Here is a 144179-nt window from a genome sequence, read left to right as displayed (position 1 = left end):
CCCATGGACTATAGCCCACCAGGCTCCTCTGTCCATGGGATTCTCCAGGCAAGAATACTGGAGTGGGTTGCCATGCCCTCCTCCAGGGGATCTTCCTGACCCAAGGACTGAATCCGTGTCTGTTATGTCTCCTGCACTGGCAGGCAGGTTCTTTACCACTAGCACCACCAGGGAGGTCCCCCCCCTCAACTACAATAATCCCTTGATAATTAGCCACCAGCTAATCTGGGCTCTGCCAGTTGCCAACAACTTGGATGACCATTGTTAACTGCTCATTTCTGTTTGGCTAACACTTGGTTATTGGCTTACTTTGTCATTATGGATACTTACATTCACTTCTTATCTGCTCTCAGTCCTCTGCGGTATAATTTGATTCTGAACCTGCCCTGATTGAATTCCAACCATCATCCACGCAAGGCTTGCTGTTGTTTAGTCGCTGAGTCATGTCTGACTCTTTTGCAACCCCATGGACTGCAGCCTGCCAGGCTCCTCTGTCGATGGGATTTCCCAGGCAAGAATACTGGAGTGGGTTGCCATTTCCATCTCCAGGGGATCTTCCCAAATCCACATCTTCAGCCTTGCAAGAAGATTCTTTACCACTGAGCCACCAGAGAAACCCATACTCAAGCCTATAATAACTGAATCATGAAAAACCAAAATTACATCCTTGTCCCAGACCCAGCCTTCCCCTGACCCACTAAGCCCTCCTGAATTCCCAAGTCTTACCTTTTCCAATCTGCCTGTTCCACCACCAGTCAAAGCCCTGATTCTACTAGCAGATATTGTTGAAGCTCCAGAATGCCATTCAATAATTAACGTAGCCAGGGATGCAGTGTTACCACATCAGATCTTGCTGGCTGAGAAGTGGATGTGGGCTGTTTGAGATTCTTGGACTCTTGTGATTATATAATTTAAGCCTGGTAAACAAGTCAGAGCTGCTCCTTTATAACACCTGAGCTCCCTTCTGCTTTACTGACTCTGACAAAGTTTTTGACTGTGTGGATCACAACAAACTGGAAAATTCTTAAAGAGATGGGAATACCAGACCACTTTACCTGCCTCCTGAGAAATCTGTATGTAGTTCAAGAAGCAACAGTTAGAACAGGACGGGGAACAAGGGATTGGTTCCAAATTGGGAAAGGAGTACATCAAGGTTGTATATTGTCAACCTGCTTATTTAACTTACATGCAGAGTACATCATGAGAAATGCTGGGCTGGAGGAAGCACAAGCTGGAATCAAGATTGCTGGGAGAAATATCAATAATCTCAGACATGCAGATGACAATACCCTAATGGCAGAAAGCGAAGAAGAACTAAAGAGCCTCTTGATGAAAGTGAAAGAGGAGAGTGAAAAAGATGGCTTAAAACTCAACATTCAAAAAACGAAGATTATGGCATCCAGTCCCATCAGTTTATGGCAAATAGATGGGGAAACAATGGAAACAGTGAGAGATTTTATTTTCTTGGGCTCCAAACCACTGCAGATGGTGACTGCAGCCATGAAATTAAAATACGCTTGCTCCCTGGAAGAAAAGTTATGACCAACCTAGACAGCGTATTAAAAAGCGGACATTACTTTGCCAACAAAGGTCCGTCTAGTCAAAGCTATGGTTTTTCCAGTAGTCATGTATGGGTGTGAGAGTTGAACCATAAAGAAAGCTGAGTGCCAAAGAATCGATGCTTTTGAACTGTGATGTTAGAGAAGACTCTTTACAGTCCCTTGGACTGCAAGGAGATCAAACCAGTCAATCCTAAAGGAAATCAATCCTGAATATTCATTGGAAGGACTGATGCTGAAGTTGAAGCGCCAATACTTTGGCCACCTGATGCAAAGAGCCAACTCATTAGGAAAGACCCTGATGCTGGGAAAGATTGAAGGCAGGAGGATAAGAGTGCAACAGAGGATGAGATGGTTGGATGGCATCACTGACTCAATGGACAAGAGTTTGAGCAAGCTCCGGGAGTTGGTGATGGACAGGGAGGCCTGGCGTGCTAAAGTCCATGGGGTCGCAGAGTCGGACATGACTGAACTGAACTGAGCTCCCTTGTCCATTCCCTGGGAAACAAGAAAGCTCTCCTTCCTGGTTTGTTGGAAGATGGTATTCACTCTACAGGTCAGATATGCACCTCTGAATATGTGTGTTAAGGCCCAACCGATTAAGTCCATGCTCCTCACATTCAACTCAGACTGCACACAAAGATGGCAGGGAGGTGGGGGAGTGGGAGGTGAAGCTACTAATGGATTCAAAGTCCCTCAGTTTTTTGGATTTGCGTTAGAGTTCTCCGGGAATGAAATCAGAGGAGGGGAAGACAAGGGACCATGTGTAATAGCTGCTGACACGGAGGGCAGGTTTTTTTAATTCAAGATCCTTCATCTGTAAACCTACTACTTCTTCTTGTAAAGACCAAAATATTTTGAGGGTGGGGTGCTTGGGGGAGGAGAATTCTCCCTGAGAATGAGTCATCTCACAAGGAATCTAGGAGAGATCTCCTGATCAGGGCCTGATGATGTGTCTGGTACCAGAGGCTGGTGGCAAGGGTTTATAGTTTAGAGAAAAGAATTCCTGGGAACAGGAAACTCAAGGCCAAAAGAATAGTATCTGACAGACCAAGGCCAAAGAGGTGAAGTCAAAGTACACTTGTTGTTGTTCAGTCACTAAGTCGTATTTGACTCTTTGTGACCCCATGGACTGCAGCACACCAGGCCTCCCTGTCCATCACCATCTCCTGGAGTTTGCTCAAACTTATGTCCATTGAGTTGGTGATGCCATCCAACCATCTCATCCTCTGTCGCCCCTTCTCCTCCCACCTTCAATCTTTCCCAGCATCAGGGTCTTTTCCAATGAGTCAGTTCTTCGCATCAGATGTCCAAAGTATTGGAGTTTCAACTTCAGCATCAGTCCTTCCCATGAATGTTCAGGACTGATCTCCTTTAGGATGGACTGGTTTGATCTCCCTGCAGTCCAAGGGACTCTCAAGAGTCTTCTCCAATATCACAGTTCAAAAGCATCAATTTTTCAGTGCTCAGCCTTTTTTATGGTCCAATTCTCACATCCACACATGACTACTAGAAAAAATGATAGCTTTGAATAGATGGACTTTTGTCAGCAAAGTGATGTCTCTGCTTTTTAATAGTGATGTCTCTGCTGTCTAGGTTTGTCATAACTTTTCTTCTCTACAAAATGTAATAGAGGTGGCATGTTATCAGCATATCAGATAGAGACCCAGCCCAACAGGGGCAGACCAAAGAGCAGTCAGCCCAAAATCAGGGAGTTTGTAGGACTCAGGAAGTTCTTTATTTCTTTAAATTTACAGGGAGCTCCATGATACAGGCTAGAAACTGGATTAGTCACAAAGGTGATACTCACATTCAAGGTGTTGAGTTTTTCACTGGTTGATCCCAGGACATAATAAATTCTATAATAAATGGGGTTTACTTTTTAGGTTCTCTCTCTTCTCTTTTGGCACCCTCCCATCCCAGGCTTCATCCAGCCTGGCATTTCTTATAATGTACTTGGCATATATGTGATGTTGAGATGGTTGGATGGCATCACCGACTAAATGGACATGAGTTTGAGCAAACTCCAGGACATAGTGAAGGACAGCGAAGCCTGGTGTGCTGCAGTCCATGGGGTTGCAGTTCAGTTCAGTTCAGTCGCTCAGTCATGTCCGACTCTTTGTGACCTCATGAACCTCAGCACACCAGGCCTCCCTGTCCATCACCAACTCCTGGAGTCCACCCAAAGCCATGCCCATGGGGTTGCAGAGTTGGACACAAATGAGCGACTGAACAACAACAACAACATCCCAAACATCAGTTGCTGTATCAGTCACACAGATCCCTCTTGTCAAGTCTGTCCTCATGATGCCCCAAGGCCCAGAAATCAATGCACCTTGGATCCCCTTCCATGCTGTCTGCCTGCATTCTAGATGAAGGCATGACAGACTACTGACTGTTGTCTATCACTTTTTTCCTTTGTATTTTAGCAGAAACTTTTAGCAATTGTGACTTTCAGTGATAGTTCCCCAAAGAGTAATTCTAATATTGGGAACTTCTGGCTGTCTAGTGTCTCTGGGACAATTTTTAGGGTTGGTTTAAAACAACACAAATATATTCTCTTATGGTTCTGGAGGTCAGAAGTCTGAAGTGAGACTCATCAGGATCTTTTCCAATGAGTTGGCTTTTCGCAGCAGGTGGCCAAAGTATCAGAGCTTCAGCTTCAGAGATAAGTCCTAATAATTCTGCAAGTCCATCCTTGTTTATGAGGCTAAAGTCACAGTGTAGATGGGACTTCTAGGTTCCTTCTGGAGGCCCTGAGGGGGAAACCTGTTTATTTGCCTTACTCAGCCTCTAGTACCTAGCTGCCTGTATTCCTTTTGGCCCATTCCTCCATCTTCAAAGTGTATCATTCCACTCTCAATTTCTGTCATCACATCAACTTTTCCTCTGCCTCCAGTCTCCTCCTGAGTCCCTCTTATTAGGATTCACGTGATTACATTGGACCCACCCAGGTATTCCAGGATAATCTTCCCATATCAAGGTCCTTGACTCAGTCGCACCTGCAAAGGGTCATATGCATATAAGGTAATAGTTTCTAGGGATTAGGATGCGGAAACACTTAAGGAACCATTACTCACCCTAACACAGAGAACCTTTTAAATTGTACCATGGTTTGAACTTTTTCTATCTCTGCACATAGTTTATGGATTAGAGGTTTTAAAGAAATGTGAAATAAATTAATGTTACCTTTACCCAATGACCATCTTCCAAAGGCTGTATATGAATGGAATGAGGTGACTGTGGGGTGGCGGAGGTGCATGTTCAGGAAATCCTGCAATGAGACACATGGAATTGGCCTCTTACCTGAGTAACTCCACTGACAATTAGGGGGCTTTGCCTTGCACTATCATCTGAAGCCCTACCGCATAGCAATTCATTTCAGTGCTTCTGCTGCTTTTCCAATACAATTTTGCTCTTGAGCCCATATGGCGCTCTCAGCCTAGTTGGAAATTGAAGGCCAGATTCCTTCAACTCTGGCCTTGATGGAGGAAATAGGAAGTAGACATTTGGAAAATTTATCTGGGAAGGGAGGGAAATTAAAACTGAAGGAAATCCAATTGTTCTTCACAAACGTCTAAAGAAATTAGAGCAACGTTGACTCAAAATGACATCCTACTTAGTTTACAAGCTCACACTTGTTCAGCACGCAATGGGACAGGAGCTAGCCTACCCGGAGAGTCTGCACAGTCTCACCCTCCCATCCCAGGCTTCATCCAGGGACATAGTGGTGAGCTGGGGGCAGGGACATAGTGGTGAGCAAGACAGACGCTATCCTGGGCCATCACTTCCAAAAGTTTTCATTCCAGGAAGAAATATATTTATTATAGCTACCAGTGAGCATGTGCTTGCTATATACTAAACACTGTGTTAAGGACACTAAATGCATCTTGTCATTTTCTTTAACCTTCATGACAACCATGTAAAGTAGTTAATATCACCCCCTTTTATATGTTAGGAACCCAAGGTACAAACACATAAAGTGATTTGCCTAATGTCAAAAACCTCCTACAAGGCAGACGAAAAATTTGAACCCACGTATGTCTGACTTCATGGCAAATAGAAGGGGAAAAAATGGAAGCAGTGACAGATTTTCTTTTGGGGGCTCCAAAATCACTGCAGATGGTGACTCCAGCCAGGAAATTAAAAGATTTTTTGAAGAAAAGCTATGACAAACCTAGAGCACATATTAAAAAGCAGAGACATCACTTTGCTGACAAAGGTCCATATAGTCAAAGATATGGTTTTTTCCAGTAGTCATGTACAGATGTGAGAGTTAGACCGTAAAGAAGCCTGAGCACTGAAGAATTGATGCTTTCAAACTGTGGTGTTGGAGAAGATTCTTGAGAGTCCCTTGGACAGCAAGGAGATCAAACCAATTCATCCTAAAGGAAATCAGTCCTGAATATTTATTGGAAGGACTGATGCTGAAGCTGAAGCCCCAGTACTTTGGTCACCTGATGCGCAGAGCCAACTCATTAGAAAAGACCCTGATGCTGGGAAAGATTGAAGGCAGGAGGAGAAGGGGGTGAAAGAGGATGAGATGGTTGGATGGCATCACTGACTCAATGGACATGTGTTTGAGCAAGCCCCAGGAGAGAGTGGAGGACAGAGGAGCCTGTCATGCTGCAGTCCATGGGGTGCAAAGAGTCGGACACAATTTAGCAACTAAAAAACAACAACATGTTTGACTTCAAAACCCATGCTATTACCCACTATGCGATTATATCACTCCACATGGAGCAATTATAATTTGGAAGATTGATCATAGGAGCCATCTAAGGTTGTATGGGGCCCTCAGCTTAATGACAGAGGCAGAACATTAAGACTTGTTTGTTGGGAGCTGCCCCTACACCCGAAGCCAGCCATTACGTACCATCTCAACTCCATCAGGTTTGGGTCATTCATTCACTTGGTCCTCTATTAAGGACCAAGTATTCACAAAGATGTAGAAGACACAATCCTGCTCAAGATATACTGATCTTGCTAATCAGACTCCCCAACAAGTACAGGCGCCATAGAAAAGTACAGAAGCTGATGAAATTCACTGAACTCTGGGTTATTTTCCTTTTTGTCTTGTTTTTTCCCTGTCCCCTTCACTCCACAACTTTTCTGTCCCATATCTAATTCCTTGAACCTTAGATCACGTTTCTTCTCCCCTCCTCAAATAATGACCCATTTTTTGTCCTTCAATATCTTTCTGTCACTTAATGAAGATTTATCCCCAATTACCTGATACCTGGTACCTTCATCTATTCACAGGTATCACAGTAACCCAACCTCAACACATACACCACCACCACCACCAACAAAATAATGCAGCCTGTATTCTGAATTTTGAGACCAGGAGAATCGAAGAACTAGCAACCACTTGGTGGCAGCATACCCAAATTCAAATAGCAGGGACTATTTCTAAGTGAGAGAGAACAGTCTGAACTTACACAACTAAAGTTAGATAATGCTAGCTATGCAAAGTTAAAGTTAGAAAAAGATAACCATGTCACATCTATAAAGTAGTATCAGTTGTACCCAGGAAGACTGAAGTGAGAGTGTTGCAGTCCTGATAACTGCAGAAGAGAAACAGAGAATGCAAAATTGATTATGGGAGTAGGGAGTACACCCTCCAGGCTATAGCCACAAAAAGAGCCCTGAGTCCTCATGTCTCAGTTCGAAACCCACAAAGGCTGTTATGCCTCCATATTCCCTTAGAGCAAACTGCAGTTAGACTAATTGAAAAATCCAGACTATTGGAAACAATGATAAGCCCAATGAAAATGCATATATAGACATTTTTCTTTCTGGTATAAAGGGTCATTAATAATAGGATACCTAAAATAATACAAGCAGCAAATGTATGGCTTTGGAAACTGCACTCAAAGGGAGTCAAACCCTCCTCTGGGATTTGCACCAAATGTCAAATGAGCTCCCATTGATGCAAAGTTGCCCTCCTGATACTCTTGAATTCTACAAAAACCCAGAGACTATATTCTATTCCTTAAGTAACCAGAGGAAGATTGCTATTAGCAGTCCAACACAACAAACTTTCCCTGCTGTCTTTATAAATATGGGGCTCAGAATAGCTTTGCAATTGGCCCCTTAGGCAAATTATCTCCAATTGATTAAGAAGTGCCTATGCCTTGAATCCTACATGTCTGAAAAACAAATGGCTTCTCCCTTTCTCATTCGAACTTTTCTATTTTTAGAGGAGTCAGTCTATAGTTTTCATCCATATTAAGACAACAAGCCAAGAAGTTCAATGGTAAAAAGCATGGGATATTTTAGCTCAGCTGGCATGCATAAGGCCAAAGTCAATCAAAAAAACATATTGAGCTCCTACTACGAACCCATTCCCACGCCAGCTGCTATAAGGGAGACAGAAAAAGTTTTGGCCTAGTGCCTGGACTCAAGTGTTGACAATCTAGTGAGGAGATCAGATTAACATATAAAACAATTAACTAAAAGACAGACTGTGTTTTCAGTTGGATGGCTCAGAGACTAGGTGCTATGGCATTAAGAAAAGAGGAACATGAATGTGGGCTAGGTTGTTGTCAAGAAGTGTGAAAGGTCTGAGATTTTACCCTAATTACAAGCTAGTGAGTTAGCCTGTCACAGTTTCACGGGTATGGGTAGAAAGTAAGAGACTCTGGGATTAGAGATGAAGGAGAATTTATTGCCCACAGCCATAGCAGTAGCACACATAGTGGCATTTCTGCATCGATTCCAGAGTCCCAATTCCCACAGGACAGCGTAAAGAGGGCCAAAGGACACCTGCCTGTGAAGTAATTTGCATCACAGGAGAACCTTGAGTTTAAGGAACTCAAGCTATAGAATCTTTTTTCAAAATTTATTTTAATCAAAGGATAATTGCTTTACAATATTGGTTTGATTTCTGCCATACATCAACATGAATTAGCAGTAGGTGTACATATGTCCCGTCCCCCTTGAACCTCCCTCCCACCTCCCATCCTTTCCCAGCCCTCTGGGTTGTTACCATGCTCCAGTTTGAGTTCCCTGACACATACGGCAAATTCCCTTTGGCTATCTATTTTACATATGGTAGTGTATACACTTCCATGCTATTCTTTCCATTCATCTCACCCTCTCCTTCCTCCCCCACCCCATGCAATGGATACACAGATATAGAATCTTTTTATAATGGGTAACAAGCATGCCTGCCCTTTGCTCCAGAGGGAGATACTACCTCTTTATTGCACTAGCTCTCTTTTCCCTTTATAAACATCCTTGAAAAAAAAAGTCCCAAACAATGAACAGTCAGCCACTCAATTGTAAGATATTCAGATACACAAAAGATTCAGTAGTTAGGCAAGGGGTCATGAAGTCATGGCTTTGGGAGGGGTTGCAGATCACAGCACAAACAACTTACATAAACCCACGTCATTGCAGAGTTACGGGTCACCCATGTGCATTGCAGAGCAATGGGTCTTCAAGATGAGGAATTTCCTAAAATAGCTAATCAAATCCTAAGAGGTCCAGGGCTGCAAAGATCTTTGTCCAACGGGCATGTTTTGCAGACACAGAGACTGAGTCCCAGAGAAGTCAAGAGTTCCTAACATCATTGTGATGTGTGAATAGCTCATGTCCTAGGTCTGATTAGACAGGTATGTTCTGTGCCCACTGTCCTTCTTCCCATAGTAGGGTGCTGGTTGAACATCTTATTAGAAATAAAATTACCACCTCTACCCGGTTTACACTAATGCATTGACATCCACAGCGCTCGTTAAATGAACCGTAAATCCAGTACACGGAAGTCATTTTCCACTGAATCAAGTCAGGCTTCTGTCAGAATTAGCATTGTGATACACTTAATGCCTGCCATTTGCAGGGGGTCTCTGACTAGATCATTTTAGACAAAGAGAAAAAAAAAGGTGCAATCATAAAATAGTGCTGAGAACATAGGTCACATTGCAAGCATCCTAATCCAGAGCTAGGGGTTTAAGGATAATGGACAATTTAGGAAAGCCATCTAAGGGTTCTCAGTTCTTTGTTTACTCATCTCCTTGTACTACATCACTGACTCCAGATCGGAACTGTCATAAATACTACTACTTGCTTTGTCCAAGAATACCTTTGGCCTTTTTCAGTTTGCATAGCAACAGAGCTGAGGAGGGAATATAAAAACTATCCACTACTAAAACGGAACCCAGGGCTTCCCTGGTGGCACAGTGGACAAGAATCCGCCTTGTAATGCAGGGGACACTGGTTTGATCCCTGGTCCAAGAGGACCCCACATGCAATGAAGCAACTCAGCCCGTGTGCTACAACTACTGAGCCTGTGCTCTAGACCCCGTGAGCCGCAACTACTGAGCCCGTGCTCCGGAGCCCATGAGCTGCAACTACTCAGCCTGTGTGCCACAACTGCTGAAGCCCATGCCCCTAGAGCCCATGCTCTGCGACAAGAAAAGCCACTGCAATGAGCGAAAGCCATCACACTGCCCTAGAGTGTAGCCCCAACCCTCTGCAAATAGAGAAAAGCCTTAACAGCAACGAAGACCAAGGACAACCAAAAAATAAAAGAAATAAAATGGAACCCAAAGTATAGACAGACCCTTCTTTTATTTGTGGGGAATCTGGATAAGAATAATAATCCCAGAGCAAGAAAGTTAATCAAACTTAAATATAGTTTCTACTTGGGTAGAAACTCATTATGCCTGGCCCAGAAAGTCAGGAGTGAGTATTGAACAAATGAAAAATCTACCTGTGAGTTTCTGATTTTATATGCAAATCATGCCATGGTTTGAGAAAATATAGCTCTTTCCAAAATCAGGAGTATACTGGCATATAAAAGTCAAACACGGAATGAAGTTATGTTTGTCCCTTGGCCCCCACCATCACTTCCCACCTCTAGGCTTCCAATGCTCTAAGGCTGACTAAAAAGTCATTGCCATACGTGTGAGTGTGTGCAGACTCAGTCGTGTCTGACTCTGTGCAACCCTATGGACTGTAGCCCACCAGGCTCCTCTGTCCATGGGATTCTCCAGGCAAGAATACTGGAGTGGGTTGCCATTTCCTTCTCCAGGAGATCTTCCCAACCAGGGATTGAACCTGCATCTCCTGCATTGCAGGCAGATTTGAGACTACTGCACCACCCAGGAAGCCCTCATTGCTATATGTTACTGGCTATAGATGAATTGACTTGTTTTGGCTTTTGCTTGAACAGGAAACTAGCCTTGAGATCAAGGGAGATGATAATTGCATCATTGTTGCACCTGGCAGTCCACACCTGAAGCATTCAGCTGTGGGCACCAGATGTAACAAGCAACTTTGAAAATTAGAGTTTGTCCAGAAAGGAGAAAAAATATGATTGGGGGCCTGAGATTCTGAGCCTTTGAGGACTAGTTGAGGAGACTAAAGATGTTTAGCCAGGAGACAATTTAGTGGGAAACTATTAGTAGTGTCTTCAAACCTTGGCAGGGTTGTTATTTTTAATAGACACTTAGTCTGGGTGGCTCCAGAGAACAAAAGTTGGGCTACTGGCAGGTTGAAAAAGAAAACAGAAGTTAACTCAGTAAAAGAAAGAATTTTCAAATAATTGAAACTATCTAAAAATGGAATGGGAACCAAATAGGACAGGATGAATCTTCTGAATAGGGCTCATTACACTTACAGGATCTGGGAGTTAGGAGCTTAAAGCGGCATGCTTCCACTAGACACCAGGACACTCAAGCCTCTGGCTGCAAAGCCTCTGGTGTAAGAACAATTCATCTCTGAGCAAAAAGCCCATATCTGACAAATAAAACCTTAAGTTTTTTTTTTCCTTAGAGACTTAATATCAGAGGGCCATAGGATGTGGGAGAAAAGGGACTTCTAAAATCATCTAAGCTTCTGATTAAGTCCATATTGCACACCCTTTGAATCAAGGGTGCCCAAGAAAGTTGCAGAAGAAATACCTGAGGACAACTTGAGATGTTACATCAACTTATATTATTCTTCAATAAAAAAATGGGCAGAAGATCTAAATAGACATTTCTTCAAAGAAGATATACAGATGGCCAAAAGGCACATGAAAAGATGCTCAACACCACTAATTATCAGAGAATGCAAATCAAAACTACAATGAGGTATCAACATACACTGGTCAGAATGGCCATCACCAAAACGTCTACAAACAATAAATGCTGGAAAGGGTATAGAGAAAAGGGAACCTTCCTATACTGTTGGTGGGAATGTAAAATGCTACAGCTACTATGGAGAACAGTATGGAGGGTCCTTTAAAAACTAAAAATAGAACTACCACATGCTCCAGCAATCCTACACCTGGGCATATATCCAGACAAAACCATAATTCAAAAGGACATGTGCACCCCAACTTTCATTGTAGCAATATTTACAATAGCCAAGACATGGAAACCCTCTAAATGTCCATCAACAGAGGCTTGGATAAAGAAGTTGTGACATATATACAATGGAATATTACTCAGCCAAAAAAGAATGAAATAATGTCATTTGCAGCAACATGATGATAATTAGTAGAGATTATCATATTAAATGAAGTCAGACAGAGAAATACAAATGTCATGGTATCACTTGTATAGGGAATCTAACTTTTTTAAAGATACAAATAAACTTATTTATAAAACTGAAGCTAATAGATATTGAAAACAAACTTACATGTATAAAAGGGGAAAAGTGGAGGGGGAGGGATAAACCAAGAATTTTGGATGAATACGTCAAGAATTTTGGATGAATACATACACACTACTGCATATAAAATAGATAACCAACAGGGACCTACTGTATAGCAAGAGAACACTACCCAATATTCTGTGATAACCTGTATGAGAAAAGAATCTAAAAAGAATGAATATATATATATATATATAAAATATTTTGCTATACTGAAACTAACACATAAATCAACTATACTTCAATAAAATTTAAATATTTTTTAAAATGTACATTATTCTTGCCCTAAATTCAAATCGTGGTGCTGAAGAAGACTCTTAAGAGTACTTTGGACTGCAAGGAGATAAAAACAGTCAATCCTAGAGGAAATCCACCCTGAAATATTCACTGGAAGGACTGATGCTGAAGCTGAAGCTCCAATTCTTTGACCACCTGATGCAAAGAGCCAACTTATTGGAAAAGACCTTGATGCTGGGAAAGATTAAAGGCAGGAGGATAAGGGGGCAACAGAGGATGAGATGGTTGGATGGTATCACCAACTCAATGGACATGAGTTTGAGCAAACTCTGGGAGATAGTGAAGGACAGGGAAGCCTGGAATGCTGCAGTCCATGGGGTCGCAAAGAGTTGGACACAACTTAGTAACTGAGCAACAACAACTATATACACTCTTAAGTCCCTTTAACAATAAAATTTTTACTCTTTTTCTTTGTGCCACGCTGACAGTGCCAATGCTTTCACTCTTTGCTTCTTTTAACATCTTCTATCAGTTCACTGGCAAGCCAAGGTGACTTGTAGATCAAGTCACAGCATCTACTCTGCTCTATAAGCAAGAGCCCCTGATCCCTGTATGAATAATGCTCCCTGTAGCTCCTATTGGACTGTAGACACTTCTGAATATCTTCCATACCCTTCATCCAGCTCTCTGGCCCAGGCAGTATACTGGGTGCTTCCCCTCCACTACGAAGAGCCCCATTAAAGGTATAGCAACTCTAAACTCAGGATCTAGACCACAAAGAACCAAGGAAATAGATCTTCTTTCTGTCTTGCTACATTTTCCACCCACATAAGTATGCTGTTGTTGTTGTTCAGTCGCTAAGTCATGTCCAACTCTTTGCGACCCCATGGACTGCAGCACGCCAGGCTTCCCTGTCCTTCACTATCTCCTAGAGTTTGCTCAAACTCACGTCCATTGAGTCAGTGATGCCATCCAACCATCTCATCCTCTGCGGTTCCTTTCTCCTCTTGTCCTCAATCTTTCCCGGCCTTATTGATTCAGGACTCATTTGCACAGCGAAGAGAGAGAAATTAGGACATGCATGTGGCTGCTCAGGCTTTCTCACAATGTGGACATGCAGGAGGAGGACATTCTTCCTTACACTTTGTGTCTGTTCAAGCCTGGTTGTTGATAAGCTAAAGCAGGAGATTCAAGGAATTAAGAAAAATCCTCTCTCAACAATGTGAAGCTTTCAGGACTTATCCCCTAGTACAGAATTCTATTTTGAATGTCAAAAGCTGAAGGATAATGTTTTCTTTCATATTTTATTCTCAATCTTTTTTTTCCTTGGGGCGTCCCTGGTGGCCCAGACAGTAAAGAATCTGCCTGCAATGCAGGAGACCCAGGTTTAATCCCTGGGTTGGGAAGATCCCCTGGAGAAGGGAATGGCAACCCACTCCAGTATTCTTACCTGGAGAATTCTATGGAGAGAGGAGCCTGGTGGGCTACAGTCCATGGGATTGCAAAGAGTCAGACATGACTTAGTGACTGAACACAAACTTGCTCTGAGAAAAGGAGTTGACACACTCATTCACACTCAGGTCTTTGCCACTGAGTGACTAAGATTGAGGTATTTCTCCTGGGGAAAATTACAATTATATATATACAATATATATCAACTTTAGAAACTGGAATGGCTTTATAATTAAGGGGTTGAATTTAAGACTCAGGTCTTGTCTCCAACACTTGCTAGGGATGTAATCTGGGGAAACTTATCACTTTGAGCTTCAGGCAAACTCATCTGCAAAATATGGGAACAATAGCACACACCAAACACTGATGTTATAAGGATTAACTGAGCTTGTTCTGTTAAAATTCCCAGCCCCAGATCTGTTACACACTGCATGTTAAATATTTATTTCCCCTATTGCAAAGGTATAATTCAAGTTTTATTTTTTAACCCATAGGTGAGAGGAGTTTGGGGAAGGCCAGAGGCCCTTCGTGTTCCTCTGAAATTGTCATAGAAACACCTTATATGTAAACAGCCTTAGCATTTTATAATTTTTCACATAGCATAGAAATGCCATATATATACATAGCCTTAGCATCTTAGAATTTTTCACATACCTTAGTTCTTTCAATCATTTTAACAACCCACAAGGGAGGCAGTGTAAACCTTGCTAAGTGCTACTTCACTGAATAGGAATGTAGGTCTGGGAAAGTTGAGTCACTTTGCCAGAACTGAGGTGTTTTGCCTTCTAATCTAGAATTATCTTCTGATGGATAAGATCATATCTCTTGGTATTCATGCTGGGAGAGAAAGCAGTTTCCTCTCTCTAATTAGCCACATGGAATTTTTTCTACTCTTTTCCCCACCACTAGGCTGCTCAATTTGTGCAGTTTTCAGGGGTTTGTCAAGAATATCACAAAAAACTTCCTTTTTATATGAAACTTACTTCTGTAAAACTAACAAAAGGGCATCACCTTTGGTATTGATAACATAATTTTTATTGTTGTTTCAAGTGATATATTGTGCAAAGTAAATTATTCAGTCTTAAATGTCACTCCATGAGGAATACTTTCCTTCCACAAACCTTTGCTTCTGGTGTGTCTCAACAGGTATATGGTACCCGCTTGTGTGTCTCTGCTCCATTGATTGTCTTGCCCACCAGAAGGTCTACCTGAGGATCAGGCCTGTGTCTGATTTAATGCTGAAACCTCCAGCTCCCAGCACACGGCCTGGCCCACACAATGAGGAACTAAGCCAATACTTGTTAAGTAAAGTGATCATTATACGAGGAGAAAACTGTTTTATTCATTCAACAATAATTAGAGGATGGTCCCTGCCCTCTAGGAGCTCAATGACTACTTGGGAATGTTTCATAGCCCCCCATTCTAAGATCCTGGAGATCAGTGGCTGGGTTTTAGTCATCTCTGTATCCCCATCACCTAGCATAATTCTTGGCACACCCAGTGCTTCTTAAACTTGCCCACTTAACTACCCCTAATGATAGAGTAGATACCTATTCCTGAAGGAATATAGGGACCTACTTTGAAGTGCCCTTCACAAGTAGAATTTTCTTGGAAGCCTTGTGTTCTACTCTTAAAATTCATATAAATATTATACTATATTCCACAACACAGCAATTTATATTTTTTAAAAATGCTTAAAATTACTTATTGCCAAGTAAAAATATGCTCCAGAAAGATGCTCATGCAATGCTAACTCAAGCATCCGTCCAAGTAGGTAAGATGCTCTGGGTTCAACTTATCAGGCTCAGTGGAGGGCTTGATGGAAATTTTCATGAAGGACCTGGTCTTTCCTGAAGCTAACTGGTACAATTAGGAGTGAGGTTGAATTGTGCTTAGATTTTTATCTAAGATGACTTCCCAGAAGGTCCTCAAATGTTAAGCTTCAATTGACAAACTATGCTACATTCCAGAAGCAGGGGAACATAGCTTTCCTTAAAGTAGGAGAAGCAGGGAATAGGGATGGTGTAGAAAGGAACTGGTCTACCTTGGGGCATTTTTGCTTTGCATCAGTTGGAGAACTCCAGTGGTTTAGTCGCTGGCCCCCTCTGAAAGTATCTGCTCTGACAGCAGTGGACCTGAGTGTGTCACAGAACCATACTTAGCTCAAGGGTGAGGGGACATGGCAAATGAGAAAAGAGCAAAAACAACCTAAAAAGAAAGGGCCATGAGAGGGTACTGCTTAAAATTGCTGTTCTACAGAGAAAAAAAACCAAACAGAAATACCAGTTAGAATAAACTAAAGAAAAATACAACAGTTTTCAGGAAGCCAGTACCTATGATTCCAAGTCCAGTTTTGTTGTTCTATTTTCTGGCCCTAGATTAAGTCCTGATCACAGTCCTTCCCAAGTTCCCAACTCAGACTATAGTCAGAGACCTAACCCCAAAAGTCATGTCATGAAGTGAGTAGTTAGCCACAAATAGAATAGCTAAAATAAGGTGAAAGATGCAGAACAGACCAGCACTTCTCAACTTTAATGTGTATATCAGTCACCTGAGAATCTTGTTAAAATGCAGATTCAGATTCAGTAGATCTGGGATGGGGCCCTAGTTCCACGTTTTTACAAGCATCATGCCTGCGAATCCACAGACTCCATACTGACTGAGTTGCGAGGGTCTGGATCTAGACCTCTTCCCACTAATGCTCACCTCCTAGGTTAACTCTTTCAATGTTGATCGTCCCTATGTGAATCCCTCGAGATTTCCGAGAAAAGGTGCAATTTGAATTTATAGCAATCAACTTTTACTCCATGCTATCTTTACACTTGGGTGCTTTCTATTGAGCATTATGTGCTATAAATAATTCTGTCTCCCAGGGCTAAGGAAAATACATCTGGAGCAAAAGAACACAGGCAATAGAAACAATAATAATTTGGGCAAAAAATTATCTCCTAGTTACTAAGGCTCTGTGACCCAAGACACTAATACAAACCTTAAAAAAGTATGAGATCAAAGGAATAAAATGTATGTTATCTACTATTTTGTAAGTATTCTCTTTCAGATATTGACAGAGACAGTTCAGTTAACACAACAACCAAGGGTGGTCAGGGAAAGACGCTAAGCATGCCGCAGAGCACATCGTAACTCTTCAGTAAGTAGTAACCTCTCGGTAAATCTTCAAACTAACAAAGACAGTTTTCAGGAAGGTGAGACTGGCTTTGACAGGAGCAAGGATATATAATGGGAACCAGAAATCTTTAGAAATGTAGAGGAAGACTGTGTCAGCCAGGGTTCTTCAGAGAAACAGAACCGATATATTATATACTATATTATATGTAAAAGATATTTATTGTAAGGACTGTTAAGTCTAATATCTGTAGGCCAGTCTAGCAGGCTAGAAGCTCAGGCAGGAGATGATGCTACGGTCTCAAGGCAGAGTTTCTTCTTGTCCAGGAAACTTTTGTTTTTGCTCTTAAGGCCTTCAATTAATTAGATGGCTCCCACTCACATTATGAAGCATAATCTGTTTTACTTAAAGTCAACTGACTATAGATGTTAACCATACCTACCAAATACTCCACAGCAACATTTATAATAGTGTTTGATTAAATAATTGGGTAATACAGTCTAGCCAAGTTGGCACTGAAAGTTAACTATCACAGAGACTATTCTAGGTCATTGTTTCTCAGCCCTGGTTTCACACTAAGATCACCTGATAGTTTTTTTTTTCTTTTATCAATAAATACCAAAGCCAGACCTTACTCCCAAGAGATTCCATAATCTTTAATAGCTTGTCATGCAATTCCAATGATTAGTGCAGTCAGGATGGACAACCACTAATTTAGAGACCAAGTCTCCTCATTTCACAGATGAAGATGCTGAAGGCCAAGATGAGAAAAGAAAAAAAAATTTCCCAGCATCACTTAATAATCAGGGGACAGGTCTGGGATTCCTAACTGATAACCCAGTATGTCCCCAATACTACCTCTGTCACCTTCAGCTCCTGACTAGGTGAATTTACAAAAAGATTTTCCATAACATTATACCTTGAATTTTGCTTGAAAATAATTTGGTATTAAGATTGGAAATCTTAATAGGTAGGGTGGTATAGGTAAAACAAAAGTGGCCATGAAATGATTATTATTGAAGGCAGGTAATGTATACATGAAGGTCTTATACTATTCCCTTTACCTTTGTATTACTCTGAAGTTGTTATCAATACTTTTAAAATCAAAAACAAAAAAAAGGGAATCCCATACCATTTTCTAACTCCACACCAAGGTATCAGTTGTAATTAACTTCCACTAGATTTAAAGAAGCCTCCCAACTTCTCACCTCTATAACTGGAAGCATAGGAGAATGGTCTGTCAGTCATCATCATTTCCTTGTAACTGTAATGAGTATTCATTCCTGAATATAACCTGTCGTTAAAATAATAAATAAACAAAAATTTATCTCATGTTACTAACAAATGGGAAAAAGGTGCCTGTATAAAATAGGCTTGATCTTAGTGAGGTGCACATATTAACCATGGAAAGATTATTCTGCTGTTGTTGGGTGAATTATTCTATAGATGTCACTTAGGCCAAGTTAGTTGATAACATTATTCAAGTCGTATATAACCTTGCTGATTTTCTGCCTACTTCTTCTATTCATTATTAAAAGTAGAGTATTGAAGTCTCCAAAAATTACTGTTGAATTGTCTATTTCTCACTTTAATTCTGTCAGTTTTTGCTAGACGTATTTTGGAACTGTATTGTTAATATATTTATAATTGTCTGCCTTCCTGATGGACTGACTATATTTTCATTGTAACATAGTCTGCCATCTCTGGTAGTTTTTTTTGTTTTAAACTCTATTTGCCTAATATTAGTAAAGCCATCCCAGCTCTTTTATAATTGCTATTTGAATGGTATTACTTTCCCCATGATTTTACTTTGAACTTATTTGTCTCACTGAATCTAAAGTGTATCTTTTGCAGACAGTATATAGTTGGAACTTGTTCACTCTTAATCCAAGTTAACAATCTCTGCCTTTTAGTTCAAGTGTTTACATTAATGGTGATTACTTATTGGGTAGGATTGATGTCTGTCATTTTGCTATTTATTTTCTATATATCGTACCTCTTTTGTTCTTCTGTTACTCCTTTAAAGCCTTCTGTCTTAAGTGAATATTTTCCAATATACCATTTTGATTTATTTTAATGATTTGATTTTTAACTATATTTATGAGTTATTTATTAGTGGTTTTTCTAGGATTTAGAACATTTTTTTTAATTATTCAGTTCAGTTGCTCAGTCGTGTCCAACTCTTTGCAACCCCATGGACTGCAGCACGCCAGGCCTCCCTGTCCATCACCAACTCCCGGAGTTTACACAAACTCATGTCCATTGAGTCGGTGATGCCATCCAACCATCTCATCCTCTGTCATCCCCTTCTCCTCCTGCCGTCAAGCTTTCCCAGCATCAGGGTCTTTTCAAATGAGTTAGTTCTTCGCATCAGGTGGCCAAAGTATTGGAGTTTCAGCTTCACCCTCAGTCCCTCCAGTGAATATTCAGGACTGATCTCCTTTAGGATGGACTGGTTTGATTTCCTTGAAGTCCAAGGGACTCTCAAGAGTCTTCTCCAACACCACAGTTTAAAAGCATTAATTCTTCAGTGCTCAGATTCCTTTATAGTCCATCTCTCACATCCATACATGACTACTGGAAAAACCATAGCTTTGACTAGACGGACCTTTGTTGGCAAAGTAATGTCTCTGCTTTTTAGTAAGCTGTCCTGGTTGGTCATAGCTTTTCTTCCAAGGAGTAAGCGTCTTTTAATTTCATGGCTGCAGTCACCATCTGCAGTGATTTTGGAGCCCAAAAAAATAAAGTCTGTCACTGTTTCCACTGTTTCCCCATCTATTTGCCATGAAGTAATTAATAATTATTAATTTATTATTTTTTTTACTGCACTGAGTCTTTGTTGTGGCACGGGCTTTCTCTAGTTGCAGAGAGCGGGGGCTACTCTCTAGCTGCAGTGTTCCAGCTTCTCATGGTGATAACTTCACTTGTTGTGGAGCACTGGGCTCAATAGTTGTGGCGCACAAACTTAGTTGCTCTGCAGCATGTGGGATCTTCCCGGACCAGGGATCAAATCAGTGTCCCTTGCATTGCAAGGCAGATTCTTAACCACTAGACCACGTGGGAAGCCCTACAACATATATCTTAACATAGCAAAATCTACTTACAGATTTTTAATAACTTAAATCTAATGAAATATAGAAACTTTGCTCCAATAAGCTCCCTTCTTCCCCACCTTTGTACCATTACTGTTATATATTGTACATCTATACATGTTATGAACTCAAAAAATATTGAGTAATAATTATTGCTATATAAATCTTTTTTAATAATTTAAGAGAATATAGGAGAAAAATACAGAATCTTTTATATTCACCTTCCTATTTACCATTTCTGGCACTCTTCATTTCTTCCTACAGAATTGAGTTATTTATCTGGTATCATTCCCCCGCCTCAGAATAGATCTATTCCTTCTCTCTTGCTTTGTGCTATTGTTGTTATATATGTTGCATCTTTATATAATTCAAACAATATTATTTGTAATTGGTATTTTATGCAATGATTTTTTTAAATCAGTTAAGAGAAAAAGAGAGAATATATGTTGGCCAATCCCATATTTATGGAGCCAGACTTCCTGGGTTTAAATCTCTTCTCTGCCACTTACTGGGGCTTTCCAGGTGGCACAGAGGTAAAGAATCCACCTGCCAATGCAGGAAATGCAGGAGATGCAGGTTTGATCCCAGGGTTGGGAAGATTCCCCAGAGTAGGAAATGGCGGCCCACACCTGTATTCTTGCCTGGAAAATTCCATGGACAGAGGAGCCTGGCGGGCTACAGTCCATGCGATTGCAAAGAGTCAGACACTAATGAGCATAAGCAAACAACAGCCACTTAGCTGTGTGACCTTGGGCAAGTTACATAGTTTCTCTGTGCCTCAGTTATTTTACCTGAAAAAAAAAAAAAAGATATGATAGTAGCACCTACCATATAAGGTTTCTCTGCTGGTATGAAATTAGTTAATTTTTTTAAGTGTTTGGAAGGGGGCCTGGCACCAAATATCTACTATATATGTTTGTTAGACACATAAATTGCCAGCTGGGAAACTTACTAGTCATGTGATCTTAGGCATCAATGTCTTCATCTGGAATATAAGGACAACAGTACCTACAAAATGTGGTTAAACTTAAACATTCATGGTAGGAGTACAAATTGTAGCTAGGCTTTTGGAAAACAATTTGTCTCTATGTATAAAAATCTTTAATTTTTAAAATTGAACAACTAAGCAAATAAATTTCTATAGCACTAGAAGTAATCTGAAATATGGTGGTATTGGGGTATTTTTCCCATGAGTGAAGTCATTGTGAAAGAATTTATAATAACAGAAAGATGGAAGCAACAATAGAGGAACTGTTAAATAAATTATTGTACATTCATTCAGAAGAATATTTTACAACCATTAAAATGATAGTAATAAAGTGTTATTATAACATGGAAAAATGCTTACATAGCTATAACCAGATAATAAGCTATACATACAGTATTATTCTATTAGAAAATGATATTCCTGTTTTTTAAAAACTTACCAAAATTATAAGAGTGATTGTTTGAGACAACCAAACTAAATTTTTCTTCTTCTCTAATTTCCAAGCTGTCTTTTATTTTTTTCAATGTAGGTTTAAATCATACTAACTTCTGCCTTGTCTTCATAACAGACTTCATGTGAGGATTGAATGAGACACTGATAGGTATGAAAGTGCTTTGTAAACTCTCACATAACAATCTTATGTAAGGTGTTATTATTTCATAAAGAGTTACGTGCAATCTGAACAGACCCACATCTGCACTAAATGGCACTTCTGGGCAGTGCTTTGCACATTTTCACACCAGGACACACATAGAGCATGAACATGTTTGTTGGCGTACTGAGGAGACTGGACCAGGTTGCTTGCAACCAGAGCAAGTGGTCAGGCTTCTGGCCAACCCTAACCCCACCTGAGGGTGAAAGGACCAACATCAAATGGAAATCTCTGCTCTATTGGCCTTACACTTTCTTTAAGAGAGGCTAAGAATTTTAGAGCCCAAAGATCCAACACTTTGTGCTCTTGGACATTTCACTTTACCTCTCCTTTACAAATAGAGACATCAATGTTCCTTTCCTTCCCAGTCTCAGAGGCTAAAGTGAGTATCGAGGGAGGTGGTGGATGTCAATGTGCTTTGTTTGAAAATAAAAAGGACAGGAACTTCCCTGGTAGTCCAGTGTCTAAGACTCCGTGTTCCCAATGCAGGGGGGCCCAGGTTTGATCCCTGGTCAGGGAAGTAGATCCCTGGTCAGGGTACTAGATGCCACAACTAAGAGTTTGCATGCCACAACTAAAGATCCCACACACCACACAAAGACTGAAGATCCCACATACCATAACTAAGCCCCAGTGCAGCCTAAATAAATAATAAGAATTAAAAAAAAGAGGACATGTGGTGGGTGCTATTATTCTTTCACATTTAAACCCGAGGGAGGGCTTCAACACTAGGGAGGCCAGTGTGTTTTTAAATGAGACACATACATTGCTCATTTATTCTACGAGTGCTCCCTGTTTGCAAAACACTGCACTAAATACTGAGAATCAAAATTTCCCATTCTCCTAAGAGAACACTGATTTGTTCTTTGACCACAGCAACAAGGAACCCTTAGAGCCAGTTTTAAACTCATTTCTTTAGTCAGTGACATGGGGTACCAATAGTCAGGCTTCTGAAAGCCAACTGACCAGTGATAAACCCATGCCTGAGAAAGTCAGCCAGCCCACAGCAGACACACTCCAGTTACTCTGTTACTATAGCTAAAGATGCCAAGTTCCTAAGTATTCTTGCTTCTGAAGTCCACCAATCCCTGAATTCTGTGCTTTCCAAAACTCTATATGAGGTAAACTCTCTGCTTCTCTTAGAGCATCTACACCTTACAAGTGAAGCTCTCCCTTAGTTAAGCAAGCAATAGACTCAGCTTTTGGTTTCAGTCATTGAGTATTAGCCTTCAACATTACCAAAAGTACTAAAAGATGTTGTATAAATGATCCAAAGGTGGTCTCTATATATTAGCCCTATTTCTTCATAAGCAGGCTGGGATCTTTCAGTTCAAAAGCCAATAGGCATGGTGGGGGTGGGGGGATAAATTAGAAGTTTGGGATTAACATAAACATTATTATATATAAGATACACAACCAACAAGGACCTACTGTATAACACAGGAAACTCTACTCAATAGTTTGTAATAGCCTATAAAGGAAAAGAATATGTACATATAACTGAACCACTTTGCTATCCAGCTGAAATTAACACAGTATTGTAAATCAAGTATACTTCAAAAAAAAAAAAGCCAATAGGTAGAAAACTCAAAATTTTACACATCCAACTGTTTCAAATATAGCCCAAACAGGGAGATATTTAGCCATTTAGAGCCTACTTGCTTTGCATACCCTGCAAAACCACACCTAACATCTGCTAGCCACAGGTCAGATAAACCTTATCACTATAAAAGACCACAAGCCACTGAGCTGTTAAGAGCTCTCTGACTCAGAGGCTTCCCAGCAACATCACCTAGATCCCTTCAGGCTCCTCTGTCTATGGGATTTCCCAGGCAAGAATACTGGAGTGGGTTGCCATTTCCTTCTCCAAGGGATCTCTGACCCAGGGATCGAACCTGAATCTCCTGGATTACAGGTGGATTCTTTACCCTCTGAGCCATCAGGGACCTCTACCATGTAAAACTCTCAAATTAGCACCCAAATCAATCTCATTGTGTGTTACTGCCACCTTATGGTCATCCATTTTTCCTTAACCAGCCCAGACAGGCCCTCAAGCTCACTACAAGGAAACATCAGGCTGGCTTCGCTGCCCTCCAGGAGTTCTGGTTGATGATGGAGTTATGACAAATCCATTCAGAAAGCTATAACAAACCTATACAGCATATTAAAATGTAGAGACATCACTTCGTGACGAAGGTCCATCTAGTCAAAGCTATGGTTTTTCCAGTAGTCATGTACGGATGTGAGAGTTGGACCATAAAGAAGGCTGAGCACCAAAGAATTGATACTTTCAAACTGTGGTGCTGGAGAAGACTCTTGAGAGTCCCTTGGACTGCAAGGAGATCAAACCAATCAATCCTAAGGTAAATCAGCCCTGAATATCCATCGGAAGGACTGATGCTGAAGCTGAAGCTCCAATACTTTGGCCACCTGCTGCAAAGAGCTGAGTCATTAGAAAAGACCCTGATGGTGGGAAAGGTTGAAGGCAGGAGGAGAAGGGGGCAACAGAGGATGAGATGGTTGGATAGTATCATAGACTCAGTGGACATGAGTTTTAGCAAACTCCGGGAGATAATGAAGGACTGGGAAGCCTGGTGTGCTGCATTCCATGGCAGATACAGAGTCAGATACAACTTAGCGACTGAACAACAACAAAGGTCAAACACAGCTAGTAAGTTTCCCAGCTGGCAATTTGAGTCTAACAAACATAGATGGTAGGTACTAGGGGCCAGGCCCTCTTCCAAACACCGTGGCCAATTGATGGATATAAACTATTGGTGATCAGATTTGGGAGGCGGGAAAGAGGTCACCTAGGGCAAGAATGTGTCAGGACTGGCTTTCTGGAAGAGGTGGAAAAGGAATTGGACGGTGCGATGACTAAGTAGAGAAAAAGTTTCTAGAAACCAAGAGAAAACAGGTCAAACCACTCATCAATGAGGCGATGTTTTAAAATTCTAAATCTTCTTGAAAGGCCTAGTAGACCTAGATTCCCTGACATAGGCCAAATACTGAAAGCTAGTTTCTATCAAGTGAATCTGTGTCTAAGTAGTATCCCAAAGGTTTTTTTCCCCTCCAATTGTCACTAGAGTACCCTGGTAGCTCAGCTGGTAAAGTGACAATGCTGCACATGGAAATGATCACAGGCTAAGTAATGTGTGGATCATGATATAGAACAGCTTGATGACCCATCTGTCTTCGTGGGTCTAAGTAACCCCAGAGAGAAATAACCTTTATAAACACAGAGGAAAGATTACATCCCACCATGGCTTTTCAAACACAAAAGAAATGCTCATAAACATTCTTTGATTTCACTGGTAACAGCAGTTGCTCACAGGGAAATAAAACTATCCTTCCCCTGCTGTCCCCAGTCTTCCAAAGGCATCCCACTGCCCTGATCAGGTTATCCTCCTTGAAACAAAGTAACTTTTAATAAAGTGGGTCGCTGGCAGGGAGAACCTGATATGATCACACACCTGTTATAATAGGATTTAATTCTGCTTCAGATGTGCTAGTTTTAATAAAAAGGGATTGAGCAAATCGAAAATAAATTACATTGAAAGGTCAAGCTTATTGCTTGTACAGTTATGTTAACTCCCTCACCAACACTTTTAGAGACTATTTATGAGACCTTTTGATTTGGGAAAGAGCGGTATAAAATACATCTACAATTTCCCCATTATTTGCAGCAGTATTTCATTTTCAAGCGTCAATTCCAAGGACTTAAGTATGGCATTCTTTAAAGGGAGTAAATCTAAAAAGTATGAGTTGTTTACAGAATGCTATTGTTCAATATATTAATAAAACAAGCTTTCCTATCCAGTGGAAAGTTAGAAAAATCTTTCCAGAGTTTATGCAGCATGCTAATTCACTTGAGTGCATGTGGAGTATTTATTAAGAATGTGTTGGCTCCCAATTTGAATGAATATATTCCTCTGACATAGTATCTCCTCTGCCAGAGGGAAGCCTGATTGATTTACTAACTAGGGATGATTTACTAACTAGGGAACAATGATCCACCCAAGGTTGTTTTCCTGATCTTTATAATGGGACATTCAAGTAGATTAGATATAGTGAATTTGTTTCCTTGCTCAGCTTCAGTTTAGCTAGAATTGTTTCCATATGTGATTCCATATGTCCTTCCATGTTCCTAGGTTGATTTCATAATCCATCCATCAACCATAACAGAATGTTGAAGGGGACTTCTCCTAGTGCCCTAAAACTGGTGACTGTGGTCCAAAACTGAAGATAAGTAATAAATAATAATAATAGCAAGTTTGCAAGACATTTATTATGTACCAGGCATTGTACTAAGCAGTTTATAAACCTTAATCCAATTAGTCCTCACAATGACCCTAAGGTATCTATATTATTATCTCATCATTATCACCATTTTAGAGAAGAGGAAACTGAGGCACAGAAAATTTAAATGAGCTGCCCAGGGATACACAGTTTGTAAGTAGAAAATTCAGGATTTGAACTCAGGCGCTCTAGCTCCAGACTTGAGGTACCTTGTAGCCTAGATTGCCTCATAATCTAAAGAGAGCCACCAATAAATGAGGCCAGATATTTTCCCCAGAGCTTACTGGACATACTGTCATCTTCTATCCTCTACCACTCTCCACCTCCAGTCTACTCCCCTGAGGCCTGGAGAAAGGGAGAGAGCAATTTATTAGAATTTTCAGCTTGATGGAAAAGGAGAAAAGGTTTTTCTCTTCCCACCACCAAAACAAGTGAAGTAGGGCATGGACCCCAAGAGTAGCTTTCATAGATTTAAGGAGAACCTGTAGGAACAGGAGACTGGTATCTTCAGACTGGTATCATCCAACAGGATGCTTGAAGAGTGGTAGACGCTGCATACTTACTCTCATACCTTTGGGTGCAACAGGGTGAGAATCCTTGAGAGAACATTGTATAGATTCTCTAAAGAAAAGAAGTTGTGTGTGAATATTGAGGCTAGCTCTGTTACTCACCTGGAGATTTCTGTAGGCAGGTGACTTGCTGGAATACTCCATCCCAGTAGGACATGAAAGGATTGCAGTGTAATGTAACTTGGAGGAGAACAAGATGATGCTCCAACCCCCAGATGGCCACTGTGCATGAAAGTCACAGAAAAGGATCACAATAGTTGTGTGACTCCACCCGAAGGAGCCTGGAGTAGAAGAGAAGGAGCCCGAGTGCTACCCAGACAGCTTCAGGGCCGTCAGTCATGGCGACCCATCTAGTGAAGGGGCTGGGCACATGGGCTTCTGGGAGTGACTGTAGGAGACCAGCTGCCCCTCTCTAAGTGAGTTCTCAGTCACAGAGGACATTTCAATAGAGCTAGCCACCCCTCCCATGGAAGTCACATATGCTGCCTCTGTTCACAGAGGGTAGCCCAGCAGCAGAAGCTACCCACAAAAGCTAGAAGCAAATCTAACCAGGGTGAGGCCAGGGGCATCTCCCCATGCCAACAGACAGCTAAAATAGAAAGCAATAGCAAAGGAGCCAAAAGACAAATAGGAAGGGGAAGAAGACAGAGGAGGGAGATGAATAGCACACCCTGCATCTACTCCTAGTTCTCCTATCCACCCATCTAGACAGAAATGTGGTAGAAACAGGGTATCTCTGATTCAGATATGAGATAGGAATTTTTAATAGACTAAATTTTACTCACTGACAAAGACCAGAAGATTATGAAATAAAAAAGGAAATCAACAGGGACTTCCATGATGGTCCAGTGGTTAAGACTCCACACTTCCAACACACAGGGCACGGGTTCAATCCCTGCTTGGGGAACTAAGATCCCACATGCTGCATGACCAAATAAATATTACAAATAATGTTTTTATAAAAGGAATGAGAAGCTGCTATATAACACAGGGAGCCCAGCCTGGCACTCCATGATAATCTAGAGGGTGTGGGGAGGGGAGGGAGACTTAACAGGGAAGGGATATATGTTTAATTATGGCTGATTTGCATTATTGTACAGCAGAAAATCAACATAACATTATAAAACAATTCTCCCCCAGTTAAAAAATAAACTTTAAAAAAGGAACTCAACAAAGCAAGGTTGGAGTCAATGTTCATAAAACTTGAAAACTTTACATGTTAATATTCTACTAACTTAATATTCCTGAGTGAACCAGTTACATCAGAATTGCATGGTGGGGGTGGAGACAGGAGTGGGTGCCCCTTCCGCAGGCTACTGTAGGAGTGCGGAAATTACTCTTCCAGCCCTTCACCTCAAAGATTACAGGTAAACATTCTGACTCCTGGGGTTCATTTTCAGTCTGCTGTCCCTGGATTTATGAGCAACAGGCATTGTCCAGACCATCAACCTAGCAGAGAATTCAATCACCCAGAAAGCAACAGGAACAAATTCATCCGTCTCTGACTCAGTCCCCACTTGCAGAATTGGAGGAACTCTAGCCCCATCCACATACTTCCTTCTGGCTCAAGTTAGCTATGGTGAAGAACAGAAGAGGAAGCATCCTTGGAGTGTTTTGCAACTTCCACCTTAGACTGTATTTCCACATAGTCCTGGAGCCCAGGTCCTGAACACTCTTTCTGGAACCTACCACGTGGTCACTGCCCGAAGAGCCTACTGCTATTTGCTGTTTCAGCGCTCCACCTCCATGGTACTGCTAGCGTCCTTGTCAGCACTGTGGCAGGGCTCTTCTGTATTGGCAGTCTTAATCTCACACAGAAACACTACACCAGAATGTGCTGCTACATTCCAGATATGACGTGGGAGCCCCCTCTCCCTCAGACTCTGACATTTGTCCCAAAGGAATGTGCCAGCAGCTCATATGAGTGTCAACCTACCACGATGCCCTTGCTAATCCCTCTCCACACCACAGCATTTTCACCACATTGTATTCTATTCTCTCTGTTACTGAGGTGAGCTCCTAATAATATTACATATGTATTTAGCAAGTGCTCTGTGGTCCAAATGCTGTGATAACTGTATTATCACACTCAATCCTCAAAACCACTCTATTAGGCAATTCCTGGTTGGGGTTAGTTTTGCCTGGGAAAAAAAAAAAAAAAAACAGAAATAAAAGGGAAGTAATAATGGTTTCAACAGCATGGTGCTTCATTTCCTCTCACATCCAGGTAAGACTGGTATGATACCCGCTGTGTCAGAGACCTAGATTTCTATTCCATTGCTCCATCTTGCGTCTTGCTTCCAATCCCACTGTCATTTCACAGTCCTACCTGGCTACTGGGGCTTTAACTGTGATGATCCCATTCCATCCAACAGAAAGTGGAAAAGTAATGGGAAGGGTTTGCCCTTCCCTTTAAGGACATTTCCTACAAGTTGCACATACTGCTTACAATGCATTGGCTAGAACTTACTCACATGGTCACACTAAACTGCAAGAGTGGCTGGAAAATGTAGTCTTCAATCTTGATGACTATGTCATCAGCTAAAGAAGTGGGGTTCTATTGCTGATGAAGAAAGGGGAATATATTGGGGGAACAAGTAAAAATACCTACCATAGGTAGGTACAAGGTTCCCATATATGATTGTGTACTTTGTGGATTTAGAAGAGCAGATAAGATGGGAGATGAAATTTAGCCAGTGCCCACTAATGAAACCAGAGAGCCATAGGTCAAGGTACAGTGAATCCAGAAGGAGTGCCTTTTGTATTAGTTTAAGCCATATGAAATTATCATTTTCATAGATCAAAAACAACAGAGTATCAGCAATTTCATATGGTTTTCAACCTAATAATATACCATACCACTGTTCTGCCTAATGGGGAAGGAGTCTTTATATCCCAATGGCTCACAGCTAAATGTTTTAGCAATCAGCTCTCTGGGGGCAAAAGTCCTTATTTGTAATATTTGCTGATTTCCATGAATAAAATATACTCCCACCTCAGTCAATCTCAAACCTCCAACTTGACATCACTGAAAACAGTCAGGAAGATATATGCAATAACACAAAATTATATAGCTATTTCAATATACAAATATGGAACATAATCTCAAGAGCATATAGAAGTAAAATGTAAAACAATTAGGAATTGATGAGTTTTGCATATTTGTTTTCAATACAGTTTTTAATAATTTATATAATTTAATTTTTAGCAATGTGTGTGTGTGTGCTCAGTCTCTCAGTAATGTCTGAGTCTTTAGGACTCCATAAACCGTAGCCCACCTGGCTCCACTGTCCATGGAATTTTCCAGGCAAGAATACTGGAGTGGGTTGCCATTTCCTACTCCAGGAGATCTTTCCGACCCAGAGATCAAACCTGAGTCTCTTGTGTCTCCTGCATTGGCAGGCAGATTCTTTACCACTGTGCCACCTGGGGAGCCCAATATTCGACAATGGCTATGTTTAAAAATTGTCTTGCAAAATTTCCTGAAAAGTTAACATTGGTTCTTGTGAGCCAGAATGAGCCGGCTCCAGCATACACCCTTGGCCAAAGATCATAGTCCAATCACTCAGTCACTTGACCTTCCCAGAAAAGTCCTTGCTTTCTTCTGTGAACCAATACTAAGTCATCCACCCCTCCAGACTTCCAGACATAGATGAGTTAAACGAATATTTATTACTTGCCCTATACCCTGAGATCTCTGTCCATATATTAGCATTTATTTAACCTCTTTTATTTATCTTTTCAGCCTATACTATCCCTTGGAGTAATAAAATCTGTTTTTCTCTATGTGGCTACAGGTTTTATGCAACACTGAAGTTTTCAGAACTATCTCCTAGCTTTAAGTAAATGATTATACTTGCTCTGGTTTTAAATGATATTATGCCTTGATGGGTATAGCAGTGACTTTAATACAGTTTGAGATGCTTGAAGTTGAGCCTAGTGAATTTTTAATTAGGTATCAATCAAATAGAGAGACTTGTTATAAAGCATTATTTTCCAGTAAAGTCAGCAACATGGTAAATGATTTTATTGGTAAACCATGAGCTTTCTTTACATATTTATTATTATTATGTCAATACAGGTTTCCTCTATCTGCGTATGTATAGCAGTTGACAATATCAGCCACATTATTAGTTTGGTTTCCTCTGCTTGGCTAGCTTTGCAGTTGTGGTAAGTGAAGTCTGCATTCCCTATCTCAGCACTTTTGAAGAAGTGGCAGTTACAGTAAAACTTATATTAACTTGCACCCAAATAACAAACCCTCTGTTAATCGAAAATTTTCTGCACTTAGCTCTTATGGAAAAAAAAAAAAAAGAAGTATGTGAGGATGGACTGACAAACATTTTCCCACCAGAAATGTCTGGCACTAGTCTATTCAGTCCAATTTCCTGTACTATCTATTTCCATCTTAAGTTCCAGGAAGTAATGGGTGATCAGCACCTTGGCCCTTACAAAAAGCCTAGCTCTCTAGGTGCTGTGGGGTTCGAAAGAGGCAGGAAGAAATTGGCATTTATTCAATGACCTCTGTGAGCATCCCTGGAAAAATTATCAAGAAACTGAAACTATGATTCTCCTGGGAGGGAAATTGAGTCATGGGGGGACAGTAATAACAAGGAGGCTTATTTTGCACTATAGCCCCTTGTGTACATTTTGAGATTTTGATCATGTACCTATATTACCTAATTGAAGAAATTAAACATTGTTTTAAATGTCCATCATGTTCTTTGCATGATCTAATAAATTCCCATAATGACCCTTTGAGATAAGAATTGTTATCTCTACTTTTAGAGAGAGAAAACTAGAGCTCTGAGAATTTAGGTCACTTGCCTCAGCTCACACTAGTTAAGTAAGGGAACCAGAATCTGAACAAGGTTTTTGTTGCTGTTGTTCAGTTACTAAACTGTGTCTGACTCTTTGCAACCCCATGGACTGTAGCACGCCAGGCTCTCCCGTCCTTCACTACCTCTCAGAGTATGCTCAGATTCATGCCCATTGAGTCAGTGATGCTATCTAACCATCTCATCCTCTGCCACCTGCTTCCCTTTTTGCCTTCGGTCTTTCCCAGGATCAGGGTCTTTTCCAATGAGTCAGCTCTTCTCATTAGGTGGCCAAAGTACTGGAACTTCAGCTTCAACCTCAGTCCTTCCAATGAATATTCAGGGTCAATTTCCTGAACAAGGTTTTTATGTATGCTCAGTTGCTCAGTGGTGTCCGACTCTTTGTGGCCCCATGGACTGCAACCTGCTAGGCTCCTCTGCCCATGGAACTTTCCAGGCAAGAATACTTGAGTGGGTTGCCATTTCCTACTCCAGGGAATCTTCCCAACCCAGGGATTAAACCCATGTCTCTTCAGTCTCCTGCATTGGCAAGCAGATTCTTTATCACTAGTGCCACCTGGGAAGCCGCATGCCTCACTCCAAAACTGTTCCCCAAAGAAGGTGAAAATCCAGTATTTATATTGAAGGACAATCTTGTTGGAGAACTAATACATAAAACTCTGAAGAATTCATTACTGTATTTCATTGATTCTAAGAAATACATTTTTAATGTTCTGAAATTATTAGGATGTGTCTTCCAATGGATGGCATGCTGTCGTATATTTAGTGGTGTTTTATTTTTCTTAGTGATTCAGTAGATAATGGCGTGTTTTTTCACCAATGGTATCTTGGAGTCAATGAAATATGGTTCCAATAGAATGCAGAGAATGGAAAAGTCAGTGGCTCCAAATGATAGCCATTCCTCATGTCCAACTCCCTCCAAGTCCAGAGAGAGGTCCCCACCTCAGCAGATGAACTTTCGAAAGGACACATGAACAACCTCCACTGGGGTTCCAATTTGCACCCTAATAACATTTGCAGAAATTTCTTCCCTGTGATATTGGTGGATAATTAACCACCTTTGAGCTCTGAATCCACACTGAGGATATCCACAGCACTGAGAATTTTTCTTTTGAAAACAAAAGGGAAATCAATTTCAGTCAATTCAGTTGTTGCCATTTTATGAAGCTAAGGTGCTCAATGTAAATTAATGTTTTGAATGTATGCCTTTGATCAATAGGTGTAATTATCGATTGGAATCACACAGAGCCTAAAGAAAACCAATCACTGCTGACACTGTAGGCTTTATACCATACAGATAAATCCCAAACACATCGACTCTGAGCTCGAAGCTTAGTGCCCACCCCCCCCCACCACTGGGCAACATTACAAGTCAACTCTTAAAAAGAATGCAAACATGTTCACTCTTGGCCTCCCTTCCTATGCAAACTCCTCTGGATTTTTAATTAAAAGAATCCATATACCAGAGTGAGGCAGTTGTTCCTGACTGGTCACTTGTCCAGAAAGTGACTAATATAGTTCCTCATGCTTACTAATGATATGGCTGCCAGGAAGTATATATTAAGCAGAATATATTGATGTAGAGCCCACAGGCAAAGCTAGCCTGATTTTATTATTCTTGGAGGACCACGACTGAACAAAAATGATAACTGCAGCCTCTACCCCCAATCAAAAAGATTAGCCTATGAGCTTATAATTTGTCATTGTCAGAGTACACAGAGGTCTTTTCCTTCTTAAGCCCCAGGATCCATTCTCAGTCCCAGGCCAGTTTCCCATGCTCTCATGACTCTTTGCAACCCCATGAACTATCTCCATTTATAGATGAGAAAACTGAAGTCCAGAGGAGATACATAACCAGTCCAAGGTCACAAAGCTAGAAAGTGGTGACCAGGGTTCAAATCCAGATCACTGATTCCAGTGCCTATAGAAGCAAGATCTCTTTATTTTCTTTGCCACAAATCTTAGATGCCATGCTCCTCTTTTCCCCAAATGTCACCTTCCATTATCTTTCATGGAGTTCTGCTAACTCCTTGAGCCCAGCTGTTAGGTTGACACAAATACCTAGTTTCTTCCATCCAGAAGACCTCAAACAACCAGAAACAAATGATCACGGTGGGAAATTAAAATTGGATCATCTGGTAATAAAAGTACAGGATCCGTGATTTCAAGATGTAAGACCTAATATTTGCAGCAATCTCTCAATCCAGCACCAAAACCATTAAAATATAGAGGAATCCTTGAAAGAAGCAGGTGGGATGGTGTTAGTGAAACCACAGCTCACGACACAGGCAGTTAAACTCTGCTGTGGTAGATAAGAGCAGTACAAAGAATGCTTCATGCACTCAGGTGGTGGAGTCAGGAAGGGCACTCCCACCTTCTCCTTCCACAGGCCAGGTAGTAGGAACAGTAGTGTCTGTATCCAGGTGGGATCCATGAGTATGGGAGCTAGAATCCAAGAGACATCAATACTTCAGGTATAAGATTGTCAGATGAATTACAAGACACCCAGTTCAATTTGAATTTCAGATAAGCAATGAACTTTCCCCCCACCCCATAACTATGCCCCATAAATTGCATGGGACATACTTATACCAAAAAAGATTTAGTATTTGTCTGAAATTCAGATTTAAAGTCAAAAATTCTAACATTATAAGATTTTAGCATGCAATATATGCGTGCTCAGTTGCTCAGTTGTGTCTAACTTTTTGAGACCCCATGGACTGTAGCCTGCCAATCTCCCAGGCAAGAATTTCCAAGGCAAGAATACAGGAGTGGATTTCCATGCCCTCCTCCAGGGAATCTTCCTGACCCAGGGATCAAACGCACATCTCATGTTTCCTGCACTGGCAGGTGGATTCTTTACCACTGAAGCCTGTACAAAAACATAATGCCCTGTAGGCCATGTTGATTGTTCTCAATGCAATAAAATTGGAAATCAACTACAAAAAGATAGTTCCTTAAAATATTTCTACCTGGAAATTTTTAAAGAGCACAGTTCTCAATAACTCTTAGACTAAAATACAAGTAAAATGGCAATTATATTTAGAGTAGAACTAATCTAAAAACATTAGGAATGGATGCTCAACTTCATTACTCATCATGGAAACACAAATCATAACAATAACCATTATTTAACCATATAAATATTCACCAGAATGGCTAAAGTGAAAAAAAGAAAAATACCAAGTGAGTTATGCAGAGTAAATGAAAATCTCATGTACTACTAAAAGGAGTGTAAATATTTAGTAAAATTGGAAATAAACACCTGAATACATACATACCCCAGGATCCAGCAATTCCACTCCTATGTATATACCCAAAGGAAATGCACACATATGTTTACCTAAACATATATATGAGATGGTTCAGACCAGCTTTATTTGTTATTGCTAAAAACTGGATGGAAAAAATCCAAATATCATGAATAATAGAATCGAGTAAACTGTAATGTATTTGTACTCAGTCGCTCAATCGTGTCTGACTCTTTGCAGCCCCATGGACTGTAGCCCACCAGGCTTCTCTATCCATGGCATTATCCAGGCAAGAATACTGGAGTGAGTTGCCAAATGTAAATGGGGTTATGGACAGTAGAGGGCATGATAAGGCTCTTGGGTTCCTGGAAGACTCAGAATGTCTACTAAAAAGCAGGCCTCATTATTGTTGTTCAGTCACCCAGTCATGTCTGACTCTTTACGACTCCATGGAGTGCAGCACACCAGGCCTGTCTGTCCCTCACCATTTCCCAAAGTTTGCCCAAGTTCATATCCATCGCATCGGTGATGCGATCCAGCCATCTCATCCTCTGATGCCCTCTTCTCCTTCTGCCCTCAATTTTTCCCAGCATCAGGGACTTTTCCAATGAAAAAGCAGGCCTGCTTACTGCCATTTTCCTTGTGCTTCCAACGATACTTTTTCTGGATCTATATGATGACTCCCTGGTGCCACATGATATATATCTTCTTCCTTTTTTGTGCTATTTTTGTGCTCATCTAAAGACATCTCTTGGGAGCGGATAGGTGCCTAAGGAAAAGGAAGGCAGGTGCTCTCATTTGTAAGCAGTCCAGTGTGGCCTCATGAAGCACTACCTAGTGTTCAGCTCACATGTTGTTTAATAGGAGGCTGACTTTTGTCTTTTAAAGGGCAGTAGGCTACCCTGGGTATTAGGTAGAAGCTTTGAAAACATGGCATTTGGAATGAGTTGGGATATTCAATCTGCCTTCCCCAGAAGGCTGGCAGCAGGGCCCACTTCTCTGTCAACTGCGGTGTGATCTCCTTACTATAGACCTCAGGCTCAGGAATCCAGAAAGATCTTCTTGCAGCTGCTGTCAAAGAGCTGGGACTAAGGCCACAGAGGCTTGACTAGAAAGCTACCTTGTAAGCCTGCTGACCTGCCTAGTGGTTAAAAAGGCAGGACTCTTTCTCCAGACCTTGAAATTGGCTCCCCCTTCTCATTAAAAATGAAATTCACAGAATCTCAAAGTTCATGAGGTTGGAATGTTCACTTGCTGAAACTGGTTCTTAATGTTCTCTCACTTCTCATCTGTGTCATCCTGTGTTCCAGCCTCCTGCCAGAGTGCCCATAATGCAAAAATAATAGCCCCTTCTCAGCAAAATATCTTGAGGTTCATGAATGACAAATAGCTGAAATGGGTGAGAACCCGTATCTTAGTTGACTATGTAAGTTTAAAATGTGTCATCTTTTATTTTCAATTATCTTTTCTCCTTTAATTTCCCTAGTGGATTTTGCAGAATTTAGGTAACCATAATTAGAAATCAAAGGGAAGGTCTTCCCTAAAGAATAATTGGCAAGCTTTTCAACCATAATCATCTTGACCAAACATCTAATCATCATACATAATCATACTCTTGGCATTTGTAAAGATTTTCCAAGATCTTAAGGTATATCTCTTTAATAAGACATTAAATATTATCTAGAGTGAAACAGATCACAAGCCCAGGCTGGATGTATGAGACAAGTGCTTGGGCCTGGTGCACTGGGAAGACCCAGAGGAATTGGGTGGAGAGGGAGGTGGGAGGGGGATCGGGATGGGAAATACATGTAAATCCATGGCTGATTCATGTCAATGTATGACAAAAGCCACTACAATATTGTGAAGTAATTAGCCTCCAACTAATAAAAATAAATGGAAAAAAATTAAAATATTAAAAAAGAAGACATTAAATAAAAATGTAAAATGAAGGAATTATGACAAAGTTTTACATTGTCACTATATTTTGTTAAGCCTTTTGAAACAGTATAAGCTCTGATGTATGGTATGATTCATTCACTCATGTATTCATTCAGCAGAAAGAATTTACTAAATTTTAGGCAGCAGGTTACCCACTGTGGTAGGAAAAATGGGCTCTGTCTGCACTGAGCTTATGGGTTAATTAGGAAGATATATTAATACAACTAAAGCAGCAATTGCAATAATATGTGATGCATTCTGTAAAATGTTAACCCCTCAAGGAGCTGTGAGATTATGAAGAGGGACTCCTGAACTTGGGAGTAGGAATGGAGTTAGGAAGACTTCCCAGTAGTGGGGAAATTTCAGCTGAGACTAGAAGGATGAGTTAGTCTGGCAGTATATGGACAGATGGGAGTTACAGTCTGTAAGAACCCATACAACAGGCTAAAGCTGTGAGGCTTTGAGTAGGGTATGTACTGGGAACTGATTTAAATTTGTTATGGTCGGGTTATTAGTGTAAAAGAGAGAGTGGTCTGGTTTAAGCAAATGATGTTAAGTAAGTGGACAGAGATCTGGTCATGAAAGATTTTCTAAAATGTGTTAAGAAATTTAGACATTTTCTTTAGGCAATGGGAGAGCCACTGAAGGGTTTTGAGGAGGGAAGTGACATGGTCAGATTTATACTTTAAAAAGCACACTCCAGCTTCAATGTAGAGAACTGACTGGAGGAGGGGGGAAGAGTGGAGGCAGGAGACCAATGAGGGAATTGCAGTAGTCCAATAGAGAAAAGACAGAGGGGAATGGTAGTCTATGGTGCAGTGATGGAAATGGAGAATAGTGGAGAGATTCAAGAGATATTCGGAAGATAAGATGAACAGGACTTGGTGGTTGAATGAATATGGCAGAGGGGAAAAAAGGTGTCAAGGGTGAGTCCTTGATTTAGGGCATAGAACTCTGGGTGGTTGATGATGTCATATACTGAGATACAGGACACAGGACAAGGTGTGAACTTGAAGGGCTATGGGGAGGTGAAGGAGATGAGTTTAGTACTGGGAATTCTGAGTTTTGCAGCACCAGTGGCATATCCAGATGGAGATGCCTAATCAGTAATAGAGGAGAGGGTTGGGCTGGAAATAAAACTTGAGAGTCACCATCATTTATATTATACTTGAAGTCATCAGATAAGATTGCCTGGGCAGGGAATGTAGAGTACCAAGTAAAAAAGGTTGAGGCTCAAGTCCTGAGATATCCAACATTTAAAAGTCTAGGTGTAGGAGAATGAGCACCCAAATGAGACTGAGAGGGAGAGGTCAGGAAGAGGAAAATTAGAAGAGCTGTATCATAGAAGACATAGGATAGGAGTGTGTTTAGCAAAAGGGAGTAGTGAACAATGTGGTAAGCTGCTGAGAAGCCAAGCAAGATGGGGACTAAGAAGTGTCCATTAGATTTAATGACAAGGAGATAATTACCTGTCCCCATATCTCAGGTGGGTTCATCTTGATCTTGCCTAAATTCAACAAAAATATTTTTCCCTCTTGTTTGCTTTACATATTGGGCTTCTTTACATAAGATTCCATTTGAAGAAAAAAATTCCATGGATTAAAAAAAAAATCTAATGAAAACAATAGGAAGTAGACACTGGACTAGGAGTTCCAGGTTAAGCAGAAATATTAGCAATGCCTTTCCAGCTCTAATATTCTGTGATTCTATCCTCTCAAGATACACTTCAGTCTAGACTTATCCTATTTCACTAACATTATCTTCAAAGAGTTCCTGGGCCTTTGACCCTATTAGTCAGTCTCCTTTTATTGTCAACGTCTTTTTTTTTTTCTTCTCTGACAACCAAAATTCTTCCAAGTCAGACTCTTTCAAAGGTGAAAGAGTTCACCTTCTCTGAAAGACCTTCCTTGACTTCAAGTGACGCTGATGGTATGTTCCTTAAGCAATTATCACACACTACTTCTACCTTAACAGTTCTCTGTTTGAGATATGTCAGTCTTATCACCCTAGTGAGACCATAAATTCTTTTAGAGCAGCAACTATGTATTTACTTGCCTATCCACTCCCACATGCCAGACTATGTGCTCACCAAGTACCTAATAAAAACTATTTTCTCCTGAAACTGGTATTCAGCCTTTCTTTTTAGCTGTTAAGGCCATAAGACTAAGCCCCACTCTCTGTTATTGGTGGCATGCTTATTGCAAAGGATCTTCATTCCATGGCATTTCCCATAGTTAATGGGGTGAGGCAGGAAGATGTCAATACTTTAGTTGCAGTAAAGCACAAAAAACAGACAAATGCCATGGGGAAAAAACAACAGCAGATACTGTGCTCAGGAATCTGGGACCCTTATCAGACACACTCAAACCCCAGCATAGGCCTGGCCTTGAGAGTGAACATTTCTCACTGAGAGACACTGATTTTTAAAGGAGGTCATCTTTGAGGTCATAGCTACTGGACTTTGGCCCCATATTGCTTTAACGGGGCCAATATAAAAATCATACATTTTTTAAACAAGGGCTTGGCTTATGATGCATTTACTCTGGAAGAGAAGCAAGTAAATATGGTTGAGACTTTCATTAAGCTATAAAAATTGATGGAGCCAATTATCTCCCTCTGAAACTCAGCCAATATAAGGAGGAGAAGAGAAATGCCTTGAAAATGGAAATGGGACACGGATAGAGCGATGAGTGGCATCAGGCAGCTCTGATTTTCTGAATGGCTTAGCAAAAAGAGGGGTCCTTCTGAGAGAATGAAATTGGACTGAAGTCAGCTTTTACTAAGCATCTTTGGGCCCTAGAGGTCTTTGTGTCTAGTCCTTTTGGGGATAATATTAAAATATAGCATTCTTGTTCCTTCCTCTGTAGAATGCTATAGTATAGTTGGTGGAGCCAAGACAAAGATAACTCAAATAACAAAATAAAATTTATAAAGTGTTATTAGTGTAATCAAAATATAAATTAGCTTCAAGAACCTAGGAAATGGGGTCTCTAGGAATTACATGATGTGTGTGTGTCCAATGTGTTCCCTCTTGTGTCTGCTGGGGAGGTAGTAGTGCCATAGTCTGGGAAATGGAGCTTCTTGAGGAAGTGTGTGAACTAGAATGTGGAGGAAATAGAGCATTTGCTATAACTATATAAGCAGTGGGCACAAAGGCAAAAATAAAATAGGGCATGTAAAAAAAAGGATTTTAAAAATCAGGCTATTTAGACCAGTGGGTCTTTGTGAGCAAGGCTGGAATTGGAGAGTTGGGCAGATAGGCATGCAAAGGTTGCTAGTGGGGGAAAATGTTGGATTGATCAGCTGAGACTAATGGAAGGAGAGCTTCAAAACTCATGGTTAACATCATAATAGTGAAAGACTGAAAGCTTTTCCTCTCAGGTCAGGAATGAGACAGTGATGCTCACTGTCACCAATTCTATTCAACATTGTCCTGGTGGCTCTAACCCAGTCGATCAAGCAAGAAATAAAAGGCATCCAGATTGGAAAGAAGTAAAACTATCTCTAATTTAAGATGACATGATCTTGTACATAGAAAACACTAAAGAATCCACTAAAAAAATCTATTATAACTAATAAACAAGTTCAGCAAGGCTGCAGGATACAAGATGAATATATAAAACTCAACTGTATCTTGATGAACAAAGAATGAAATTAAGAAAATAGTTATATTTACAATAGCATAAAAAACAATAAAATATTTGGGAATAAATTTTGAAAGAAGTATACTCCAAAAACTACAAAGCATTGTTGTTGAAGTATATTAGAGATCTAAATAAATGGAAAAATATTCCATGTTCATGGATTGGAAGATTTCAGACTGTTAAGATGGTAATATTCCCCAAATTAATCTACATATGCAACAAAATTACTATCAGAATCCCAGATGATTTCTTCATAGAAATGTAAAAAATGATTCTAATATTAATATATTAGAATATAGTAGGGAATTGAAAACTTCCCAGAACAGCCAAAACAACCTTGAAAAGCAAGGACAAAGGAGGAGGAGTCAAACTTTCTGATTTCAAAACTTACTAAAAAATAATGGTAATCAGGACAGTCTGGTACAAGATAGACATACTGGGCAACAACCACAATAAAATAGATAATTTGGACTTCATCAAAATTTAAAACATTTGTGCTTCTAAAGATGCCATGAAAAAAGTGAACTGAGAATCAACAGAATGGGAGAAAATATTTGCAAATCATATATCTGATAAGGAATTTGTATCCAAACTATTTAAAAACTCTTATACCTCAACAATAAAAAGTCAAAATAACTCAATTTAAAATATGGTCAAATGATCTGAATAGACTTTTCTCCAAAGAAGATATAAAATGGCCAATTAACACATGAAAAAACACTCAACATCATTAGCCATTAGGGAAATACAAATTAAAACCACAATATGATACCATCTCATACCCCCTAGGATATAATAAAAAAGATAAACACTAACAAATGCTGGGGGAAATATGGAGAAACTGGAACCCTCATACTTTTTGGTGGGAATGTAAAATGGTACAGCCACTATGAAAAACTATCTGCCAATTCCTCATATAGCTAAATATAGTTGTCATATGACCCAGCAATTCCACTCCTAATTATATATACCTAAGAGGAACCAAAACATATATTCACACAAAAGTTTGCAGACAAATGTTCACATAAGCATTATCCATATAGCCCCAAAGTGAAGTGAAAACTCAAATATCCATCAACTGATGAATGAATAGATTATGTATATTTAAATCATCATACAAGGGAATATTATGCAGCTATAAAAAATAATGGAGTACTGATACATGGATCAACCTTGAAAACATTTTTCTAAGTGAAAGAACAGTAACATCAGACTACATATTTTATGACTCCATTTATATGAAATGTCCAGAGGAGGCATATTTGGAGAAACAAAAGCAGATTAGTGAATGCTTAGGGATAGGGCAGGGAGAAGGAAAGTAGGGAGTGGTTACTAATGCATATGGAGTTTCTTTTAGGGGGAATGGAAATTCTAAAATTAGATTGTGGTGATAATTACACAACTCTAAATATACTAACAACCATAGATTGTACACTTCAATTGGTGAATTATAAGACATGTGAGTGATATCTCAATAAAACTGATATTATGAGTTGAATTGTATCTCCAAAAATACATGATAAAATCCTAAGCACTGGCACTTGTGAATATGACCTTATTTATACATAGGGTATTTGCAGATTTAATCAAGTTAAGATGAAGTCATGGGGCTTCCCTGGTGGCTTCATGGTAAAGAATCTGCTTGCCAATGCAGGAGACACAGGTTCAATGCCTAATCTGGGAAGATCCCACATGCTGCAGAGCAACAAAGCCCGTTTGCCACAACTACTGAGTCTGTGCTCTAGAGCCTGGGAGCTGCATCTACTGAAGCCCAAGTGTCCTAGAGTGCATGCTTTGCAACAAGAGAATGAGAAGCCCGTGTACCATAATGAAGAGTGCCCCTGCTTGCCACAACTAGAGAAAAGCCCGTGCAGCAACAAAGACCCAGCACAGACAAAAATAAATAATTAAATCTTTTTTTTTAAAGATGACATCGTTAGGTTGGTCCCTAATTCAACATGACTGGTATCCCTATAAGAAGAAGGAAATCTGGACAAAGATAGATACATAAGGAAAATGCCATCTATGCCAAAGGTACAGACTGGAGTGACATAGCAGCCAGCCAAGGAACACCAAGGGTCGATGGCCACTACCAGAAGCTAGGAAGAGACAAGGGGTGATTCTACCTACAATCTCAAAGGAAGCATGGCCTTGCTGATACACCTTGACTTTAGGCTTTCAGCCTCCATAAATGTGAGACAATCAATTTCTGTCATTTTAAGCCATCTAGTTTTGGTACTTTGTTATAATAGTCCTAGCAAAATAATATAGCTATTTAGAGCATAAATAAATAAAATAACAGAGTTTTAACCAGTATGGGATCAGAAATAATATTGGAGGAGTTCCCTGGTGGTCCAGTGGTTAGGATTCAGTGCTTTAACTGCTGTGACCTGACTTCAAACCCTGGTTGGTGAGGTGTGAAAGAAAGAAGGGAAGGAAGGAAGAGGAGGAGGGAGGCTGGGAGGGAGGAAGGGAGAAATAACACTGGACTAAGAGTTGACCTCAATTTTTGTCCCAGTTCTCTCCTGACTCACTCTGTGACATTATGCAAGTCACTGACTCTCTGAGCATAAGTTTTCCCATTTATAAAGTTCAGGGATTGGGCTGCATAATCATTAAGGTCCCCTTAAGGATGACATTCCTCACTATTAATAGAACTCATTCATTTTACAATTCCAAAAATATTAGCATGAGGCTTCAAATTCATTTGACATCAGTAAAAAGTTGTGAAATATTTTATAATCAAATTAACTCCTTCCATCTTGAAGCTCTTTTGCTCATCTTGAGATCTCACCAGAACTAAAATCACCCCCATTTTTTCATAGCTCCTATGGGACAATGAAATCATTCCCCAACCCTTGTGAGACATAATATATTAATAGTTTCTGAGACACAATTTAGTTGTGAATTAAACTCCATTTGTCCTTGTAAAGTTAGAACTTCCCTTCCAGCATTGTGTTTATATAAAACCTATGTGATACCCATAACTAAGCCTCATTTAACCAAAGAAAGAAAAGCAGCATTGTCCTAATTCTTGTTCGCCTTGTATTCAAAGACGCTTTATGTATTTTCTAAACCATTGGTTTTGATATACATTAAATAAATCTTGAGCTGATCTTCCTTTCATTATTCAAAATGTACAGAGTACTGTTGCACAGAATAACAAGTGTTCAATATGACTTCTCCCTCCCCTTTCTATATTTTAAAGGCTTGGAACATAATACTCCTTCCTTTATGTTTCCTTATAACTTCCTTTTATCTCTCCTGTGGTCCTTTCTCTTTGCAAAAAAAGTCTCTTGATACTCTCAACACTGGCAAATTCCATTGCAGCTCAAGAAATGGAGAATGCATCAGTTGCTGAATTGTACACAAGCCATAAAAATGTCTTTTCTTTAATACATAGCTGCATGTGACGTTTAAACTAACTTCCAAGATCACCACAAACCAGCAGAGTGTTTTTTCAGACTGAATATTCAGGAAGCAGTTTTATATTTAGCTTCAAAATAATGAAGTCTAAGTGCCAATCATTGGCATTTTGACAACTCACGATGGTTTCTAGTTAATATTTTTCCTGTTGCACTTATGATTACAACTTACTGTTGTTAAATTTGTATTGAAATCTTTTATCCTGTAGGTATTTATAAAATGGCATTTTCAATTTCATGCTACAGTAGTTTTGCATTCATTCATTCAGTCACTCAATCATTCAGTAAGTATTTGTTGGTTATGATGTAAAGTGCCACACAGATTGAATTTTTACTAATTAAAACTCATTTCAACACAATACATGAATGGTTATTTAAAAGAAATCCAGAATGGATCCTTCTGTAAATAATCATTTGGTAAAGAGATACCTCTGGGCTTCCCAGGTGGCACTAGTGGTAAAGAACCCACCTGCCAATGCAGGAGACATAAGAGATGTGGGTTGGGAAGATCCCCTGGAGGAGGGCATGGCAACCTACTCCAGTATTCTCACCTGGAGAATCCCCATGGACAAAGGAGCCTGGCAGGCTACAGTCCATGGGGTCACAAAGAGTCGGACATGACTAAAGCAACTTCGCACAGCACAGCACAGCAAAGAGATACCTCTACCCTAATATATGATTTCTACCAAACATTTAAGAAGAGTTAATACCTATCCTCTTCAAGCTATACCAAAAAATTAAAGAGGAAGGACCACTCCCAAATTTGCTCTATGAGGCTAGCTTTACTGTGGTACCAAAACCACAAAGATACTATGAAAAAAAAGGAACCTGTAGGCCAATATCCTTGATGAACATAGATGCAAAAAATCCTCAACAAAATACTAGCAAATCAAATTCAATAGTACATTAAAAGGATCATACATCATGATCAAGTGGGATTTATTCTAGGGATTCAAGGATGGTTCAATACCTGCAGATCAATCAACATAATACCCCACAGTATGAGAAGTCATATTCTAAGTCTGTGACATTTTTGGGTGGGGGTACCATTTACCTATTATTCACATGGAATAGGACAATAAATTAACATAAAACTTGGTCCAGAATTGGTAAAATTCCCACAGTTCCTGAAGAATCAAAATCAATTGTTTAGAGACACCTCCACATCCTAGAGTGCATGAAACACCCATAGAAAAGGCAACCTTGAGTTTATAATTAAAAGGTAGAAACCATAAGAGGAAATTAACCACTGTGAGGACATCAGCTGTCACAATAAATAGCAGGATTACCATCCAAGAAGCACACAAAATAAACAGTTGAAGGAATTATAAAGTAGGTATATCTCAAATAATTAAAGGGGACTTCCCTGGTGGTCCAGTGGTTAAGAATCCATCTGCCAATGCAGGGGACATGGGTTCAATCCCTGGGTCAGGAAGATCCCACATGCCATGGAGCAACTAAGTCCATGCACCACAACCATTGAAACTGTGCCCTAAAGCCCGGGAATTGCAACTACTGAGCTGGTGTGCTGCAACTACTGAACCCATGAGCTACAACTACTGAAGCCCATGAGCCTAGCACCTGTGCTCCACAACAAGAGAAGCCAGAACAATGAGAAGCCCACGCACCACAACAAACAGTAGCTCCCGCCCACCACAACTAGAGAAAAGCCCGTGAGCAGCAACCAAGACCCACTGCAGTCAAAAGTCATTAATTAATTAAAAAGATAAAAGAGCATAGGACTTTGAAGAAAAAGAGATTGAAAGAGAAACAAAAAGAACTTCTCAAAATAACACAAATAGCCATTGAAATTAAAAATTGAATAGAGAAGAACTGAAGACTAAACATAGCTGAAGAGAGACTTTGTGAAAAGTAGAAGTTAGATAAACAACAAAGATTTACTGTGTAGCACAGGGAACTATATTCAATGTTGTAATAGACTATATGGAAAAGAATAAAAAAAGGATATAGATATAAACATATATATGCATAACCAAATCACTTTTAAATCAACACAATATTGTAAATCAACTATACTTTAATAAAGACAAATAAATAAATAAAATTGGTTCTGTATATCTATCACCTATCTGTCTATATGTGTGCAATCAGATATTCTAGAATGTTGTTAATCTCATTTTAATGGTGATTGTATTAGGGTGATGGGAATTGGGTGGTTTAGTTCTCAAATTTTTACTTTGAATTGTTGGAACTATTTGTAATGAGCTTGAATCATTTTTAGAACAATAAAGTCACATTGAAATGAGAGGATTAGACTCAAAGGTCTCCAAAAAAGCTCTAGGCTCTAAAAGTCTATGATTTAATATTCTATGAAGTAAACAGATTCATAATTCAGTAATGTCTCCACATTCTTTTTCTTTAAATAGTATTTTACTGAAATTTCTAACCACTTTGATCACTGATCTTTGTCCAGGGTAAAGGCCTACTGGAAAAACACTAAATAACCTCAAATAATTAACCTTAGAGGACAGTGTGGTCTAAAAAAAACAGCAATTTTTCAATACAAACAAAAGATTTAAAGCAGGAAGCATGCTATCTAATCTAAGAGCAATAAAGGAATGTCAACTTACACATAGTTTTAATATTTAATTGTAATGACTGTAAACTATCTACTTAAGTTGTAAATATATCTTACATTGGCATCCTTTTCTTCAAAACAACGGATCCAAATATATCATCCAGCAGGAACATCCACTATCCCCCTAACCTCCCAGTTCTTTCAGACCTCTGTGTCTTTGGACGCAACCTAATGCTTTCTCCCTCATTTAATTTGGACAAATGCCATTCACCTAGCAAAACTCAGTCCTTCCTACCACTACAGGCCCATCGCACTTGGCATCTACCTCCATTATAACAGTTCTCAGGGCCACTGTATGTACCTGAGCAGGTTGTGCACTGCACAAAGGCACCCAGATGAGGGAGTAAGTAGGTATGCAAATCCAAGCTCCCCAGCAAAGCCAGGTTGTACCTGCCTAGATGAAGTCTCTTTCGTAAATCTGCACGAAGGCACCTTACAGATTCACACTGACTCTTGCAGTTGTTTGGATTGAAATCATAGTTTACCATCTATTGCCCCTCCTAGAGTATGCACTCATCAAGGATCTGGCATAGAGTAGGAACTGAATGTGTGTCTAATTGATTCTGAATAAAGGTAAGATATAAACAGTTCCCGTAATCTCTTAAAATCACAGAGAAAACAAGTGACGGGCATTTTTCTCTCCCCTTACTTAGGTTGAAAAACATTTTTTATATAAGTTGTACAGAAAAAAAGGAAGAAAATAACCAATATGTCATGAGTACCAACTCAGGGTCAGGAACTTTGCATATATTCTCTCATTTTAATGTTCCAAATAACCCTACCCACTAAGTCTTACTAGGAGTGATAATCAAAACATTTAACAACCAGAACACCATGGACACCCACCATTCAGAGTGGACACTGGTCCCATCGGAACAGAGATCAGCTATAAACAACTGGTCTACCTGTGCTGGTAAGGATTGGCTGAAAGTCAGCCTTGAGTGTATCATTCTCACATTACAGATGGGCAAATGAATGCTCAGAGAGTCCCCAAGCCAGTGCTGTTTCCTCCATTCCATGATTTCTCTCCCTGGTCTCCAAAAGCCAGCGGGAGTGTGATAAGTTGGGCTTAAGTTTCCTGTCTAGTCCAATGTCAATTCACTAGACTATATCACTTCCCCAAAGAGGGATAACCATTGTTAATGACTCTAAAATAATAACCCTTATTTCATAAGTCACACACAACAAAGTCACATTGCTTTAGAGTCACACTTCTTAGTAAATCTGAAAGGGACGTTTTTATCACTTGGTATATTGAAGAGGTTAGCAAAAGGAGACAGTCCTTGAATAATGCTCCCAGTTCCCTTTGCAGTTGTTAAAGTCTATATTCTTTAAATTTGAACTACATAATGCAGTTCCTTTCAGCAAATACACTTCAACAGTTGAAGAATATACCAGATGTAATTTTGTTCTGTGAAAGTTCAGGGCAATACTTTTCATCCTACATATTTTACTCTCAGTTGAGAAATACTAATTTATTTTTCAGGACCTCATATGTTCTTTGGACATATGTTCATTTTGGGATCCTGTTATTTACCCAATCCTTGGATTAGCTACTGAGCAACACTATGGCCAGACACTACACATCATCCTACATCCCTTCTGTGAATGAAAACATTCAACAATGTTTGGTTTGTTTCAAGGTTGTTTTCCATTACAACCCTGTAGGAGACTAACAAATTTCTTTCTACTATAAAGTGAGTTATTCTCTGTAAAGAAAACGGGATTTTTTTTTTCCTTAGGTCAGTTTTACTACTATGTAATGCTAACCTCCAAGCAATCGACTGATTCTGATTTGTGACCCAAATTTATTTTTCTGGCAATGAAAGAGTGAACCTAAGGAAAGATTATCACTTTAAAATACTATTTGAAAGACATGATTTCTCCTTTTTTCTTTAACAGAAATATATGGTGAATGTTTTAAAAATGCAAAATTTGTAGAAAGACTTGTTGAAATGACTACCAACCAAACTATGAAATACATAATTTAGGACTACACTAATGCAAGTACACATAGAAAATATTCCACATATGCCTTTTGTAATACAGGTTCTGGATCTTCTCTCTATGCAAGTCATGGGAAAGGTGTTCAAAATATTTAACCACCAGTGGAGCACAGACATCAGCTAATCAAAATGAAGGCCAACATAGCCCTGAAATAGAAGCCCAAACTCCTCTGCTAGATTACAAATGAACTATTCAATTTCTGGGTAGTAAGAAGATCTTGGGGTTCCCTGGGAGGGGTTAGGTCATCTGGGGTTATGGGGGGCACTTGAAGGACTCAGGGAAGGAACAATTTACCAACCACTAAGAGTTATAGATACTAATCAGTGACTCAATGAACATGAACTTGAGCAAACTCTGGGAGATAGTGGAGGACAGGGAAGCCCAGTGTGCTGCAGTTCAAGGGGTCACAAAGAGCTGGACATGACTCAGTAACTGAACAACAACAAGAGGTATTCAGTATTTTAATAACCAGCACAGCTGGTTATGAAATAATTTTATTTATATTTTAATATTATATTAAATAATATCTACTACTGTGGGCAAGAATCCCTTAGAAGAAATGGAGTAGCCATGATAGTCAACAAGAGTCCGAAATGCAGTACTTGGATGCAATCTCAAAAGTGACAGAATGATCTCTGTTCCTTTCCAAGGCACAGTAATCCAAGTCTATGCCCTGACCAGCAATGCTGAAGAAGCTTAAATTGAACAGTTCTATGAAGACCTACAAGACCTTCTAGAACTAACACCTAAAAAAGATGTCCTTTTCATTATAGCAGACAGGAATGCAAAAGTAGGAAGTCAAGAAACTCCTGGAGTAACAGGCAAATTTGGCCTTGGAGTACAGAATGAAGCAGGGCAAAGGCTAATAGAGTTTTGCCAAGAGAACACACTGGTCATAGCAAACACCCTCTTCTAATAACACAAGAGAAGACTCTACACATGGACATCACCAGATGGTCAACACCAAAATCAGATTGACTATATTCTTTGCAGCCAAAGATGGAGAAACTCTATACAGTCAGCAAAAACAAGACCAGGAGCTGACTGTGGCTCAGATCACGACCTCCTAATTGCCAGATTCAGACTTATATTGAAGAAAGTAGGGAAAACCACTAGACCATTCAGGTATGACCTAAATCAAATCCCTTATGATTATACAGTAGAAGTGAGAAATAGATTCAAGAGATTAGATATGATGGACAGAGTGCCTGAAGAGCTATGGACGGAGGTTCGTGACATCATTGTACAGGAGACAGGGATCAAGACCATCCCCAAGAAAAAGAAATGCAAAAAGGAAAAATGGCTGTCTGAGGAGGCCTTACAAATGGCTGTGAAAAGAAGAGAAGAGAAAAGCAAAGGAGAAAAGGAAAGACATACCCATCTGAATGCAGAGTTCCAAAGAATAGCAAGGAGAGATAAGAAAGCCTTCCTCAGTGATCAGTGCAAAGAAATAGAGGAAGACAATAGAATGGGAAAGACTAGAGATCTCTTCAAGAAAATCAGAGATACCAAGGGAACATTTCATACAAAGATGGGCTCAATAAAGGACAGAAATGGTATGGACCTAACAGAAGCTGAAGATATTAAGAAGAGGTGGCAAGAATACACAGGAGAACTATACAAAAAATATCTTCACGACCCAGATAATCATGATGGTATGAACACTCACCTAGAGCCAGACATCCTAGAATGTGAAGTCAAGTGGGCCTTAGGAAGCATCACTTCAAACAAAGCTAGTGGAAGTAATGGAATTCCAGTTGAGCTATTTCAAACCCTAAAAGATGATGCTGTGATAGTGCTGCACTCAATATGCCCGCAAATTTGGAAAATTCAGCAGTGGCCACAGGACTGGAAAAGGTCAGTTTTCATTCCAATCCCAAAGAAAGGCAATGCCAAAGAATGCTCAAACTACTGCACAATTACACTCCTCTCACACGCCAGTAAAGTAATGCTTAAAATTCTCCAAGCCAGACTTCAATAGTACCTGAACCGTGAACTTCCAGATGTTCAAGCTGGTTTTAGAAAAGGCAGAGGAACCAGAGATCAAATTGCCAATATCTGCTGGATCATCAAAAAAGCAAGAGAGTTCCAGAAAAACATCTATTTCTGCTTTATTGAATATGCCAAAGCCTTTGACTCTGTGGATCACAACAAACTGTGGAAAATTCTGAAAGAGATGGGAATACCAGACCACCTGACCTGCCTCTTGAGAAACCTGTATGCAGGTCAGGAAGCAACAGTTACAATTGGACATGGAACAACAGACTGGTTCCAAATAGGAAAAGGAGTACATCAAGGCTGTATATCATCACCCTGCTTATTTAACTTATATGCAGAGAACATCATGAGAAACGCTGGGCTGGATGAAGCACAAGATGGAATCAAGATTGCTGGGAGAAATACCAACAACCTCAGATATGCAGATGACACCACCCTTATGGAAGAAAGTGAAGAAGAACTAAAGAGCCTCTTGATGAAAGTGAAAGAGGAGAGTGAAAACGTTGGCTTAAAGCTCAATATTGTAAAGTAATTAGCCTCCAACTAATAAAAAAAATGAAAAAAAAAGCTCAACATTCAGAAAACTAAAATCTTGACATCTGGTCCCATCACTTCATGGCAAATAGATGGGGAAACAGTGGAAACAGTGACAGACTTTATGTTTGGGGGCTCCAAAATCACTACAGATGGTGACTGCAGCCATGAAATTAAAAGATTCTTGCTCCTTGGAAGAAAAGTTATGACCAACCTAGACAGCATATTAAAAAGCAAAGACATTACTTTGCCAACAAAGGTCCATCTAGTCAAGGCTATGGTTTTTCCAGTAGTCATGTATGGATGTGAGAGTTGGACTATAAAGAAAGCTGAGCGCAGAAGAATTGATGCTTTTGAACTGTGGTGTTGGAGAAGACCCTTCAGAGTCCCTTGGACTGCAAGAAGATCCAACCAGTCCATCCTAAAGGAAATCAGTCCTGAATATTCATTGGAAGGACTAGTGTTGAAGCAGAAACTCCAATACTTTGACCATCTGATGTGAAGAAATGACTCATTGGAAAAGACCCTGATGCTAGAAAAGATCGAAGGCAGGAGAAGGGGACGACAGAGGATGAGATGGTTGGATGGCATCACCGACTCGATGGATATGAGTTTGAGTATACTCCAGGAGTTGGTGATGGACAACAAGGAGGCCTGGTGTCCTGCAGTCCATGGGGTCTCAGAGTTGAACATGACTGAGTGATTGAACTGACTGACTGAACTGATTAAATATTAGCATATTGATCAGAATAACCAGGACGGTGGGTACCATCTGAAAATCAACTTTGCTGGTCGATACACTGTATTCAAAATGTTCATCAGTGCCTGCCAGGCCCCAGGCCCATTGTGCAACTGCCCTATCCTTAGCCCCTGCTGCCCACGCAGCCATGTTCTACATGATATTACTCTGCTCTGCACTGGCCACAGTCAACAGGACTCAGGATGGACTCATAATTCAAAGGCTAAAAGTCTCTAGGCCAGCCAGCAACCTTTTTTGGCCTGACACAAAAAGATAACCTGGCCAGCCAATCCAATTCCTAGTATTAGCAATTGGAGTTAGGAAACACGAGTAGCTGTTGGTCCTTTCCTGGCAGGAATGGAGAATGGGAAAGGTGATAAGAAAAGGATCATGAAATAAACAAGTGTCAGCAGTACATCACAGAACTACATGTGAACATCATAGAACAACATGTGGACATCACAGAACATGTGGACATCACAGAACTACATGTGAACATCACAGAACAACATGTGGACATCATAGAACTACATGTGGACATCACAACGGCCAGGCGTCAGGAAGGATGGGACACAGGGAGACCTCTGTTCAGGAATGACAAATATAGAGGTTCCCAGGCATACAAGTAACAGAAGACCTAGAGAAATTCTCCTGGATTGAGACTACCACCAAAACCCACTTCTTATTTTTTTTTTAATTTTTACTATTTGGAAAAACAAAACCCACTTCTACTTGACCACCAGAGGCCTGATTCAAGCACCCTAGAATGGCGGGTTTCAAAGTGTGATTCCCGGACCAGCAGCATCAACATCACCTGGGAACTTATTAGAATGCACATTCCCATGAAAGCAGGAACTCTGAGGGTGAAGCTCAGCTGTCTATGGTTTATAAGCCCTGCAGGTGATTCCAATCCAAGCTCCAGTTTGAGAGCCCAGCCCTCAAGCTGGCTTGGCCAAGAGTGCCAGTGTTACCCGCAAATGCACTGCTGCTGCCCTCAGGGCATCTCAAGGGTAAGCCTCCCAGAGGCAGATCTCCAGTGGGTCAGATTTGCTCATCAAGGAAGTCACTTCTTTGCAGTACATGTATGCCTACCAGTTCCAGTGTAAAACCCACCAATCCCAAGCAGCTGCTGGATGCAGTATATACTCTGAACCAGGATCCACAGACAGGCCCAGGAATTGAAGATTTGAAGATATCACCTAAGAGTTCTAGACACTGAGTCTGGTGAGCAGCTTTTAATGTGTTCTTTTCATATTGTGTGCGTGTGTGCTGAGTCACTTCAGTCGTGTCTGACTCTTTGTGACCCCATGGACTATAGCCTGCCAGGCTCCTCTGTCCATGGGATTCTCCAGGCAAGAATACTGGAGTGGGTTGCCATGCCCACCTCTAGAGGATCTTCCTGACCCAGGAATCGAACTCGCATCTCTTGCGTTGTCTCTTGCATTGCAGGCAAAGTCTTTACCACTGAGCCACTGGGGAAGCCTTTACTTCTAGATAAAATTGGGTTGTCTTTCTCCCGGAAGTGGGGGCAGCAGGTGTTTGTAGCTGAAGTGTGTTAGGGAGACCCTTCTAGGCAGAGAAACTTGGGTCCCGCATGTAGGAGAAAGGTCGGTGGACCAACCAGGCAGAAACCAACAAGAGGGACATGCCTGTTAGCCACAGCCTGCCTTCACTGTCTGCTGCTCGTGCCACCAAGTTTTTAGTATCACATGACCTTGTCCTCTAGCCACAGGGTGTACCCCCGACCTGGGTGCAATCAGGTCAATCAAAACACTTACCTACAGTGTGACCTGTGGATCTGTACACCTACTAGTCTCCCACTCAGAAATGTGAAGGCTGAAACAGTTAGAAATAACAGCTGAAGCTTCCCGAAAAGGCCCTGAAGAGAAGAATCTATGAAGCATCACAGCAAGGCAAACCAGCAACAAACACAGAATGCTCCGCACAGCACGGGCTTCTAAGACCTAAAATCAGTCGGCCATCCATTAAAGGCCATAATCACAGAAAGAAGCAGAGATACTGAGAATGGCAGTGATAGGGACATCACTGTCAGACATCATGGAGTCCTGGAGAGAGATGGAAAGCAGAACTACCTGGATTCCTGATGGCTTCTGTCCTCACAATTGCCACCTTTTCATGGTTAGGTGGTCAAAATTACTGGAATGCCTGAGGAGGGGGAGGGCTGTTTAAATGAATTTGAGTGTAAGAGCAGGTGAAGGCAATTAACAGGATGCAGGCGACTCAGAGTCCATTAGAAAGACAAAGAAAACGAAAGAAAGAAACAAAGAAATACATGCAGACCATCAGAGACAAAGTGCCTACAGATGCAAACCTTGAAAGGCTTTCTGTTGAGATAGGGTCATGGCCACAACCCCTTCTCCCAGGAGGTTAACCCAAAGTCCAATTAAATGAAGAATGAATAAATGAATGTACCAATGAAAAAAATAACTAATAAACACATTTTAAATGAATGTGTAGGTAATGACATTTGTCAGGATAGAGAGAGCAGACTCTGGCCAAGGTCCAGTGACAGAAAGAGCAACAAAGCTTCTAAGATCAAATCACAATGAGAGCACAAAGAGCATTACGGGCCAGACCTTGTCCAGAAGAATCAAAGAGGAACCGAGGACTGAGCCTGTGGGATGGCAAACCCAGGGACCAATCTCAGCCTGGCTCTTCTGGCATCCTGAAGAAGAGTTAGTTAACGTTTTATAAAGAGCTCATGTTCGCATTTCACACCATTTTTGACCTTTCCTCAGGAGTGGCTTGGGTGGGGATCGCACTCCGGGGCCCTGGAAGTGATGGAGTGGGGACGTTCTGCCCCGGACATATGAGTTCAGTTATCACACGTGGCAACGCACAGTCCAGCACCAGCCATGGCCTCCGGGGCAGTGAAGGAATCACAAACCTTGCCAAATTCAGTGGCAGCAAAAGTGGCACGGAAAGCCTGTTCTGAAGCAAACAACTTAGGGTAACAAAGGCGGAAGTTTCCAACCTCAAAAGGGCGTATGCAAATCTTGGCCTAGTGCCAAGGGACAGGCAGCGGACCAGAGACCTTGGGAAACCCTGTGGGGCCTTGGGGCATTCCCAGATAGTGCAGGACATTTGCTCTGAAGGCCTCTATTCTGACCCTGCCATTTTTGACCCCCAGAACACTTTTGGTTCTGAATTTTGTTCTTTCATCCACCCAGAACATGGATGGTGAGAGGAATTCAATTTTACTAGGAGTTTAATACCTCTATTTCAACTTTTTTTCTTCTTGGAATGTATAAATAGGGATTTGATGCCTTGAAATCAGCTGAGCCCGGGAGAGGTGTGCTAATCTTCCCACGAGTAGAGGTGGCACATGTTGCATTAGGGTTTCTTCTCAGAGCACTCCTGCTTTGCCAGTTTATAGCCATGATAACCTCAAGTGCAGTGACTGAGAAAGGGAAAAAAATAAAAAGACAGCCTCTGAGATCCGAAAGCTGATGGCCTGGTGCAAACAAGTATTGTTTGAATGTGAAACAAAGCAAGGACACTTCATAATTTTGTCTTAAGCACAAGGTAAAGTCACTGTGCTCCAAACAAACTACCAAACATCACTCCCTCTTGGCTAAATGAGGAACTGCTATTTCTTTACCAGTTAGACATAGTGGTCCCCAATCTTTTTGCCACCAGGGATTGGTTTCATGGAAGATGATTTTTCCATGGACCAGGGTTGTGGGATGGTTTCAGGATGACTCAAGCACATTACATTTGCTGTGCACTTTATTTCTACTATTATTACATCAATTCCACCTCAGATCATCAGGCACTAGATCCTGGAAGTTGGGGACCCCTGATTAGAGCTTTAACCTTTCTCTAGCCTGCCCTCCCTATAAGAAAGATTTCAATGAGATACCCAGTCATAGAATCATCTCTGATTCCTGACAGCATCAATCTAGAAAGAGCCTCCGCTTCCTCAGACCCTTCCCCTACTTAACCAAAGCCCAAATCCTTTAATAAGTAGGTTCTTTCTACTATCCTCTCACTGAGAGACCCCATGGCTTCCCAGGGTGTGCATTCAGCCTCTCTGAAGCAAGTAGTAAACCCAACCTGATCAACTACAGGTGTGTCCCTGGTGGGCTTTAGCTGAGGGGCATTGCCTTGCCCCTAACATGCATTCTTTTAATTGATTTGTCTTTATTGCTTCCTTATGTGTGTGTGTGTGTGTGTGTGTGTGTGTGCATTTTGCATGGAAGGTGGAAAGACAGAAACTTTCAATATTTTATTTATGACTTTGTAGAGGTAACAGAGTTTCATATTGAGTGTAAAATATCTACAAAAAGTTTAAGAAGAACGAATAACTAGTCATAATTATATTAGGAGAAACTGTCTGTTTACATGTTGTACTATGATAAGTAATGTTACTTATAAACCACGTGAGTCCATTTCAATGAAATTTTGGTGGTATTTTAACAAAATGGCTGTCAAGGTGGGGGCTCAGGGATGCATAACATTTTTTCCCACTTTAAGTAATGGTCATTGCAACTTTGATTTAGGAGGATTTGCACCCAAGGAGATTGCCAGGAACAAATCATGAGGGGAAAGATTGTATTCACAAGCCTTGGATGTGCAATAACAGAGATCCATCCTTAAGAATGGGGAAATTCTGGGACATCTGAGGGGAGTGGCACACAATTTCCTTGTGGGATCACCAAGAAATTATCAATTTCCGAGTCTTAATAATAAATATAACTGGTAGAACTAATCAACACAAAATAAAATGGTCAGTGTCTAAGACAGCACATGCTAAGATGTATTAGAAACAAAAAACTGAAAAAAATACCTGTCATTTGTAACACTGGAAACTGAAAACTGACCTGAGAAAGTTTAGACTTGGTGGAAATAACAACCATAGAAAAACATGGCAACTTGTAAAACTGCACAAGAAAAAAAATGTTATTTACTATAATTTTACAAATAAAAATCACAGGTTCTTAACATTTTTAGACATGTAAACTTTGACCCAAGGAAACAGACTTTGATTTAAAAAAAATAACATCCACAGACTATAATTTACAAAGCAAATTTTACTATGAAAAATAGTTTATTGATAAAGCAAATCCTTACTGTGAACTTAAAATGAAACTAATGAATCCCAAAGAAAATATTGATACTTTCAGTAGAATAAAAATACAAATGGGAAAAAAAATCAGTACAGTTTAGAAAATCGATCAAGGACTTTAGTTGGCTTAAGGCAATTTGTTTCAATAAGAATTTCCTCAATTAAAAAAAATCTATGTTGGGGTATTAGTTAGGATATAGATACCTATGACAGTCCAGATACCAATGACAACAAAAATCAAAAAGAGTGGCTTAAACAGATGGAAAACTATTTCTCTCTCAAGATACAGTCTGGAAGTGGGAGCACCCGATGGCTAGTCAGGGAGTTCCATGGTCATCAGGGACCCAGGCTCCTTGTATCCAGCTTCTACAAAATCCTTGACATGCCTCCATGTCACTCAAGGTGGTTACTCAAACTTTAGTCATAATAGGCACATTCTAACCATCAGGAAAGAGGAAAAGAGTAAGAAAACCTCTTTTTAAGGACACTTTCCAGGAGTTGCGATGTCACTTCTGTTTACATTTCACTGGCCAAACCTTAGTATGCAGCTATACCCAGCCAGAAAGGAAATGGGCTAACGTAGTCTTTAAGACAACTGGCAATGTGAACAGCTGAAAATATAGTCTTATTACTAAGCAAGAAGAGATATATGTGCTGTGTGTGCTCAGTTGCTAAGTCGTGTCTGACTCTTTGTGACCCTTTGGACTGTAGCCCACCAGTCTTCTCTGTCCATGGGATACTTCAGGCAAGAGTGGCTTGTCATTTCCTCCTCCAGGGGATCTACCCAATCCAAGGACTGAACCAGCATCTCCTGTGTCTCCTGCATTGCCAGCAGATTCTTTACCCACTGAGCCATTGTGGAAGCCCCTTAAGACATACATAGGGAAGCAATATATAGGAAGCAATTAGCAGTCTCTTTCTCTTTTAGCATAATGGTGACATATATACATCCTTGTACTCAGAAATGGGGAGTCCAAATGTTCTTGTAGCCAGATAGATAAGGGATCCAACCTAGGGGCTCAAAAAGACTACTAGTTCAAATGGCAGAGTAAAAAGGCAGGTGCAAAATATCTTGATGCCCTTCATGGACACATTAGGAAGGAAGGTTCTAAGTGATAGACTCTGGACTGTTGAGCTGTGTACAAGGGGATTCCATGTTATAATTTGGGATACTCCTAGAGGACTGTTATTCACACACTAACTATAAATCAGAACACCTCAACAGAAGCTCATGGTAGATTCTTGTCCACCCACATCTTGTATTTAGACCTTTGGCAATGTAACTTTGCAGCATCTCTCATCAAGAAGTGGAGTCAATTTTGCTATCCTGTAAATTTGGTCTGGCCTTGTGATATGCTTTGACCAGTAGAATCTAGTGTGGAATCCAAGACTAGGCCTCAAGAAAGCCTTCTAAACTCCTGCTCTTTCTTTTGGATCCCTGCCAAGCTGCCATGTGAACAAGCCCCAGCTAACCTACTGGATGATAAAGCTACCCCCATTGCCCAGGCTTACAATCAGTCAATTCCCACAACCAGAGATATTTAGCCAGTAGCTGACCATAGATATGTGAGTGAACAGAGTCAAGACCAAAAGAACCACCCATCTGAGCCCAACCCAAACTGCCAACCGACAGAATTTTGATTTCAACAACAAATGGTTATTTTAAGCCATTAAGTTTTAAGAGTGGCTGGCAGGAAAAGTTAACTGATGCAGAGCCTAACTAAAGTAAAACCAAACCAAGTTCAGTTACCCTCAAAGCCTGAAGCTAATTCTGAATATTCTCCTTAATGTATTAAGTCCAAACCCCTGCACCCTGGGAGGTACAGCCACTAGTTAACAGGTCCAGGAGGCTCAGGTATCTTGCCATGTAGTAGTAGTACATCTTGCCATGCTCCATCCAGCACCTAGCATTGTGGAAGATCTCCACATGAAGAAAATTACAGCATGCAAGTTATTCACACACAGTTTATCTTGCCTTTTTAACCATAAAAGTGAATCTTTTAAAAACACGGTGTGTCCATATTTAAATTTTAGCAGTAAATGTGCATTTATAATAGCATATGAAAGCAACACTTTTTCTCCTACTATCATGACTGGCAACAGTTGCCATCTCCCAGAAGAGAAGACTCAAAATACTGTGACACTGTCACATAATGGGCCATTGTTCTCAAGGACTCAAGTACACTGACAAACTGTCTCACCAATAATCACAAAATATGGTAAATAAGAAATCCCACTTAGGTGATATGATTCTCATGAGAAGTTGTCAGGTTTGCATTCTGTAATGGTACTTCTCGTGACATTTTGTGGTCGTCAGTGTTCCAGCCATATGTCAACATTAAATCAACCACAGGCTATAGAAACAGACCTGGCTACAGAAACTGGATATCTAAGCAGTGCAAGCAGTGTCCATATTGGCCTCCAGGGGAAGGGGTTCAAGGCTCCTCTTGATCCTCTTCCTATCCTCTTACACAAGTCATGGCAGAGTGCTCAACTGATGGGTTCAGTTCAGTTCAGTTCAGTCACTCAGTCGTGTCTCTTTGCTCAGTTGCAACTCTTTGCGACCCCATGGACTGCAGCACGCCAGGCCTCCCTGTCCATCACCAACCCCCGGAGTTTGCCCAAACTCATGTCCATTGAGTCGGTGATTCCATCTAACCATCTCATCCTCTGTCGTCCCCTTCTCCTCCTGCCTTCAATCTTTCCCAACATCAGGGTCTTTTCCAGTGAGCCAGCTCTTCGCATCAGGTGGCCAAAGTATTGGAGTTTCAGCTTCAACATCAGTCCTTCCAATGAACACCCAGGACTGATCTCCTTTAGGATGGACTGGTTGGATCTCCTTGCAGCCACAGGGACTTTCAAGAGTCTTCTCCAACGCCACAGTTCAAAAGAATCAATACTTTGGCACTTAGTTTTCTTTGTAGTCCAACTCTCACATCCATACATGACTACTGGAAAAACCATAGCCTTGACTAGACAGACCTTTGTTGGCAAAGTAATGTCTCTGCTTTTTAATATGCTTTCTAGGTTGGTCATAACTTTACATCCAAGGAGCAAGCATCCTTTAATTTCATGACTGCAGTCACCATCTGCAGTGATTTTGGAGCCCCCCCGAAAATAAAGTCAGCCACTGTTTCCACTGTTTCCCCAACTATTTGCCATGAAGTGCTATGATCTTAGTTTTCTGAATGTTGAGCGTTAAGCCAACTTTTTCACTCTCCTCTTTCACTTTCATCAAGGGGCTCTTTAGTTCTTCTTCACTTTCTGCCATAAGGGTGGTGTCATCTGCATATCTGAGGTTGTTGGTTATTTCTCCCAGCAATCTTGATTCCAGCTTGTGCTTCTTCCAGCCCAGCATTTCTCATGATGTACACTGCATATAAGTTAAATAAGCAGGGTGACAATATACAGCCTTGACGTACTCCTTTTCCTATTTGGAACCAGTCTGTTGTTTCATGTCCAGTTCTCACTGTTGCTTCCTGACCTGCATACAGGTTTCTCAAGAGGCAGGTCAGGTGGTCTAGTATTCCCATCTCTTTCAGAATTTTCCACAGTTTGTTGTGATCCACAGAGTCAAAGGCTTTGGCATAGTCAATAAAGCAGAAATATATGTTTTTCTGGAACTCTCTTGTTTTTTCGATGATCCAGCAGATATTGGCAATTTGATCTCTGGTTCCTCTGCCTTTTCTAAAACCAGCTTGAACATCTGGAAGTTCACAGTTCACGTACAACTGATGGGTAAGATTCCTGAACACCTGTTGAACCAGTTTCTAGTGGGTGGAGCCTTAGGAATATAAACAATCCCAAATGGAAAGCCTGTTTCTGGATTCATTTCATCTGGAGCTGGTTGCTGTGAGCTTTTTTCTCATTGGAGTGGCAAATTCTGAAGTTTGATTTTGGCTTACAGGAAGTGCTAAGCCATTCACCCTGCTTTAGTTCTGAGTTGCAGGCTGCCTCTACCCTAAGCTTCCCTGTGAACAAGCCCAGCTCAATAGAGTGCTGAACTAGGGTTTGGGGCCAATGTCGCAGTTAACAAAATGTTGCTTTGCATTGTTTTGACACTCTTTTAAGGATATGTATCCTTTGTAGAACAGCAAGAGTGGTAGGGCCAAGGCAAGATAAATATTCCTGAGTTCTCTAGCCTACTACTACTGTAATTCCATCCGTTAATAACACCTGGACCTTATCTCCATCCCTAATCCTAACATGATCTCGGTAGACAGTAGAAATATGTCCTAGAAACTGACATTCAGAGGGCAAGGTCCCACAGAAGAGACTGAATTTCAGTCCTCAAACTACAGAAGCAGCACTGCTTCTGTAAACCCAAGCTATAATCTCCCATGTGTAATAGGCAGGTGTTGGTATTGGTGCAAATAATCATTTTAGGAGCTAACCTTGTCCCTGACTGCAAAGTACGGGAGCAGGAGTGTCTCTAACACAATCTAGGTCTCCCTACAAGAAGTGTGTGACATTTTTTGCCTATTGGATGGTTAGATCCAAATAATCATATGGCCAACTAGATGGCAGGTCCAGGGGTAAAGAGAAAATGATGAAGAGATGAAATTCTGGTGGTATCATGTGCCTTCTCTGAAGTTTTCTGAGTCCCTTCTCCAAGCTGTGTTCTCATGTTGACTCTGATTTGGGCATCCTCTAAATTCTAATCTATGAATTTATAGAAAGATTAAAAGTATAGAGTAACAAAAAATAACTGTTAGTGATTTGCAAGGCTTAGTCAGGAGACAGTATATTCCTTGCAATGGCTTTTCTGATCAGGTATCTTCAGTGAGCATTGGCCAAGCTCCAGTCATGGCTGTGGATTTCAGAGATTTCCACTGTGGGAAGCAATCATTGCAGGGAGGTAGAGATCACTAGTAGAAAAGAATCCAGGTCTTTATTGCCTGGGGAAGGTAGACTCTTGCCCTGACTTTGAGAATTGAGGTGGCCTGGACATAGTGGAAGGCCCTTTATCAGGTAGCATGATTATAGGATATTTTAAATGAACTAAAATCTCTTGTCCAGGAGATAATTTGAGCTGTAGGAGTGATGGGAGGCAAACTAGGAAAGAGGAAATTAAGGGAAAGAAGAAACCTTGAGATCCCAGAAACCAGGATGGATATATATGAAAGGAAAAAAGGACACAAGTACAAAGATACACCCAGACTTAATTGTAATCAGCTATCAAGAATGTAAAAAGCCACCTATCCAATATATATTGGGAAACAGTAGATGGAATACTATGCCAATATTAATAGAAAATGGGTAAATTATATTTTGGTAATGCTCTTATATGGCCAGTACAAAAACTAAATGGTGTGTGGAGACTTACAGTTGATTCTACAACAGAGACAAATAAGGTATCAATCCTAACTGATGATGACTGTCACACACCAAATACTTTAGCCAAGATGAGACCTTATTCAAAGATATTTTCTGTCTCAGATATAGCAAATAGGCTTTAGTGTCTACCACTGAAGGAGATATGTTAGTTCAAAACTGTATTAATGATGGAAGGTAGACAGTTGACAGGAACAGTACTATCAACCTCCCATAGGTATATGGAGATCCTAAAAAATAGGCCACATAATTCGATAGTCCGACACATGGACAAATCTAGTATCAAACCACATAATTTGATAGTCCAACACATGGACAAATCTAGTATCAGATCACAGAAAGATAAGAAATTAACTAAGCGTGTCTTGGGGGCAATATGGAAGGCAAGGTTGAAAGTCAAGAGAAAGATATAGCTTGAATCTGACTTAGAGTGGCCTAAATGAAAGTTCTCCCAGTGGGAAAGCAATGTATCAGGGAAGGGACAAAATAATCAAGTCACTAGAAAGACCAACAGATGGGAGGAAAAGCCTGTTATGACCAAGTTTCTATAATGGCTGTATGGAACAGTACAGTGAGAAAGGCCAACACTTAGACCTGTTACCTCAGTGAATCACTGCTACAGGGAAGGGGCACCAACCAGCATGGAGAATGCTTGAGAGAGACAATGGCCTGGATACCAGCTCTGGCCTTACCAAAAATTTGGGAAGCTTTTAACCTCTTCCTGGTAATTCCCAGTACCATAGCTATTGGTGAGATGAAAGTCTCATTTGTTAATGAAGAGAAATGAGAATCCAGTACTTTGTACCAGTGCAAAATATCCTGAGTCAGTCAAGTCACACACTAACTGTCCACAGAAGGGTAGATCTTCTAGGAATAATGATATAATATCGATCATTACTCTTCTTAAACACCCAACACCTTCTTGTGAAAGAGCTAAGGGCTAAGAAGAGCAGGGAGAAATACCAATAACCTCAGATACACAGATGACGCCACCCTTATGGCAGAAAGTGAAGAAGAACTAAAGAGCCTCTTGATGAAAGCAAAAGAGGAGAGTGAAAAAGTTGGCTTAAAGCTCAACATTCAGAAAACTAAGATCATGGCATCTGGTCCCATCACTTCATGGCAAATAGACGGGGAAACAATGGAAACAGTAAGAGACTTTATTTTGGGGGGCTCCAAAATCACTGCAGATGGTGACTGCAGCCATGAAATTAAAAGACACTTGCTCCATGGAAGAAAATCTGTGACTAACCTAGACAGCATATTAAAAAGCAGAGACATCACTTTACCAACAAAGGTCCATCTAGTAAAAAAAAAAACTACTGGTTTCTCCAGTAGTCATGTATGGATGTGAGAGTTGGACCATAAAGAAATCTGAGTGGCGAAGAATTGATGCTTTTGAACTATGGTGTTGGAGAAGACTCTTGAGAGTCCCTTGGACAGCAAGATCAAACCTGTCCACCCTAAAGGAAATCAGTCCTGAATATTCATTGGAAGGACTGATGCTGAAGCTGAAACTCCAATACTTTGGCCACCTGATGTGAAGAACCGACTCATTTGAAAAGATCCTGATGCTGGGAAATATTGAAGGCAGGAGGAGAAGGGGACGAGAGAGGATGAGATGATTGGACGGCATCACCGACTTGACGGATATGAGTTTGAGTAGGCTTTGGGAGTTGGTGATGGACAGGGATGCCTGGCGTGCTGAAGTCCATGGGGTCGCAAAGAGTCAGACACAACTGAGTGACTGAACTGAAGAAGAGCTACGCATACAAGGGGTTTTAATTTGGGTTTCCTCGGAAGCAGACCCTGAGACAAAGATTCTAACACAAGCAGTTTCTTTATGAGTTGGCCCCAGGAAACAGTCAGACAGGAGTGAGGAAGTGAGAGAGGGAAATGAAAGCAGTCAGTACGGAGTTTGTTATCAACACAGCCACAACTGTGGCCGACTGGAGCTTCGTGCCATGGGTAAACTCTGGGGAACAACTTTGTTTGAAATTTGATGGCAACTGGAGCATTTCAAAAAAACACTTGGAGAAAAAGCATGCGGACCCCTGTCTCATCACTGACACTGGCCCAGGAATCTGAACAAGCTGCACTGGCTATAGCACCATAATAGACCACAGTGGGGAGCTTTGCCAATAATTGGGAAATAATAAAACTTTATTTGGGTGACAGTAGATATTATAGTTTCACCAGTTAGGTTTTCAAGCCAAACACCCAGTGACTAAGATAGCTGCAAAGATTCTAGTTCAGTAACTTCTCTTAACTAGGTCTCATATAATGGACCTAATTTGGGGGCATACTTCATGGGAGAATGTGTAATCTGATGAGAACCCAGGTTTTCCAGACAGCCTAAGCACTTGTAGGCTGGGGAGCCAGAAGGAATTGTGTGATAAAGACTGAGAGACAAGTGACTCTGATGCAAATGAGAGACTGCTGACCTCTCTATCTTCTTCTGATTTTAGAGTATCCAACAGATCAAGACAGATGCTTTACAAAGGCCTCTGCGAGAGCCTGGGGGTTACTGGGAAACCAGAGTCCCTGGTTCCCTCCTTGCACATTCTCCAAACAAGCAATCAGATTAGGTCAGATTCCAGTACCATCTATTAGACCACTTTTACTGGTGGGCTGGAGCACGGTGCATCTGTCAAATTGCATCCATGGATACAGCACTCTTCCACTGCTTCTGGTCTCTGAGCAGCTGACATGGTAACTGACTATCCTGTTCTTCCAATCCAACACGGCAGTCAGGTCCAGGGTTACTACCCCATCAGCCCAGGCCTCTGGTGTGAAACAGGATTTATTTGTTGGGACTTTGAAATTTTCTATGACAGTTTAATTTCTCTGTGGAAAATTGACAATCAGAGGGGTTTCCTGTGGAGACTTGGGGCATTGTGCATTCCCAGCATCGTATGGTTTGGGCCGTGCTGTCATCTGCTTGTTCGCTGTGTGGACTCCTTGGTAGGCTACATTCACCAGTGATGCTGCACATAATCTAGGAGAGCTGAATTTCCCATCTCTTGGGTCCAAGAAAGAGCCATATGGCCAGGAAAATGGTCCCATAAAAAGAGTGGAAGAACTTACCTGCAGATTTTCTCTCCTAAAGTAGATAGCCACATACAGCTTAGTCATTAACCCCTTTGGGTTAACAGAGAAAGAACAAGTAGAGAGTGTTACAGGTCCATGAAAGAAGTTCAAAGATAGTAATTGTACCTGCTCCCACCCTCCACCTTCATTTCTCCCCCAAGAAATGCTGAACTGATTGATTGATCAGAGTCTAAGACCCTAATTGGGCTATTTTTCAGTGCACAGAACTTGTGGGTATTAAGACGACCCTCTAATGTATAATTTTCTCCATCTCAGGTGACTGGAACTTTTAATTTCATTGGAGTGGAAAATTCTGAGATTTTATTTTGGATCTAAGAGCTCTGAATTGAAGTTTGGAGCAAAGCACCAGCTAGTGAAGTATGACTGCTTACCTTTGCCTCTTTTGTGAACCTTACAGAAAGGGTGGTTAAGCCAAGGACAGATTTGGATATCTCTGGGTCCCTTGACCTAACATCATTGTAAACTCATCTCTTAATAGCAACCCAGTTTCATCCCAACCTCCAACAGAGTACGAGTCTCCTAATAGTGGAAACAGTAAAAATAATCCAATCAGGAGCCCGGCAGTAAGAAATATGAAATCTGGATAATGAACAAAGGCTTGTAAGAGTCCAGCAGACGATGGATTGTCATTCTAGAAGATCTATTCCTATGTTGCAGAACCCCAATGACAATGAGGATGTGAAAGATGCTGACTTGCACCAAGCTTTGCCAGTGGTACACTAAACAGAGTTGGAGAGGAAATGCAAAAGATCTTGGGTCAGGGAGAGAACAATTCTTTAGTCGTCCAAATCTTGTTTTTATAACAAACACCACCATCCCACATGCCCAGCTTTACTTAACTGCTATGCATTTCACACTAGGCTCTGATCCATTTTCCCTGTTCCCTCATAACCTGACCTTGACTCTGATTAATCACACACTAACAGTTTCGTGTGACAGCCCCTGTGGCGGAGGCAGTACTGTAAGGCATTCCATTTGTTCTCCTACATTTGCCAGTCCTCTGGCAAATACACAAGAGCATGTGACTAGTTTTGGACGATGAAATATAAATGGGTGTGACATCTGTCACTTCTGGACTGAGGAAATAAAGAGCCTATACGTGATTCTCCAGAGTCCTGTTCTCCTACGGTGGCAGCTCAATAACCCACATGTTCTAGATGGTGCAAACATGAAACAAGGGAGCCTCGGTCAGACTGGAGCCTGGAGCGACTGTGTGGAGCAGATCTCCTCCCATCTCACATCCCACTGGCCTGTGTGGGATCTGTGGTGGGAAAGATAAAAGCTTTTGGTATATAAAAACTCGGATACTCTGTCTTGTTAACTGAGCATACTTGCATTCCTATAGAAGACCTCCCCCTTTCTTCTGCATGCATGCTGCTTATTTCATACCCGCAACTGAGTTGTTAATAGATCTACGTGTTATACCTAGACTCCCCTGAACTGGCTCTATGTGACAAAAGATCAGGCACAAGTCAGCAAGCAAAGCTTTAACTTTCAACCAAATACATAGTTGTGAGCAATACAATTCAGTAAACACAACTACCTTCTACTGCACAAAACACAGGAAATAATTAAATTTCTTATAGACATTTCTTTATTATACTTTCCCACTTGAATATTTAGAGAATAATTTAAATGTAATGCATACTGACAGCAAGCACAGTATCAAATATTAGTTTTTTTAATAATTTTCTGTTCTCACCCTTTATTCCTTTAGGAAAAAAATATTTAGATGACCTCAAAGAAACAATTATTATGCTAATCACAGTATGCAGTAACACGTACAAGCCCATACTCAATAGAAAAGAAAGCAACAAAGAAGTGAAAAAGTCTTTCTCCTCAAATCATTTTAATTCATTTTTCCACAGCCATATAAATTTAAAGTATGAAACAACAATAATACAGCTATAGAATCTAGGTTCTCTTTCAAAGCAGCGGCATATAAAACATAGAAAAGCTAAAACCTCAGCACAAGCTTCAAAAGAACAAGGACTGAGAGGATTTAGATGAAGACATGAAATACACAAAATACAGTACACAAAAATACTAGAATGCATAAAATATAAAGCTACACATTTCAGGTAGAAAGCATTGTAAAATATATAAAATATGCAAGAAATCAAAACCAAATTGATTTTTCTTAGAGTACCATGAATACACTGGAACTGGCAATTAGCATTTGAAGATGGGAACAAGAAAATAGCAGTTTCCCATTTAAAACTTTATTTCTAGGCTTTAGGATTTCACCTTCTTGACATCCTTCTTTCCAGAGCTCTCAGTAGCTGACTCTGCTTTTCTTTTCTGTGACTAAAATGGAAACAGATTTAATGTTCTGCTCCAATATGCACATTTTTAAATGGCCCAACAATGTTAAATCTAGGATGTAAATGCATCAAAAAAAAATTTTAACATGAATATTCACTTAAATGTTATACTCACAGTTAATGTTCTATATAGCCCAACAAACTATATAACCCAATGTAAAATAACCTCCAAACATGTTTTCTTTTTAAGAAAAGACATAAAATACCCATCAAAAATAGTCATCAAGTTTCTACTTACACATGGTACTAAAAATGTATGCTTAAAGAACTACTTAATACTTAAAATTTTCTGGGAAAAATGTTATTTATGAGTGTATTATTTTTGAAATGTCATGATAGATGCTAAAATATCATATTTCATATATTCTATGATGCACACTTATTTCCCACTTTAGCATCTCTGAAATCAGGATGCATCCTATAATTGATGACAAATCAGAGTTACTTGGCAGCAGTTTTTCTTAGTAGCACATAAATAATGCTTTGTCTTACAATGGAAGGCATCTTAGACTTGATGAAATATGGTAGTTTACTTAACCACACTCAAATAATATGTTAAAGAGTACTTGAAATTGTAACTATACAAGGCAACCTGACTGAGCTAAAATCATCTTACTATTAACAGTTAACTTATTACCAAGTAAATCAAGTAAAGCTTTGCTGTCTCCTCAAAGTTCTTATTTGTATTCATAGTTCCACAAAGATCAGAAAACTTCTTTGATCAAATCAGAACTCCCAGTTTCAACCTCAGCCCCACCCCGCCCCACCCCTCTTCTACTCCCCATGACAACTTCAGTCTCAGTTCAGAGGATTTTACTTGCATTATACTTCTGCTTAAAAGTCATGAGAAATTTTTTTAAAATACTGAGCCCTGTTACTAGGGAGTTCCTAACCATATACTCTACAAACAAATAGGAAACATGTGGTTGTAGTGTAATGCTTTTTCTGTCAAAAACAAATCAGCATTTCATAAAAACCAGTTTTTATAATAGGTATCACTATAGCGTTAAACATAATAGAGGCATTTTAATTATGTAAAAAAAATGGGATCTACCTAAAAGTTAGGAAAATGCTGAAAATTTTACCATTGGAGTTTTAGTTGCCCGTTTCTTCTTTTCTGCTCTCTCTCTTTCCTCAATTTCCATATTTTCTTTCTCAATCAACGAAATCAGAGTATTACAGCGTCTCTGGAATTCCTGAATCAAATAAAGAAGACTTTTAATTTCTGCAACCCAGGTACAACCTTCAAAAAGTGATAATTATTCGATTCTATCATTTCTGTGATAAAGAATCTCTAAGTTGGTATTCTTCAGAACAATATTCATACAGGTTATATTCCACTAAATATATGATAAGTGGATAAATATCATTCAGTGGGAGAATGAGTAAACTGCGGTACATCCATATCATGAAATACTGCTCAGCAGTAAAAAGGAAAGAACTATTGGTATATGCAGAAACCTAAATGAACCCTATCTGAGTGAAAAAAGCCAATTTCAAAAGGTTACATAACACAGTGTTCCATTTATATAGCATTATTAAATGACAAAAGTTTAGAAATGGAGAACATGTCAACAGCTGCCAGGGACTAGAAAAAAGGGGTTAGGGGGTGTGATTTTAAACAGCCAGCATGAGTAAGTCTTCCGGTGGTGCTAGTTACATGTACCTATGTGTGATCAAATTGTATTGAACTACACACTCGTGAGGAGGGCACGGCAACCCACTCTAGTATTCTTGCCTGGAGAATCCCATGGACAGAGGAGCCTGGTGGGCTACAGTCCATGGGGTCACACAGAGTCAGACATGACTGAAGCAACTTAGCACACACATACACATGTGCACACACACCCACACACAAATATGAGTTCATCTATAACCAATGAAATCTGAATAAGCTCTTTGGATTGTACTAATGTCTATTTTCTGATTGTGACACTGTCCAGTGTTTGTGGAAGATGTTGCCATCTGGGAAAACTTGGTGAAGGGTGCATAGGCCCTCCCTGGACATTCCTTCACAGCTTCCTGTGAATCTGTAAATATTTCAAAACAAAAAGTTAACAAAAATCACATTAAAAAAATAAGGGGATGTCCTCTTGTCAAAGTACGATTTGGAAGTACTCAGCTTACAAAAGTCAGATTTCTTTTCTACAGGGCTGCTCAGAGCCTTTAAAGTTCTAATAAGCACTGTCAACCACTAGGGTAGGAGATGGAGAAAGCAAGCAATTCCCAAAGCCATTCAATCAGCAGAAATCTCTTCTCAAAGGATACCTCGTGGGATCAAAGTTGAGGAAATACTGCTGCAGTTGTTAATTCAAAGCAAACAATAGCTGGAAAGATTCCACATTAACCTTGCCACTACCTATATTTCACTGCCAGCAAATCAATGCATCCAAACTATAAACAGCTTTTATGAACGTATGGTGAGCATTAAATATATGATTCATTAATATGGACACTCATATATATTAACCTTGTATACTTTGCTGTATTTTAAAGGTAAATGATGGCTTAGTATCAAAGGATAAATATCATTTAAAATGGTTTCTTTTTGCATAAGCAAAAATATCTGATAAGATATAAAATAGCTAAATGCTCAAATAAAAATGTAGGTTTATTAACAACTGAGAACTTCAACCAAAAAGTGGTCAAAGTACACGAATAGGAAACAAAATTAATTTTAAGTGTCCAAATATTAAAAACTTTTTTCACTCAAAGACATGCAAAGTAAAACAATGATATATTTATCAAATTAGCAAAGACATGTTCATGTGTGTATAATATGTGCATCCAATGTTGGCAATAAGATGGTGAAATGGAAGCTCTCCTTCACTGGTGATGGGATGCCACTGTGAAAAAACTGTGTCCTCCCCAAATCTGTAAGTTTAAGCCTTAACAGCCCCACAGTGTGATTGTTTGGAGAGCAGGCCTTTAAAAGGAAGTAATTAAGGTTAACCAAAGTCGTAACGGTTGAGTCCTTCCGTGTAAGGACACAGGAAGAAGACATCATCTACAAGCCAGGGAGAAAGGCCTCACCAGAAACCAACCGGCCTGGAGCCAAAGCCATGAGAAATTGTCACCGCATGTGGGTACTGTGTTATGGCAGCCCAAGAAGACCAAAATACTATCTTTCTAGAAAGAAAATTGGAAATATCAATGATGTATCCTAAAAATTTCATATTTTTTGAATGAACAATTCCACTTCTAGATGCTTAACGTAAGGAAATAAGAGATGTACACAAAGATTTACAAAACAATATTTAGAGCAGTGTGCTTTTTAGCAGAGAAATCCTGGGAACTAAAGTTTTGCTAATTTGGAAATTATGATATACATATAAATACATCTTAGCATATACACACATACACAATAGAAATAGCTGAGAGAGAACCATGTGCAGAGTTACTGGTGTTTAACAGAAGCTATTTCTGAATATAGAACCAATGGGAACTTTTATTTTCTTCTTTATACTAGCATGTATTTTCTAAATTTTTTGTAATGAACACTGCAACCTGTAACATTTTTTAAAAGTGGCAGATTTTTAAAATACAGTTTTATCTTCCCAAATAAAAGCAATAAAAATGGCACACAGAAATATTATCAACTATCCAAGCAGTTTCTATTCTGTAAAGAAGGCAGAAAACCAAAGACAGTCTAGCCAGAAAAAAAAATTCTTCATTAACAAATTATTGTTTAACTATTAAAAATAATCATCCTCAATTACTCAAGGTTAAATAATTTAGGAAAAATAACATTGGAATTTTCCTTACTTACCAAAACAATAGCAGTATCTTTAATATGCAGAGCAAACACTCTTCATAGCTTCATTCAATACCACACATACAAATTAAACAGCATGTTATTCAATTTATCTATTATAGAAAGGGCTAAGTTGACCCTGATGAGATTTGATTGTTGGTTTCTAGGGAGACTAGATAGAGTCTTTATGTGAAGCTGATTCTTGAATCATTAAGCTATACCCTCTGGCTATTATTATTCTCAATAAGTAATAGTTGCCTGTGACTGCAGATATCTTTAGATACATATTCATGGTTCATATAGGTGATTCAGGAAAAAACTAATACTTTTGAGACAGTTTCATATGCAAGGAAGTAGACTATCTCAAGATGATTATAAATAGACTGTATAATAAGTTCTTACCTTCATTCCTTTTAACCTGTCACTAACTACAGACAAAAAAATAATCTAACTCTCTGGAGAAAGGCATCAAGGAATGAGTGAGTCTGGATGCTACCTTCCTAGCGTAGGTAACGCCACTTCCTCTAAAGATACCAACCCCATCTTTTATTCACATGCTTAAAGACTGCCTAACTAAGCAGATGGTGTCATAAACAGAACACTAGCCAACAGCAGAAATTACAAATAAAGAGGCCAGATTACCAATAAAACAGTGATTCATTTTTTGAATAACTAAATGACAACAAAACGATTCTGAGAAATTTTATGATGTCTAAAGCAATTTTATCTTATATAATTTCTTCTTTCACATACATGTTCCCCCTAGATTCTTTTACCTTTTATCTTTCTATTTTCCTTGGGGTTACAGGGAGTGGTTCACATGGTCTCAAACTGTTTCCACAGTTCTGTAGTCTAATTATCTCTTTCTTTCACGATTTCCCCACACTGGATTTAGGAATGAAATTGAAGGGAGAAAAACAGCACACAAGAGGAAGACAGGAGATACAAAAACAAGAAAGACAACAGAACAAAGTAGGAAAATGACAAATGGAAAACTGTTGTGCAGTGTTAATAGCTGTGGCCAAAGGGGAAAAAAAAGTACTTTGTGTTCACACATGCTCAGGAAATGCTAGGTTTTTAAAAGGTTAAACAAATTTTGTCATGGCAGGACTTCACAGAGCTCTTAGCAGTCTAATGTAGATTGCAAGGGTTAAGGGCAGGATTCAGAACCTTGTTTTGCATATTGTATATTTGCAAATCCTGGAACAATGTTTGGTAGAAACCAACTTGGGAAATGCTGTGCAGGGTAAGAGTGATGGAGAAGACTAAGTTTGAATCAAAATACAAAGAACCTAGGAGCTAAAAACAAAGAACTAAGCAATTTTACTTAATTCAGTTGACAAAAGGATCTCACTGATGATTTTTAAGCAGGAGGAGTCATGTAATCAAAGGTATATTATGTACTCTGAAATCTTCCCCTGATACAGAGTCTCAGTAGGGGGAGCTCATAAAATTACAGACTCTCAAGATTGAAAAGGACCTTTAAAAATCACTCAAGTTGATGCTGAATTTCTTCTATGAGGTCCTTGCTAATTATCTGTCCAGCCTGTCTGAATTCTTCCAATGATGGGGTACTCATTACCTCACAAGATTGCCTAGCCCACCTCTGAGTAAGTTTAAAATATTCCCTTATGCAAAGTTACCATGTGCTACCTTATCATTTCCAACAATTGATTCTAGGTCTAACCTTTGCAGTCAGATTGAACAAGCTGATTCCCTCTTCTGTATGACAATCTTTCAAATATTACAAGGCAGCTCTCATGCCTCCATCACAATCACCACAATCACCACCAGACCTGCCAAACATCTTTCCTTTAGGCTCAATAGGCTCCCCCTTTACCCATCCTTCATTTAACATGTTTCCTGAAGGACTGTATAATGCTTATGTCTACCTTGGTTATATTATTTCTTTCCTTCCAGTTTTCTTACACATTCTTTAAATCAGGGGTCAGCACATCTTTTCTGCGCAGGGCCAAACAGTAAATACTGTCGGCTCGGCAGACCACATGGTCTCTGTCACAACTACTTGGCTTTGCCACTGTAGCATGAAGGCGTGTGGCTGGGTTCCAACAAAACTGTACAGACACTAAAATCTGAACTTTGTACAATTTTCACATGTCACAAAACAGACTTCTTTTGATTTTCTTTCAACCATTTGAAAATGTAAAAATCATTCTTGGCTTGCAGGCTGTACAAAAATAGGTAAAGGGCTGTAGTTTGCCAACCCCTGGTTTAAACTAGACTTTAGACTGACTTTAAGCAAACTGTCTGCCTTGCTTTTCCATGTCTTTTTAATGGTTTATGATTCTGTTCAATGCAAAGTCACCCAAGTCCCAACTTTTGAGTACCAGGACATGGCTCTCTACCTTTATTTAATAAATGATGGGATGTCTGCAGTAAGTGGCGCTGCCCTGTACTGTGTGGTGAATATCAATCACGCCAGGCACCAAGTTCAAACATCCTTTGCCCCAATACTCAGCTTCAAAGCATCAATTCAAAAGGCACAGAAAGCATCAGTAGACTTGAAGTGACTTATTGAAAGAGATTAAAGAGACTCCACATTACATTTCCTATGTACTAAAATCCTAGACACTAAGCCTGCCTAAGTCTGAATGACAGAAGGTCGGTGCCCGCTATTGGTTCAAAGTCAAAAGCAGGTGAAATGAGCAGGAGCAAAAAAAATAAATAAATTGCACTCCACACTGGTGCCTCAAAATTTGTAGGTAGTTCTATAAAGTCAGAATTTTCTTCTATAGTTCTTAGTAAAACGAAACTGGGAGGTTTTTTCTCCTTTGCTGTTTTGTAAACTCCCTGTACTTTACCTTCAGAATCAACACCTTCAACTATATATTCTGTTGTATATTTCCCAGGTTCTTTGTCACCTGGGAACCCCTCTCATACTAACAAAAAGCAATGGCATTCTATGCTAGAATCTCAGGGCCCAAGCACACTGGCCATTAGATGGGAGTTATATATTCTAATAATAATAATATAAAAATATCTTATATTTCTTAAGCAAGTATCAAATGTTATGACAGTTTTACCTAATTGCTGCTACTTAAACATCGTTATTTGTAAAATGTCATGTCACTTCCTCACAGGCTAGCTGATGCTGCTATTTAGTCGCTACCTGTTTGCAACCCCATGGACTGTAGCCCACCAGACTCCTCTGCCCATGGGGTTTCCCAGGCGAGAATACTGAAGTGGGTTGCCAGGATAGCACATAAGCATAGATACGTAAAACAAACTCCTGTTAGTGCATGTATCATATTTCAGATTGTTAGAACAATTCAGTCTTAAATCAAACACTACAGTTACTAATAAAACATGATGCTTACAACTGGCTATTCAAACCGAAGCTGCAGGGATTATAGCCAACTAAAGTCCATCATTAGAGAAAGGTAGATGAAAAGAAAAGAAAGGAAGAGGAAAAAAGAACTCAAACCCATTGCTACATTTCTTCACATTCTATCCAAATGTGACCCAATGATAGGGTCTATGAGACAGAAGCCAACTGCAGAACCAAAGTTCCATGCTCATTCATTCACTGAATGCCCACTTTGTGCAAGGTGTTATGCTAGTACCTTTAGATGTAACCATTTGCTCTTGAAGGTTAAGACAGCAGTAGTAAAAAAATGACTCTGGGGCAGATGGTGATATATTAGCCAAGGCCGGGGGACGGGGTGGGGGGGCAGGAAGAGGAGGAACAGAGAAGAGACAGATAGAAATTTGGGAATTATCAGCCTATATGGGAGTTGAGGTAGATGTTTGCCCATTTCCACAGAGCAGTATTTCTATACAGTAAATCTGACCATGTCACTGCCCTCTTAAAATCTTTCAATGACTCCCCATTTCCTATGGAGCAGTGATCGCAGTTCAACAGGGCCCCTGGTCATTTGGCTGCCAGCTCTTTCCTCATCTTCCGGGACTTTCCTACTCACACCCCAGTACACCAACCTACGTGCAGTTTGTGAATATGCTGTGCTTGTTTCTACCTTTGCACATGCCATTTTCATAGTCCCAGGGCCAATTCCTTCCTGGTCTTTCAAGGCTCATTTCCAAGAAGGGCCTCTTCTGTGAAACCATTCCTCTGACCTAACCCTTAAGGCAAAGTTAAGAACAACTCCTTCTGTACACACTTCTATATAGGATCTTTTTGAAAATTAAGGCTGAAGAGGACATTTTAGTCTTTCAAGCACACGGGGAAATAATATATAGCTATAAGCATAAATACATTTTAACAATTCTAGAGTCAAGAACTCATCAATAATTTTCTATTTTACCAATTTTTTGAATAATGTATTAATTCATATCCTCACATTTCATTAAGAAATTAATGCTCTGGATCATGCCCAGGGTGGCAGCGGCGGTGGTTGCGGGGTTGTGGGGGAGTGACTGGGCGGTGCCGGTGCAGGAGATGATGCCATTTCCAAGTCACAACACAGGGATCACAGCAAACAGCCGCCACAGAAGCACTATGGCATTACTTCTCCCATCAGCTTAGCAGCCCCCAAGGAGACTGACTGCCTACTCACACAGAAGCTAGTTGAGATTCTGAAGCCCTTTGGGGTTTTTGAAGAGGAAGAGGAACTGCAGTGCAGGATTTTAATTTTGGGAAAATTAAATAACCTGGTAAAAGAGTGGATATAAGAAATCAGTGAAAGCAAGAATCTTCCACAATCTGTAATTGAAAATGTTGGTGGGAAAATGTTTACATTTGGCTCTTATAGATTAGGAGTACATACAAAAGGTGCTGATACTGATGCATTGTGTGTTGCACCAAGACATGTTGATCCAAGTGATTTTTTCACCTCGTTCTAAGATAAGTTGAAATTACAGGAAGAAGTAAAAGATTTAAGAGCTGTTGAAGAGGCATTTGTACCAGTTATCAAACTGTGTTTTGATGGGATAGAGATTGATATTTTGTTTGCAAGATTAGCACTGCAGACTATTCCAGAAGACTTGGACTTAAGAGATGACAGTCTGCTTAAAAATTTAAATATAAGATGTATAAGAAGTCTTAACGGTTGCAGGGTAACCGATGAAATTTTATATCTAGTACCAAACACTGACAACTTCAGGTTAACCCTGAGAGCTATCAAACTGTGGGCCAAGCGCCACATCTATTCCAATATATTAGGTTTCCTCGGTGGTGTTTCCTGGGCTATGCTAGTAGCAAGAACTTGCCAGCTTTATCCAAATGCAATAGCATCAACTCTTGTACATAAATTTTTCTTGATATTTTCTAAATGGGAATGGCCAAATCCAGTCCTATTGAAACAGCCTGAAGAATGCAATCTTAATTTGCCTATATGGGACCCAAGGGTTAGTGTATTATTTTTTCCCCTACAAATTCACACTGTGCAGTAACAAGTAGAAGTCATCTGCATAAACTGAGGGAGACTTCCCATTCCGTTACATGTGAGTGGACATGTTCGTATCACACTTTCTTTTTAATCTCAACCAGAATTGTCCTCTGGTGTGAGAAGCATAATTATGTACCCTGGAACCACATTTAATTGTATGTAGTTTATAATATCAAGGTCACTAACAATTTATATATAGAACTGCCTTATAAGTCAAAGTTGTGTGGGCATTTGTGCTTAAAAAAATAATAATAAAAGGATACTAAAAAAAAAAGAAAGCTATGCTCTAAGATACTAATATTAGCTGTTATCACACAATTAAGTACTAGTACATAAAATGAAAAATCATGAGTGGCCTTCCTTATAAAATTTCCTAGGCTATACTGCATAAGCAACAAACAAAAGTATCATTGTGACTACAGAATAGCTTGGAAATTTTTTAACTTGACTTCTGTTTTTCTAAAGTATATATAAAGAAAATTCTTCTCTGACTGGACAGATAATTTATCAAATATCCTGTGCTGAACTAATAACTTAGTTAATGTTTACTATCACAGATAAACCTACACAAAGGGAAGCAAGCTCATAAAAAGCTATAGCAATACTTTCTAAAAAGTATTTTTTCTCCTACAACTCTAATGAGGAATGTCATGTTCTTAATTTTAAATAAGGAACACTTTCATTAATAATAAAACTGTGATTTGAAAACAAACAGCAATAACATGAAATTTTTATTACATTGTACAACAGTGTGTGATTCTCTGAAACACTACCTTAAAAATTCATTTGAACTACCACAAAAGGCAAGGCAATTGTAATCACTAATTATTAATACTTTCATTCAACTCTAAGGTCCATGGCCACAGGATATGCACACGGAGCTTCTTGAGAGTCTAGGAGAGGAAAGAAAAAACTCCCTAGAGTCTAAAAATTAAGAATATTTTTTGGCTAAAATGAAAAGTCAGAGCAACCTTGCCAAGGCAGCATAGTCGCTATATCAAGAAATGTTCTTTATTTCAGACGGCCAAATTCTGCTTTTTATCCTTTGAGTACTTCAAAGAACCTAAGCAGGAGCAAGGACTTACTAATTAAACTCTGGATACTTTCAATATGTCCTTTCCAGTAAACTGACTAATGTGCTAGATCTTTTAGACTTCTCAGATTCTTTTCAAATCTCCCAGTCATGTCAGTCTGTCACTAACTGAATGAAGACAGTGCCCTGAAATTCATTCAGTAAAAGGAATTAATGAGACACTGTTGATAAAGGGATTGGCAACCTTATAGTATAAAAGGTACTATACAAAGTATTATCTTTTCTTCTGATACTTTTATATCTGATATAAAGATAATCAGATACTTTTAATTCTGATAGTTTTAAATTCTGATAGGCAAAGATACTTTTAATTCTGATAGTTTTAAATGTCCTAAGACTAAGACCTCATTATAATACATTTTTTTCTTAGAAGGAAAATGGTTAAGGCAATTCATATGCTCTGAGCTTAAAAATCTAAATTGATCATATCCTTCCTACTTGTTTATGTAGTTCAATAGAGACTGATTACTTACTTAAAGACCACACAATTTCTCAGAGAAAGAAATCACAATCTTTTTAGCACAGAGAAATGGAACTAAAACTCATTTTCTCTTTTGTACAGCCAGCATTTTTAAACGGAAAAGAGCCTCAAAGAAATTTTCAACCTTTAGCTGAAGGCTTTCAAAATGTGGCATATTCAGAAGTGAAGGTTCATGCCTTTAAGCATTTTAAGACTGTTAGTTAAGTCAGAAGCCATGAATTCAGTAGTTTGAGATCTCTGAAAAAAATATAACTACCAAAGTTTCTATTTTTTTCTAAGTATTTCACACTATTTATTGGTGTCTCTGGGAAAGTAATCTTTAAGCAAGATTGTTTTTAAAGATAGCTTCTTTAGTAAGCTAAGTTTAAGGTTTAATCATTAATAAAATGTTAATTTGAACACAGTGACACACTCACATAATGAATCAAGTTATATCCTCTGTATTTTGGGGTTTTTCAATGAAGTAAATTATTTTAATTTTGGAAATCCAACTGCCTCCTTCAAGAGGGAAGTTTCACTTCCTAGATTGTGAATGATCCACTATACAAGACCAATCATTTTAAATGAGGCGAAAAGAGATCATCTAGAAATAACAGTAATCCATTTTTTAATTCCCTAATGATTTATATTATCATGAAATATTCTAAAAAGATGGTCTAAATAGTCTAAATCCAGAAACATACATAAAAATTACCCATTAACTAGGAAGGAAATGATATGGTGGAAAATTTAACAAAAACTCTGGATTAAAATATTTACTATGAAACAAGCTACTATATGTTTTTAAAGATTCTTTAGAAGTCATAAATTCCACCTTCCAGAACATAATTAAGGACAGAATTGTCTTTGTTTTTAACAGACAAAATAAAAGTTTCATTTTTCAGTCACGTAAGTAGTTAATATCTACTCTTTGAAAAACATACATTAGAGATTTAAACCTCTTGGTAAAGAAAGATGTAAATGTTTTGTAGAAAGATGGAGGAAAAGATTTTTTACAAGGGAGTTCAGAGACATCTAGTGGTCGTTAACAATACACTTGGTTTTTTCCTGGAAAATGAAATAAGGTTACATAGTTCTACAGTCATGTTCATATTACAAATAATATAAGATTTTCCCTGCACTTCTGAATCTGTTTCACCCTACTGCTTTAGCTTAATGTTTTCAGAAACTGAAAACAGCATTAAACTCAACCTTTAAAAAGTAGTAAAATATCACTGAAATAATACACAAAACGCTGCAAATGTTCCATCACATAAAAGGGCATGTATGATCTAAAAGATAATTCATCAACAAATGCAGGTGGGTATTTGTCTTTTACAAGCTGTTAATGCTGCTGTAAATTAGATCACCATATGCATAAAACCCCAAATGGCTAAAAATTTTTAATGCCTGGCTTCTGAAAGGAGTTCTCTGCTAAACATGGTCATAGATGCACCAAGCTAGAAGGCACCTTAAAAGGCCAACAAGCTTACTGCCAAAGTCTTCAGACAGTCAAAATAGAATTTAATTTTCAAAGCTAATACAAAAGCTATTCAACACTGTTCTTCAATAGTCTATTTCAACAATCCAAAGAACCTGTCAAACAACTCTTCCCTCCAACATCAGTCCTTCATGCTACAGATTAATCCTCATCTTTTTTATTCTTTCCTCAGTTCTTTCTACTGTGTATTATTAACATTTATACCTCTTCCTATTCTTTTATACAAGTACAGCACTTTACATTCATCCCTATTACTGTCATGTAGCAAGGGAGATTCAATCAATTCATCATTACAATTTCTCTAGTTCCTTTTGTATTCTGGCTTGATCCAAAGTATTTGCTATACCTCTCTCAGTATTATGTATTCCACAAACTTGATAGACACAGTCTAATAACAATCCAGGAACACTCTAAATTTGTGTTAAAGTTTTAACACAAAATATCTGATTTATAAAGCATCCACCAAAATTAGCACCTTCAATATAGCAATTCAGACTTTTCCTTTTATTCAATTTGAACTGAGAATATAAAATGGGTCAGACAAAATATCAAGCATTGCTTCCCATCTCTATGAACTTTTGGCCAAGAAAACATTTATGATAGAAACTAAAGAAAAATGTCCATTGTTTGGATTGTTGGTTTCTGGCTACTTTTAATGTTTCATTGTTGTTCAGTTGCTCAGTCGTGTCCAACTCTTTTAGGCTATATGAATCTATTTTTGTCTTAATTACCTCAACTAACAAAAGACTGACACTGCCAACATTAAAAACATGTTGCATTTATTTCCGGCTTCCCTGATGGCTCAGTTGGTAAAGAATCCACCTGCAATGCGGGAGACCCCGGTTCGATTCCTGGGTCAGGAAGATCTGCTGGAGAAGGGATAGGCTACCCACTCCAGTATTCTGGCCTGGAGAATTCCATGGACTGTATAGTCCATGGGGTTGGGTCACAAAGAGTCGAACACGACTCTTTCCATACCAGCATTTACTTCCATACCAGCAAGAACACTGCTAAGCGGCATTAAGATTTAATAGAAACACAATTCGTGTCAGAAAGTAACAGGAAATTACATCAAGCTAAAATAAAATCTCTTCTTAATTATTCAGTCTCATGATATTCTTACAAAAACTCAGGCAACAATTCCTTCTCATTAAAAATAAATTCTTAAGTTATTCACACAGTCTCAAATATCACCTGCCTCATTACAAAGGGGAAACTACCTTTACAGTGGAGAGCTCTGATGGCCACCATATTAACCCTGTAATCAAACTCACCATCACCAAGAGTGTGACAACCCGACATAATGAGCCTCCTGATGTGATGCAATACGCATCACTTAGGCAGGCTCTTGCCAAAAATGCTTAACCTAAATCTAACTGTGAGCAAACAATGAGACACATATTGGGCATTCTACAAAATGAGCCTGGGTACCTTACAAAAGTCACTGTTGTGAAAAACAAAAGTTGTAGATTGAAGAGACTAAAGAGACTCAACCAAATGCGCTATGTGAACTGTGACTGACTCATCAATTTAAAACAACAGCTATGAGAGATACTTTGGGGACAAGTGGAAAATTTTGTACATGGACTGTATACTAGATGATACTACTGAATCAATGTTAACATTTTCAGGTAGGATGATGGTATTGTGGTCATGGAGGAAAATATTTTTATTTAGGAGATGAACACTTATTTTTAGGAGATAAATGCTGAAGTATTTAGAGGTGAACACATGATGTCTATGACCTACTTTCAAATGGTTCAGAAACATAGATCTGTATATTAATAAATAGAAAATACAGATCTAGATTTCTGAACATAGCTGTGTTTCTGAATTCCTGAGTATAATATATAGATTCTATTTGTATAGATAGATTCTATGTACGTAAGTATACACACACACACACACACACACATATACATATATATACACATAACGCATATACTAGTAAGAAGAGAAAGCCAATGTGGCAAATGTCAACAATTACAGAATCTAAGTGAAGGATATGTGACGTTTGAAATTTTTCAAAATAAAAAGTAGGAGGAAATAAGCAAGAAAGGAATACATACCATGGCAGTTCTAGACTTGATAAACCAGTCAAATCTAAACTGAGGAGCATTCCGAACACACTGTCTCAATTCTTCATACACGTTTTCTCTATCAAAGCCCATTTTGTGTAACATACATATCAGGAATCTATCTTCTTCCTCAGTATAGTTCTTTCCTTTGCTAGTTCCATACTGAATACGTAACTGATGAAATGGAGCCTTGTATCTTGCAATCTATAGATTTAAACAAAATAGTGCTTCTAACTAAATGTGCAGTAATAATAAGTCAAAGCCAACCACCATTTAATCATCAAGTGAAACAATCTATTGGTAATTTGACAATTAGGAAATATAGTACTTTAGCATCCAGGGCTTTCTTGATACTAATCCTTCGTTGAATTCTTGCTTCTCCACGTTCAATTTGAGCCATAATTTTCTCAATGTCCTGTAATTCATTGCAACGCTCCCAAAACACAGCTGAAAAAAACAAGAGTTATTATTTCACAATTCTGTCATCTTACATAAATGAATCCAAGGAACTATAGAATGAAGACTTAACAGGAAATGATACAGTGAACTTATACTGTTTATACTTAAGATTCAGATTCATCAGTATATACACACACACACACACATACGTATGTATGCATATACACAGGGTTCCCTGGTGGCTGAGACGGTAAAGTGTCTGTCTGCAATGCAGGAGACCCAAGTTCGGTCCCTGGGTTGGGAAGATCCCCTGGAGAAGGAAATGGCAGCCCACTCCAGTACTCTTGCCTGGAAAATCCCATGGATGGAAGAGCCTGATAGGCTACCGTCTACGGGGCCGCAAAGAGTTGGACATGACTGAGTAACTTCACTTTCACTTTCACGTGTGTGTGTGTGTGTGTGTGTATATGTTCAATTATTAAATACTCTTAAGGTGTAATAAATGAGGGATATTAAATACCTCTTTTCATTTAAAAGTAAGACCTCACCAAGAAGATTTTAGGTTAGCAATTTTCCTTTCATGAAATATTATGAAGCTTTTTTTCTACTTTATTTATTTATTTTTTTATTTATTTGGCTGCACTAGGTCTTAGTCATGGTAAGTGGGATATTCTATCTTAGTTACAGCATGCGGGATCTAGTTCCCTGACCAGGGATTGAACCCAGGCCCCCTGCATTGGGAGAGTGGAGTCCTAGCCACTGGACCACCAGGGAAGTCCCTATTATGAAGTTTTTAATTATCCATCTCAGATGACTAGAATTTCAAAAGATACTACAGATACTGATTTAAGCTATGTTTTTATTTGAACATTATATCCTCTAGCACAGCCCCAATTAAGCTGTCCTGAGTTAGTCATCCTACCTGGCCTGGTGTCAATTTGAAGGAATATCTGACATAATATCTTCTTTAATCAACTTTTTTTTCTTACAACTTCATACACATTGATGCTTATTCCCCTTCCTATCTTTTGAAGAAAATTCTACTTCAGAAAATTTCTCAGCACATATCTTTTTACACTATTTTCATTCAACTCTTGTGGCTAAAATTTAACTCTCTCCTCTATTTTACCCCTTTTTAAGTCTCCAAATGCCCTAAACTTATGCGGCAAATGTTAACAGCAGTAGTAATGTTATGCTGGTATCAAAGTAAAGAACATTCATAGACTTGATGTTATACTACACGAAATAACAACTCAATATAATCCACCTCTAAAGTCCCTGGCAATCACCAGAAGGCTCTTTCACATTTCCAAAAGAAAAATAAAGTATCTTCTCCCTAATTACACATAGACTTATTCAAGCACTAGCACTATAAATAAATTAAAAGTTAAAAAATAAATTAATTAAAAGTTGTTCCTAGTCTGTATTAATCTTTGGCATATTTATTAGCATTTCAATGTTTCCTCCCTACTATTTTTCACAGCAAAAATATAGAATTTCACTTGTTAGGCTAAGTAGGCTTTGAGGGGCTAGCACAGAAATCTAAACCTACTTTGTAACATTTCTAAGGGGAAAAATGTCCTAGGTTCTATATAGCTGCTGCTGCTGCTGCTAAGTCGCTTCAGTCATGTCCGACTCTGTGCGACCCCATAGACGGCAGCCCACCAGGCTCCTCCGTCCCTGGGATTCTCCAGGCAAGAACACTAGAGTGGGTTGCCATTTCCTTCTCCAATGCATGAAAGTGAAAAGAGAAAGTGAAGTGGCTAAATTTGAGAACTCAACCTATTTGGACTTTAGAAACTTCCTATGTTCTACATAAAGAAAACTTACTACACATACTTGTCTATTTTAGTAAGATTTCTTTTCAGAAGCCTGAGGTTGGCTGCACTGTGACATGGAAATCAGTATCTACTCCATATGCTTTGGCACATAATTTAGTTCTGGTCAAGACCAAAGACACAGCTGAGTAAGAGAGGGAGTTGATTCCAGGACCTATCAACAAATTTATTCAAGCAGTCTTTTCAGATCTACTCCAGCTTGCCTGGAGTTAATGCAATTCATATAACCTCTCTGGAGCAAACTGGAACCCTGAGAGTGTCTGAGGATCTAAAAGAACCTGATAGGAATTCTCTACTTCAAGGACAACCTAGAAAAACACTAATTCCATCCACTGAAACTGAAGTCTTAGACTTGACTTGCCCAGAACCCTTGTTTTATCGGTGCTATACTTGGCTCTATTAGCTAACTAGAAGGGACAACAGCAATTTGTTTTCGTAAGTCTTATAATCTTTTCATAGAAATGCAATTATATTTTATACTTTCACCTACAGTTTATTCATAAAAGTCTAAAGGTCTCTGAACAAAGGTATAATTAAACTGACACAAAGAAATGCATAAGGTTACAAGTAAAACACCATTTTTGAAGTTATATATACAAACCTGAATACTCCATGACCTCCTCAGGGGATTTGCCCTCCACTTCTCGAGCTATATTATCAATGTCATCTCTTCCATATTTCTCATTAGCTTTAATGAACTGATTGAAATCTCGCTTAGTCCAGTTTGTGAATCCCTGTGAACAAAAAAGCAAGCATCATCAATAGAGGTTAAATTAACAACTCCAAATATTGTTCTATTTAGCTCTATACAACAATACATTAAAAAGAGGTCAAAAGACTTAAAATTTTTCTCCTTATAAAATCCCAGGTTTTTTTATGTTGGAATCAAGTTGAGTTAGTGTTATTGCAAAAATAACTGCTTTTCTATCATAAAGAGAATATATTTCCCTGTAAGTACTAAAAACTGATTTATAGTTCCAAGATATTATATAGTTTTTAACTCCATATTTTATAGATGCCTACTACATTAAAATACAAATACATAAAATAAAAATGCTAATATAAATGCTGAAGTCCTGGATATTCCAGTACTTCATTTTTTTCACAGATGTGTTCCCATGTAAATTAAGAAAAAAATGTGGATGCTTTAAATCAAAAAAATACATAAAGAAAAAAAGACTGAAGAAAATTTTTATAACTCTTTACATCATTCCAAACTACTATGAATAAATAATTTCTGTTCCAAATTATATTCATAAATAGGATTTCTATAAACGGTGTTATTGGGCCCACTTGATTTCTTTCCTAAAAGAGAACAGTTCGACCAATCAGTGTTTTCAGTCTCTTTGGTATTTATTAGCATGTCTCTGAAGTCACAAGACTAAATTTGTCTTCCACTCCTCCTGTCCCAACTCACATAAATGTGATACCCTCAACAAAGCAAAACTCCATCCCTAACCTCTAGTTGATAAAGTTTTCCGATTACCCCACATCTTGTTCCTTTGTACTCCTGTGATTTTTTGAAAGATTAATTATTTAGGGCAGTAAAGAAAAATAACTAAAGATGACTTCAAGTACTAAGAGAGGCAAAAAATTGATTCTGTTTCTAATTACAAACAAAAGCAATTTCTCAGTTGAGACTGTATATTCACAATATGTTGTACATTTACAATATACTGCAAGCCAAGGAACATTCTAAGACCATAACTTTATTTTTGTGTTCAGGAAATAAATTTTGAAAATAAAACATGAATATTTAAATGTTTTATTTTATTCTATGGTAAGTCCTAATATTTAGCCAGCTGCAATTACATTTTCCAACTGAACTTTATGACTTCCAGGCATTTGGCTCAGAAACTTATGAATGTAATTTGTAAAAATTCATTAAGTAAAATTACATGTTATAACAAAGAAAATATCTATATAATAAATAAGATATAAATATAAAAATGAACTTTCAATAATTAATATGGAAAATTTCCTAGCACTGTGCTTTGCATATCGCTCAAAAGAATTTGTTGAATAATAAATCTTGCTGGCTATTTTCTATACTAAGGTAGAACACATTTTTATTTATTATTTTGCAAGTATCCTTTGCATTGTAATTCTTTTTATCTTCTACAGGTTGTTTTGGAAGTATGTCACTCATAAAACTCATTAAAGCAACAATGCCCAGAAAGCATTAATATATTGTTCAAATGAAAATGTTTATATTTGTTATTAAATATAAATATTATTTAAATATTTAATAATTATTAACTTTTAACGATACAATGAGTATCGTTAAAAGTTTCAGAAATTTCTCACCATTGTATTAAAGTTCTTTTCAAGAAAGGATATGAAGCATTTTTAGAATTATGAAGTCATTCCATAAATAAAAGATTAGTAGAGTATAATTTCAGAGGACAGCTCATAATCAATAAAATAAATTTTTAAGAATATGCTAGTAATTATTGTCTATCAGGATTCATATGCAGGTTAAGTGACTTTAGTATAATTGATAAAATGCATGTCTTATTTCTAATAATTGACACATATTTTTCATTTATGTATCTTTTAGTATTTCCAAAACTGTTTTATGTAAGGGATTAAAAAATAGGGACAGCTGATCTAAATGTATGTCTACACTAAGGCCCTGTGCTGTGCTGGTGTGTCTGATCAGGGTACCAGGCCCATACAATAAAAAGTAAGTGTGATCTGTATTTTCTTTTCTTCTACTGGTTGACTAGAAGTATTTCAATCACTTAAAATATTTTACTTGTGTGAGAAGTTTTTCTTTTTCTTCAGTCTCTTCTGGTGTAAGAGGTTCAGCTCCATCAATCTTTTTTTGTTCCTCTCTTTGAGCAACAGCTGGATTTGGGATATCGGGATTCCTTGGGACCTAAAGATCGAGAGATGTGTTATGAGTAAACTGTTGAGAAAAATTAATTAGGGGTATACATACTTGTATCAATATGTAGAGTTATTTCAACGGTAGATTATCATACCATGACACACGATCCTCTCCACATTTCTACTACCATGATATTACCAAAGTAAAATAGTTCTTAAATGTGCCATGTGGTATTTTATAGTTAAAAACCCATTGCTAAATGCCACATTATATTCTAGATTTAATCATACTGTGGAACAAAAAACATCCCTATGATATCGTTAATACATGGTAATAATATCAATATCCCCAACACCAACATTATACAATAAAATCTCAAGCCCAGAAACAAAAAGTCTGGTAATACAGAAAGAGTCCATATTCACCTGGCAATATAGACCAGGGTATAGAAGTGGCAATGCACCTGAAGATTGCATCCAATGCTCTGATCAGTTCAGCGTGCAAAAAGAAAGGAGTGCTTTTACTGCCTGCCAGGGTATGGAAAGAGAGACCATCTTCACATAAAATGCAAAGACTGAAAGAACTGACAGATAAAGAAGAAGCAAAAAAAAAGAGAGAGAGAGAGAAAGAAAGAGACTATATATATATATATAAGAGGGAAGGGATAAGCAAAGCACACAAACAGCTGCGATGGGGCCTGCAGTCAAGGGAAAAAGACTACAGCAGCCGTGACCAACAGAAAGTGTAGTGTATACTATACATCTCTGCATAGTATAGAGAATCGCAATACACTGACAACTGAGAAGAGAGCTCAAGTTCAAAAGACTGAGGACAGAAGCTCAGCTCTACAAGGAAGCAAGCAGTCAGCCAGTCATCTGTATCTCCAAACTGTAGCCCCAGGGGCCTCCGTGTGGCCCCATGAACACAGACAACCCGTACAGTTCAGCAGTATGGAGCAGCATTCGCTGTATGGAGTGATAAACTAAGTTACTCAGCGCAAAGCCTCACATCATTTTTAAGTGCATCTGCAGTGACAATGCAGCACATTGATTTAGGAGGGCAGGTATATAACATATATAGTACATTATTTATAGCATTCCACTAAATACGGCAAGAACAGGATTGATGGTAAGCCTTCCACTGTTTGGAATGCACATCATAAATGACTCATCCTCCAGGGGTATCAAATAGTCACGGTTTTACTGTGATGTAATTATAAATGCATATTAGGGTATATCTCTCTAATCATTATACATATTTCATAGCGTTTCAACCACAGGATTGTAACTTAAATGTTTTAAAAAACTATTGTATCCAGTAGTTGTTTAAATATGAAACCTACTAACTGGGCATTAAAAAGAAATACTGAAGGACTTCCCTGATGGTCCAGTGGTTAAAACTCTGTGCTTCCAATGCAGAGGGCACAAGTTTGATCCCCGGTCAGGGAACTAAGATCCCACATGCATAGTGTGGCCAAAAGAAAACATCTTAAAGAAATACTGAAAAAACAGATTCATTTGTAATCATCAGTATGAGACAATCAAATTAGTAAGTACTGACTAAATGTCTATTTTATCCATAGCACTATGACAGGTGTTCACTAGAATATAAAAAGTAGCCAACATGGTCCTTGCCTACAAGGAGCTCACAACCTAGTTGTGGAATTCTGAGCTGTACTCTAAGAATTCTAAAGATCTGGGGAGATGGAAAAGAGAGGAAGAATATTCTAGGCTGAAGCAGTAAAGCAAAAACAGTGAAGGCAAAAACCAGAAGGAGCAAATATAGAGTTTATGTTGAGAAGGGATAAGAAACAAGGCCAGGTGGAGACGGAATTAGAAGGCCTTCTCAAACCACACAGTAGGCAACAGCAAGCCACTGGAGATTACAAGGGAGTAGTGTTATATCACCTGTAAACCTTGTGCTGGATGGACTGAAGTAGGGAAGCGACTAGAGGCAAGAGAACCAGCTAAACTAATCTAGAAATGAGGTATGATCACCTGACCTAGGATGATAGCAAATGGAAATGAAAAGGAAGCTGTAAATTAAAAATGAAGTGTAGTTCAGTGATATGCATGGTTTAACATAACTTTTTTCAATAGCTAAATTCCACTGTTAGATTACCAGCACACCAGCAATTTCACTCTGAACTATCACAAAGACTTTTAGGAGAATGCTTACAACAGCTTTACTTACAAGAGCCAAAATCCAGAAAACAGTCCAGATGTCCGTCAACAAGAGACTAGATAAGCAAACTGTGCTATTTCCTTACAATGGAATAGTACTCGGCAGTAAAAAGGAATGAACCATTGATAATGAGACAACATGGATGAATCTCAAAAACATTAGGCTAAGTGAAAGAAGCCTTACAAATATTATATGATTCCATTTCTGTGAAACTCTAGAACAAAAAACCTGATCTACAGAGGAAAATAATATCAGAACAGTGAGTTTATCTGGGGAGTGGGTTTGGGAATTGACTGGAAAGATGCACTTTCTGGGGTGACAGTAATGTTCTACATTTTTGTAGAGACTTCAGTTATGTGGGCATACCATTTGTCAAAATTCATCAAATGATACACAAGATTTATATATTTCAATGTATATAAATTTTATCTTAAAAATCAAATAAATATTGAACTCTGGCTAATAATATGCATATTGAAGTGCTTTTGGGTGAAATATGTCTGCAACTTAGAAATGCATAAAAAATTAAGGATATTCATTTGATAGAAAGCTGGAGAAATGGTTAAATAGGTGATAAAGCAAATATAGTAAGATGTAAATTGGAGAATATATGTGGTGTTCACTGTATAATTATTTCAACATTTTTCTATATTTGAAATTTTTTCATAATAAAATGTTGAAAAAATTACAGACACAGCTTTAAAAGTTTAACAGACCCCTTAAATTGCTGGTGAAGTTACTTTGGCCTCAAATTTTAATTTTAATTGAGGAAAACCTATTTAATTTAAGATATTGCTCTACCAAATAGCTTCGAACTTTGCATACCCAAAAACCCTTACTTTAACAAAAAATTTCACAAATACCTCATTTTTATGATAGAAAATGAATAATACACCAACACAAAATAAACTGCTTATTCCTATGTAGATATTCCCCAATACTAAAAATTCATCCCTTGAATCTTAATAAAGGCAAAATCAGAATATTACATTATACCCATTAGATTTTAGGATCCACTGCTCCTATTTTTAATACAGCAAAACTTGAGAATGACATTTAATTTTACATTTACTATTTTAATTCTAAAAATTACTCAAAAATAGCTGTTAGAATTTTTTAATTAGAAATGACTCAAAATTCCTAAATTCCTGTCTCTCCTACAAATAATCTACTTCTTAATATTTATTATTTTTAAAAGGTATTCATTTTTCACCTCATGAGGTTTTATGAGCACTAAGCTTCCCTTGATCTCAAAGTGCTGTAAAAGAATTAAATAGACAAATTATAGGCCAATAGACCAAACAGATACCTAGATAGTATCTCAAGTACTCACATTGTATATATCTCACTGATGGTCCCCAGCAACACTTAACATACAAGAAGTTATCTTTCAAGAAAACAGCTCAATTATTATTAGATTTCTAGTCAGATTGCAAGGAATTTGTGATTAAGAGCTATGTTCCACGGAAAAGTGAAAAACTTTTAGGAGGGTCATGTTTCTTAGGAGTTTCAGCAAGCATTTCATAGAAATATGGAGTACAGAATTAAATGTGACAACACACAAAATGAAAGTAGTGACCTGAAATCAACTCACGTATTTTAGTTCTACCACAGCAAAACAGGTGGCCCACAACGACACATTACCAAAACTCACAAAGATCATAGAACTTCCTGCATTTGTCAAATGTTTACATCCACTTCTAAAGAATTTTTTTTTACTGAAGATATACGTTAGAATGTTCTACAGCCTTCTTCAGCTTCTACTACGGCAAAACTCTCACTGCAGGTCTTTAGACTTCATGGGACTTCAGGATAGTCTGGATTTTTAAAATTCTGCAATTGAAATTTCAATTCAGTCACCTTCTTCCAACACAAAGATTTTAGTGAACAAGTAATTAAAAGCATTAGGGGAACTCCTTTAAGTCACAAGAGCAATGAAGCTTCTGAATATGTCTAACTTGCAACAAGGTCAAAACTTAGACAGCAGGGAAAACAGGCACATGATACACATCTCTCCACCAAGTGGTGACAGCAAAACAACTACTTCTCTCAGCTTCAAATAAAACAAAACTCTTCAATTCCAGATCTTATTATCAACAATACTGCTGTGACTTTGTCATGCCGAGTATAGAGTGGAAAAAACACAACAGGAAATAAAAATGCAAATAAGCAGGCCCTGGAGAAAAATGCTATTTACCAACTGCTTCAAGCCTACTGAGTCCCTCACTAGCTCCACCCCAAGTCACTACAGAACGTGACTGTGGGGACTCAAAATGGGCAAAATGGAACCATGCACCACAGTGACCCCAGCTTCACACAGAACCTCTAATCCCTGGGCTAACAATCATTTAAGCAAAAAGGGGGAGAGGAGTCCCTTTTTGAGAGCTTAACTATGTACAGAATATCAGGAAACTCAACACAACGGTCCCATTTATCTGAGAACAAACTATTGCTCCGTTCACTTTTGTGGCTCAGGTTGAGTTTTCTGGAGGTTTAGTAGGGGAAAAAAAAAATCAATGCTAGATATCCTTGAGAAGATATGCCCAACACTTATCAATACCACATCGTCCTTAACAGGAAGCTTTTGCAGATGATTAACATGCCATGCTCATCTGTCCATACAGTCGGCCCTCTGTATCTGTGGGTTCTGCATCCGTGGATTCAAGCAACCTCAGATCAAAAAATATTCGGGGAAAAAAAATTCCAGAAAGTTCCAAAGAGCAAAATGTGAATTGGCTTTGGTTGCATGCAGGTAACTATTTACATAGCATTCACATTGTATTTATACCTATTTACATAGCAATTACATTGGATTAGGTATTGTAAGTAATACAGACATGATGTAAAATATATGGATGCATTTGCATAGGTTATATGCAAATCCTACGCCATTTTATATAAGAGACTTGAGCATCCACGGATTGTGGTACCTGTGGGGGCTTCTGGAACCAATGCCCCGCAGATACTGAGGGACAACTGTACTCAAACACAAGACCCACCCAATTAAAGCACCCACCTTAGCTCAGGTCTGTAGCCCCTGGTAAAGAATGGAAGAGACAAGGTTCAGAAAGAACCAACATCCAGGATATTTTCTTCTTTGTCTTGTAAATCCTCAGCTAAGTATGCATATGGAGGACCAAGGGAAGTCTTAAGACAATACAAAGGCAATCCGGGATGGGGCTGAGGAGAGCTTGGGACTAGGAGTGGAGTGCCAGGGGATCATTCTCCTTCCACCTCCAACCCACCACCACACTCCCAGCCACCTCCATCTTTTCATCTTCACAATGTGGCAGCTTCCTGGCTGGTTTCCCTGGAGAAACTCACCATTCTCTGTTGCAGCCAGAGCGGTTTTTAAAAATGTAAAGCTGATCATACTCTACCTCTTATAAGTGGTTTGACCTTGAGCAAATTACTCAGAGCAAATTACTCAACCTCTCTATGCCTCAGTTTCCCCAACTGTAAAATAGGTATGTAGATTCAGGGCTCTTCTGAGAAGGATGAGCTAATCATTTTAAACAACTGAGGAGAGTAAGCAACACAAGTAAGGACTAAATAAGCATCTGCTGTTGTTATTCCATTGCCCACCTACCCCTCTGCCTTAAAAAAACATCTCAAAGGCTTTCTTTTGCTCTAAAGTTTCACCTAATTAATATGACCTATAATTAATGTTCACTGCTCCACATGATCCAACTCAACCCACTCATAAATCATTCTCCTTCTCACCACTCCCTAGCAACACTGGCCTTCTTTCAGTTTCTAAAGGGACACTCTTCCTTTCTACAACACTTCTGTATCTGTGGCTCCCCAACCTAGTGATCCTCTTCCATACTTCACTTGGCTAATTCCTATGCATCTCTCTGATCTCAACTTAAATGCTGATCCTTAGAGACCACCTCCCTGACCTCCCAGTCCACATTAGATATCCATGTTATGCTCCCTCGTAGCACCCTTTATAAGCAATGAAACCAAATAAAGTCACTACTTTGTGCTTTCAGCATAATGTCTGTGTCCCCCATTAAAATGTAAGTACCATGTGTGAGGAACCCTGTTGTCTTATTCACCAGTTTATCCTCAGAGCTTGGCACAGAATCTGGCACAGGGGAGCACTCGATGAATATGTATCAAATGAAAAACAGCCCTCCTTTCACTCACACTCCCTTTCTTGTCACTTCTCTCCAGGAGGTGAAGAACAGAACACAGGAAGGTGCCATAGCATGGATTCCACGCCATCTTCCCTCTCATCACTCATCCCTTTCCTCTCTTCTCACATCTTCCTCCCTATCACCCTTTAAAAGTTGTACTTTCATTCCTCTCTCTTGTAAAGTTTCCTCTCTCCTCCATCTCCTTCCAGCTGGCCACTGCTCAACTGTTCATGTAAGACCCCCAACCCCTAACCAGAATTGCCTGTAGTGACAGTCACTGTTTACATTAAAACCAGAGCTGTGGTGAGAATGTGGTGGGCACTATATTATCACAGGAACAGAATTTCAGTATCTCCAAAGAAGGAGTATAACAGCTATATTAGCAGAGGTGATTTTTTTATTGCTGCTACTTGACTACCACTTGGCTCACCTCCCATGTCAAACCACTGTAAACACAGTCCTTATTTAGGGCTGCAGAAAGAAGCAGAGTTATGTCACATGCAGAAATAGCCCCGAATGTCTGAGTGGTAAGAGCATAGCATTTGAATGCTTAGGACCTGTGTTTGAGACCAGCACCTTTGGCGACTCTGTTAGCTACCTGACCTTGAACAAGTCATTTAACCTCTCCGAACTTGTTTCCTCACCTATTATATAGAGGTGAAAACAGCACCTGTCTCATAGCATTTCTTAGAAATCAAATGAAGTGGTAAAGCATTATTCAATTATAAGATGTTCTACACAGATATTTGGTTGATTACTAACTGAGGTCTAACATTTCAATTTGATTCTCCTTTCAAGTCTCACTAATAACAGTCAATAAAAGTAACAGAAAATAATGATCTAAAATGTTTAATAATCCCTAGTGGGATCATGTATATATATGCTTACCTCATGAAATCTTATTCACTACTTTATTAATTTTACTATTTTTATTTTACATTTTGAACCTATAATTTCCCTGTTTCTTCGAACGTATCGCTGTTTTCACTTTCTTTGAAGCTGGTTTTATACCTGATCTGATGTTCAACCGCGAGTACTTTACTCTTCTACAACTTCCTAAGAAGGATTTTATCCAGTCCTGTTGGTTAAATACATTCAAATTTAATCACATTTCCCTAACCAGATTATAACTAACCACTTTATTTATAAATGTTTACATTTATATTCACCCTAACTTTCTTGTTCCTATTTATATACACATTTCCACTTACATTCACCTTAAGTTTCTTATCCCTATTTAAATATATCTAAACTTTGGTACATAAACAGCAAGCAAAACTTTTTTGTTCTATTTCAAAAGACAGTGCTCCAACTCTGGACACATAGTAGAAACATTCCAGAGAGTCATTCAGTTCCAATATATGAACTAACTAAATATCTTATATATATTTATATATATATACCTATATGAAGCTCTTCTAGGCACATGACAGCTACTAATCAAAATGATTGGTCATAGTTCCACTTGTGATAAAGATTCACAATAAATTTTAAAACACAGCTTTCAATTCATAAAACAAAAATCTTCATAAAATTATATGAGTGTTAATATCTGCATAATTTTGTTCATACTATCAATTATTATACCGTTGGTCATCTCTTTCCATTCACTAGGAAGCCAATTTCAACATACAGAAATAGCCTGGAATGCTTAATCTCTCAATGTGATAGCTTTAGTATCACAAACTTTAAATTTCACTCACTATAAATAGGTTCCCATCTACCTATATAAGTAAGAAATTTGAATTCCAAAAGATCATTTTTAAATTCCACAATTCACTATCATATTTATCATTATTTTAACACCTAAGTGAACATAATCTATTAACCACCAACGGGGCTTCTATCAATCTATGAACAATCAACATGAAAATACTACTTCTTGGTCATTTTGAGGAAAACAATCAAAAATTTATCATCTACCATACATTAACTTCTATCTAAATACATACCTATTGCTTATTCTACATATTCTTTGAGCACTTGAACACTAGCATTATTAAAATAAAATGAATTTTTAATATTTTAAAATATTTTTGAAATAGTAGATAATTCTCCATTAATCTCATTTTGTGATGATCTCACTGCTGACTGGGTAGTTTGATGCTTTACTTATAGTAAAACCTTCTCTTTGATTTTAAAAACACCACTGTATTTATTTACTCTTAAGTTCTCTCACATTAAAATGGAACACTTTCTAGTCTAGCTTAATACATTACATTAGCTTAAAAGATTATATTATGCTAATCTAAAAAATTGAAAAATTACCTTATAGCCTATTGTCTTCCTATAATAAAGAATTTCCTTTTCAAGGAGCTCAAATAAACGTGGTGGGAAAAATTGAAAATCCTGAACATTTGGCTGTTTTGGAGGTCGTGGAGCCTGTGGGGGGAAAAATGCATTACACACATATTTGTTTTCGGTTCATGAAGTGAACTTATCTTTTATTATTTCTTTTATATGTAGAAAAATAAATACAATGGAATCCATTCATAAGGCTGGGGCATATCAAGTAGTTTTCTGTATTGTTATATTTTAGAGACTAAGATTTAGCACTAATATAAGTACATCTGAATCAGAGACCATGCCACAAGAGAATTCTGCTATAGGACGTGAAACCTGGCCTCATACTGCTTTACCTTTGGAACCTTCGGCTCACTAACACGTAAAGCCTCTCTGAAGTAGGCATCCACAGCGTAGTTTGCTTTGCGTTCTCGTTTGGGAGGTTCAATCCATTCCACCATTCCAAGCTGTACACAAAAACAAGAATGCAGAGCTTAATTACTCCAAATTGTTTTATAAATATCCAGTACATCAAGGCTGTAGAAGTGTGAGAAAACCAAAGCATTAGGAAGAATCAAAACTTGATTTGTAAAACTCTCACTGGAAGAGATACATGCACCCCAAAAGAATCTGAAAAAATAACTAAATTACTATGCTGTACACTTGAAACTAACACGATATTGTAAATCAACTGTACTTCAAAACAAAAAGTGTTTTTAAGTCACAGCTATACATCCCAAATTCCAAAACCTCGTTTTATATAGCAATTTTAGGTGCAAGGATGGTTTTATTTTTTTTTTTAAGTATGTGTGAAGCTTAGCTCTTCCTTATTAGTAATTGAGAAGAATTTGTACAATCTGGTTAATATTTTATGTCAAAACAAATAGTGACTTAATACTGGAGGAAGACTAACATTGGTTCTGGTAACTCTGTTAAGTGTATGAATTAGAAAACAGTTGAAAAGCATAAAATACTGAATATCAACATGACAGCCACATATCCCTTCAAATCAAGAGAAATTTTAAAATGAGACCTCTTGGTAAGGTAGTTGTGGGACAAGCCAGTGGAATCAGAAAGACTTGAATTTGAAACAGGTTCTGCCACTTTATCAACTGTATAACTTTGGAGAAATTATTTTTTCCATCTGTAAAATGGTAATAATAATAATACCTACCTGAGGATTACATGTGACCATATATGTGAAAGCATTAGGTAGACTGCCAAGAGCTAAATGTAAGCTATTATTAAACATCCAAAGTGGGGTGATTTAGTAGCATTTGGTAGACAATGATTTGGTAGCATTACAAAACTTTACCTTGATATCAGCTAGAAAAAGTTATTTAAAAGTCAATATACAAAAGTGACAAAATGAAGTTCTAGAGTCTGAGGTATGGTTTTCTAGCTCAGATATTTTTCTTGATTTCACACTACCTAGCCTAGTGCTTTTACATAAAACTGGCCACTAATCTACAATTAATGGTCCCACTCTATTTGACCACATCTACAGGCTGAGTTTTAAGAGTGGATAATACATTTTAAGTATTTTTTAAGCTAATAATTAACTAAGATGACTAGAATGGTTAGAAATCTACAAATTCTCAGTGTCTAAAGAAGTAAAGGATAAAGTCAAGTAAAATGGCGACATCCACATATGGAAACATCTGTGAGACAGAAAAAAATAGTTCTTTGTTAGACTAAATGTCTCTCTTAACTCTGTAAGTTCATAAGAGATGGATAGTATAATGTGAGTTTATGTAAAATGAGAAATACTCACAACAGTGAAATGAGTTGTTTTGTTTTTCCCCTCAGATGGGCTAATGTGAGATGACAGTAATGGAAAAGACATTTTTCAATAGCCAATATTTTATTTGTCTCAATTGGGGTTAAAATAAATCAATAATAACGACTTTCTAAAAGTAATGTATCTGGCCACTTAACCTATACTTGTGTGAAGGTCTAGGTATTCAAATTTGAAACAAGTATTAAAGGCCAATTCCTGAACTTTCAAAAACAGAACAAATATGCTAAATTAGTTTTAGATAAGAGTACATTAATACAAACTTATTTAGGTCAATTTATTCAGAATCAATGTCAGACACTGTGACTTAATTCATCAAGTATGGTTATGAACTAATGCAACTAGTTCAGCAAATCTTATATGAAAATTTCCCTTACTGTGCAATTTCCATGATATGTATGAACAACATTCTTGCAAGTTTTCAATTCTTTTCAAAGGATAGAATGAACCTATTTTAAGAACCTATCTAAAAAATAAGGAAACACATAATAAAATATAATCTCAATTCAGAATATTCAGATAAATTCTGATTTAATCATTCAATTATAAAAGTATATAAAAAAGTATGTCATCATAATTGTTATTAAAATTTTTGTTATCTGCACATCATTATTTGCTTAGAAGCACAGGAAAATTTGTTATATTAGAAATGACAAATATTTTATTAAGCCTAATTTTTCCCTAAGAATGTAGATAAGATAGATGCACCAGTGATGGTTAGACTGTTCACTGTTTAATATTTTCTACTTTAAAAAACACTCTTAAAACCAATAAGCCCATAGGAATAACTGCAAAATTAATTTTTAAAAAGTCACATAATGAGATCTAAAAAGCATATTAGGAAGGCAGTTTCTACACTGTGCATGCAGGTTATCACCTCCATCTCATCAGAGTAAACCATAAATGGTCTCAATTAAAGTTAGAGATGGAATAACCAGAGAGATTTTGGTCAAGATACTAAAAACTAACCAGGAATAATGGTAGCAACAAAGCATTATCACCATACTAGTTGCAATGCAAATTAAAATGACTCACCTCTCATTTTTCAATAAAATCAATACCCAAGAATAAGCTTTTTTTATTTTAAAGATTCATTCTGCCAGTTAAAAAATATAACAGCTTTATAGAACAATTTGAGTAACAAAATAAAAATGACAGAATTGTATTATAACTGAAAAAATATTCTTAAGTCCATGCTGATATAAATAAATGAGTATATAAATAAATGGGGAGAAGGGACAGCTTTTCCTTACAGAAAAATCCCAATTAACAAATATAGATGGAATGAAGGAAATACAAAATTACCATTAGGTAAATGCCCCAATAACTACTGTAGGCAAACTCCACCAAGAGATGCCAAAATCAGTGTGTAAAAGTTTGAGGAGTAGCTCCCCCCACCAAAATATTTATCAATTACAAAGGGAAAATTGGTAACTCTACAGTGGAAAAATCCAGCAGGTGCCACCTCAACAAAGTGACTAAGATTAATGTCCCCAGTAACACAACATAGTGACATCATGTTCCCTGGTATGATGTACTGAGAAAGACAGAACATCCCTTCCAAGGCATTCTTGTCAAAAATGCATAATCTCAATCAAATCATGAAAAAAAAAAACAAAAACCCAAAGTGAAAGACAAACTACAAGACAGCAGAAAAATGCTGTTGAAAAGTGTCAAGGTCATGAAAAACAAAGAAAGACTGAGAACTATCTCAGATTAGAAGAGACCAAGGAGACACAGCAATGAAATGCAATGTGAAGACAATGAGAAGATAAGCCACAGACTGAGAGAAAGTGTTTGCAAAAGACCTATCTGACTACCAGCCAATGTTTCATGTAAACTCTGAGAAGAAATAAATCTTGTCTTATTAAAAAAAAAAAAGACAGCTGATAAAAGACTGTTATCCGAAATATATAAAGAACTCTTAAAACTCAATAATAAGAAAATACCCAATCTGATTTTTAAATGGGCAAAAGATCTGAACAGACACCTCCCTAATGAAATACACAGATGGCAAATAAGCAAGTGAAAATATGTTCCACATCATTCATCAGTGAAATACAAATTAAAACAAAGACATACTACTACACTGCATGCTTGCTCAGTCGTGTCCCAAGTATCGAACCCACATCTCCTGCACTGGCAGGCAGATTCTTCACCACTGTGCCACCTGGGAAGCCCCAATCACTGCCCATGAGAATGTAAACAGTATGACCATTTTGGAAGACAGGTTGTCAGTTTCTTACAAAATTAAATATTCTTACCATACAATCGGGGCTTCCCTGGTGGCTCAGTTGGTAAAGAAACTACCTGCAGTGCAGGAGACCTGGGTTCTATCCCTGGGTCGGGAAGATCCCCTGGAAAAGGAAATGGTGACCCACTCCAGTATTCTTGCCTGGGAAATCCCATGGGCAGAGGAGCCTGGTAGGCTACAGTCCACGGGGTCACAAGAGTCAGACTTGACTTAGCAACTAGACCACCACCACTACCATAGAATCCAACAGCCGTGCTCCTTGGGATTTACCCAAAAGAGTTGAAAATCTATATCCCCACAAAAACCTGCACATGAATGTTTATGGCAGCTTTTATTCATAATACCAAAACTTGGAAGCAATCAAGATGTCCTTCAGTAGATAAATGCATAAATAAACTGTAGTACGTCAGAGATGGATCTCAGCACTACAAAGAAATGAGCCATCAAGCCATGAAAAGACACAAAGGAACTTTAAATGCATATTACTAAGTGAAAGAAGCCAAGCAGAAAAGGCTACATATTGTATGATTCCAACAATATAATATTCTGGAAAGGGCAAAACTATGGCAATAGTACAAAGATCAATTGTTGTCAGGGGCTGAGGGGAAGGTGGGATTACTAGGCAGCACACGGAGGGTTTTTAGGGCAATGAAACCATCCTGGATGATATTATAATGGTGGATATCAATCATTTATAAATTTATCCAAATCCATAGACTGTACAATTCCAAAAGTGAACCCTAATGCAAATGATGGCCTTTGCATGATAATGATACGTCAGTGTAGGTTCAACAGATGTTCAATGAGATGTTGATAGTGTAGGAAGCTCTTGGAGGGGGGCAGATAGAATATGGGAACTCTTTGTATTTTCCACTCCTTTTTGCTATGAACCTAAAACTGCTCTTAAAAATAAAACTGTTTTTAGAAACTGCAAAGTGGTATCCTGGATTGTAAACCCTGGAACAGGGAAAGGATACTAGGGTACTGGGGGAAAAGGTTAACTTTCTATAGTTGATCACTGTAATATGATTAGGTAAATTGTTAACATGGGAAGCTGAGTGAAGGATACATGTGAACTCTGTACTATTTTTTGCAATAAAGTCTAAAGCCATTTCAATATTAAAAGTTTTAAAAATTACAGCCATAATTTCAGTTTAAACAGAGAAAATAAACAAAATTCCCATTTTTTCAAGGGAACTTTGTGGCCCATGAAGTATATTACAAGGCATTATTTTATGAGACCACCTGTAACAAAGTCCTTCCAGCATTTAACCAACTATATGTCAACAATAATATTATTACTAATGTAATTAATACTAAATACTGCACATTTTGTTCTAATTACTCTAAAATGTAATTACTACAACCTCCATTTGATTGGTGAAAACACTGATTAGCTTAAGTCACTTGATTATGGTTACCAAAGGGGAAAGGGGAGGAGGGATAAATCAGGAGTTTGGGATTCACATATACACACTACTATATATAAAATAGATAACCAACAAGGGCCTACTGTACAGCACAGGGAACTATACTCTATATTTTGTAATGACCTATATAAGGGAAAGGAATCTGAAAAAAAAATATGTGCACATATAACTGAATTGCTTTGCTGTATACCTGAAACTAACACAACATTGTAAATCAACTATACTTCAACTGAAAAAAATTTTTAAGTCACTTAATTAGTAATAGAGTTATGATTTCAGCTTCAGAATCCAGGAACTCAACCACAATCCTATACTACTTCTCAAAAACAAAAGTAGTGGTACAGTAATAGCAGCAACAGCAAAAATGATAATGATGATAGTGGTAATAATAATAACAATAAACAACCAGAATATATTAAACATAGCCCATGGGTAAGATCATTTTGACCTACGTAACTCTCACTCTATAGAAGAGTATTGTAACAGGTAAATGCCAGTGTTTTGTTAAATATTTAATTGTTATGGGAAGAAATGCTAATCTGAGAATCTAACGGTTGACAGTAAAAAGTTACCTTCTGTTTTTCTCTATAATCTTCTCCTTCAAACTTGTACAAACTTTGTTCAACGTCCATTCTAAAATTTCTCAGAGAAGACTCTCCCATTTTCTGCAAGCGTTCATTCATCTCTGCAGTCTAAAGTTGAATGCATTGAAATCAGAAAATTATCACTGAATTACTTATAAAAATCTGTGACTTCTCTGTCTTTTTAAAGGCAATTATTGATATGAAATATAAAATCTGTTCATTTACAAGGTAATAATGCAATGCTAACATCAAACTTGAATATAAATTTAATTTACCCCAAGTATTTTAAATATTTCAATGGTTCTTCTTAAGTGCTCTCACTAAGGCTTTCTCTAAAATCTTTCATCATTGAAAATATAGCCCTATTATAATTTCTGCTGCATAATTTTAATGGGACACATGGCAATGCTAAAACAAAGGCAAACTTGGACTAAACAACACATCTGCACACTAATATGAAACATAGTAATACAAGATTGCTCAAAATCCAACATATAACCTCAGATACCTGAAAAGGTGCACAATATCAATAATTGCCAGGGAAATGCAAGTCAAAGCCACAAGGAGATATCATCTCACACCTGCTAGAATAGCTATTATCAAAAAGACAAGAAATAGCAAGTGTTGGTGAGGATGTGGAAAAAGAGGAACCCTTGTGCACTATTGGTACTGGTACAGCCACCAAGGAAAACAGTATGAAGTTTGCTCTAAAAATTAAAGATAGAGCTACCATTGATCCAGCAATTCTAAATTCCACTTCAGGGTATTTATTTGAAGGAAATGAACTCATTAATTCAAAAAGATACCTTTACCCCCATGTTTGTTGCAGCACTATTTACAATAGCCAAGACAGAAATACAACGTAAATGTCCATCGATGGATGAATAGATAAAGAAAATGTAGTGTATATGAATACAATGGAATATTATTCAGCTGTTAAAGAGAAGGAAATCCTGCCATTAGAGACAGGGTGGATGGACCTTGAGGCTATTATGCTAAATGAAATAAGTCAGAGACGGAATGGAGAAGGACATGGTGACCCGCTCCAGTATTCTTGCCTAGGGAATTCCGTGGACAGAGGAGCCTGGTGGACTGTTTCAGTCGTGTCCGACTATGTCCAACCCTATGGACAGCAGCTCACCAGGCTCCTCTGTCCACGGAATTCTCCAGGCAAGAATACCGGAGTGGGTTGCCATTTCCTTCTCCAAGATAATTTCTAATCCCATGCAAAAAGAAAGGTCATAAAATGCAGTCCTGATAGAAGTGATTAAACAAAAAATTTACTTGGCTCTTAAGTACAGTAAATGCCAATATTATAAGTATGAGGTATAAGGTCACTTGATTTTAAACTCTGGCTCTTAGTCTTTCTCACCAAAAATTAAACTAAAAATATAAAAAATACTAAATTATCCCTAGATATAAATCTACAAATTCTTACAGAGGACATGTAACATGTTCTCTGAAACATGCATTTGAAACATGCATTTGCAACAATGCAATACAATAACTATGCTGAAGTATGTCGATTTAAAGCTATCAATCCGGAAAACAAAAAGCCATTTTAACCTACCTTCTTTTCCCCTCTTTCTAGAAGAGTTGTAATGTCTTCATCTGTCAGCTCACTTTCTTTAGAAGCAAAAACATGGGTGGCTCCATGACGTATCATTTGCAACATTTCCTCTTTTGCCATCTTGTTAGACTGTTGGTCAATGAGTCTTCCTAATAATAAAAATAAAAATTGTATATATTCAATGATATTTCAGAGAAAGCATAGCGTAATAGTTCTAATCAGACACTACTACATTTAACCATGAGTCTGCCTGCAATGCAAGAGACCTGGGTTCAATTCCTGTGTCGGGAAGATACCCTGGAGAAGGAAATGGCAATCCACTCCAGTATTCTTGCCTGGAGAATCCCAAGGACAGAGGAGCCCAGCAGGCTACAGTCTATGGGGTCACAAGAGTCGGACACGACTGAGTGACTAAGCACACATTTAACCATAAGTAAAGCTTTACAGCAGAAAATTAGTGAACTTTGAAGTAGTTTTTTAAATGAATAACCCTGCAAGTTTTTATTCTACCATACCTTCCATTTCAATATGAATTTCCTTCTATAAAATTAACTTAAAACACAGGAGGGCAAAAACATTTTTTCATGTTCAAGCTTCAATTCTCAGATCAAATTTCTCTGTATGAAAAGACACCCTCTAATACATAATTTAAAATTTTTAAGCCAAACTTTCATCTGCTACATAATATCAAGTACTTCAAAAGACATGCCATTGACATTCAACTATAAGCTAGAGAGGTTCAACTACCTACCCCATATACTGAACACAAGGTTTCAAAATGGGGATTTTTTTTTTAATTTGACTTTCTTCTCTAAGATAGCAGATTTTGGTCAACTATCATTAAAAGTAATCTCCTTTGAAGAAAACTGTATGTGTTTTCCCAAAGAAACATCTAAGTAAGTTTACACATATAAATACCTTGTTGTATGACAATTGAATCCAGTCTCAGTTTTATCTCAGCTCTTTCAACAATCCTTTCTTCAACAGTGTTGTCAGTGATGAGACGAAACACACGTACTGGCTTCTTCTGACCAATACGATGTGCACGATCCTAGTAAAAAAAATCCTAATATAAGACACTGGGTATTCTGGATAAAACGTATGGTATAGCTAGCTTACGCTATAAAATTCTGAAAATAAAATTAGTTCCTGATCTCTTTAGAGTGGCCACTTTTGAAAGGATAATGAATGTTAAGACTATCTAGAGAACCCTGGGAACAAAGAAATCCACAAATATTCTGCTGTATCATTAATGGAAATTTCCAGAAGAACAAAAGACAAAAGCCCTTGAAGATAAGGTCTAAAAAGAGCTGAAAAAAGAACTGAAAGCTTCCTGACTGAGTTACTGAGTAACTTTAAGCCATTAAATAAAAACACCTTCCACCCTAGCGAGGAGATTTTTAAGTGAGGGGCAAAGTAGTTAACAAGGGTTGCTATGGTGGCAAAAGTCAGCTTTCTCTCATCAGCAAGCAGTTCTTTCTGCTTACTGAGGCAATTCAGCGATCTGCAGTAAAGGGTCATAAACACTAATGGGAGATTAATACCCTTACTGTATGGTCTAGAATTTGGTCCTGTGGTTTACAGTTGGTAAAGGTGACAGGTGGCAAGTTCTGATAACAGATAAACAGCTAGGGGGAGTATTTTTAAAAACCCCAGAAGCTCTCAGCAAATATGTGAAGGAAGAAGGGTAGCTGAGCAAACAAACAAAAAAAAAAAAAAGCAAAGAAACAAGTTTCAAACAGCCCTGTACTAAATATAAAAACACCAGCACCAGTAACAGTTTCAACACAGCATGCTGAAAGAGAATGCAACACCCCTACACACATTTACATTTCCAACTCAAATTAGTAAATTGTGAAAGATCAGCTATATTCTAACACTTTTAAGGAAATGAAGTGTTATCAACAGACTTTCCCGTTCACTAACACTAACTTACCGGGACTTACTCCTACCGAGTCAGATCAACAGGTTAAAGTAGTAATAATTGGTGCTAGTGGTAAAGAACCTGCCTGCCAATGCAGTAGACATAAGAGACGCAGGTTAGATCCTAAGGTTGGGAAGATCCCCTGGAGGAGGGCATAACAACCCATTCCATTATTCTTGCCTGGAGAATCCCATGGACAGAGGAGCCTGGTGGGCTCCAGTCCAGGGTCGCAGAGTCGGAGTCCAACTGAAGTGACAGCACCAGCAGCAGCATGCCAAAGCATGTGGATTTTAAAATGTCCTAATGTAAATATTTTCAATTCTCTATTACAAAAGAAGAGGGAGGACTTCTAAGCTCTGCCTCATTGGCATATGATTTTGTTTCCAAAGACAGTCAATTGTCCCAAAAATTCTGGGGATTTTGAATGCATAGCTATTTTGTATCTTTTTACTTCTGAAATTATATTCACCTTAAAATTTGAGTCACAGTGACTGAATTTGTAGCTCTAGTTCAATAAATGATACCATGATTAAAAGTAAGAAAAGCTCCTTGAATTTTTTAGGGTGGAGTAGTTTCTGATAGTGTCTCTAGGTAGCAAATGTTTTCCTGGAATATATTCCTTTGTTACATTTTCACCTTCTTGCCCCAGTTGTTTCATTACAGAAGTTAAAATCCTACCTCTCCCAATTTTAGTGCTAAGGATTTTAATATATTTAGTTGTTGAGCAGAATAATACTTAGAGACTAATTTTTAATCCCTTATCACTCAAACATGAATGTATCTTCTTCAATATTTAGGAATGCGGAAAAATTACATTTGTGTTTCATGACAAAAGCCAGAATCAACACAGAAATGCTACAGTTAGATTTGGCATCTATCTGTTTTCATTTCATTTGTTTTTGCAATTAGCATAGCAACTTTGTTTTCCCAAAAAAATCTATTTTAACATCTACCAAACTTCCCAAAGACTGCTGTCACCCTTTCATCATTATTACTTTCATACTTTATGAATAGCAATAGTTTTCTCACCGAAGATACATTTCTGATATCATTAAAGGTAACTAACCATAGCTTGCAGGTCCACCTGTGGATTCCAGTCTGAATCATACAGTATAACCACGTCAGCACTTGCCAAGTTAATTCCGAGCCCTCCAGCCCTGGTACTCAGCATGAAGATGAATTTGCTACTATTAGGAATATTAAAGGCCTCTATTGCTTCCTTTTTTTTTAATTGATAGGAGATGGAAGGAAAAGAGAGAAAAATAAAATTATATTACCAGAGTTCTTAAGAAATAAATAAACATTTTAACATGCATGCTCAAACCCCCACTTTGTAATATTCTTCCACCTTCAAAAATATTTAAGCATCTATCTATAAACTGCACTGTGTATACAGTAAAAAGTATATTAAATAACGTAACTAATCTTTAGACACTTACACCAGTAAAGACAAACAACAATCACAAAGACAAATTTAACCAAGCAAGTGATAAATTACTTTAAAATAAAAATTGTGAAAATGTTTTAATTGAGTGAGAGCTGAAATTTATTTAGGGGGCAAAATGTCAGATATCTCAACTTCATTCCCATTAATTTATGAAGGATTAATAGAGAAGATATAGTTTAGAAGACCAACCAAGAGAGAAAAAAAAAAGTTTAGAAATGGGAATGAGAGCAACAGATAAAGGGGAGGTAGGTAGATTTACTACCATATGGAGAAAAGGAGCAAACAGGGAAGTAATGAGGAAAATCAGGAAGGTAATCCATGGACATTTAGTAAAGAGTCTTAAAAATTAATAGGACATTAATATCCTTACTACATAAAGATCTCAATTAATTAGAAAAAAAAACCACTAAGACCCCAATAGAAAAATGAGGGCATAAAAAGAACAGACAGTACACAGAATAACAAATACAAATGGCTAATAAACACAAGAATAATGCTCAGTCCCACTAGTCATCAAGTAAATGCAAATAAAAAAACATAATACCATTTTTTGAAGATTAAAAGAATGATAATACTCAATGTTGACGAGGGGGCGATGAGACGGGCACTCTCATACATTGCTGCTGGGAGTGTAAATTGGTACAACCTTTCTGGAAAGCAATTTGGCAACATGCATCAAGAGTCTTAAATGTGTTCATACCCTTTGACCCAGTAATTCCACTTCTAGGAATTTATCCTAAGGAAATAATCAGAGATGGGCACAAAGATTTATGTAGAAGGACTTTTACTTAAGCATTATTTATAATAGTGAAAAATTGGAAACAACCTAAATGATCAACAACAGGGGGATAAATTATTTATTGTATGTCCATAGGATGAAACAGTACACTGAAATTATTTTTACAGTGATTTTTTTTTTACTAATATGGGGAAGTACAACATAATGTTGAGTAAAATGTATCAGGATACTGAACTTTATATGTAGCATATACAGTATAATATTAATTACTTATGTATTATATATGCATAGAAAGATCAGCCAGAAATACTTTTATTTTCCAAATTTCCTTGGCAATCATATATTACTTTTATAATCATGAAATACAGGAAGTTCTATTTTTAAGGAATGGAATGGCATGGTCAAAAGCTGCAGGCAGAGAAGGCGACTCTGCTGCAGTCCATACAGCATGTAGAGGGGCAGTACAGAAAGCAGCATGGTGTAGTGAGAGGCAATTTGGTGTAGAGGAAATAGCAAAAACCTGGGCGTGAGTCATAACTCTACCATTTATTACACATGTGGTTCTCAGCAAGCATTTAACCTCTCTGAGACACAGTTTCAAGTGGAGCAAATTATGCCAATACTTCACTGGGCTGCTAGGAGAAATCAACTGGAACTATAAAGTTGCCTAGCTTATAGCTGTTGCTTGACAAATGTTAGCTTCTTTCCCTATAAAAGTGAGGTTAAAGTTAAGGTAAGCCAAGGTTACAGAAGCTAGCTGAATTTAGCTATAGCTATGGCAAATCTGAGTGCTATTGAGAAAAAACTGCTTTTGAACAGCTCGTGAACAATTTGAGTAAGGAATCCAAGGTAGATTTCCACTTCTTACTGGGAAAATAGATGAAATGCTTATCTGAATGATGACATAATGGGGAGGCAGGATGTTTCCAAAACAAAATGAACAGCTCTCACTGTGCTGCATCCAAAGTCAAAACATGTGATTCCAACTCTCTGAAGGGAGGACATTATTTAGCATTTTAAGAGACCAGATAATTGGGGCATAATTAGGTAAAGTCCATATTATTCATGAGCAGAGAGATTAGTCAGAAATGCAAATTGGCTATTTGAGATCAGAAAGCACCTACTTTTCTGCTTTAATATCATCTTCATTCCAGGAAGAAGGGCCATCTTGAATGGTACTATATGGCCTATGCTTCACATGGATTGGCAGAAATCCATTCTCAGGAAAAAATCAACAAAAGCCCAATAAAGTTTTGAGTTACCATTTCCGAGAGAGTCGGACTATAGAGCAGGGAACAGTGTAAGCTTTGAAACATCCTTATTTATAAATATTACCACAACTGTTTCCCCATAGTGGGTAGCAGGGAAACTCTTAATGTGAAAAGGGCCTGTGCTTCTGCTATAGGAGGCACACAAGGTACAGAGTGCCCACTGCAGCTACGGAAGGACAAGGACATAGGCTGTGTCTCTGTGGCCTGAGAAGGGGTCCAAGAGCTGAGAAGTGAAAAGGCCTGTGTGCACTTTCATGACCTGTGATCTATACTGCACTGCAGAGTACAAAAACTATGTTCATACCTATTCTAGCCAGTGATCCTCACAACACTGTCAGGAAAACAAAAGCCTATGCATTAACAGGACCCTTATAATATACAGTTAAAGATACTGAGGCTCAGAGGATTAAATAGCTTGCACACATAATGGTGGAGTTGATGTTAAATTCAAGTCTTCGGAAACCAAGTTCAATGCATTTTCCACTATACCATGAAATCACGGTCTCTGCCCACAGCATGAGTATAGACTTAAAACAGAGGCCAAAGACAGAGCCCTGAAGGATTACAGAAAAGAGAAGATACATTAGCAAAGCCCTCCCTCAGAAAAAGTGCTTTGAAGGGTTTTATATACATTAGACCCCTGATATTCATGAGAAATAATCTTAAAATCTTTAAGAATTTCCAAGTTAAAAGATACTTGGGTGCTACACAGGCTTCCTCATTAGCTAAGTGATTCATTCCTGCACACCAACCTTTTAGTCTTCCAAGATCCAACTGAATGATAAGCACCTGTACCTATGTCGTCCAAATTCAGTTTCACAAAATGTCTACTGAGATCATTTCCTTTACAAATTATTGTCTCATGAGTCCTTACAGTTGCTCATAAACTGAAAAAGTCTCAACTGTTCAACTCCATGAATGGCGAGGGTCTAATGTAGGAGGCAAATCAGGAAAAGAAAATGACATAGAATCAAGGGTCAAAGAGGGAGCTGAGAAACAGCAGTCAAAAGGCCTGGGATAGCAGTGGTTAGAGGAGGTAAGGATGTGATGGTGCAGTGTCCTTTTGATAAGCGAGGATGTCTTTGAAAACCTTAGAAAAGAATGATTTGTAAAGAGCCAGTGTAATGAAAGTCCAGCTGAAGATCTCAAGGAGCAAGAGATGGTAGTGAGCAATTCAATGCACCTAGCTAAAGAAAAGGCCAAAATTCAAAACTACCTAATGATGAAAAACATGGCGTAACTGAACTCTGATTTTTCAAGTCTTGTTTTATTTTCTCTTCCTCACCTCTCTTTCTTCATGTGGGGTTTGTCCATCCAGTCGACAATACTCATAACCACGCCACATACAATAATCCTCCAAAATGTCCAGCAAGCGTGTCATCTGGCTAAAAATGAGAACCCTTGAACCTAAAACATTTCACCAAAAAAAGGCAAGTTATTCAACTTGTGAAAAACTAACTTGAAAGTTACAAAAATAAAAGCAAACATCATATGCAAAATAAATATATAGCATGTGAACACTCATACCACTAACGAATACTAAGCCCCCTACACATATTTCTTCAACGGATACTATACAGAAGTAAGTATTTGTTGAGTTATACATTTTTAAGGTCTTCAAAATCCCCCACACATATTGAGATGATTTAAAGTCTGCCTTTACTTTGTCCTGAGGATGTTTCTAGTCTCTCAGGCTCAGGAGATACACCCCCACATTGCTTCCAAGCTTCTCTTCCTAACATACAAGTCTGAATGTGTCCTTCTCCACAGCCAAATCTTCTGCAATCACCCACACTACCTTCAAAATAGCCCAAAACCCATAAAGCATGGTTTAAATGGCCTTTTGTAATAGCCCCAATTCACCTTCCCGGACTCATCCACTGCCACGCTACCTAAATACCATAAGCTCCACATTCCCTTCTTTCACACCTCTGCCTCATTGCAGAGATGGAAAACCCTTGCCTTCCTTTTTTCCACTGTTTACTCCTACACATTCTGCAGTGCTCACCCCAAATGTCATCTTTGTGAACACTCCCTCAACTCCTAATATCTCGGCATATCACAGCACTTATCACAATGACTTGCAATTATGCCTCCTCAGTGCTCTGAGAGCATCTACAAGGCGAGGACTGTTGTCTTATGCATCTTTGTATACCCAGCCCATAGGGGCTTTCCAGGTGGCACAGTGGTAAAGAATTCACCTGCCAATGCAGGAGCTTCAGGAGACACGGGTTCTATCCCTGGGTTGGGAAGATCCCCGGAGGAGGAAATGGCAACCCATTCCAGTCTCCCTGCCTGGGAAATCCCATGGACAGAGAAGCCTGATGGGCTACAGTCTGCTGCTGCCGCTGCTAAGTCACTTCAATCGTGTCTGACTCTGTGCAACCCCATAGACGGCAGCCCACCAGGCTCCCCCATCCCTGGGATTCTCCAGGCAAGAACACTGGAGTGGGTTGCCATTTCCTTCTCCAGCGCATGAAAGTGAAAAGTGAAAGTGAAGTCGCTCAGTCGTGTCCGACTCTTAGGGACCTCATGGACTGCAGCCTACCAGGCTTCTCTGTCCATGGGATTTTCCAGGCAAGAGTACTGTAGTGGGGTGCCATTGCCTTCTCTGGGCTACAGTCTACAAGGGCACAAAAGAGTCAGTCACAGCTTATTGACTAAACAACAACATACACAGCCCACAGGACAATTCCTAACCAAAGAGTAAGTACTCAACAATGTTTGCTGAATAAGTGAATGAATGAATGATGAATGACTAAGCAAAATGTTATTCATATACAATATTAAGTTATTTCACATTAATTTAAAGATTTGTAACTTACCCTGTTCTTTGAGTTTGGCCAATAGTTTATCAAGGACTACCATTTTACCACTGTTGCTAACAATGTGCTCATCAGTGGTGTAGGGGGGACCAGGTTCAGCACCATCAAACAGGTAAGGATGATTACAACACTTTCGAAGCTGCATCAGAATGTTTAAGAGTCGCATCTTGTCCATTTTGCCAGCAGAGTTTAAAACATCAATATCTTTCATCAAGATTTTTGTATACCTAAAAATTTAAACTATAATTAATCATCAACTATTATACAGGCTTAACATCAAGAAACGTCCCTTTGGAAAAAAAATGCCCTTTTGATAATCTGCTTACATTCCTATTTAAAGAAAAACAAAAAGATCTGATTGGAGACTAAATCTGATAAGCAGAACCAAAAAATTAGCAAGGATTTGAGTATTTTAACTTGTATGCTGCCTATAAACCGATTTCCTCCTGCTTTTATCCATTGCTAAAAATTGCCATCAGTTGATAACAATTCAGACAACTACATACAATATTATTTAATAACTACAATATTTGGTCAAAGTTGGCATCCAGCTTTTACTTGTTTGAGCTAAAAACAGTTGCAATTTCTTATACCTGTCTTCACAGGTCATTTTTTTCTGACCATATAAACATTTTTATTGTCTTTTCCAGACCTTCACCCAGGAAAAAAAACAGATCTATGTATCCACCTGGGGAGTAGTAATATTTAATTCTAACAATAGCCAACTTGTACTGAGTGCAAGTGCCAGGCATATGAATCATCTTGTTAAATCTTCACAACTCTGAGATATGTACTCCACTTTACTGATGGAAATTCAGGCAGCTAAAAGAAGTGAAACAATTTATTCAGAGCCACAGAAAGGGACAAAGCAAGGGCTTGATCTTACTTCTGAGTCTAGAGAAATATGCTCTTTACCACTACCCTATACTGGCGTCAATAATAGAGAAGTGTCTATATAGTATAAGTTATCTAATTTTACTTATATAAGCAACACTGCTTCTCTTACTAGCATTATTACATTAACATGTTCAATTTATATCAAATTTATGATTCTGTGTGACTCCTCTTGTCAATTTCCTGCTCTGCTTGTATTTCTCAAACCAATCCAACTTCTATTTTTATAATATCTACAATCATTGATATTTTCACTCATTATTATGGTTATTACTATTTTCATTGATGGAAAAAGCAAGAATAACTAACAAATGTGCCAGTGACATTATTCCCTTTAACTCTGACATCATTCTTATAAGTATTATTATCTCCATTTTACAGAAGGAAAATTGAGGTTACATAACTTGTCCAAGCTAAATAGCCATTAAGAGGCAAAGCATGGACTCAAACACAGGTCTACAGACTCCCCATATACTCTTTCCTGAAGGTTAAATAAAACACTCATCAATTTTATATTAAAATATTTGAACTACATAACTTGGCACTTAAACCTAAAATGTACTTTCTGAACTAAAGTCACAATTGAAACACTACAAAGCTATTTTTTTTTTACCTTTATTACTATTTTTATTTTTTTTCCAGTCCCCTGCTCTTTTTTTTTCATTTATTTTTATTAGTTGGAGGCTAATTACTTTACAATATTGTAGTGATTTTTGCCATACATTGACATGAATCAGCCATGGATTTACATGTGTTCCCCATCCTGATCCCGCCTCCCGCCACCCACCTCCCTCCCCAATAAATCTTTATACATAAATTCTAGTGGAAATAAAATAACTCACCATTCTCGCTGCATTTTACTCAGTCCCAAGTAAATCTTGATTTCCTTTTTAGGAGGCAGACTCTTCTCCACATCAGTTTTTATTCGACGTAACAAAAATGGTTTTAAAACCTAAAAAGTGAGTTTTTATAAGCGATTATAAAACATTCAATATTATAAACCATTTATTTCATTGACAACACTCTAAAGTGAAATTTACTTCCCACTATATAATCTGAAAAACACTACCAACACCAGTTGCTAATTTTCTTGGTAAAAAAGAACCAAGTAACGGCCCATTAGCAAATCAGAATAAGGGGCCTAAATTAGACATCCATGATTTGATGGCACAAAAGACAGTAAAAATTAAGACAAGATCACTGACTATTGAAAGAGTACAAAAAGAATCTTTTTAAAATAATCTGCTGTCATATAATATTTGTAAACCTGAGAGGAAATCTGAGATCAGAGTATGAATCAGAGTGTCTCTAAAAATGAAATAAAAATTCAAGCCATTTAAAAATGACTTTAAATATATGAATGAGAAAAAAATGGTTCAATGAAAAAGAAGATCAGAACAAAAAGAGAAAAAACATGAAATTATCCGTGTATACCTGCAAGGCAGATTCTATTACAAGGAAAAAAAACATCTCTGGGGCACCTGAATGTGCCAGACAATGCACCATGAACTTTAGAATCTAGAGTATTAAATCCTTACAATAAGTCTTTGAGGGAAAGATGTTTATTTCAATTTTAGTAACATCACCAAATTCACTCTGCTAGTAAATGGTAGAAACAGTAATCAAACCCACATCAGGCTGATTTACATTTAGCTCAGTCCCTGATTATTGGTTGTAAACTGGGCAAGTTCTTTAACTTTTCCAAGCCTGTTTCCTCATTCATTCATCCAAAACATATAGATTTATGGTATATATCTATGCTAAGCATTTTAAATGGGGATAAAGACACCTATTTCCAAGACTGCTGTGACAATCTGTGGTAGTACATAAGTAGAGTTTAACCACGGTAGACATCAGTAAACTGTAGCTATTATTACTAGAGATCCATGGGAGGTAAGGAAAAGGGAAGTGTAAAAGAAGACTTTTGGTTTCCTGTTTGGGCCTCTTAAATTTGTCTAAGTTGCATTTTTAAGAGTTTAAACTGTCTGTGAGACATTCAGGCAGAACACACAGATGGCAGTGGGATTTGTAAGTCTTGAGCTTAGGAGAGAAGTAAGGAGAGAGAAATTTGGGAGTTATAAGTATAGAGGTATAGCTGAAACTGTGGGAGTGATCCTCCAGGGAGAGCACATATGAAAAAGGAAATCAAAGACAAAGCCCTGCAACACTAAACTTTCAGGGACAAAGAAAGAAAAGCCCATGATGGGGACAGAAAAGAACAGCCAAAGAGATAAGACAAAATGTATCCCATCCGCAGACACTAAGCACGAAAGCCATGGTTAGAGGTACAAAGTATTACAGAGAAGTCAGGGCACTGACCAAATGGTATAATGAAAAATCACAAATACTTGTGAGGTTAAGTTTCAGTTGTATTTAATGGTCAGTGGATTCAGAAATGAATAGGACCCATCAGAAACAGAGTAGCCATTCCTCAGAGCTGACCAAGTTCCTGCTATGAGAGGCCCAGCTGTACTGCAACTTGTATGACAGGATTCTTCGAAGATTTGTCTTCTACGCCTCTGCATTCTTACAATAAGTTCCCTATTACATAAGGTCACTGGTTTCTGACTTGTTCTGTTTAACTCTAAATAAATATTTACATAACACATGATGACTGGTGGGGCTTCGAGTCAATAAAAAAATTTAATGAGCAGTTACTCTGGACCAGGCACACGGGGCACAATGTGGTGGAAAACAGACAGGATCCCTGCCACATTAAGTTCACATTTTTCTGGGGAAGGGGGGAGAGAAGGAGAGGTGAGCAATACATGTTGTTTTTTTTTATTTATAAACAAAGACTGAGACTCTCATTAAAAACAGCAGACAAAAAAAAAGCAAAACACATCTATACCCTCTCACAAAATTCCACTGAGTCAATTAACATTATAGTTGTACATTTTTAAAAAGAGTGAATACTGACTTCCTTGATAGTCCAGTGGTTAAGACTCCATACTTCCAATTCAGGGGATGCAGTTTTGATGCCCGGTCAGTCGGGAAACTAAGATTTCCACATGCCATAGGCATCAAGGCCAATAAAAAAGAAGAGTGAATAGACGATTTGGTGGTGGATGAAGGGGGGAGAAACTAAACTTTCAAATAGCTTAGCCATCAAGGGAAGAAACCAGAATCACAGATTGAGAGGGACAGAGTGTTGAGGGAGTACTGTTCTGTGGATATAGGGAGGAGAGTCTAAGTGTGGGTTAGGATTTAATGAGGGAGATACTTGAGCATGTTTACATGCTGAGGGAGAAGAGCCAACATGGAGAGAGAGGTAGAAAATTCAGCCAATAAAAAGGAAAAATTAAGGAGAAAAGTCCTTAAGGAAACAGGAAAAGATGAGATCCAGGGTTCATGTTGGAAGAATTAGTCACTGCCCATGAATTTGAGCGAATTCTGGGAGATAGTGGAGGACAGAGGAGTCTGGCGTGCAGCAGTCCATGGGGTTGTAAAGAGTCAGACATGACTTAGGGACTGAACAACCACCACCAAGAGAAAGAAAACCTCTTCCACTCAAACAGAAGGTAATACAGATGCAGATATTCTTGGAAGATGGATATCCTTCAAGGAGTTCCTGCCTAATGACTTTTATTTCCTCTTTGAGAAAGGAATGACGTTACTTGCTGAGAAAGGAGGACAGGGAACACATGCGTTAGAGGTCTCGGGGAGACTGGGAAAAGTCTGAAATAGCTCTTACAGGAAGTGAGAGAGAATGCTGAAGAAGGCTACGAAGAAGGATCACCAACATCATCAAATCCCAGAAGGGGAAGGTATTAAGGGGAAGGTATTAAAGGAAATCAAACCATGTCAGCAAACATGAAAATGTAGTGGTTCCAACCTGTACAGTGGGTGTCATCTTCTTTATCAGTCAGTATTGAGCAGCCCCAGTACAATGCAGGTCACTCTGTTAGTAAGTGGTAGAAGCTGAATTCAAACCCAGAGGACAGAGACACAGTTACATAATTTGTTTAGGGCTTTTAGGGCAGAAATGGCAGATCAAGAGAGCAAGGGAGTTTGAGATATTGGCCCCCCAAAAAAGTGGTTCAAGTGATAAGAGAACCTGCTCCTTGCTGAATACAGAAAATGTAACAACAGAAATGGGCTGATGGATGGGGGTAAAGCAGGGGTCCAGGCACTGGATGTCTTTGTGAGATAACAGGACAAGTACAAAAGGAGTAATATGAGTGAAAGAAGGATACAAGAAGCTGTTACCAAAGAAGGGAAAACTGGTATTCAATGAATGCGATCTCATTCATGGGATCCATGGGGCAGGGGAAAGTGAATAGCCTCTACGGGAGAGGACCACATTGTCCATGGAACAGCGCCAAAGCAAAAGCGCTGTTCCACAGAAAGGCTGAGCATATAGTGGGAGTGTGCCTCCCAAAGAGGCTGTCAGAAAGGTTGAGAGAGAAAAACACTGAGACTGAGCTCAGAGGCACATCCACAGGTTCCAACAGATTCAGTATGTTTTCCAGCTCGGTTACATAAATTTAATTACTAAATATTCCTGTCTGCTATTACTTACTGCGTGAAGTCTTTCCACAAGTTTTTGATCACCAAGACAATTTTTAGTGTCAAACCAAGAATCAAAGTCCTGTAGAGGGGTGAAAATTCTGCAGTAAGTGTGTAGTTTTTTTTAAATAAATGTAACATTATATACATTCTTACACAACTCATATAGCAATAATTCATTTTAAAAGCACTGTCAAAAATATGTTAACTGTTATGGCCAATATTATTTACTTCTGAAAATAAATACTGGAGCAGTTAACAAAATTTGAACACCATTATACAGGTACTCTATCAGCAGTTTTTCTTTAAAAGGCTTTTATTAGGCTTCCCCATACCATAGCGGAGAAGGCAATGGCGGGCCACTCCAGTACTCTTGCCTGGAAAATCCCATGGATGGAGGAGCCTGGTGGGCTGCAGTTCATGGGGTCGCTAGGAGTCAGACACGACTGAGCAACTGAGCGACTTCACTTTCCACTTTCATGCATTGGAGAAGGACATGGCAACCCACTCCAGTGTTCTTGCCTGGAGAATCCCAGGGATGGGGGAGCCTGGTGGGCTGCCATCTATGGGGTCGCACAGAGTCGGACACGACTGAAGCGACTTAGCAGTAGCAGCAACAGCATACCACAGCAGAATTATAACCAGTTAAGAGGAGTAGGAATAAGAATATAAAATGGAAGACATGCTAATGAAAATGTTAATCAAACAATAAAAATGAACAAAAGCAAGGTAAGGTATGCAAATAGGTAGCTGAACCTGATACTTTTTATTATCAACTAATATCAGTAATGAGGAAAATCAAGCTCCAAAGTCCTTAAATCATTCAATTCTGTTTGTTGCACCAGCATAACCTTGTGCCAATGATAAAAACAGTATAAATCAAACATTTATAAAATTTGCTTTTCAAATCACATATTATAAGCTCTTTAGTACTCACCAAATGTTAATACCTGCAATAAGTCAAGATTATTTCAATGACTCTACTTTCTGCTAAACTAGTATGCAGAAAGCCCTTCCAATTTAGTTAAAAGAAAATGCAGAAAGCACTATTCTGAACTCAGCCTACCTCATGTCATAAGTTGTGGTGGCAATGTGATACAGGCAAACTTTAATAGGATAATCTCAAAGCAAAGAAACTTATTTCTCTAAATATCCCCATTTGAAAAAATTTCTATTCAAGAGCTAAACCACAAAGAATCACAAATGAAAAAGAACTGTCAATTTCCATCTATGGCAACCCACTCCAGTATTCTTGCCTACAGAATCCCATGGACCAGTGAGCCTGGTGGGCTACAGTTCACAAGGTTGCAAAGAGTCAGACACAGCTGAAGCAATTTAGCACACAGGCATACATTTTGTGTTTTGAAAACAGACGTCTGTGAACATAAGAAAATTATACTTCAAACGCACGACTTAAACTTACTTCTGCAGAATTAAAGACATCAGGCAATAAAAAGTTGAGTAGTGCCCAGAGTTCATGCAGGTTATTCTGCAAAGGTGTTCCAGTCAGGAGCAAGCGGTTAGTTGACTTAAAGTCACGAACAATCTCTGAGAGCTAGAAAAATAAGTTATGTTAACATTGTTTTATTTATCAGAATGTTCAACATTCAGTTCTTCACCCAACCCAAAACATTTTTTGAATAAAAGTTGAAATAACTATTAATCCTAGTTCAGGTGACATTGCCACAGTGAAGCATAGCTGAACAAAATATTATAGGCATTTCTACACTTACAAGAATGCAGATCACAGTCACATCTGAGACCCTTCCCCCACTTAAAAAAATTTATTTTCTTCTATTTTCAGTCCACAGAAACAGTCAGAACTCTTATGGAATCCAGGCTGGTCACTTTCCAGCATAGAATCACCTTCTCCATGCCAATCATGTTCATCCACCACACCTCACCAACTTCTAACTTGGCCTGGTCACAATTTTTAAGCACCACACCTAAGCCCGTCTTCCCGGAATATCTTATGTTAACTTTCTAAATATAAAACCACAAAAATTAAAGCACAAAAAGTAGAAATCACAGTAATCTTATCAATTAAAAGGCTCATTTTATATTGCTCTTAAATTAACAATTATTTTCTAACATGTAACCTCTTATCGAGTATTAACTACAAAAGCACCACCTGGTGATTTTGCTTCAGTTCTGTCTCTGGTTCTCCCAAAGCAGACCAATGACCCAAAGAGAGGTTCATCATCATAACTGATGCTTTTTCTACTGTTGATGGAGTAGAATGGCAAGAAATATTGCTATTTTTCAATGTTAACACCACACACTCTAATTCACACAAGTCAGGTAATTCTAGAAAATGAGTTTTTTTCCTAATCCATACGTATACATATAAGATAGCTCCTCAATAAAAAATAAACCAAAGCAAATGACATTTGTACACCAATATTGCAAAAATATTAAAACACTGTAGCATAATAGAGTTATTTAGACTGCAACAGGTATAGTAAATGAATTTTCTTTACATTAAAAATTGGGTTCAATTTTCATTTATCTTGTATTCAATCATTTAAACTCCAAAATCATTTTTAAAACTGATTTTCATTCACATTCTTTGAATCACAATCTATCACTTTTTAAATTCTGAATACAGGGAAGTAAACCAATAGATGTGGTAGTTAAAAGAAACTTTAATACAGATATTCAGAACTAGCTTACCTTAGATTTTTCATTCTTTATTCTGTGAGCCTCATCAATGACAAGGTATCGCCAGTGAAACTTTTTGAATACAGATTTTTCTTTAATTACCATCTCATAAGAAGTAACACAAACATCCCACTCTCCTGGCATCATTTCATCACGAATAAAAGCAGCCTGATGCAAAACAAAGTTCCTTATATTAGAATATGCTGACAAGATGTCACAGAATTAAAGCATCAAGAGACTATTCTAGAATCATTTGGTCTCACTCATTTTACAGATAGGAATGCTGAAGCCCAAAGGTACTTTGTGGTCAATTATCTGGATGACACGCTAATACTTCCATTAACGAAAGAGAAGCAGAGGCTTCCATTAAACAAGTACAGTATATTCAATGAACTGGAGAAGTCCGTATCACCAGATGATGACAATTACTCTTCATACCACAAGGGATCAAAAGGACACGGGCAAAAGGAACTACTTTCGGAATACCATACTCTTACCAAGCTCCAAGCACTAACCAACATGATATCATTTTAATAAATGAAAAAAGCTCAATATACATGAGTGATTCCAACCTTTTGAGATCACTCCTATGTTTCCGTCACTTTCTAGCAGGGATGAGTGATAAACTCTGTTAAAGGGTCATGAAAGCCCATTAGTGTTTTTGTGAAAGTCCTGATGTTATGAGGCTACAAATGTGATTTTATAAAGGAGGCCTGCTCTATCTACTACAGGAATCTATTTAAAAAAAGTGAGACTGCTTAAAACTATTTTTAAATCTTCATGTGGCCAATGTGCAATGTGACTGAAAGCGCTTCTAATGTGTATTAACTGAATTCCAGATCATCTCTATTATGGGTTAAAATAAAAACAAAAAGGTTAACAGGGAGCAGCAAAATCTACACTGAGAAGGGGCTGATTAGTACTATAAATCTGAAATGACAGTGCTTAAACATAACTGACTGTTCATCTCAAAGTCGTTATTTCATAAATTCAGTCATGTACCAAACATACCAGGGACACCCTCAACAAATATTCAACGAGCACCCACTATGTATAAAAGGACTGCCTGGACTGAAGGAGAGGACAGGAAAAAAGGCCTCTGTAGATCTCAGCCTCACCCTGGGAAGTGGTCATAGTCAAAAAGTTAATTAAGACATTAGGGAGTTAGAAGCAAAATAAAAAGAACCAGGGCGCCAGACCCCATCTGGTCCTGCAAATACTTTATCCTTATTAGATTTTGTGAAATACTCACTTTAATGGTTCCTCCTACATTTTCACAGAACATACACATATTTTAATTTAAATTAGCTCTGCTTTGAAACTTGTGTAACTATTTGATAGTTTCAGAGTTAAATATCGACAGAACATTCAATATCACATAATCCAAAAGTTCACATAGGTGACAAAAATTAAGGCCTTTTGAGATTCATTCAACATCACAGTCAATAGCAAAACTAGAACTAAAACCAGATCTGTTTCCATGTCCATGACCTTAGACGCCTCTAGAGTAGAAAAGGAAGGTGTCAAAAACTATGTTTGGAGGACTACCTTGGTGGTCCAGTGGCTAAGACTCTAAGCTCCCACCGCGGAGAGTCCAGGTTCAACCCCTGGTCAAGGAACTAGATTCCACATGCCTGCAACTAAAGATCCCACATGCCTGCGACTAAGATCTTGCTTGCCATAGCTAAGACCAGGTGCAGCCAAATAAATAAAACATTTTTTTAAAAGAGAATCACGTTTAGGAATCATACCTCTAAATACTTCAGAACTACATTAGCTTCAAATAGGATCATGATTTTCTCAAATAATTTCCTACCTCAATTAAACACTTACTGTAGCCTACATCAAATATTTTATTACCAAATTGACCTCATAAAATGTTTACAGAAGGCCAGGAAAGTAAAAAGACCCAATATATCTATCCCATGCAGTACAAGTGTTCAAATCTGTCTATAAGTAATGTTCCAGAATTTCTCTATACATAATGACATCAATCTTTAAGTGTTGCATATGGCACATTAATTATTTATGTAATTAACAATTACTGGTTCTCAAACTCTTTGACCATGGCCCACAGTAGAATTGTGTTTTAGGTTGCAATTTGGTATACATATGTGTTTGAGGACATGTTTTTAGAAAGAAACAATACATATTACATATTTTCACTCCTATTTTCTATTCTATCCTATCTCAATGTTTCCAAAAATTGGCACCACCCACTAAGCTGAATCCCAACACATTAATGAGTGGTAATTTGTAAAACGCCAACTTTGAAGGTTAGTTTTCATGATTAAGTTTTTGAAGTCTCTAGAAGAATTTCAACCTCCCATGGGGTAGAGGTAGGGCGTGCTAAGTCTCTTCAGTCACGTACGACTCTATGCAACTCTATGGGCTGTAGCCTGCTAGACTCCTCTGTCTGTGGGATTCTCCAGGCAAGAATACTGGAGTAGATTCCCATGCCCTACTCCAGGGGGTCTTCCCAACCCAGGGATCAAACTCATGTCTCAGTCTCTTGCACCATCCTGCATTCTTTACCACTAGTGCCACCTGGGAAGTCCAGGAGTGGTAAAGAGATAGGGCACACTCTCCGACATAAATCACAGCAGGATCCTCTATGACCCACCTCCCAGAGTATTGGAAATAAAAGCAAAAATAAACAAATGGGACCCAATTAAACTTAAAAGCTTTTGCACAACAAAGGAAACTATAAGCAAGGTGAAAAGACAGCCTTCTGAACGCGAGAAAATAATAGCAAACGAAGCAACTGACAAAGAATTAATCTCAAAAATATACAAGCAACTCCTGCAGCTCAATTTCAGAAAAATAAATGACCCAATCAAAAAATGGGCCAAAGAACTAAACAGACATTTCTCCAAAGAAGACATACAGATGGCTAACAAACACATGAAAAGATGCTCAACATCACTCATTATCAGAGAAATGCACATCAAAACCACAATGAGGTACCATTACACGCCAGTCAGGATGGCTGCTATCCAAAAGTCTACAAGCAATAAATGCTGGAGAGGGTGTGGAGAAAAGGGAACCCTCTTACACTGTTGGTGGGAATGCAAACTAGTACAGCCACTATGGAAACCAGTGTGGAGATTTCTTAAAAAACTGGAAATAGAACTGCCATATGACCCAGCAATCCCACTTCTGGGCATACACACTGAGGAAACCAGATTTGAAAGAGACACGTGCACCCCAATGTTCATCGCAGCACTGTTTATAATAGCCAGGACATGGAAGCAACCTAGATGCCCATCAGCAGACAAATGGATAAGAAAGCTGTGGTACATATACACCATGGAATATTACTCAGCCATTAAAAAGAATACATTTGAATCAGTTCTAATGAGTTGGATGAAACTGGAGCCTATTATACAGTGAAGTAAGCCAGAAAGAAGAACACCAATACAGTATACTAATGCATATATATGGAATTTAGAACGATAGTAACGATAACCCTATATGCTAGATGGCAAAAGAGACACAGATGTATAGAACAGTCTTTTGGATTCTGTGGGAGAGGGCGAGGGTGGGATGATTTGGGAGAATGGCATTGAAACATGTATATTATCTTATGTGAAACGGATCGCCAGTCCAGGTTGGATGCATGAGAGAGGGTACTTGGGGCTGGTGCACTGGGATGACCCTGAGGGATGGGATGGGGAGGGAGGTGGGAGGGGCGTTCAGGATGGGGAACACATGTACACCCATGGCAGTTTCATGTCAATGTATGGCAAAACCACTACAATATTGTAAAATAATTAGCCTCCAATTAAAATAAATAAATTTATACTTAAAAAAAAAGAAAAAAAAGAGAGAGAGGGCAGTAACCAATTAAATCCACTCTTTCTTGAAAACTCCCAGAGACACTTCATGGAGCCCATGGATTCCATATAATAAAATCGAAAACCACTGGCATACATGTTGGTGATGGACAGGAAAGCCTGGTGTGCTGCAGTCCACGGGGTCGCAAAGAGTCAGATGCAACTGAGCAACTAAACTGACTTAAGACATGATGAAAACACAAGCCCAGATATTTCTCAATATCTATGATCTTCAAGAAAATTACAGCAAAACAAATCAATAATTTGGAAATACAAAATTTTTATAAGGAGTGGTATTACATTTAAATAATAGCAGTGATCAGAAAGAGTTCTAAGTGACTAATTTGCTACTGGAAAATATGAAGCATAGGGAAGAATCAAGCCTATAATTCTAAATTTATGAGCTCAGTATTTCAATATTTAAATTATTTATAAGTTAAATTTAAATAAATTTAAGTAATTTTTCTTCAAGCAAAATGATAAGAATAAACTTACATAATTCATTATGTTACCACTCTTTTGAGAATATCTTTTGATAACCTATCTAAATATGTAAAATAGAATAAATCTTTACTCCAAACTATGTTCTCTGGAGGCAAAATAAAGACCAAGTTTAATAATATGCTTTCTAAGCTGATTATTCATTTTGGTATTTTTGCATAATTCATTATTTTTAGATTAATTCAACAGTCCTAAAATAATTGTAGCCTACTAGATTGACAAATAGTTAATTTAAACAAGAACCCTTAATTTCTAATATTTTCTAAGAATGTATGCAGACACCTATTCTTCTATTCAAAGATCAAAACTGAAAGCTGTGTCTATGCATAAACACAAAACACAAGGTTCTCCGTACAAGGATAAAAGATTCCATTCACGTGTGTCTGCATGTGCATGTGTGGATGTAAACAAGTCAAAGTCAAAAGTAAAAAAATTAAACTGAAATGCAAATTCATACACTTTTGGCATCAAAATAGCACAAATGATAGAATCACTGATAAAACAGATGGTCAATAAAATAAGATTTTTTTAAATAAAAAGTCACTCAGTGCAACTCAAAAGTGCTTAGATTAATGAGCTAGTTAAAAGTAAATGCAAATAAGCATAATAATGGATTTTCTGTTACAAATAGGTAATACATCTACCTCAGAAGAGTGTTGTGAGAATTAGCTCAATTAATATATTAAAAGTGCTTACCTGGTACAGATGAACTTATCTGAAAGCAGAAATTGAGACACAAATGTAGAGAACAAACATATGGATACCAAGGAGGGAAGCGGGGGTGGGATGAGTTGGGATATTGGGATTGACATATATACACCCCTATGTATAAAATAGATAACTAATGAGAACCTACTATAGAGCACAGGGAACTCTATTCAGTGCTGTGTGGTGACCTAAATGGGAAGGAAATTTTAAACAAAGAGAGGGGATATATGTATACATATAACCGATTCACTCTGCCGTACAGCAGAAACACAACACTGGAAAGCAACTATATTCCAATTTTTAAAAAATGTATAGGTACATTGACAGAGATACACACAAATGTCAATAACAAGAAATAATGTGGTATTTAAAAAAAGCACTTACAAAAGAATCTAACACAGAGTAAGCACAACTTAAGTGTTCTTCAGTAGTAGTCAACTCAAATGTCTTTTGTAGCAACAAAATTTAACCCCAGAAATGTTGTTATTCTTGATTGCCTTTTAAAACCTGTTTCTCACTTACTCTCGCATCCTTGTCTCCAACGAAACAAATAACACGAAGAGATGGGACCCATCGCTTAAACTCGTTCATCCAGTTGTGTAAAGTCGACTTTGGAACTAAAACCATGTGAGGTCCAGGAATGTTTCGGTAATGTTTCAGGTAACCAAGCAAAGCAATCGTTTGTAAAGTCTTACCAAGACCCTGCATTATCATCACAGAGAAAAAAATCCATAATCACTTTTTATTTAATGAAACATTTGTTAGTAGCAACATTACAAAAGATATCTGCCAAATATCTCACATTGGGAAAAGTTAAAAGACTTTTTTTTAAAATGAATAACCATTCCAATTCAATACTTTGGCTGAGCACAAAAAGCAGCCAAGAACTTGCAGTTAGAAAGTTGCTCAACAAAGCAATTTTCTATTTAGGAGACTTTTACTCCTAAAGGAGTGAGCAACCCCTATCATTTTTTCTACTCGTTTGCAAAATTAGGAACTTTGTGTATTTCACAAAGACACATTTCCTTTATCAGCCTGCTTGGTGTTAGTGGTGGTGGTGTTAGTGGTGGTGGTAACGTTGGACACACGTAGCCCTCCAGGCTCCTCTGTCCATGGGACTTCCCAGGCAAGAATACTGGGATGGGTTGCCACTTCCTTCTCCAGGGGATCTTCCCAACCCAGGGGTTAAACCCGCATCTCCTAGGTCTCCTGCACTGCAGGCGAATTCTTTACAGACTAAGCCACCAGGGAAGCCTAGTCAGCCTGCTTAGATACCACTCTTTCTTTCCCATTGCCCTCAACATCATTACAGCCCAGGTTTGAAATATTCAGACTCTGCATCTCAAGAGGTCTATAGCTCTATACTCGCATCTCATACACTTGAAGACCTAAGGAATCATAAGGGAACAAAACATAAAAGAACTTTGCAGCCAGAAAGGAACCTAGGAATCACCTAGTCCAGATGACTTTTTAAGAAAAATAATATACTGAACACCCATGAACCCACTACCTAACCTACGGGAAAAGGAACTATGTTCTATGTCACACAACCTTTTAAAACACTTTCTGACTTTGTCTCTAGTCAAGGTATATATTTCTTTTATAAACCTAAGCTAAAAGCTATTTTTATAGGCTTTATCCTGCCTGACATTTTACTTATGAGATGGGTTTTATGGATGCTATTCATTAAAATCTTAAAATGAAAAAAAAATCTTAAAATGTTTATACTCCTTAACCAAGTAATTCTGCTTCTAGAAATACTATGGAAATAATCTGAGAGGTGCAGAAAACTAAATTACAAGGGTCCTCATAACAGTATTATTAGACATCAAGTAGATATATATATATATATCGACCAATATATACTATATACATATATATTATACATACTATATATATATAATACATCAACCAATCCATATGAAATGAATAAAATTATGTTACCTTCCTAGAATTAATTATCATGCAGTAATTAACAATTATTTTCACCAAAATGTTTTAATTATGTGGAAAATATGTACAAATGTGAAGAAATCAGAATACTAAATCATATATACAATATGACCTCAAATATGAAAAATAAATAAAACCAGAGGAAAAAGGCTAAAAAGAAATATGCAAACTGTTACGTATTGTTGTTTCTAGGTAATAAAAATAAAACTTACTTTAAATTTTTTCCTGATTTTTTTCCCAAATTTTCTAGCATCATTAAACTTTCTCCTTTTTAATAATTAAAATATAACTGGTATCGGCATAAATTCAATATGAAAGATCTTTAGTTAATTCCTGTTTAGACAGGCTGCAGCCAAGAGGAGCTTGGGGCAAATAATCCTAGTCTTTCCCTTGTCCTGGAGAAGGAAATGGCACCCTCCTCTGGTATTCTTGCTTGGGAAATCCCATGGACAGAGGAGCCTGGGGGGCTACAGTCCATGGGGTTGCAAACAATTAACTAAGCTCCTTCCTGCCTGAGCTGACTGCAGTTTTCAACCCAGAATACTAAACGTAAGGAGTTCCAGACCCTGGATTTAAAGGACCTGCCACACACCTACCAGTTGCTTAGCCAGGGATGAGTACTTATGGAACCAACTACTACACTACAAGCTATGGAGCATAAATAGTCATGTGGCTCATATGGACAAGTGATTGCAAATATGGCTCTGGAGTCATAAATAGGAGTATCACTGCCCTGTCTTAACCCACACCGTATACATTTGGTCTTAAAATGTCAAACCAAGTCTTCATATACTCCTCTGACCTCCTGAATTAGCATTTTAAATGGCCTTACTTTTTCTCTTTGGTCATTTTTTTTTTTTTACACAGTGCGCCCTCAGAATCCACAGCTTTCACATCCAGGTATTCAACCAACCGCAGATCAAAATCCCCAGAGGGCCCAACTGTGCTATGCCATTCTACATGAGGACTTGAGCTTCCACAGATTTTGATATCCACGGGGAGTCCCTGAACCAATCTACCCCGTATATGGAGGGACGACTATACCTCCCATCAATTCTCAGCTCATTTCCTGACCCAGCTGGCACTCTACTATATCAAGACTCAATACTGCTCTTCACTTTTTTGTTCTTTATTCCATCTATTCACACTTTGTTTGATCACACACAGAGGCATTTACATTCACTCATGCATGCATTCATTCATTTAGCGTTTGGCTTTTAGCCCCACCTCAGTCCCAAAAGGATTTCAGGTAGCCTACAATGAAAACATGGAACATAAATTAATGGTCAAAGAGAAATAAAGAGGGCCAAGGAAAGTAAAAGGTAAAGAATAGGAAAAGGCACAAAAGACACAATGGCAGACCATTAAAAGTTACACAGATGTTCCATTTCGGCATTCACTATAGTTCTGAGCTCCTTGGAAACCAAAGTGCGAATATCGACAAAAGTACAAGGAGGTTTTTTTTTAATACCATTTGAGGAAATTTCAATAACAAATCTGTGGGGCCTGTGAAAGCATATGTTCCAGAGGTTAAACAATTCTAGACTTTACAAATACCTTGTATGTTACAGCTAAATAAAACATCTAGCCCCCAAACTCTGGGGCGGGTGGGAATTTCAGCTCGGGTATTTCAAATTTACATAAAATTATTGATAAATGAGAATGTGTTTTTAGCTACCAACTCCTTACCATTTCATCAGCCAAAATACCGTTGACTCCATTTTCATACAAAGAGATCAACCAGTTCAGTCCTCGAATCTGATAATCTCTCAGTGGTCCTCCTTTCACATCTGAAACAAAAAAATCAAGGCTCACATACTTTCATTAGTACAACCAAGTAAAATTTTTCTAAAACTAAACTGAAAACAAAAAACATCAATATGATGAGGTACTTACACGAAGGTGACACTTCAAATCTAACACACACATTAGATGTTTTCCGACTCTCTGAGAGGAGCTCTTCATCTTCTTCTTGTTCTGTGCGCCTGTGACGGTAGCTGAAACAGAAAAAGAAATATCTTCATATTCAATCCAAATGCTAAGGTGTCAATTAAGTCAGTATATTCTGTTAATATCTTTTATGAAAAAAAAAAGTTATCTAGAGTCTTGCATAAAAGTTGATAAAACCAGCTGACATTTTTATTGGTTGACTTCTATTGAGAAAAAAAAATATTGTCTCTAAAACATATTTACACAGGTGATAACCTTGTTTTTTGGATATAACATCACACTAAATACATGAAGAAGGAAGGCAAGTATGAAGGGCAGGAGGAAAGGAGGGAAGAAAGTTAGAGAGATGCCAACATACTCTCCAACAGAAATTAAGCTCTGCTTGTCATCTTTCTTTATTCGAGGGCGTCCCAATTTCATGTTCAGAGGAGATGTTGGAGATTTCTGTGCTGAAGGTTGAATGAAATGTGCAAAAAGCTCTGTCTGCTTCAGTAAAAATTCAAATCTCTTTGCTCGATCTGCTTTCTAATTTACAAGACAAAAGAAAAAGTAATGATTTCCTTTTGTGTTCTTTCAAAATTTAACAAATACACACATTGCAATTAATTTGTACTACACTCTAAGTACTTTAAACATACTAACTCATTTAATTCTTTTAATAAATCTATGAGGTAGGTACTAGTATTATCCCCATTTTACTGACGATAAAAAATAAAACTGAGGCCCACAGAGGGTAAGTAACTTGCCCAAGCTCCCACAGCTAATAAGGAGAATTTGGAAATGGTATTTTCAGATTGTCTGAATAGAAGCCAAGTGATCTGACAGGCTTAATAAATGCCTCAATAATAAGTATTCTGCTTAAAGTATTGGGGTCAAAAAGCAAATTCTGAATGGTTTGGAAAGCCAAGAATTTTCATCTAGAAATAATTTAAAACTCAGAATATAGTGTCATCTTCTCTCAAAATATTTTCAATGATTTGGTACAATACATTTCTCTCTTCAAGTATAGTGATCTGCAGAATTGTGGTTTATGCTAAAAGTATATAAAGTTTCTCCCGAAAGTGAGGACTTAAGAGAAAAAATATACACACACACATATAACTGAAACAGTTAATACACATTAGCAATTCAAAAGTGTATGTTATAAATTCTAAATAAATTTTAAAAGGTCATATAGCTTATACAAATAAATGCAATAAAATTTTTTCACTAAAAACATCTTAAAAGATCAAAAGACTATTTATAATTCTAGATAAAGAAAAAAACAAAGGTGATTTTTTAATTCCCAGTCACTTTCTAACCACAGGGTAGACAATATTTGATTACCAATGAAGGATGCATAATTAATAACATAAGAATCTTCCAAGAATTCATTACCATAAATACAAGAATTAGACAAATACATTCAGGCCAGTAGCTGGAAGGAGGCCAAAATCTTTCCATTTTATGTTATCCTCACTGGAATGTTGTTTCTAGAGTTGTTAAAACATTAACTTGTCCACGTTAGATGTGGCCTTAAGTGTTAAGGCACTGAGTTCTGTAAAATCACTACAAACGACCAAAAAATGTACTTCATCTCTACTTACTTTCAAAAACAACCCCTTGACAAAAAAAAAATTCAGTTACAACTACCCATTTATTTCTCTTTTCAGTTAACCAAGTTCACTGGTTTTGAAAAATCCCAAGGCATAAAAGTCCAGTTAAAATTAAAGCTAAAATATGGGTTTTGGTGAGGTAAAAATAAATAATGAAATGTACAGCAAAGCACTAGGTAGGTATATCTAAGGTTATATTGCTTAAATGTGTAATATTTTCATACACTGGGCAATTAGCCTTCCCTCAAAAAGATATATTACATGTTTCATAATATGGAGCATTCATTCACATATCCAGAGCAAAGAGAGAGAGAGGAAAAAAAATACCAGGCTGGTTTTGTGACCTGCTTTCTCTCAGCCATACTGATATTGCCACTTATATTTTCACTTTGTGGATAAAATATTTCTAGCATAAAACATCCTATTATGGGGTAAAGAGGGCTAAACAAAAATGAAGAGATGTGGCTTCTGGTCTCAACTATTCCATATCATTTCTCTGATACTCTATTTCCTCATCTGAAAATGAGGAGATTCATTTATCCAACAAAAATCTATTATGATGGATTATATATTAAATTACTTTTTAATTCTAAAGTCTATGATTCTGTATTCATCATATACACACATGTATTTTTTAATCTTTCACATCTCCTCTATAAAAATCAACTACTGTATTCACTCTTCTACCCAAGAACATATTTACCATTTTCTCTTCATATTCTGGATCCATTTCCTTTTCAGATTTAGAAGCTTTAACAGCAAGTTTGAGTTGAAATGGAGAAACGTTTTTCTAGAATTTCAAAGAAAATAAATCATCAAATTGCAAAGCAAGGTCAGCATTCTCATTTGAAGAAAATAAAAAGTAATTAAATACTAAATAAATAAATCCACATGGGCCATGCATGGACCAATGATGAGAGCATGTCATGAACAGGGCTTATGATTAATCCAGTTCTGTGCACCTGAGGTCCAATTAAAAAAAATCCAAAGAATTGTAAAGCCAGAGAAATAATACTAATTAAAATAAAAACCAAAAGGTGGGAAAATGAGCCTTTTCACCTATTGTGTAAAGTGAAAGAAGTGCATAACCACTCAAGAAGAGATTCAAAACCTAGGATATTTTCAACCACAAACCAAAGAATTCAAGGAAAGTAAATATTAATTCTCAAAGGTGCTTCTTTATGTAATGGAAACAAGCCAAACTTTCATGAGAAAAGACTGTGGTTTCTGCTCCTGAAAAGATGTAATTTTTTAATATTGTTTTTATATTTTAATTGTAACATTAAAACTTTTATGTACTGCAGTGTGATCATTTATATTTGACACAATGAAACAGTAGTTTCAAACTTCTGGTTTATGTTAATTTTCTCCAACTGGACAGAAAACCTTTTAAAAGTATATACATGAATATCTTGTAGAAGCAGTTTCTCAGGGCTATTATTAACCTTTGATATTTAAAACACTGTAATTTAATGAATAGTAACATAAATCAGCTACTTAAAAATACTGAAATTATCTAGGGGGTTATGTCAGGTACCCTATCCTTTTTAAAGACAAGCTTGTACTTATAAACAGATATGTAGAATATACCTCCATCCCTGAAAGAAATCAAGAAATAAAATAATAAAAATATAAATCTACCCATTAGTACCAAAGTGGAGGGCATTTGAGTTTTAACGCAGACTGCAAAGTCAAAACACAAATCTGTGAAAACTAAAGAAATTATGTCCATTTGAGCATGACTTTTAACAGCATGTTCCTAAAAGCTTGGGTCATAAATCAATAGAAGAATGTGATCTTAAACAAGAAAAATCTGGCTCCGGTAGTTAATAAATGTTTTCTAACATTTACTAAAATTTCTATTTTGAGGAAATCCAAACTAAGATTATGGAATTTGACCCTGATCAGGGTTCTCCTTTGGAGCACTGATTAGATACTGTCCAGTTATTCTTAGCCCCAATAACAGCCGTCTTGATTTACAGCATCTCATACGTATATATGTGGGATGTTTTGAATGTAATTATGGATGGATGAGAATAGAAACTACTCAAATGCCCTCAATACCACACTTTCAAACTGTCACATATGCTAGAAACCCTCTTTTATTTTCAAAGCAAAAAGTAAAGAAAATTGGATAAGAAAATCCTTTATCGTTCCTTGAAAAGCTAAATGAAATCTACTTTACAAGTTTCAAAAATTACCTCTCCTCAAATACCTAAGTATGTATCTAATAATGTGGAATGCAAATTTCACTTACAGAAAACTAAAGCTTTACTATTCGAAAAACACTTGTTACTTTTTCCTTATCTTGTAGTAGAATATCATAAAATTTTAATTATATGATAATTAAAATTCCTAATCGTGAGCATTGCCATTTAAAGCAGTAGGCAATTACTTAATTGGCACTATCTTTCACAACAAATTTTAAAATATCTACCTTCAAAATCTTCCCATTTTTGTATGTGTATGTTTTTGCAAATGTACCTCTCATCCCAGGAAATATAAAAGGTGACTAAGATATTCTAATGAATTCCTTATGGGTTTTCTCATCTGGTAGTCTAGATGCTATAAGAATGCAACACAAGGTCACCAAGATGTCCTGTTTTAAAGACCATGACCTTTTTCTTGACATTTTCATTACCAAAAATACCAACTCCAATTTTCATGGCGTTGGGTTATCCAACTGTCACTTAGAAAAAGGAAGTTCAAGAACCAGAAGGTAAAAAAAAAAAGAACCAGAAGGTAAGCAAAAATACCCTTCTTAGCTAAATTTCAGAAGACAATCCACTCTCATCTACTTTATGCATCATGAAAATGCTCTCATTCAGAGACTATTTTATTTAATATACACACAATTTCAGCATGATTGATAATCTGGCTTCCCATTCTACAGAGAGTAAAAGCAGCAGCAAATGACTTGGGAACCACCACTTGAAGAAGACACCCTGGCAACAGCAAGGGGAATGGCCAAAGCCAGGGACTGAAACTTCAGTTCCACTGCAGGAATAGCCCTTCTGCTGGGCTTTCAGGTGATTTCCCTCCCCCTGGTGGGTCACTTGTAATTCTGTATTTTACATTTGTTTTATTTGAAATGTTTTGTTACATCTACGTCCTTTATCATAACAGAGGATGAGATGGTTGCATGGCATCAACAACTCAATGGACATGAGTTTGAGCAAACTCCGGGAGATGGCCAAAGACAGGGAAGTCTGGCACGCTGCAGTCCATGGGGTCACAAAGAGTTGGACACCACTGAGTGACTGGGCAACAGTCTGACAATTGAGGGAGGAGACTGAAAAATTATGAAAAAAAAAATCAACACAATATTGAAGTGTCTGGGAGATGGTTATTTAATTGAGGGGAAACAACCTCTTAGGTCTTAAATGCCTTTGTATCACTGTCAGAGTACAATAACTGACACACATAAGAAAAAGGCATTTAATCTGCACTTTTAGGACACCAGTTAAGGCATCAAGGCAGCGTGTAAATATTTAGAATGGGGGGAGGTACCAGATTACTTTATTTGAAGGAATGGTACAAATGAAAGCACTTAAGCAGATGTTTTGGCTATTCAGATTTTCAAGGAAAAATTGAAAATAAAAAAGAAGCAGTGACTAAAGTAGTAAACTTCAGATATCCAGGAAGTAAGTTCCAGGCAGCATCTCATTTCCCTGTGCTGAACGGACAAATGAGGTACTATTAGGGCAATTTCTGATGAGGCCACAGAGTTACATCAATATCTATGCCTCAACTCAGTGATTATACAGGTTTTCTATTGATTCCCAATCTCTTCATAAGCCAAAAAATTTAATACACCCTGGAGATTCGAGAACCTTGATTGCCGTACAAAAGACAGGTGAGCACTTACATTCGTCCAGTCTAGGGAATAAAAGGCACCTAGACACGCTGCTGAAATTTCCCAACATTGATTTATATTGATGCTTGCTATTTGGCCCAGCTTTAATCACTGATATTGTCTTACCGATCAAGTACCACACAGATCTTAAAATGCGTATGTTTTCTATGGTTTTCACTTAGCACTACAATTGTCTTTCTGTTTAGTCAACCTTGTAATAGTAAAATATGTCACTTAAGCAACTGCTGAATTTAAAATTACTCTAATTCAGAGCGAAAGGTGTTAATTTCCCTCAAAAGCTTTTCATTTGGTCGTATAGTATCATATAATGATTCAGACAAAGCCACTGGAGATCGCTAAAGCATAATTCTCATTACCTACCTTTTTTTTTAAATTGCGATATGTCTACTCGTAAATGGAAAAAAATCCAGCCATAAGCAATTTTATTATACATGAAACATCCTTATGCCCCATCCTATTCTTTATCTTAATTTTTCAGCGAGTTTCCTAGTTTTTATTTGCACGTCTCGGTCCATACGACATATGCCTTACGGAGATAATACACATTTTTCTGGATCTGGCTTTAATAGGTGTCAGAGCGGTCCCCTTACGTACTAGTAGCAGCAGTTCATTCTGGCGAGGCTGAGCTTTAAAAAAATTAAAAAAAAAAAAAAAACCTGCTTGTGTCCAGGAGCCAGCAGCGCCCACTAGGAAAGAGAGGCGGAAGCCTGGAAGGCTTGGGGCCGGATTGGGGGACCATTTGGGTGGCCCTGGAGTGAAACACTATACCGTCGGGGGCGGGGCAGGAGAGGGTGAGGGTGCACACGTTGGAAATTTTCCTAAGTCAGCGTTCACGGTGCCTCAGTTTGGGGTTTGGATTGGAAGGGGGCGGGGGTACAACGCCGAGAGCTCATTTTCTCGGGGTGACACCCCCGCCTCACTCAGCAGGCGGGGACCAAACGAACAAGAGATGATTTTTTTTTCTTTTTTTCCCTGCCACCCAAGGGGCCGACACTGCCAATCAAAGATGTAAAAGTCTCTCCTCTCGTCCTCCGCCTCCCCACCACCGGCACCTGGAAATTCAAATTTTAAAAAAATAAGCCTCCAGCAAAACCCCTTTTGCGCGAGTGTGGGATTGAAGGGCCCAGATTTCCCAGGCAGAGGCCGACGGGAAGAGGGGGAGAGAGAGCGAGAGGAGAGGGAGAGGCGGAGGCTTTTTCCTGCACGGCCCCATCCCCCACCCCGTTACCCCAGTTCCGGGAACGCGAAGGGGGCCGGGGGCTGTTGGGGGGCTCCCCAGCCCCCCAGCCCCGGGATAACGGGAACCAGCCACCCCGCGCCGCGCCCGCGCCCCGCCCCCGCCCTCCCGGCGGCGAGAAGGGAAGGGGGAGGGGAGCGAAGCCGAGACTGTTCCGCCGCCCCCACCCCGCGCGCCCGCCGCCCCCAGCCCCGCCGAGCTCTGCGGGTACCTGTCGGCGCCCAAAGGTCAAGGTTTGGGCCCCTCGGAGGGGCCCGGCGCGGGATTTGTCCACCGCATACACACCCCCTTCCTATTTACCTCCTTCTTCTTCTCGTCCTTCTCCGTGGCCACGGTGGCTTCGGTGGCCGCGGCGGCCGCTCCCTCCTCCTTAGAGGTGGACGGCCCCGGCTGATCGTCCTCTACGAGCACGATCGCGGCGGTCGCATCAGAGGCTGCCACGGTGCCCGCCACTGCGGCGGTGTCCGGCTCCATGGCGTTGGAGCGGGAACGAGGAGGGGGACGAGCAAGGGGACGAGGGCTCCGGGGCGGCGGCAGTGTCTGCACTGGAACGAGCTGGATGGAGCAGGGGTGGGGAATCACTCGCTTCCAACCCCTTCGTTCGGGCCCCCCTTCTTTAAATAACCCTCAACCCTGCCCCACTTCCGTCCACCCACCCTACGTCATGGCCTCCCCCCGTCACCCTCCCCCCTTCCTCCGCCCCCCCCCCGAACGATCGCGAGACTCCCCCTCCCCACTCGGAGCCCGAGCGGCCCCGCACGACCAACTGTTGCCTGAGCGTGGGGCGCGGACAGGGGTGGGGGCGGGAACCCACAGCCCGCGGCCCCCTGAAAATCTCGTTCCCCACACGCCCCCAACAGCCAGCCCGAGCTCCCCTCGCAGATGTGTGCAGAAGGAATCCTCTTCCCCTTAAATCTGCTCTTTGTACCTCGGGGCGCTCTCCCCTTCTTGCACAAAGAACTTTTCCTCTGCTCGTAACTCTACCGTAGAAGGTCTGTCTCACCATTGCAAGCCCAGAGCCCCTCACGGGACTGCCCTTTCCGAGGTTCCCAAAGGGGAACTGGTGGTGCCTTCCCCACCTTTGTAAGTTCTGCAAAAGAAGCATTCCTTGAATCTCTTGATTGCAGCTGCAGATGTTCACTTAGAAGGCAGAGCGTGACTCGATCTGTTTTCAACTCTGCTATCTCTTAGATGGCCAGGGTACAGAAGCCCTTCTTTTGCGTTCACTCCTGAATTTTAAAAGTCCTGGGGGACAAGGTCAAGGTCCCCACAGAACCTGGGGCAATTCATGTTAGGTGCCTGATATTAATAATTAGATTGAGTTATTGTGGGGGGTTTTTGTTTTATTCATATCCCTGTTGTTATTTAGTAGTAAGTCAACACCAATCATATGCAAGATCGTGGGTACAAAGGAATTTCGTAAAGGGTATGCAAATATCAGTTATTAAATATTATTGTTTCTGTTTCTCCTCACCCATTTATTTTGATCAATAACAGAAAGATTTACATCTTAGTCTTAAAATTCAGTCATTAGGGAAAAAAGATAACAAAACATATAGAACACAGTATACCAAGCAACAATCACAAAACTAAAATTTCCAAAAAGAAGCAAGTATTTTCCAAAGTGGAAAGAAGTCATGATTAATTTCCCTCAACACACCTTCCTAAATTATGAATCTGAAATCAAGTGTGATTTCTGCAAAAAGCAGGAAAGCACACAATTACCCCCCAAATACATCCCTTTCTCCTTGGGATAGTACCCTAAATTCATTTTTTGTTTTAAAGCTGTGACTCGTTAATGTCCAAAGGCCATGTGACATTTCGGCTATTGTTGATCATTTACACCTTAGTGTGAATGAGTGTGAGATCCTGTCCTGGGACTGGTTTTGAACAGAGAAAAGGAAAGAGCAAAGAGCAAAACACAGAAGATGGAAGGAGTGTGCCGCTGAGAAGAAAGGACAGGCTGGTGGTGCTAGCTTTTCTCTGATTTTACTTTCATTATGTTCTCCTCATTTACTTTAGATTTTGCCCCTAGTGCCTACATTTCTCACCCTGAAGTACACATGTGTACTATCCAACAGGTATATAGAGTCTCAATATTAAAAATCGTTCCTTTTTCTGAAGCATCAACTGCAATCCAAAAGTGGGATGGAATTAATTTACTTGACAGGTCATTCTAAACACTATTTTTTTAATTAAAATGTGCAAATGTATTAAAGAATGAACTGCAGAGTTTGAAGTGTCTCCAAATGATAGTTTGAAACTTCTAATTGAATATCCTACCCCTTCCCCACTAGCTGTTCAACTCACTAAGTTGTCTGGTGGGAAAATTCAAGAAGCACGGAAAGAGAAGGATGCTATAGTACATGGACCCACCTGACTTGAGAAGGACCCTTCCAGACAAGGGCAATGGAAGAGTTCTTTATCACCAAATTGCAGCTATGGGAGGATAGAATTCCCCTTTTCATTGCCTGGGGCATCCACAAAGAAAGTCTCAAGAAACATTCCTTGTGTATTGATGTGTTCCTGCTTGCAAGAGTACTTTATTCGATTGATTTTCTCATTTCCAGGGTATGGTATTTCAGTTAAAGTAGTGGTCTAAATGCACTTTTGTGAGGAGATGTGGGGAACTCACATACTTTCATAACACCTTTTCTGTGGGAACATGTGTTCCCAGTTCTGAAAAAAAAAAGAATTTAGAAATTAATTTGGGGTAACAAAACATATTTGTATTTGGCAATTTTCCATGTATGTATTATGTGATCCTTCCTTTGCAAGATGACGTGGCTGAAAGTGCTACCAAGTATAAGTTTCGCTGGAAAGGTCAAAGCTTGGTCCACAGACCTTGCCACCGGATTCATGTAAATATTGCCCTTTGGCTTGTGGCAACAACTGCTATTTACAGAGCATGTACTATCCTTATTTGCAAATCTGCCTAAAATTCATTATCTGTAGACTTTGTTCTCGAGTCACCTTGTTTCTGATCCTACTCAGCACCTTGCCCTGTCTGTTCCTACTTTCCCCTATTATGTCTTTTCATTTGAAATGTTCTTGAATTGCTCTTCCCTGTTGAGGCTGTAGAGCAAGGCAAGTTTTTATAGAGAATCGTGGAGTCATCTTTGAGAACCTCAAAATGAATCCTAGTCCATAAGACAGGACAATATGTCCATTTTGGCCAACAGTGAACATTGTAGAAGTTATCCAATAGTCATTTTCACATAGCCAAAACTTGTTTACTAGCTCCCAGAATGTGTGTCCAGTGGTGCTTTTAAATGCTTTCATAAAGTTCATAAAGGCAAGGTCAAGGGCTTGGTGTTCCTTCTCTATCCTATATCTGAAATTCATCACTGAAACCACAGTATGCCAAGAACCACATTGTGATCCCATTGCTCAGGGTTCTTCAGAAGCTGGAACAAACACTTCTGGTAACAGTATCTTGCTTACCACTCTAGTGACCGTTCTGTTCTTATCACAAAGCTACTTCACGATTCTTATCAAAGACATTTAAGCTAGTGACATTTTTGAAAATATGCAGTTTCCTTGGTACGTTAAGGAAAAGGTAAAATAGTAAAATAGCTAGTATGTCTAGTGTATACTCTTGTATCGGGCACTGTGTTAGGCTCTTTACGTATGATACTGCTAATCCTCCTGGTAATTAATGAAATAAATATTTTATCCCTATTTTACATATCAGAAAACAAAGACTTAGGCTAAACAACTCCTCTAAGGTCCCCCAGATAGTGAGTGACAGAAACCAGATTCAAAGCCAGACTGTCTGGCTCCAAACCTCATCTTTCCACTTCACCTTTACTAAGTTCTCTGTTTTTCACAAGGCTTCCTCGTTGACAGCAAAAATTATGTTGAGAAAATAACTGAAAAATATTTCTGCCAATTGTCTCCATGGTGTTCACTCTCTGTTTTTTTAGAAGAAACTGTCACTTTTAAGGCTTTGGTATTATATCAACCCAGATAATTTCTTTAGCTACACATAGAAGTTGTTATAAGGTGGAAGTTATAGAATGATCTCAGATTCTTCTTGTATCCAAATTAAATTCTTAGAACAGTAATGGACTCAGGACAGTTAGAATTCAGGGACAGGGGGAAATCTAACAACTTAGATGTCCGAGAAGAAGCATTTGACAAAATATCATATAGTATATTCATAAATGGAATACTAAATGGTCATTTTGAATGATTATGTAAATATATATCTGATGACATGGGAATATGCTTCTAATGTATTGTTGAGTGAAAAAAGGCAAGCAAGAAAACAGAGTGACCCATTTTTGCAAAAAGAGAGAAAGAAATTATTTACATAAATAGATTTGCACAAAAGAAAGGTCTGAAAGGTACCACACTAAATGTTAATAGTAGTTACAGCAAGATGATGGGATTAAGGGTGACTTTTTCTTATTTTTGCTTTTCTAATCTAATTTTCCTCTATGAAGGTATTCATACTTATAAATGACATCATATATATATATATATATAAATTGCTTTACTGCATACCTGAAACTAACACAATACTGTAAATCAACTATACTTCAGAAAAAAATACTGAAAAAAAATAACACTTTTCTCAGGTGACTCAAAAAATATTGCTGAAACCTGGGCAGGTTGAAATCATCCCTAATAGAAGGAGTAGGAAATAGTAGACAGGGTAAGTTAAAAAAACAGAGCAATTTCACACTGAAGAGACAATGCAGCTATTTCATGTGTAATATAGCAGAAGAAATATAAATTACTATGGTGTTTATAGTAATGCTACCTGGTTAAGGAACTGGTTTTTGTTGACAATATTTTAAGTTGCATGTAAAAGAATTGTTTTACTTCTAAAAGTTATCACACAAAACCTAGCTCAGGAAAAAATATAGCCAGATTTTTTAAATAGTGAAAGAATTTTTTTACTTCTAAAAGTTATCACGCAAAACCTAGCTCAGGAAAAAAAAAAATAGCCAGATTTTTTAAATACTTCCCAACCTGAAATTCTACACACCCATGCATGCCCTAAAATATGAAACACAGGCTAAGTAATCTGAATTGGGTTTGCTAAAAAACAAATGGTGAATATTATTAGAGGCAGAGTGACACAGTTATTACCAGCTTGGTCTCTATAGTCAAAAAGACTTGTAGTTCGAATTCTACCAAGTAATTTAACCTCTCTAAGCCTCCAATTTGCAGCTGTAAAATGGATATAATAAAAGTCTACTTGAAATGAAGTGGAGGGAAGGGGGCCCAGGGGCTGGCTCCCCAGTGGCATCATGTTTTCCCTGCTCCACACATACCCTTCAGGTGTTTTGTTACCCTCTGTGATTTCTCCCACTTTTCCTCTTTTAATTTTGTCCTTGGTGTCCATTTTGGACAGATTTTATATGCATAATAATGTATTTATAGAACACTTTTCAAGGCTCCTTTTACAGTTTACCCACTCTGTGTGGAACAGTACGTCAAGGATTATGATGACTGGCATAGAAAATGGATTATGTCCTTTCCCGGAGCCTAGACCAGTGGTCTCAAAATTTAACATACCAGCATCACTTGGAGGGCTTGTTGAACACAGATGGCTGGACCCACTCCCAGACTCAGAATTGATAGGCTTGGGGTATGGCTAGGAATTTGCCTTTCTGGCAGGTTCCCAGGTAATGCTGATGCTGCTGGTCCACGGACCACACTTTAGGGCCAGCAACCTAGAACAGAGCTCAGCAAACTCTTTCTGTGAAGGACCAGATTATGAATGTTTCAGGCTTTCTGGGCCAAAAGGTCTTTGTTGTAAGCACTAAACTCTGGGCTATAGCATGAAAGCAGACATAGACAATAGGATAATCGTGTATATGGTGAGGGTCCTCCTCCTCCTCCTCCTCCACCTCCTCCTCCACCTCCTCATCCTCCTCCTCCTCCTCCACCTCCTCCTCCTCTTCCTCCTCCACCTCCTCCTCCTCCACCTCCTTCTCCTTTACTTATGGACACTGAAATTTGAATTTCATATGATGACATATCATTCCTTTTTATACTTTCTCAACAATTAAAAAACATAAAAACCATTCTTAGGTCGAGTAATTTAAAATCGTTCATTTGTGACCCCATGGACTATACAGGCCATGGAATTCTCCAGGCCAGAATACTGGAGTGGGTAGCCTTTCCCTTCTCCAGGGGATCTTCCCAACTCAGGGATCAAACCCAAGTCTCCCACACTGCAGGTGGATTCTTTACCAACTGAGCCACCAGGGAAGCCCAAGAATACTGGAGTGGGTAGCCTATCTTTTCTCCAGAGGAACTTCCCAACGCAGAAATCAAACCGGGGTCTCCAGCATTGCAAGCGGATTATCTACCAGCTGAGCTACCGGTCCTTAGGTCGAGGGTCATATAAAAATGGGCATCTGGCTGTGTTTGCTGACCCCTACCTGAAAAAGACTCATTGTCTAAGGAAGATAAAGCAAACACAAGCAGACAAGTGGAAAAAAGAGGCATAACAAAGCAATAAACATGTAAGTAGGTGTTTAACCTTGATAGTAACCAGGGAAATGCAGATTAAAACAGCAATGAGATACTGCTATACATCCAATAGAATGGCTAAAAATTTTTTAAAATTGACAATACCAAGAGTTGGTGAGGATGAGAAGCAATGGGAACCCTCGTGTAGTATGGCTTGAGTGTGTACATCGTGGAACCACTCTGGACACCAGTTTGGCATTATTTACCAGCTCTGAACGCACATGTACCCTTGCATGATAGAGAAAGAGATGTGCCACCCAGATTCTCCTTCAAGGAAGGACATTCTGTGCACATATGAGGAATGCCATGAACAGATAGCCTCCAGCTGCCAACTCCTTGAAGGTCTAGTTTAGCTGCAGAGAGTTGCTTTGCCCCAGGGTCACGCTCTTCCTAAGATGAATGAACAAGGTCAGGGTGTCAATGAGCCAGGCCAGATGCAGAGCACACTTGATGGGCTCTACTTGTTCCGAAGCTCCACACCAGGTTGGCTCAAGCTTTGTCAGACTTGTGTCACCGGTCAGGTCACCGTCCCCCTCGGCCCAATCCTCCTTCCTCTGCCTTTCTTTCACAGGTGTTAGTCCTCATAAACATCTTGCATTCAACACCCCATCTCAGCTTTTGCTTCTGGATAGCCCAACCTGTGACACCTTGGACCTAGAAATCCCACTACGATAATATATCCCAGAAAATATCATTCTTATGTAATCACCAAAATCTGTGTACAGGAATATTCATAACGACTTTTGTTTATGAGAGCCAAATATCAGAGACCATGCAAATGCCCATCCACAGGGGAATGGATGTGATGGAATATTATACCAATGAAAATGGCAGCTATATATATCTACATGCATGACACAATATTGAGTGAAATAAGCACGTTATAAAAGCATGCATGCTGTATGATGCTATCCATATAAACTTCAAAAATAAGTGAAAGTATTTATGGTTACATTCATAATTGACTATAAAGAAAAGCAAATAAAATGATTAGCATGAAAATAAAGATAGTAGTTATATCCAGGAATGATCTTCAAAATGTTTAATGATTGTTACGATTCAAATCCTATTGGATAGATGCTTTTATATCTCATGAGAGTATGCTGGCTCAGTACTAACACTGGTTTAATTCTAGGTGGAGGAAGAAGGGGTGGTCAGAGAGAGAGGCACTTGGTTTGGGGGTGTCTTCCAAAATGCTAGCAGTGCTTGGTTTCCTGATCTGGCTAGAGATTACATGGGCATGTAACCTTGGTAGTAATTTATTAAATTGTATACACACATTAAAAGCAGAAAAAATAGACATACTATAGGAAAGTGTGAATGCTTTATAAACGCTTGCTTCTAAAAGTATAATATGGATGATTTGCTTTAATGTATGGCAGAAACCAACACGATATTATTTCAACAATTTTTGTTTTAATAAAAAATAACTTTACCCCCTGTAAAGCACTGAGGAGACGGTGCGGGGAGTTAAGAATGCTGAGAGCTCATGCTGTTATTTCACCGTGTGCTTATTTGTTCTATAACAATATGATAGGAAGCAGACCTTGAAAAATTCCAATATGGTCTATAAGAGGTACACAGAGAGAAACAGTGTTGTTCAGAAGAAGCAACATTCTTTTCCAGCTGAGAGGTAACAGGAGGAACGCATCAAAGAAGAAGGACTATTTGAGGTGAGCATTGAAGAGTAGTGAGGATTCCAGCAGGTACAGCTGCAAGGGAGGTTGGAGGGAAGGGCAGCTTTCAAGAGATGGAAGATGTGATTAAGAAATTAGTCAGACTGATGAGAGCAGCATTTCCCAACTTGTTTTGATGTTTAATATTCTTAGATGTTAGAAAATGTAAAAAATTCTAAATCATACATTATTTTTTGTAAGAGATAACCTATATTGACTAACTACTGTTGCTAAGCGCTAGATACACAGCCAAAGCAAGACAGAGTCATGGAGTTTACATTGACTGTATCAGGACGTAATTTCTTTCTACAGGCACTGTTCTTCCTGAGAGCAGAAAACGATCTAGACTTATCCTTGTAAATTCAATGTTTTGTGTGTGTATGTGTGTGTGTGTTTCTCTGTGTGGGTGTCATTTCATGTTTAAACTCAGTCAGATGTAGGTGTAGCCTCCCTCCCTCCTTTAGGACCTTCAAGTTGATTTTGAACTCCAGAGTTTATGTAAGACTAAAATAGCAGTGGTGAGGAGGAGACATCCACATCTCGGGCTCTTGATATATTCTGCACTGGCCTTCCTTGAGATATACAGTCACCCTGCCATCCATTCCTTCTGCCATCTCTGAAGGTGGCCAACTCCCCAACAGGCTTCTAATGACCCTGATCCCTACCACCACCCAACACTGCTTCCCCTGGTCATAACCACAAGACTCCAGCTTCTGTTTTCTTTTCCTACTCGCCTTCTTCTCAGTTCTGAGACTCTCATCTTAGGATGGAAGGATGGATGGAGTGAGTAACATAACATGTCTTGCCCAGCAAGGATTCTTTCCAAATCTTTACGTCTTATATCCTGCACTGAGACATAAAACAATCTAAAAACCAAGAGTATGTTCCTCCCTTCTTTTGTGACATCTGCCTCAGAATGGAGACCATCCTCATGTGTCACCTCCTGCCTCAAAAGGTCACAGGGTTGGGACTTCCCTGGTGGCCCAGTAGCTAAGACTCTGTGCTCCCAATGCAGCAGGCCCAGGTTCGATCCCTGATCGGGGAACTAGATCTCATGTGCAACAATGAAG

General features: G+C 38.6%; 2 protein-coding genes and 1 non-coding gene across 9 annotated transcripts; 2 read left to right on the top strand and 1 right to left on the bottom strand.

Moving 5' to 3' along the window:
• Positions 1 to 66694: 66694 nt before the first annotated feature.
• On the bottom strand, positions 66695 to 135589 carry SMARCA1 (SWI/SNF related, matrix associated, actin dependent regulator of chromatin, subfamily a, member 1). 7 transcript variants are annotated; one of them, XM_043458116.1, is made up of 25 exons: positions 135242 to 135589; positions 130531 to 130617; positions 128591 to 128757; positions 128179 to 128279; positions 127972 to 128072; positions 124852 to 125031; positions 119297 to 119452; positions 118047 to 118178; positions 116637 to 116705; positions 112957 to 113066; positions 111221 to 111447; positions 109681 to 109802; positions 107086 to 107121; positions 106005 to 106157; positions 103933 to 104065; positions 103015 to 103163; positions 101433 to 101552; positions 95735 to 95845; positions 95364 to 95477; positions 86695 to 86817; positions 84538 to 84670; positions 82028 to 82146; positions 81691 to 81903; positions 68502 to 68643; positions 66695 to 67499 (listed from the first exon to the last, which is right to left on the bottom strand). In XM_043458116.1, the coding sequence occupies exons 1-24, from the start codon at positions 135413 to 135415 to the stop codon at positions 68509 to 68511; spliced, it is 3165 nt and encodes a 1054-aa protein (XP_043314051.1). In that variant the 5' UTR covers positions 135416 to 135589; the 3' UTR covers positions 66695 to 67499; positions 68502 to 68508. The 7 variants fall into 7 exon arrangements, with proteins under 7 accessions (XP_043314051.1, XP_043314053.1, XP_043314054.1 ...); XM_043458118.1 differs by having other exon boundaries at positions 66695 to 67430; XM_043458119.1 differs by having other exon boundaries at positions 68533 to 68643.
• LOC122434586 (poly(A) polymerase type 3-like) lies at positions 75666 to 76830 on the top strand. Its single transcript, XM_043458122.1, is given in 1 exon segment — positions 75666 to 76830. A coding segment is annotated over 1 exon segment (663 nt). The 5' UTR covers positions 75666 to 75908; the 3' UTR covers positions 76572 to 76830.
• On the top strand, positions 130731 to 130801 carry LOC122436221. Its single transcript, XR_006267975.1, has one exon. It is a non-coding gene; the product is annotated as a small nucleolar RNA SNORD112 (small nucleolar RNA).
• Positions 135590 to 144179: the final 8590 nt, after the last annotated feature.

The sequence above is a fragment of the Cervus canadensis genome, chromosome X (genome assembly GCF_019320065.1).
Source record: "Cervus canadensis isolate Bull #8, Minnesota chromosome X, ASM1932006v1, whole genome shotgun sequence".
Classification (NCBI taxonomy): Eukaryota; Metazoa; Chordata; class Mammalia; order Artiodactyla; family Cervidae; genus Cervus; species Cervus canadensis.
Note: the sequence above shows the minus strand (reverse complement) of the source record. Positions and strands in the feature narration are given on the sequence as shown.

Bases quoted from the DNA above. Each gene is read 5' to 3' on its own strand.
- SMARCA1 (XM_043458114.1), bottom strand. From the start codon at position 135,415: ATGGAGCCGGACACCGCCGCAGTGGCGGGCACCGTGGCAGCCTCTGAT. The intron at 104,066-106,004 runs GTTAGTTACCTT...TTTTTTTACTAG, and splicing joins AGGTGGACCTGCAAGCTATG to GATCGTGCACATCGTATTGG. The intron at 82,147-84,537 runs GTTTGTATATAT...TGTTTTTTTCAG, and splicing joins GGAGGTCATGGAGTATTCAG to CTGTGTTTTGGGAGCGTTGC.